At 41.5% G+C, this 144,179-nt stretch overlaps 1 pseudogene; it reads left to right on the forward strand.

The window, feature by feature from the left end:
- Positions 1-11,826: 11,826 nt before the first annotated feature.
- LOC129500019 (creatine kinase B-type-like) lies at positions 11,827-96,700 on the forward strand (annotated as a pseudogene).
- Positions 96,701-144,179: the final 47,479 nt, after the last annotated feature.

A 144,179-nucleotide genomic window follows, 5' to 3' on the forward strand; every position in this document is an offset into this window, starting at 1 on the left:
CTTCACTGGACCACCTTATAGTAGCTTCTCCTCAAAGTATAAATCCTTTTAAAATCATTCTGGGGATCCCTGGGTGGCGCAGCGGTTTGGCACCTGCCTTTGGCCCAGGGCGCGATCCTGGAGACCCGGGATCGAATCCTACGTCGGGCTCCTGGTGCATGGAGCCTGCTTCTCCCTCTGCCTGTGTCTCTGCCTCTCTCTGTGTGTGTGTGACTATCATAAATAAATAAAAATTAAAAAAAAGAAATTCTTTTAAAAATAAAAGCATTCTGGACATAGAAATTTAATGTATGCTCTAGCACTTTCAATGACTGGGAAAGAACTTTTTGTATATATACTTAATACTTGTACAACTGGGATCATTTGCTTCCCTTACCTAAAAATTCTACCTGGTGGTTCTGCTCCATGGAGGAGCATGGAACAAATAATTGTCCTTGTTAGAATATCCATTCTATTAGATAGTCCTTTGAACATACGGATTCCTTCAGTGATATTCCATTGCATTTCCACATACCTCCTTGGTTTTATCCCACTGTAGTGGATGATCAGTAGCTTGATCATGTGGTACACAGAATTTGAACAGGGCATTCAGAGTTGCACACACCACTCAGGTTGTGACTTGGTTAGTGCAGACTGTTTTAAGGTAATCTGGGCACCATGCTTCTGATGACACTGGCCCAGATTACCTTGGATTGGCTTCTTCAGTGGTTCTGTCCTTTAACTGATTCACTTAAATTCATGGTTAACCAGAGGCCAAGATCTGTTCCACACCAAGTCAAGCCAAGCTTCATGATTCAGGAAAATTGTCTTGACTTTATCATAGTTAATTTAGAAATGATTGTTTTGATTGAGCTCTGTGTGTGGGATTCTGTGTGAAATGGAATAATGTGGGAATCCCTGGGTGGCTCCGTGGTTTGGCTCCTGCCTTTGGCCCAGGGCCTGATCCTGGAGACCTGGGATCGAGTCCCACATCGGGCTCCCTGCATGGAGCCTGCTTCTCCCTCTGCCTGTGTTTTTGCCTCTCTCTCTCTCTCTCTCTCTCTCTCTCTCCTCCCATCCCCGCCGTGCCTCTCATGAATAAATAAATAAAACCTTAAAAAAAAAGAAATGGAATAATATGAAAAACAAGAAAACAAAGTTACTGATCACTTCATTAGTAAGTTCTGAGAAATTAAGGATGTAGTTCTGCTTGTCAAGAACTATCCAGCTGGGAAGAAAAGGTCAAGAATTAGGAAGCAGTTAGTGAAGGTTGTGAGAAAATATGTCAGTGGTGTATTGTGCTGAGTATACCAGGGTCCCTATCAGAGAAAAGTTGGGGGAATGAGGGTGGGAAAAATAAAAGGTTTCATGGAGGAAATAAGATCCACCCTAGTGCTTGAACAATGGTGTGGATTGGGCTGGTATAGATTGGCAGGGTGGGTCTTGCTGTTGAGCAGGGGTTGGTGTGAGTGAAAGCACAGGAGAGAGAATGCCCACTGCCATGAGCATGGGTAAAAGTGTGGCAAAGGATGACTGAAGGATAGTGAATGGTTGGATGGGGCCAGGTACAGAGGGGGTCTTGATATCCAGGCAAAAGAATTTAGTCTTGAGATTATGGGTCTATGGGAAGGTATAACATGGCACAAATGCTGCTGAAGAAAGCTGATTCTGGAGGTGGTATTCAGGATAGATTAGAGGACTAGAATCTGGAGGCAAGGAGCATAGGTCTGAGGCTATGAGTAAGGAAGTAATGACCACCATCCTTGAAGAACCATTTAAAGGAGAAAAAATAGGATTTATTTGACTGCATGGAGGTGGGGAAGAAGGGTTTGTTAAAATGATTTTATAGTTTCACACCTGGTTGATGTGGATAACAGTGATTCTGTGGTCAAAGCCAAAGAAAAAAAGGGTCTGGATGAAGGAGAATGATTTTTAAAAAATATTTTATTTATTTATTCATGAGAGACCCACAGAGAGAGGTAGAGACACAGGCAGAGGGAGAAGCAGGCTCCCCATAGGGAGCCCAATGTGGAACTCGATCCCAGACCCTGGGATCATGCCCTGAGCCGAAGGCAGATGCTCAACCACTGAGCCACCCAGGTGCTCTGAAGGAGAATGATTTTGTTTGGGCCAGACTGGGTGGTCGTGTAGATTTGGGGGAGCATTCAAATGACAGGGTCCAGTAAACCACTGGGGATACGGCCTAGGTGAACTACCAGCAGACAAGATGGTTAACTTGAAGTAACAAGAATTGTTAACAGTGACTGTCCTGGTCTTCATTTATTAGTATGCACCACTGGTACCATGGAGTTTAGTCTAAATGAGCAGGCAAGTGTGTGCCTGCTAGAGGTTAAAAGCAGGTGCTTCAGAGTCAGATCTGGATTCAAACCCAGCTCTGCCGCTTACCAGCTGTGTGACCTGGGCAGTCACTGTATCATCTCTGGGCCTTAGGATAATCACCTGTAAAAGATGGAATGACAGTGCTGGCTTCATGAAGGCATTGGGAAGATGACATAACTTTGGGTGCAGTTGTATTTACAAAGACGTATGTATGGATCCCTGGGTGGCGCAGCGGTTTGGCGCCTGCCTTTGGCCCAGGGCGCGATCCTGGAGACCCGGGATCGAATCCCACATCGGGCTTCCGGTGCATGGAGCCTGCTTCTCCCTCTGCCTGTGTCTCTGCCTCTCTCTCTCTCTGTGACTATCATAAATAAATAAAAATTAAAAAAAAAAACAAAAGAATATACTTTAAAAAAAAAAAAACAAAAAAACAAAGACGTATGTATGATGTGTAGTGCTCTGTATCACCGGTGCTGTCACTGTGGATGTTGTGATTATTGCGGTTTCGCTGCTGGTAGCAAATACTAGCTACTCATCTGTGGGTTCAGGACTCTCAGGAAATGGTGCTTATGGACTCCTGAGACTGATCTGAGTGTGGGGATCTCTCTGATAAACTTCTCATCGCTCTGGAGCTGCTCAGCTGGGAGCATTCTCCTCTTTTGGAGAGACTGGTTGGAGAAAGATGCCCACTTGGCAGGGATATAGAGTATTTCTTTAAGCAGCCTCCAAAGTCCCTAGACCTGCTTTCCTTTCCAACTGCCACAAAATGGATAGCTTAGTACAGCTGCCACAACACAGCTATGATCCTTGCTTATTCCTTACCAGCAACTCCTCTCCTGACAACCACTTCTGAGATCTGACGGCTACAATAAATTCAGAATGACCACAAGCAGTGGCCACAGCACACAGCATTTAGGGACCTTCTTCAAATATTCCAGGTCCTGGACAGACATGGACTTTAAATAGCCCTCCTATGTCAGATCTCAGGATGCATTTCAGGTGCTTGTGGGTCACTTGGCATCGGCCACACAATCACAATGGAAATAACAGCAGAGCTGTTTCATGTGCTGCCTTGTCAGTGAGTACTGCATGCAGATGAGCCAGGAGCAGGCAAGACTGTGTGTGGTGATGTAAGTGAAGGTAGCCAAGCCTGTCAGGCTGCAGAGAACTCTGGGAAACATGAATGGGGACTCTTGGCAGCTTTTGGAGGAGCTAGACTCCTTAGCTCAGGGCTTGGGAAGCTGTTTGTACTTAGATTATTCTTTTCCTAGTACAGAGGTGTCAAATGTGATGATGGAACACCTGAGGACTGAGAGGCTACTTGCACATGTCAACTTCTATGCTGACTTCTTAGGGAAATGACCCTTGTCTGATCCACCTGCTACCCTGTCTCTGTTCATACAGCTCATTAATTGAAGGGCAAAGCAACTGCATTCCCCTCCTCTGCTCAGATGACTCAGGCAAGAAAGGTGCTGGGCTCTAGTCAGCACTCACCAAATTCCCACAGCCTTGGTCATTCTGACGTTCCCATTAGGCATCCAGTAAGTGCAGTCTTTGTGTGTTTAAGTTTGATTATGGGTATAGTTTTGAAGCACAGATTTGCACAGGTAAGCATCTTGTAAAGTATTTTTTTTTTCTGAAAGCATTTGTCAAAGAGAAATATGTAGGCCCAAAGGTGGAAGGAAGCTGGGGGAGGGTGCAGGGGAAGAGGTGAGAGAGGAGGACCAGAACATATGCTTTTCAGCTGCCCTGGCTGGCTTTGGAGCAGCGCCTCTCCTGTGGGAGGGAGGCTCTGCAGGTTGCAGCATGGAGCTGAGAGATTTATGCCCTGCACACCAAACACATATCGACGATTCTCTACGGCACAATTTTGAAAAGGTGGTTATGGGTCTGACATGAAGGAATATTTTATACGAAATTGCTGAAAGATCTCTGGGTACTAAGCAATAATCACCTTAATACTTTAGAAAGTGTTCCAATTTGTTTTCCATTGGCTTCATGGCAGTTGGGATTTGCATGCTGCTTAACATCCAATCATGGGCATCCTGCGTGCCCCCATGCTAGCACAGGGTCTCCCTTAAAGAAGAATGCATTACAGTTTGGGGATAAGTCTCAGTCTCTATGCTTTCAAAACGTGCATAGACTTGGCATCTCTAATTCTACCTCTTGGAATATTTTAAAGAAAAAAGTCAGAAAAAGGACATTCATTGAATAGATGGATGTTCAAAGATCTTTATCACAGTGGGGTTTTTTTTGGTATATACCCTTCCAGAATTAATGCCATGCAAATGTATGTGTCTATCCATTGTAACTGAGAAAAGTTGGAAATACTAAGTGTGCCAAAATAGGAGATCTGACGTTTTAAAAAGTACCGTGGAATATTATGTATTACTGAGTTCAAAAAATGAATTGCAGGACAGCATATTTATGCTGTGATTCTGTTTTTTTTTATAAAATGCATGTATACATACACACTTGGGAATGAGTTCTAAAAGGGTATATATGTAAGCATGCAAAGATGCTTTTCTCTGGATGGTAAGACTAGGAGTGGCTTTGCTTTTTAAAACATTTTTCTATTTTCTATTTCTATGTTCTGTAGTAAACATAGATGATGTTGAAAAAAGCAGGGGGTGCTACCTAAGTGGTAGACTCCCTTGTCTTCTTTGGTCCATTGTCTTCTGCGCGTCCCCCTGAGCAGTTTGTGCTCCTGTGACCTTCACGGAGTATTGAGCAGAACCAGTTCTGTTGTCCCCTGGTGCCTGTGTGTAGCCTCTTGAAACCGAATGGACCTGTGGAAAGTCAGCCTGGGCTGCAAAGAAGGTGACCGACAGCTCCTCTTCTATTCTGGTCTATGCCAACAAAAGGAGGCTTAGATTTCATCAGCTGAGATTGGACTACTTTATCAGCCTTGAGAGCACAGCATGGGCCTCTATTGCTATAAGTGGTTTTGTCTGGCCAGGACTACAAGTCAGTGTACTGGGAGGCTGCTTTCTTTTCTATTGGTCTTTTGCATTTCTTATTAAAATTATATTATTTAGATACTGGTTTCATCAGCATCATGAATCATTGCTTCTGAATCTTAGTCAAGGTATGAGAGAAACCTGTTGGATTCTGGCTTTTTGTGCTTTGTAATTTGTTATCCTAGTGAACTGGTTGGTCTGAAATTTTTGCTGTACGGATTCTAATACTGAATTATCTCATTATTGCAATGTGGAAGTGATCAGAAGATCACTGATTTCTACTCTGTGAGTTCTTCTCTCTTAAAGTGGGGGCAAAAAGGACTCAGTTTTTAATATACTTGGGCTTCAAAAAAGTGGCCCCCATTTTTAGTAGTCTTTTCACATTTCAACTACTACCCTTCCTACTAGGGAAATTAAGTTTGAACATAAATGCGTTAAGACTACCCCAAGACAAAAAGAAACTCCCCTTACTTAAGTTGTTTTTCTTTTAATCATGCATGCCATCCTGGAGACAATCAATTTAGCTTAGCAAAGATCTCAGTGCTCATCTTTTGCAAAGGAAAAATGATGCCCTAAGTATCAGATCGCAGTTGCTGTGCCAATGGCAAAGCAGCAATGACTGTCTGCAACATCTGCCTTAAAATTGGGATTTCTTTTGTTATTGCTGGCACTGCATGGGTGAGATGTGTTTCTGGAAGCAGATATTTAGGCAGGCTTAACATTTTCAGTTTCAGGGATACACTGAAGATTCTGGGAAAGACCGTGTAAGGGGAAATAACATTTGCTTGGATTTGCCCATGTGTCGGGTGCTTTAAATGTGTGTTTGATTGCAAGGTTAGGATTACACTCAGTGTCCTGATTCTGAAGTCCATCATGGGCTATGTAGGATGAAGCAAATCAGCATTACTCTTCAAAGCTGACAGTTTTTTTCAATATTTTTTTTTCTGGGGGGTAAATACCAAGATAGCTCTCATCAATAATCAAAATGTTTTAGTTTTGCCTAATGACCCCAAAATTATTAGAGTCTTGGACTTAGAAACCATTTTGTTGACTCCTGTAATTCAGATGAGGCCACTGAAATCAGAAGCATTCAGGGACTTTTGTCAAGGACACACAGGGAGTTGCAGATCAGATTCTGGAATTCTAGGGTGCTGATCTTCTACAACGAGAAGATACTATCTAAAAATAGTTTTCCATCCAGTTGGTTATCAGCACACTTCTTTTCTTCATCCTTTTCCCAGTTTCCACCCTTTTCCTATTGATGAGAAATGATTTGGAGAGCAAATTCTTTCCACCTGGATCCAACAGAAAGAACAGGAAGAGCTGCGCTTTCTGATGACTGTCTGTGTGCTGGTTTCCTCCATTAGTTTCCCACCAGTGTTGAATCCTGAATGGGTGATGACAACATGATAATGCACCACAAGGGACCCAAGAAGGCATTCATAGAACCCCAAATCCTTTAGAGGTTCCCAGGAGAGAAGAGACAAGGGTTACTGAAAAGTGTCTTATCTTCCTCTTCCCATCCCAAGAGCTAGCAGGTGAATCAACAAACACTTGAGATCAGTGACACCAGAGTTTGTCGATGGACATGAACCATTTTCAGGCAAAGAGAATGAAACTCCACTAGAGTTTTGGATTCTGTTTCTTTTTCTAGGCCTTGGAGTAAATTACAAGTTTAACTCTGTAAATGACAGTGTGATGTTAGTGTATACATACAAATGTATAAAAATGTTAATGAATAGAACAGTACAGTTTTTTTTTTCCTGCCATGAATTACAGTTCTTTCTCAGTCATGAATTAATGTGTACATTCTATTCCTTGCTGGCGTATTGTCCAAAGTTCTAACATCTCCTCTCCCTTGGTAGGATCTTACAAGGCAAATAATGGCAGATGTGATGCTCTCGCCTTGGCCAAGTGGCCTGCAGACCAAATATCTTTTTAGCCCCCCCCCACTGATCTCAGGGCACCTTAGCTGTTTGTTTTATGGAAAAGCTGTGTTGGTAAATAAAAATACTTCTGCATTTATGTAAAAGGTGGTTTTACAGACACTGTTGAGCTCAATCCTCAACTTTTTATACTAGTTTTATTTTAACATTTGAAAGTTGAGGAAAGTCAGGATTGGAGAAGTGCTTGGACGTCACCACAGGCACAGAGCTTGTAGGTGGAGCTGGGTGGGACTCAAGCCTAGGAGTCAGGCTCTGCTGCATGCATATGTGTCATTACAGATGGGGAAGCCACATGGGCCTGAGATGCAAGAGGTAATCATGCACCCTGAGGTAGACATGTTGTCCTGAACTGGGGAGGAGAGAGGTAGAGTCTTGGGACTTCAAAAGAAAGGGGTACAATTCGTGGGAAGATGAAGGAGAGTGAGTGTTCGGTAAACAAATGTTTGCTGTGCCATTGGAAATAATGGGGCCCAGAGAGGAATTTTAACAGACTTGGTCAAATGCCTCCATGTTTCCACCCCTCATTTATATTACAATGTAATTATCTATGGCAATTACTCTTTTCCTAGAATAGGTCCTCTGTCTAAATTCTTTGAGGTGGTTGGTGAGGGCAGGTCACAGTTTCTTCTGGAGTCTTTAGGGCCTTGGTGGTTTTCCAGGCTCCGTTTAAGATGGCTTTTCAATCTTGTCCTAGTTGATGTTTGATCTCATGACAGAAGAATGCTGTCGCAGCACTGTTGCATTAGATAAATGTAGACACTGCTGTTCACTTTCTAGATTGTTCATAGATTAAAAAAAAAAAAAACCACACCTCAGGCACTTTTCAGCCAAAACAACTGTGGTGCCAGTGTTCAGTACTTCCCATGTAATGCGAAGGACTAGGATGATTCTCATGGCCTTATTGTTAGCCCAACTCTTCACCCTTCCGCCGTGTTCTACCATTGCCTAGAGATGAGAGCGTGAATTGAAAATTACCAGTTGTGCCATTTGTTGTGTCCCACCAGGCAAGTGGGAGCCTCAGTGTTGTGAAAAAGGAGGAAGATACTGTTTTTGAAAAACCAACCTCTGTGCATTGGAGCTAAAATACAAAATGAAGGCAGAGTTTGGGACAAAGAAGATAGCTTCAGAGTTACTTGGCAAAGGAGACTGCAGCAGGCTAAGGCCTTCAAAAAACCCACAAGCCTGCTCAGAGGGAGGGGCTGGGGACTTAGAGGAAAATGTAGGGTCTAGCTGGTTTTGACAGGAATTGTGGACTTGCTGCCAGCCTCCTTCATCATGTCTTTAGAATCTTTAGAATGGCACTGGGGGTTCCTGAAACAAAAGGCTGAGAAGGGAGGAGGGGAGGTTTGTGGAAGAGAGAAGAAAGGTTCTTTTAAAATGGAGCTTTGCTGAAGCATTAGTGCAGCCATTTTGATTTTTGCTCAACTTTACGCTTTTGAGCGGTTTTAGTTTCTACTTGAAAATGTTGTTGTGAAACAAAATGAAATACTGCATGTACAACATCCGGCCTAGCACTTAGCTAAATAGATAGTAGCTGTTTCTATTAATGGTACTGAAGTTCCAAGGATGAGACAATGAAATATATTTTGTGAAGGGCTGTCAAATAATTTAAAAATGCTGTTATTCATTCATCTACATCATTGAGTGATTTTGTTTATTTGAGACCTGATCCGTAGAACCCAGTAGAGTAGTTTATTGAGAAAAGGAAGAGCTGTCAGACACTAAATAGTGAGTTTTATTAAAGGAGGCAGAGTGTTTCATTAGATTTTCCTAAGGACCCTACCGAGTGGGTATTATTGTGCAGAGTTGACAGGTGGGGAAACCAAGACTTTGAGAGGTGAAGTAACTGACATATAATAGGCAAGCTGGCAAAGAAGAGATTTTAATGTATATTGATTTGAATTTGACAGATTTTGATACTGATTTTCAGTCTGATCTCTCATGCAACCTGTGTAAGTATCTCTGGGAGGCTAATAAACAAATAAAAGCCACCACAACTTCCCCTTGATATTTAGAAGATTTACCATAGTAGGTAGGTATCAGCAAATCATGGAGTAGATTCATCTGTTTAATGGAGTGATAGTTGGACTAGTTATTAAAAGATGGACTTTTTCTTTTTTTGCCAGCATTAGCCATCCTCCTGTAAATTGAATTGACAGTGTTGAAGATTTAGATGTCTTTGTTTATGTATTTATATAACTTTTACAAGTAAGATGGAAAGTAAATGCAAACAAATGTGAGAGACAGGGGTGTTTCTACTTAAGTCCCTCATTTCTGGCTGTGATGCTTTATGATGAAGGCACTACAATATGGGAGAGATGATTGAAACTAAGGAAATTTATTCTGAATTAAATTTTGGGCTACATCATTGATGAATTAGCTTTGAAATGACTGTTTTGAGTCCAACTTCCTCATTTGGTGGTGACCGCTCTGTGCAACCCTCAATTTACAATGGTTTTCCTACCTTACTCCTAAAGGCATAGAAGGACTAGGATGATTCTCTGGATGATATGTTTTCTCTACATTAGCATTGTACACAAGCCCTGATGAGTTTTAAATGTGAGATACTCTCCTTGGGGAGATGAACTTTAAAAAACTTTTTTTTTTTCTTGTACTGCATCCTGGCATTCTGGTTACATTGTGAGAAACCACTGTATTCTCTGTTGGCATGACATGAAGATTTCTTTGCAAAGGACCAGAGATGGTGAGAAGGAACAGAAAGGAGAGAAAGCCAACAGCAGGAAGAGGAAGGATGAGGCTACATGGCAGAGAGTTAGTTAGAGGGATGGAAAGAGAGAAAGGTAGTGGAGAAAAAAGAGTTATGTAAGACAGAGATGATTGATGGAAAGAGAAGAAGAGAGTTGGGGACAGTGGAGAAATGAGAAAGGAGGAGTGAGAGATGGGGATCCAAGGTGGAGAGGGAGAGAAACCAAGAAGGCAGGACCCTAACTCCTCCTGGGCCCAGCAGGGAGCTGGCAAGAAAGAATTTGAAGCCAGAGGGACATATTATCCAGAACCAGGAGTTGAATCTAATTGTAAGCAGACCCTGCCCGCGCCCTTCAGATGAGTGATGGACTCCTGGCATGTGACCTGGCTTGGCAGTCTCCACCCCCTGTCCGGGCTGCCATAAGGAGATACGTAATGTCTAGAGTGATGGGAAAGTCATGCCTGCAGATGGTACAGATGGAGCTGCCTCATAAAATGACTCACTGTGAATCCTCACTGAAATCTCCGCTATAAAAATGATAATGGAAAAAGCACAAGGAAGGCTAAACAGGCTTGAAAGAAATTTGTTCCAGCTTGTGGAGCTCCCTTCAAATTTTGAAAGGAGGAGAAAAAAAGACCCTATTAGTAAAATGCCAGGAAGGTAATGTATCTTCTTCCCTCCTGGCTACGGCCCTCCCTCACCCCCGCCTCCTTTTGACATCAGTATGTAAATGAAAGCAGCAAGGGAAAAAGAGGAAGAGTTTTGGAGGAAGATGTAAGAATTATTTATTAAGCATGAGGGCTGATGTTCTGGAGAAGGGAGGGCTGGGAGGTTCAGAAGAAAGGGAGTGGCATTTTGGAGAGCAAAGAGGCAGGCTCTCAGGGAGCAGGAGAAGTTGTATTTTGCTGAGATAGATGCTGCCAGAGTGGAGTGGGCCTCCCAGAGAGTGAGGTCAGGCACTGGACAATGGAGGGATTTAGCAGTTAGTCACGAAGACCTTTGTGGCTGGAAGAGGAAATTTTTAAGTCCAAAAACCATAGCGTTCTCAGAGTAACTATTATTGGCAATTGTGAAGTCACTCAAGACCATGTCCATATCCCCAGTACATACATACATACATATCCCCAGTATAGCTCAGTTTTATGAATATGGAAGTAGCCAGAATTCAAGGGTCCTCCAATGGCGGCACCATTATTTAATGGAAGAAGGGCTTGACAGCTTTAATAACAGCAGGAAGATGAAGCATGAGGCCAAGTGGGAAACAGAAGGAGGAGAGATGGAAGGAGAAGAAAGAGTCCCCCCCCCCCCGCCACCCTGCTCCAGCAAAGCTGGACCCATTGTAGATTATAAGGAGGAATGTCAGCTGGACTAGAGTGATAGGATGGAGAGTGACATTGGGAGCAGCCCACTCTGAGTAGCAGCTGGAAGCTAGCAGTCAGATTAGAGCTGGGGAAGAAGCCAGAGTGAGGTATATCCACTGTACTGATGGAGAGGTTGGATCACAACCAGGGTGTGCATGCACAGTATACATTGGGACAGTCACAGCTCAGCACCAGTCCAGACAGTGAAGTTACGGGTGTCTTGTTTATGTAGTTGAGATATGCAGAGACCCCAGTGTAGTGTCCTGAAGAGAGAGGAGCCTAATTCTTAAGGTGTCTAGCATGACTGGGACCCTTGGTGGGATACAGAAGCCAGGAGTCCCCTTGTCCACTGGGCAGGGTTGTTGTCCAAGGAGGTGGATGAGGAACACAGCAGGTGGAAGGGGGGGCAGGAACTGACATGGTGGTAGGTATGAGTTAGGGACTTTGTAAGAAACAGAATCCAGTTCGTATGGTTCAAGAGATTATGATGAAGGGAGAATTTAGGAGTGGACAGGGTTTAGGGCCAGCAAAGGATGAAGTACTCAGAGACTAGCCATAGCTGGGAGCTTCTTCCGCTCTATGTCAGAAGGGACAAATGGGGAGATATCTTTCTGCAGCCCAGTGAGAGTGGAAGCTTGTCGGGAAGGGGCTTCCTGGCCAGTAGTAAGATGATAGGGCCCAAACCAAGAGGGCGTCTTAGTCTGTTCAAGTTACTATGATGAAATGTCACAGACTGAGCGGGGTTATAAACAATAAAAATTTGTCACAATGTGGGAGGTTAGAAGTCCACGATCAGGGTGCCAGCGTGGTCAGGAGAGGGTACCTTTCAGGGTTGCAGACTTCTTATGTCTGCATATGGTGGAAAGGCTAAGGAGATCCCTTCTAGCGCCCTTTGATAAGAACGCCAATCCCATGCATGAGGGCTCCAGGGTTGTGACCTAAGGCCCCACCTTGTAATACCATCACATTGGACATGTGAATTTTGCGGGAGCACAGATATTCAGACTCTAGCAGAGAGTAGAGATGAAATACTCTGATCCCTGTCCTTCCCTCCCATGTCCTCCTGCTGCCTCTTATTGGTCAGGCCCAGTGTGAAGACAGAGTGAGGGGACTGGTGAGGTCAGGCTCCTGAGGCACAGAGCAAGGCACAGAGGGTAGATTGGGCTGACAGGAAACAGATACTCACCGGCATATAGCCAAACCTAGCCAGTGGCAGTTCAGTGGCAATTAATTCGTCTCTTTTGTATCATTAATCCAGCTCACTGTGAGCAGGCCACTCAAAACTACATAGACTCTCAGGCCCAGGCTATGATGGGAATGGCTTTGGTACCGATGAGCAATGAGAGTGCTAAATAGGGAAACTGAGGCATAAACCGTAACCTGTAGAGAGCTCCAGGACGAGGAGAAAAGAGGGAGCTTATGGTTCATAAAGAGCCTTAGTAGGCACTTGGGCTGTATACAACTGATTTAGTTCTTGATTCTGTCAGATGGGGATGGGAGCAAGGTTGTGAATGTCCTTGTCTCCATCCTGGTGGACTCCGGAGTTGGGTTTGGCCCTGGAAATCTCAGAGTTCTGGTTGTTGGAGTTCTATAGGCTGGAGGGGGAAAGCCTGGATTGGCACTGGTGGTTTGAATGCTAGGGAACTCCTGTAACACTGGAAATTCAGAAGCCTTGGAGGAAAGGCTGAGAGGGACCAGGAACCTAGAGAATTAGTTTCGAGAAGCTAGAAGAGCTACATGAAATAGGAAACAGAGCAAAGCAGCATCCATACCAAGAAGGGCCTTGAAGGCAAGGGGATCTTCTTCACAGCAGAGATTTTACTTTGTTTTGGTTGCAATATGAGGGCCGGGCTCCTTGTCATCAGCCTGGGGCCCATAAAGGGTGTGGGAACAGGGGAGAACTTGCTGAGGAGTATGGAGCAGTGGGAAGGGGAAGTGTTCCTTGTTAGGAGAGAGGTCTCCATAGTCTGGTTTTCAGCCCTGCATTTTTTCACAACACGCCTCTTAAATCTTCCTTGACTGAGGACTGTTCTTAGGGGAGGAGCCTTTCTCCTTCATGTTAGATTCAAGGCCAGACCTGAGCTGATTTCTGCATTAGCTGATGAAATAATGAACCAACTCCCCTATCTGCACGTGGAATAGGTTTTTATTTCAAAGGTTCACAAATAATACCAAAATGGGGTTTTAAAGATAAATGGAATATATGTTTTTTCTTTCTTCCTTTCTTATTAAATATTTTATTTATTAATTTATTTATTTATTATTTATTTATTTTTCTTATTAAATATTTTATTTAAATTCAATTTGCTGACCTATAGTATAGCACCCAGGGCTCATCCAATTGGAATGTATCTACAACTCAACCCTATAGTCCTTTCCTGGGATAGTCACAAAGAATATGATGATTCTTTCCCAGTTATACCATAGGCGACCTCCTGGCATTTTGAATAATTCTTGGTCTCTCTCTTGACAGACTCCTGTATTATTATTTTTTGTTCCTCTCTGACCCAGGTCAGGAGCGGGTCATCTGTGTGCTGCTGCTTTTTCTTGGAAGTGGCGTGTCCCTCTCAGATTCCTGCTCGGATTTCTCATCAGTTGTGCTTGTCACTGTGGGCATGGTGAGTTCCATTGAAAGTCAATAATTAAATATCAATTATGTTTCTAGTTTTAGATAGATTCAGAATTGGAAAACTTAGAATTGCCAGAAATGAATAAACCAAAACCCTTTCAAATCTGTCTTTGTCTTCAGAGGATATTAGAGAGGTTACTGATACTTCAGTACGTAAGGGTATGGTTAGACTAATACTGCACATCCCCTTTCAGACCACAGGGTCTGCTGCTGTGTGCGTGCTCACCTCCCAGCCTCACCCATGTCCCACTTGTGTTATTTGCATCTTTGAACCATTTGATCCTAGCCTTCTCTGTCTCATGCTGGTATTCTATGGCATCTGGAAAATGACCCAGATGTCTTAGTCCTTGTAGAAATGGGACGATGGTTAAAAATATATGTGAGAGAATTACATGTGGGGAAAAGAATTAATAATTTACTGAAGGTCTGTGGAGAATTAGCCAATATCTAGTTTCTGAAATAAGTAACTTCCAGATTTAAGTGGTTATGTCATCACTATTAATGAAAACTCACATGAATGGCCATTATTCACTCTACATTTTGGATTCAGTGTATCCAGAACTAGCTTGTTTTTGCTTCCAAACCTTCTGTTTATATTAAATTTTGGATCTTACTCTGTAGCTAATTATATCTGTGACTAAACTAAGAGGCCCAACTCCATGAGTATCTGAGCAGTATAAAACATCCTGGCGGGACCTGGAACAGGCCCACTTTGCGTGCCATTGCATACAAATCGAGAGGGTTTCAGGGCCACACCATGACCACATGATGGGGTATTCTAGAATAGTTCCAGGGTGAAAAGATCGGTCTTGCAGTCTCTATAAGTACAGTAGGAACTGCTAGATTATGTGTCCTCAATTCTAATTTTGAAAATAGTCTCCACTTCTTCTTTGATCTTCCTGATCCCCTGATTGAGCTAGCTCTCATGTCCCTCGATGACTACCAGTCTGATGTGGCACTGGCTTTATGCTGACACTCCCGTGGTCCTTCCGATCCTTGAGTTCCAGTTGGCTTCCTGGTCTTCTCTGCCATTAGCTTCCAGGGAGGGGTTGTGGTCTTGGCTTTAGATAAGGATAAAGACCTGTGGGGTTATTATTATGTTCTAGGCTATTATTAGCCCAGAAAAGATAAAACTTTTTCTCAGTAATTTAATTTCCCTATGGTATTTCTGGGCAGTGTGAGTTAAACACCCATCATAGTCCAGGACTAGAGGAGATCCTCAGAGGACTCGAGAACCTTCCCAACTTTTTCCCTGCATGTGTCTGGGTTACAGGGGGCACATCAGCCCAGAGATATGCTTTCCTTCCCTCCACTTCCAGAGACACTGTGGTTACCTCTACTGATTTTTCTCCTGATGTGCCTTGCTTTTTTTTTTTTTTTTTAGATTTTATTTATTTATGAGAGATGCAGAGAGAGGTAGAGACATAGGCAGAGGGAGAAGCAGGTTGCCTGTGGGGAGCCTGATGCAGGACTTGATCCCAGGACCCCAGGATCATGACCTAAGCCAAAGGCAGGTGCTCAACAACTGAACCACCCAGGTGTCCCTGTGCCTTGCTTTTATAAGCTTCGGATTTGGAGACTAAAGAGGCCCTTCTTTCATTGATTCATATGCAATTCTCAGTGTGGGGTGGTGCGGGGAGGCAGTATTATATTGAAGAAGTCTTGCTGGAAGAGTTCCTTGTAGCTTTTTTTTCTAATATTAGTACCTTTGTAGTACCTTTGTTTTTCTGCTTATAAAAGTCATATAGAAAATATAAATAATTTAGGCAGATTCCTGGAAGTAAAAGTGCTAGCTTCATGTAGAGCATAAATATCTTACTTCCTTAATATGCATGTTGTGAAATTGTATTCCAAAAGTTTGCACCAATTCGCTTTCCTGCCATTTGAGTAAATGAATACATTTTTATTGGAATTGAATATTATTACTATAAAACCTCACCAACTTAATAGGTAAAAATACCTTACATCATTGCATTTTTTTACATTATCAGTGAGCTTCAAAAAAAAAAAAAACAACCACATACACAAGCAAACAAACATATATGTATCAGGTTTCTATACTTCCCAGCCCTGGCAGTGTAGAAATATAACATTTTAAGTGCTAAAATATATTTCTTTTCCTTGTTCTCTTTTCTGCTTTTTCTGACTTTTCAGAGTCTTGTTCCATCCGGAGTTCATCTATGCATTTTTTTTTCTAGATTTAAAAAAATGGTCTGATTTAAAACAAACTTACTCCTTGATGTGCATGAGGTTTGCTGATGTGCTAGAGAGGTGAGGATTTACATAGCTTTTTCTTGGAATTAGTAACTAATTTTTATCAGCACCTTTGTTTTAAACAATAGAATCCCCTTGGGCTAGTGGAAGCAGACACATAATGTTCTGAGGATTTTAGGTGGTGCACAGAGTCTCTGGGTTGGGGGCTAACTTCCAGCAGTAATGCCCAGGGCTGTGCCACAAGAACTGGCCGGGTGAGGCATCTGCCACCTGCCTGTGGTGACACCCTGACCAGCAAAATTGAGGCCAGGCTATGTTTAGAGCTGGTTTTCCTGCTTAACTTTTGAGGAAAAGTGTTAGGTGGCTGCATCTGTATAGGGAAGAAATTTTCTGGAAATTATTTTGAGAAGGCAGTCACAATATAGGAAAATTAAAAAAAAAAATATATATATAGGGAAGTCATGCGCAATGTTGAGTGACCACAAGTGACTGAAAGTGACTTAAACCCTTGTCCCAGCACCTTTCATCATTGATTGGTTTGCTACCTTCCTCATACGTTAAATTTGCATTAAAAAAAAATGTATAGCTGGGAGGATCTGTTTCACTATATGTGTTCATTTCTGATGACTTTTTACCTTTTTGTGCTAATGCCATAATTATTTTTTGTTCTGTTTCATTTTAATTCCTACTGATGTACATTGCACTTCTTTGTCAGTTTTTAGTTATTCTCGCTTATTTTTTCCTCCAATGAACTTTAAGATCACTTCATCAATTCACAAAAAATAAATTGGAGTTTTGATGAGAATGCATCAAATCTTCACATTCATTTGGCAACAATTGAGCTTGTTAGAAGACTTGTTCTTTCCGTCCAGTAATGTGGTATATATATATATATATATATATATATATATATATATATATATATCTTTAGTCAAACATTTTTAATGTTCCTAAATAAAGTTTTAAAGTTTTCTTCATAAGGATATTCACATTTATCACTAAAGTTATTCTAAAATATGTATTGTTAATATAAATAGACTTAGTTTTCCTTTTATTTTCCTTGTTTTTCCTTGGGTGGTAGGAAAGCTATTAAATCTTGCATATACATTTTTTGTTAAACCCTTAAATTTATTAATTCTAAGAAAAGTGTTGTGCTTCTAAAACTACATTGATAGACACAAATAAAGTAATTTTAGAATATGATAAGTCAAACAACCCAGAGACATGAAAATGACTTCTATATAATTAATTCAATGAACTAAGTGTAAAATACCCTAGAAAGGGAGATGGTTCTAATATTGTAATAATGCTTGCATTCCCTCTGTGCAGATATTCTAAGTAACATGTGTAAACCTGGTGATTTATAGCGCCCAGATATACTCTGTAAAGTCAACCACATGCCTGCCTTGGTTTCCCTGTCAATCTACACTGCATACCCAGACACACATGGCATTTTCTCCCCAAATGAGGCTTCTTAAGCTCCACATTCGGATTCTGGGTAGTAACACATTAATTCAAGCAGATTGATGCCTCAAGAAGTCTCTGTAGCCTTGCCTCTCCATCAGCTCACTGGTGGAAGGGATTTCATAAATGAAAACAGGCCAGGGCTCACTCAGTTCAATCTTCCTGCCCCAAGCCACTCTCTTCCTTTCGACAACTAAGCCAGGTGTTTAGAGAAGAGTGTCGATGGTGGGGTTTGTGGAATGTTACACTTAGAAGATTTTTTTTTTTAAACAGTAAATAAGCTCAAACAAGTGGAAAGAATTTGGTAAATGCCTCTTTCTAAGACTTCAGAGACTCCAAATTATCCTGTCTTCCAGGCAAGTGAACAACTAACAAAAGGGCATTAGTTAAAGAGAGATTCACTAAAAAGCCTAGGGTTTGTAAGCATCATTGGATAATAGCCTCTAGTTCCATAGGTTATAAAACACAGAGAGGCAGACATGTCCTGTGTAAGGAAAGGATCCTGCTGGACAGATATTCCATAGAACTTTAAATATTTTAATAAGGATGCAGCTTTATTTGTAGGTTTAAAGACAGCTCCTATGCAGCCTCATCCTTAGCTGTTCATTGACCATCGAGCCGTACTACATATTATCGGCACTCTGCCTGTTAAGTGTACTAATAAAGAAGATGAGCAGACGACTCAGTCCAGAGGAGAAGGTGGAGTTCAGGTGCTTTTGCTGGATGGTTCTACCTATATCTCAAGGGTTTTGATCTATGGGACTATATTGTGATTGGTCATTTTTTTAAAGATTTTATTTATTCATGAGAGACACAGAGAGAGAGGCAGAGACATAGGCAGAGAGAGAGAGAAAAGCAGGCTCCCTGTGGGGAGCCCCATGTGGGACTCGATTCCAGGACCCCTGAGCCCAAGGCTGACGGTCAACCACTGAGCCACCCAGGTGCCCCTAGGTTGTTCTTAATGAATTTAGGAATTTGGTTCTGAGCCTAACTCAAGTGTAGCTCAGATTCTGCTCTTCCAAGTCAGAGCTGGAGGAGTGTGATGGGATTTGGGAAGGCTTTGTGGTGAAGGGAGGAGGTGGGTTAAGTCAACTGTATTAAAAGGCCAGAGTAGGAGCTTTCTTAATACTTGAAGGATTACAGGATATTTGAGGTTGGAGGAGGTTGCATTTTCAGCAGGAAATGCAAGGAATCCTGTCACTCTTGTGGGGGATCCAGGCTTTAACATTCTCCTGCTGGGCTTATATATTAGAATCCTTCACAGCCGGTCCATGCTTCCTTCAGAGTCTGCAGGGTCTGACTTTATTATTGCCACAAAACAGTGTTTCTTGGTGGCTAGCAGAGACTGAGTGTACAATTGCTGAAAAGTTAAAAAAATTGCTAAAAAGTTAAAAATTTGATGTATGTGTGGATAATATATTCTGTGATACTGTATTAGAAAATCTATAATTAACCATTTTTGCTATTTTAAAAATGTTGCATTCTGAAAAAAAATGACACCATTTCCTTAGGGCTCGAAGTTCATTATGGAATGGAACTTGAAATCTGCTGGAGCAATGATTAATTATTCAGTAATTTATTAATTATTCTGGTAATCAACTTCACAATGAAATCCTGCCTTTCTGAGAAGGGAAAGCAACTTTCTTTAGGTTGAAAAGGACTTAGGGGTTTTGACATCAAAGAGAGGTAGAATCAAGCTTTTGGAGACATGAACCTAAGGTTTTTGCTTTTTTTTTTAATTTTTATTTATTTATGATAGGCACACAGTGAGAGAGAGAGAGAGGCAGAGACACAGGCAGAGGGAGAAGCAGGCTCCATGCACCGGGAGCCCGACATGGGTTTCGATCCCGGGTCTCCAGGATCGCGCCCTGGGCCAAAGGCAGGCGCTAAACCGCTGCACCACCCAGGGATCCCTGCTTTTTTTTTAATTTTAACTTTATTTATTCATGAGAGACACAAAGAGAGAGAGAGACAGAGACATAGGCAGACGGAGAAGCAGGCTCCCTGCAAGGAGTGTGATGTGGGACTCAATCCCAAGACCCTAGGATCACGACCTGAGCTGAAGGCAGATGCTCAACCACTGAGCCATCAAGGTGCCCCAGTTTTTTGATTTTAAAATTGTTTTTGTAAATGACAATTAGAAATTAAGTGATAGCAGATTATTATTTTAAACTAATAGAATAGAAAATTATATTTTTTATAATTCTTTTCAGTAGAAAATGTTTAATCCAGGTGTCAGGTCTGTATCTCACTCTCTTTTTTTTAAAAAAATTATTTGTCAGAAAGCATGAGTGTGGAGAAGGACAGAGGGAGAAGCAGACACCTCGCTGAGCAGGGAGCCACACGTGGGGCTCCATCCCAGGACCCTTATGTCATGACTGAGCTGAAGGCAGACACTTAATTGACTGAGCCACCCAGGTGTCCCCATGTGTCTATATCTCTCAATAAGCTTTTATGATTGGACCACAGGGTTCAGGTCCACACTGCCTATATGGGACAGTCCAGTGTGGCAGAGTAAAAGCTATGCTGTCTGTGCAAACTCAAGTGGAGGTGCTCAGGGCAGTCACAGACCACATGATGGGTTTTGACTTTCGAATTAACTGATTTTGACTGTGCAACTAGATGTATTTTGAGATATTAATTTGGGTTAATTTGTTTACCCTTTCCCAGGTACATGCAGTCACTTCCTGTCCCCATGAACATTAACAGCAGGGTTAAAAGTGAAAAAGTTAGTTGTCAGTTCTAACTTTTGCTTTAAAGGGTAAAGCCTGTAGGAGGACTTGAAGCATCCAACAAAGACCAGAAAAGGAGAGAGTGGTTCTCAGGGAAGATGCAGAGTGACCTGACAGGGGTAGGGAGTTTTGCTGCAGACTAGAAGAATATTCTTCTGTAGGAAGAATGGAAGAAATGAGAGAGGCCCTTGAGAAGTGGAGGATCCTGGCTGATTTCTGCAGACAGAGCAAGACCCCAGAAGGTACATACCCAGAAGGTACGTCTGGGTATTTGAACCAGAGACATTCTCATAGAAACTTGGGCTATAGGACCACAGAAACAGCAGAGAGAGATTGGGCCCCAGGGAGCCATAGGGACAAGACAGTGGCCATCTCCTTGGCAAATTGTCTTGACAGATGACCAGTTACCCATAAGCTCTTCCTGCTCTCTACCTTGAGATTCTGTGTAAGGAAGGAGGATCATGGAACCCCTGTGGTAGTTTCCTATCGGTTTGACAACAGCCTAACTTCAAAGTTGACTTCTAGAAAAGAAAGATGAGCTGTCTCCTTTAGATTCAGTTTCACGGTCTGAGATTCATGTTCACTACAGTTGCTTAAACTGATCAGTTATCACCACCATAGTAAAAACCATAAAGCTATTTGGAAGACTAGATCTTCATGTGATTCAATTCCTGAGTCAAGGTTACTGTAACTGTTGGAAGCCACGGTGAGAAAAGATTTGCATATGTTGGAAAAGAACAATGACTTGGGGCATCTAGAGATACAATTAAGATGAATTCTGTACATGAAAATTAAGCTATACCCTGTATAGATGTTGTTTTCTAAAACATATAGCATACAAATACCTATATATCTGTATATTTTTGTGAGATCACTTGAGTTCTACTCTCTTAGAAAATTACAGTTCATCAGTTGCCATCATTGTGTTATATACATCAGATCCTCAGACTAGATTCTACTGACTTTCTTTAAATATGTTCAGTGAGAGTTACAGCAAGAAATGGGTGGAACACTCAGATTGCAGAACTTGGGAAGAGACCAATAAAAAGGGCCGATTTAGACAAGGACAGGCGAAATTGAGGGGAAGCCAGAAAAGCTGGTGAGATACCTTAAGGCTAGTAACAGTGGGAAGACATTTTCATCTCTGGACACAAGGAGGGAAGAGGGGCCTTTGGTTCCTGGAGCCCAGAGGGGAGAGAAGGAACAAGGGAAGGGAAGAAGAGGAGGGACTGGGGAAGCTTGATGAAGAGGGCTACTTTTCAGGAATTGTGGTCTTCAGCAAAGGGATAGAGTCAACTCACTGTGGTTGCCAGGGAGGGGGTTGGGGAAATAAATGCGGCATCACATTCTCCTCTCATTCTCCCCCTTCCTATCTGGTTGTCAGTTTTCTTTCTTCTTTCTTTCTTTCTTTCTTTCTTTCTTTCTTTCTTTCTCTCTCTCTTCTCTTTCTTTCTTTCTTTTTTCTCTTTCTTTTTTCCTTCCTTCCTTCCTTCCTTCCTTCCTTCCTTCCTTCCTTCCTTCCTTCCTTCCTTCCTTCTTTTTCTTTTCTTCTTCTTCTTCCAAACTTAAGCAAAAGCTAGAGGGCAAGGAGTCCAACATGAAGTCTAATATTGGTCTGCTTCCCTCCTGGGCCCAGAGCGAGGAGAAACAGGACGTAGTGAGGATAGCAGAGTAGCAGTAATAATAAGCACCACACCATCATGCTGGCAAGTAGTCAAAATCAGCTGCCATTGTTGCATGGTTATAGTGTAACTTTTTTTTTCCTGCTGTGGCAAACTGCACAGAGTAGAAGTCACTGGGTTAAAATGAATTAGGGATAAGAAAAGAAAAAGAATAGGCAAGACATATAAAATTCTGAAAAACCAATGATCTCAGATACTCATTTTTGACTGAGTCCTTGGTTAAATTATTTTATCATATTAACTAGTTTGCTTTGTTTTTTTGCCCAAGTTATATGGAGCCATCTGCCATAGTATAGCCAGGTTCAGACATGTGCCTGTGGTTCTCTGAAGGAAATTTAGCAGAATAAACAGTGAGCAGGACTGATTCAGGTAAGGCTTGCCGTGCTTGTGGTCTGATGAAGGACACAGGACAATGTAAACACCAGCTGCAGGATGCCATCACATTGCACATGAGTGGAGAGCCTTGGCAGGTGTGGTAACTGAGACTGGGTGCTCTTTGGTAACTTGTATTCACCTAGCTTATGCTTAACTTTTTCAAAAATTTATAAAGTGGGATTACATATTACTAAATTTAATTCTAAACACATGGCTTGAAAAGTAAACAGCAGATACTATTTATTGAACACCTTGTGTCAGCTATTGTACTCAGGGCTTATCTATATGAGAGTCAGTCTTCTGTACATCAGAATAGTGTATCTCTTATCCTCATTTCAATGGATGGGGAGAGCAAGGCTCAGAGAGGTTAAATAATTTACCCATGTTTACTCAACCGATAAGTGGCAAACCTGGAATTTGAACCCAGGACTTCTCCTCTCCACAGCCGGCACTCTCACTATAAGCTTCTTGCTCTTGATGTGAAGGAGAAAGTGTCACCTTTATGCATTCTGATGAATTCTGAGAGTAAAAATCCTACCTCATTAATTGGTGGTGTGATCCCTTGTGATAAAATAAAAATATTAGGTACCATTCACATGTGGACCATTGTCACCCGTTAGCAGTTACTCACTTAGGAGAACTCAGGATTTCAGCTGTAAAGGAAGGCTGGGGGTAGGGATTGTCAGGTGTTCTGAGTTTCCATTTGTTTAGTCTGTAAATGAATTGGGTATTACTGGAATGTGAAAGAATGTATTTAGAATGTATTTGCTGCCGCTAGTCTTCTCACAGAGGGGATGATGTATCTGAATTGCAGTTCATACATTGTTCCATGAAATATGGCCATAATTTCTGCTTTCCTGACCTTTTCCATATTCTCCTTTGGTTGGTCATTTGTCTTTTCTACACTGGGCAGGGAAGCCGCTAACAAGGGAGAATTTAAATGGTCAACTAACCAAATTAAAGTGTACTGTGAAGGTGAAGACAGTAGCATACTTCTCTAACTTAAGGAATGTGTGAAGAATTGAACAACGGGTCCTTCATTGACAAAGGAAGAACGTAATCGACTAAGTCAGTACATCTATTGGAATCATTGCTTCCTCCAACTGGTGATTATATATGAAATGTGAAGTATCTTTAATGTGGCGAGAGTTATTCTATAGAGATGGTGACCAACATATAAGAGAGCTGCTATGAGTCAGTGGAGTATCTCATACTTTTTTCCCTCTCTGATGTCTCGCTGCCTGTCTTAGGTTTGTCCTCCCAGAAGCAGAGCCTGAGATGGGGGAACCTTGTGCAGGTGATTTATTGAGGGTTTCAGGAGAAGTCACTAAGCAAGCTGGGGAGGAAGGATGGGACAGGCAAGAAGCTAACTTTACTCTGGCTTCAGCTTGACTTCTAGAAGCTGTGGAGGAGAGATGCACCATAGAGTTGTCCCATCTTGAGGCAATTGGGCTGAGATTTTGACCCCACATCAGTCATTGGTCACTGGCTATGCCTGGGGTAGGGTATAATGTTTGGAGTATTTCTCATCGTGATGGCTTTAGTTGGCCAAGGGCAGTTACCCAGACAAGGGTGCAACCACCACTCACCAGTTCTGGTGGATGGATGCACATGCCCACTAAGTGATCAGCCAGGTGGACCACCTATAGCATCTGTTGCGATTTTGTGCTTCCACATTGTTCCCTTCCTGATAGCCTGCAGACAGGTCAGGGTTAGTGAAACAAAGCTCTGAAGTACTTCAATGCTTTTCACGAAGCAAGGGTTTAAGATTTGTGAAACCCTTTCCAGTTTTACATGTATTTATATATGTGGCTCATGCAAGTCCATCTTTTTAAAGACATTTCCTATTGTGGACCATAGTCAAGAAAGTTTGAAAGCGAACTCCTTCACAGAGGACAAGTTAGATATTTTTGCTTTAGTCATGTATACAGAGCGTACACAGACAGATTGGTTCAAACTCTTGTTAGAGGAGGACCTGGCCTCAATGTTCTTAACCTCTATGCTGATGGTTGGAAGTAGGAATGACTGCATTTCTTTATTCTTTTCATATTTGTTGACTAAGTAAGACATGGGCGGATTTCTCCCTTAGTCCCCTCATTGTCTCTTCCTGTTCCATGGACTTTCTACAAATCAGGTTTTTCAGTATGTGCTAATGCTTCATTGTTGAAATGGGCTGTACTTGGGGAGAATGCTTTTCTCTCACTGAGGTCTTTTTTTTTTTTTTAACATCTTGAGGAGAGAACACTATCAGCCCCTTTACTTGCTCTACCCTAGGGGAGATGAATCGACTCATCCCATTAGTAAATTTTGGACGAAGAATTGGTCATGCTTGTCTTGGCTTTGTCCTCATCTCTTAGGAACATGCCTTTCTGCAGAGGACCTGTGTTCTCTGCTTCCATGCCAAATACACTGTGGTGGGGTCTATCTGCGGGGTCGGCCTGCTGCTCAGATCAGCTGATGTTCTGTGTGTCTCCTTGAATGGGAGAGGAAAGGGTGCTGGTATTTCACTTAGAGGTACTGTGAAGAGTTATGATTGGAAATTATTACTTGATTTCTCTGCCAGATACTCCGGAGCAGGGAGAGGTTCTGGCGATCAGACTTTTCCCAGGGGCAGAAGTCATTGGTCTCTAGTGTCATTGTTCAGAAAGTGTTGAGAACTGCTGGGCAGGAGTACTATGGGAGGAAAGTCACTTGTTTGCTTGGAAAAATACCTGAGAACTTAAATAGCCCCTCAGAGGTGGTATCAACACATGGGACGAAATCTGACTAAGCTACTGAAAACCCGAAGGCCCTCTGGAGGAGGTGACCACCATTGTGTAGCTCAGTTGTGTAAGTCATAAGTCATGGCTGTTAATGAAACTCAGAGGCTGACCTATCAGGAGGCCAGTTTTCTCCTTAGCTCCTTGCTGTCCAGTTTCTCTTCAGGGTATCTTGAAAAGTGTGGTGCTCAGGGAGTATGCTTGGTGTTTGAGTCCTTCCCCTCAGAGGCTGGGGAGGCAGATAGCCCCTGGCACCTGCAGGCAAGGCTGTCCCGACAGATGTTTCCTCGCTCACCGAGAACGAGGGCAAGAGGAGACCCATCTCCCAGGAAGTACTAGTAGTTTGCAAACCCTGTTGGATATTACAGATGGATGGGCAAAGTGTAGAAGCCATATGTCAACAGTTGACACATGAGAAATACTTACTAAAGGAAGATGGCAGGCCCAGATAGTTTTTTGACATTTTTCATGAGTTCGATAGTGGACCAATGAGGAAGTCAAAAGTTGGTGTATTTTCTTTTCTGGGATCCAGGCCAGGCTTGTGGAAGACTGATCATAGAAGGCTGGAAATTCTCAGGAGTGAGGAAGCGGCACTGTGTCTGGTCTCATTTCCTCACCTCAGGGGCTCAGGTATTTCATGCTACTCAGGAGTTTGCAGGACGCTAATGTCTGTCACTCTCGCTTTCCTCAACTCTTGTCAAAACCATTGCATAACAATTTTCTACTGAAGTAACGTCAATGCTCATTAATGACTCCTAGTTTTTTTTTTAATATTTTATTTATTTATTCATGAGAGACAGAATGAGGCAGAGACACAGGCAGAGGGAGAAGCAGGCTCCATGTGGGGAGCCCAGTGTGGGACTCAATCCTAGGACCCCAGGATCACGCCTGAGTCAAAGGCAGCTTTTCAACTGCTGAGCCACCCAGGCATCCCCCAACTCCTAGGTTTTAAATGTAAGAAGGAAAGCAAGACAGTAAATTAAGATCTAAGTTTCTTAGTCTTTTTATGTTACATACCTTTTTTTGGCTCAGAAAGTCCATTTATTGATAGATTATCATGCTGTACCATATCTGCTTTTATTTCTAAATAAGTTGTTTTTTTTAATTACACAGTTTTGACTAGGAAAGATAAAAATTAACTCATAAAATTATTATCCTAGCAGATAGTTTTCTTAAAAACTTGCTTATGTTGCAGTCCATATGTACATAGAACTGAATATACGTTCTTTAGATAACACTGCAATATAACATTCCATGTTGCTACATGGTCTTTTTAGCTATCACTTAAAATCGAAGATTTAAAAATATGTATTCCTTAAGGAAAATATTGACCACAGCAGTTTTTTTTTTTAATTTTTTTTTAAATTTTTTTTTATTTATGATAGTCACAGAGAGAGAGAGGCAGAGACACAGGCAGAGGGAGAAGCAGGCTCCATGCACCGGGAGCCCGATGTGGGACTCGATCCCGGGTCTCCAGGATCCGCCCTGGGCCAAAGGCAGGCGCCAAACCGCTGCGCCACCCAGGGATCCCTGACCACAGCAGTTTAAAAAATTATTAATTGCTTGAACATATCTCCATATTTTGTCTTAGTGTTTATTATCCAAACTCTGAAAATACCATGCAATTCAGTATCCTGCTTTTGGCACTTAAAATAAGAATTTTTCATCAGACATATATAATTTGAATGCACATAATTTTAATAGTTGCATTATATTCCGTTTAGTAGATTTACCAGTAATGTGTTTAAGCAGCCTTTGTTGACATTTCGTTTTTTTCCCCACAAATTTACTATTATAAAAATACTACTATAAATATCTTTCTGTATGTAGCTTTTTCTTTAATGGGATTGTTCCTCTAGGACATTACTGGATCAGATGATAATCATTTTTCCAGCTCCTGATGATAGTTGCCAAATGGCTTTCTAAAAGTATTGCATTAATTTATATAGCTAGAAACACTGTAGAATACAGCCACTTTCACACCATTCTTAATGTAATAATTACTAATTTTATAGCTGTGTTTTGATTTTTGTTTATTAAATTAATGGAATTATTTTTTTTCTTTAAGATTTTATTTGCAAGAGAGAGAATGAGTGGCAGAGGGAGAGAGCGTAAGAGAGAGAGAGAGAGAGAGAGAGAGAGAGAGGCAGAGGGAGAAGCAGACTCCTCAACGAGCAGGGAGCCTGATGCGGAGCTCGATCCCAAGACTCTGGGATTAAGACTGGAGCCAAAGGCAGATGCTTAACTGAACGAGCCATCCAGGCACTCCTGGAATTGATTTCTTAATGTGTTTCTTACTGGCTTTTCCATTTTGTGAATTGTCTATTACATAGTTCATATTATTTTCCTTTTTTTTTTAAGATTTACTTATTTTAGAGAAAGAGAGAGAGCGAGCATCAGTAGAAGGGGCAGAAGGAGAGGGAGAAGGAATGTTCAGCAGACTCCGCATTGAGCACAGAGCCCCCACATGGGACTCGATCTCACGACCTGAGATCATGTCCTGAGCTGAAAATCAAGAGTCAGTCACTTAACTGACTGAGGCACCCAGGTGCCCCTCCTATTAACTTTTAAAATAGTGTTTTTCTGATTGCACTATATGAAATTTGGTGTTAAGCATTACTACAAATATTTTTCTTTAGACTTGTTATTTTTTTTATTTATTTGATATACCCAAACTTATTTTTGGTAAATAATAACCAGTCATTTTCTTCTGTGATTTCTGTTTCTTAGAAAGTCATTTTTTTCTGCAAGGAATTGGTTCAGTCCCATATTCTCTGAGATTTTTTTATGACTTAAAAGCAACTTCTCAAGTAATGTGAAATCTTTGAGGAAAGCAAAAAGAGAGAGAGAGGGAAGCAATAAAATATTCAGAAATTCCATTCCTTAGAGAAAATCATAGGAACATTTTTGGTATATATGTCCTCTCAGACTATTTATGCTATAAATATAGAAAAATAAATGTATACTTACACAAATTTTACAAAACTGGCATTAGATACAGAGCATGTATTCTGGAAGTTGCATGTTTTTCCTAAATTGAAATGTAACCTACTTTTTTATATCACATCTTCAGGATTTCAAATGGCTTGCATTGCATTCCATTACATATCTCTAAACATGCCTTTAGTATTAGACGTTTGGGGTTTATTTTATTATAAGCAAATATGAGATGAACAATCCCATACGAACATTTTTCACATGTGTCCGTTTCCCAGAAGGGAGGATTCCTGGGTTCAAGGCATTTTTAAAAAGATTTTTGATGGTTTTCCCAAGTTGTCTCTTCCCAAAGCAGGTTGTACTAGCTTCAACCTCAGCCAGTTAAGTTTGACGGTGCCTCATTTCCTCTATCTACATAATTCTCCTTAATCTTTATCAGTCAGACAGAAGATAAAGATGTCTCATTATTTTTTTTAAAATTTTTATTTATTCATGATAGTCACACACAGAGAGAGAGAGAGAGGCAGAGACATAGGCAGAGGGAGAAGCAGGCTCCATGCACCGGGAGCCCGACATGGGATTCGATCCCAGGTCTCCAGGATCGTGCCCCGGGCCAAAGGCAGGTGCCAAACCGCTGCACCACCCAGGGATCCCAAGATGTCTCATTATTATCATAATTTGTATCCTTAGGTGATTAATGAAGTTGAATATTTCTTCATAGGTTTATTGCCCATTTGTATTTCTACTTTTGTTGACATCCTTAGCTCGTTTCCCATTAAGATTTCATAGCTTTGTGTAATTTAGTTTATAATTAAAAAATCTGTTGCATAGTATCCACCCCTGCCCCCTTCTTAGTCGAGTATAGTGCCTGGAAATCACTTCTTAATCTTAGAATTAAGGAGAAAAAAGTATTCTCCATGCACAGAGCAACCTTACCATTGCTGGCCATCTCCGTGCATAAGAAACCACCGTCCCGTTACTCTGAGCATGGATTTCTATTAAATTGTGGTAACTGTTTGCAAGTTAGGGTGAGGTTACATTAAAGTAGGCGTGAGGAGCCATTTACCCCTAAAAGTGATGTTGTATCTTTACGTCAATCATATGAGGAAGAGAAATGTCTTAGCGACTCAGAAACCATAATTGAGAGATGGGATCCTAAGCGGGAGACAGAGGGAGGTAGATGGATCATGAGCACAAATATGTCAAGACTGTAAGTTGAAAGTATAAAAAGGCCCCCAATAAGTGAAGATAAAAGTAGTCATGTGTCAAGCTGGCAGTTCCCAGAGCCATTGCCAGGTCAGTGGGAATGATGCCCAGGATAGCTGGAAGTCCACAGGCAAGTGCAAATGCCTTGCTATTGGGGAGGAGCAGCAAAGGTCAAATTGGCAGCTTGGAATACAGATCAGTTATCTCCCAATGTTTTAAGTAAGTGAACCATCAATTTATGGCTGGGTGTATAGCCATCCATAATAAAGACTGTATCCTGTAATTTCCCTGTAGGTGTTCGTAGCCATGTGATGAACTTATGATAAAAGGGAATGTGTATAGGAGTAGTATATACTCCTTCTAGGAAATGTTTTTAAAGAGAATGAGGACCTCTTTCTCCTTTTCTGGTGCCCAGAATGTGGATTTGATGGGTGGACAATGTGGTGAACACTGGTACTGCCCTACTCAGTTCTTTGCTGGGCTGGGACACCCCTCCCCCAGCCTTTGAGAGAGAGTTGGCAGCTAATAGCTCACAGCTGTCCCCTTCTCAGGGGGACTAGTCCTCCATCAATTTTCCTTTTTGGAAGTGACATAGCAATTTCAAGGTCTCTGTTTTGGATTGTGAGGTAGAAGCCATGTATTGAGGATGTCAGAACAAAGTTTCTAGAAGGAAGCTCTTTCTCTGTGGACTGTGACTGTCTGCCTTTGGAATTTTTATGTGTGAAGTACTTGGGAAGTTAAGAATAATGATCACACTTGGTTTTGTGAGAAGGGCAAAAAAATCATTTCATGCTTATGCCAGTGACTGCAGGTTCTATTTAGCACAGGATTTTCCTGAGGGTGGCACCTAATAGATGATTTTAGCAGACAGAAATCTCATCATCTGATGAGGCATTCAATGTAGTGATTGAGCATGGGCTGCCAGTCTCAGAGCTAGAATACTGATCCCATTGCCTACTCTGATTATGACTTTCTTGCTTATAAAATAGGCCTACTATTACCTCCATTGTAAGATTGTTACTAAGATTTAATAAGTAAAACACATAATGCCTCCTATAGGTTGGTATGAGTAGAGCCATTCTTCATAAGCACAAATTCCTTCTCAACACTAAGACAGGAAAATAATGAGATATATATTTTCAAAGATTTTATTTATTTATTCATGAGAGACACAGAGAGAGAGGCAGAGACACAGGCAGAGCAAGAAACAGGCAGAGGGAGAAGCAGGCTCCATGCAGGGAGCCTGATGTGGGACTCGATCCCAGAACTCCAGGATCATGCCCTGGGCCAAAGGCAGGTGTAAAACCGCTGAGCCACCCAGGGATCCCCAATAATGAGATATTTGGAAATCTTTCAGAAACTTTTTCCACACTAGTTCTTTTAGATCATTCTTTTTCTCATTAAGGGCATTTCCCAGAAGGGGTGCATTGGATTTGCTGACAGCTTTTCCCATAGATGCTTTTTCATGGAAGAAGGGAGACTGGAGCTGAAATCTGTTATCTTTGTGTCTTACTGAACCCTGATGAGCTGCTGGGAGAGTGTCTGAAGTAGCCAAGCCTTTCTCTTATTCCCTGAATAGTTGCCCAGCCTTTGTAGGAAGCCACCACTCTGAAAATCTACACTGAAATTAAGAGCTGTTGAAGTTTCCAATCTTGACTGGACAAACTGAGTTGAAAGAAGAGAAGCCAGTGCCAGATTCAAATCTGGCAGCATTATAGGTCACCAGATAGAGCCAACACTCAAAGTACCTGGCCCAAATATCCCTGGTAACGTCTATACACCAAAAATGGTTTACTGTGAATGCCAATGACTCTCAATGAGGCATTTTAACATCTTGGGGGAGTATTCATAGTCCATGCACAGCAAAACCCAAAACTGCCAGAGAATTAATGCCCTGAAGGCATTGCTCACATGATTGCAGATAGCTTCACCACTTAAGTGGGATAATCCCAAGGTGGGTTATGTATGGTCTCCTAGAATTCCTTAGTATGATTAAGCCTCAGGTCAGCAAACTGGATTAGATCCGGGATAGGGAAGGACTTTTATTTTCCATTGTGATGGTTGATGTCAGTCTTCTGCTCTCTGTATCACTATAGTCAGCAACCTCTCTCAATACGCCTTAATTGTTCTAGTCACTTGTATTTGGGTTTGCTGTCAAACGCAAATTTTGAACGTCAGAGTCCTATTCAAACTTGGCACAGAGCATTGCTTTTATACTTATAGATGTATAATCCACAATGCAAGTATAACAGTTGTGATCTTTGTGTATGGAATAATGTTGGCTAAAATTAGTTGAGGAAAAAAATTGGAACCCTGAGGAGAAACTGGTATGATCATGGTTGATCCTTTAACACATCTTTATCTGACAGATTTAATAGCAACAAATAAGTTTAGAGACTATTAATGTAATGAAATAATGAATAGGACTATATCGAACATTCAGCTCTACAAAGATAAAATGCATTTACTTTTTAAGCATCTATTAAGCATACTAGGCCAGTGAGGACCTTTCTTAATGTCAAAAATATCTATATAGCCCTTGATTATGAAGAAATTCATAACACCAACAATCTTCCATGAGTCCAAGTGTAGGGGTGGATGTGGTTGTAAAAAGAAGCCAGGAGGATACATAACCAGTGGGCAAAGAAGATCACAGACGGATTTCATTTCTTTTCTTTCTTTCTTTCTTTCTTTCTTTCTTTCTTTCTTTCTTTCTTTCTTTCTTTTGAGGGCTGATTGGCTTGAGTCTGAAAAATGAGAGCATCTTTTGTTTTTTCTCCTCAGCTTTCCCATGCCATCTGCAAAATGTTCTCTGATGAGTGGGGGATTACTAAAAAGGTGTTTTTCACTAGAAAAATACAATATGGTTCTAGTAATGGTCTTTTCCTATGGTTTAGTCTTCAAATTGGAAGCTGGTTCTCTGAGCTGGTGACATTAACCAACCCCTGCCTCCCCCAGATGTGGCACAACTGTGAGCAGATGGATTATATCTTGTTAGATTAAATTAATTGGGAAACAAAAAGCAATTAGAAATGGGCCAGACACACAGTAACTGCCCAATAAAAGGTAATACTACCCAGTCGTCACTCATCAGTGTCCTGCCTGCATGTCTCCCACAGCCCTCCCACTTCTCTGGATGGTCCAACCCAATCACACTACAGTATCTGCCATGCGTTTCATCCTTGTCTTCTCCTTGTTTCCTGGTGTTGACATTATCCCTTGTGCTCTACACACAAGTACTACAAGTACTTAAACATACAGTGCCAAGTGTTATAAACTCTGTAGCTTGGAGTGGGTAGTATAGCATTGCAACTCAGCATATGGTTCTAATGGAGCCTGCTTGGGTTCAAAGCTCAGTTCTTCTACCTAGTTGTATGATCTGGGGCATGTATTTTAATAAATCAAAGCCATTAATCTACTGTATATATAGTTTTTTCATCCTTTTGAATTACTTTTTTTCCCAGCAATAGGATTGCTGGGTTAAAGGATAATGTGTTTAGCTGTGTGGCTTAGCAGAGCTACATCTCGGTGCCTCAGTTTGCTCACATGTAAAACGGGGATAATCAATTCTCTCACTGTGGCTCTGACAGTTAAAAGATAAAACCTAGGGCTTTTGGCAAATAGGAAACAGTGTTGATGCTAACAATTGTTTTAATTGAAATACTTGTGCCAACACTGACTTTTGAACAGATGCTCTGCTAGTCAAAAGACAGCAAGTTTGAAAAAGGAAAGCAATGAAATTATTCACTTAAAGGAGGCCTTTGTATTATCTAAGGATTGTGATTTTGCATGCTTTCCTGACCCTTCTTATTCATGATTAGTTAAAAGAGCACTGAATTTGGTATGGTGGCAGCTTTTCACAAGATCTACTTAAAACATGAGCTGTAAAAGTTGTTTTGGTAATCTGTGGGGTTGGCGGGGAGGGGAAATGAGTGAAAAACTAACAGATAGAAAAATCCTAAATCTTTCTCTGCTGCATAATAAGACTCAACTTTTTTCTTGCCTGTATAAACAATTTACTTTTAGAGCAGAACTTATGGAATGTAGATCTGGGATGGGAAGGCAAGATTCAATTTGTGGGGTCATGCTTGGTGAGAAAAGTGTTCCCAGAAATAATATTTGAAGAAGGATTACGTTCTGAACCCTGGTCAATTTCTTACCTCCTGGCATAATAAATTATGATGTTGGGCAAGTTTCAAGCCCACCCCCCCCCAAATGCCAGAGTTGATATTCGATAAAGTTCTATTAGGGGATTTTTATACACATTTTAAATGGTTGCCAAGACATTTTCCTTTTTCACTACATCTCTGTTTTCACAACATCACTGGAGCTCATGGCTTGATGTGCCTCACAAGCTGCAGAAGGGAGTGGATTTTGGCAACTTGGTGGGTCCACTGATTCAACAGAGGCTGAGATCAGCTGGCAAATGAAAGGGAGACACAGCCTCATGGTGAGATCCTGAGAAATAACTTTAATTTTCCTTATGGGGATAAGAAAAAACTCTGTCCATGCTCAAAAAAGGGTAAAAGAATATGGGTAGCTTTGGCTGAGGATTTGAAATAAGCTTCTATGTGTATACATGTATTAATAATTATAATATGTGTAACTATGTAATATGTGTCTGTGTTTGTATATATAGCTTCTGAGTACACACTCAGATACATATTAGACATACACATTCACTTGCATAACTTTTTCCCCCTCTGTTCTTTGACCGTATTGAAAAAAGAAGAAGACTGGGTTTAGATTAAAAACATTTCTTTAAATTTTATTCATTTATTCATGAGAGTCACAGAGAGAGAGAGGTAGAGACACAGGCAGAGGAACAAGCAGGTCCCTGCAGGGAGCCCAATGTGGGACTCGATCCCAGGACCCCGGGATCATGACCTGAGCCAAAGGCAGATGCTCAACAACCGAGCCACCCAGGTGCCCCTAGATTAAAAATTATTTGGTAGCATTTATTGCTCGATATTGAACTCTAAATCTGTAGATACCAAATAGGATTATAAACCTGATTAATTCACATCACCAGTCTGAAAGTACTGAATGTTGCTTGTCCACTTGTGTGATAAACACTGATCTGATTTGTTGTCAGTATTCTGTACAAGAGGATTGGAGTCAAATCAGGATGGAAAGACTAGATGACATTGGAAAACAATGCATAGATCATTGAGATCATTAGAGGAGTAGGAAGTATTTTTTTAAAATAGGTGAGTGAAAGAAATGCCTACAGCATACCCAGTGACGACAAAAAAAATCACCAAAATGATGTGACTTCACTTGATGGATTTGGTCTTAGTAGAGAAGGCAGATTTATAGTTAGTAATTTGTGTCCTTCAGAATTTAGAGGCAGGAGGCAGATGAAAATATAGCACGTTCAGCAAAACCTCTCTATAGCTGACTGTTGGACAGAAACTCAAGTTTCCTGAAAACTCATGGAAAAGCCATTCTTAGCCCTAACTCCTGGACCCTTATTATGATTGTGGAGAAAATAACTTTTAAAACTTGATATGTTCACTTATGCACAAAGGTATATTTTTACAGTATTGCAAAAAGGTAAATTAGGAATATTCTTATATTCCAAATGACCTGGTATTATTTTATTTTGCCATAAATTGCATGTATCCCAATGTGATTGAAACCCTACCAGGGTTTGAAGTTATAACCGCAGCTAATGTATTTGAAAAAATAAAAAGCTTTTTGTCAGTATGGTTTCTGCTTCAAACTGTGCAAGACACACTTATTCTCCAAGATAGAAGGACCTCCCCCTACCCCACTTTTTTTTTTTTAAACAAAAACCTTAAAAGACTAAGCAGGAAATAACACACACTCACAGAGACATTTTAGTCAAAAAGGAATAATTGAATGCAAGCAAGAAAAAGGATTTATTTTAAATTAAAGAATTTTGACAGGCCAGCCAAAGAACAAAGGGCTGTATTCTATGTTACCTATTTTCCCAGGGGTTCCAGGCTCTCATAGACTTCAATGAGAGGGTTACTCACAGGAGGGAGGCCAGGCACTGAAGAAATGATGATCAAAGCAATCAACTTAAAGCATCTCAGTCTGCCTTCGAGAGGCCAGCTGTTGAGAAAGTTCGATGGCCTTCTGCAGGCATGCCTGGCCTTTCTGAAGTGGCAGTTGCTGGACAATTACAGTCCCAGCCTGAATGGTTGAGTTTGGTTTAAAATACTTCCATTAGGTTTCTTCCATATTCATGCTACAGTTCAGTGGGATCTGAATGGGTTGAGTAGTGATCATGGACTTTCAATTGATGGAGGATGGGGAAGCAACATAAAAGTGATGATTTCTTGGCTGACTCATGTAAAGAAAGTGCTTCTTACTTAGGACAAGGTTTGATCTCGGCTCCTCCATGCTCACAGAGTGAGCCAGAGAATAGGTGTGATGCTGAAGAAAGCAAGCAAGCAAGCTTTGGGGCCCATCAGGTCTGGGTTCGAATCCAGCTGTGACCATTCACACCAAGATGATCTTAGACAAGCCACTTACTCTCTTTGGGGTTCGTTTTTCTCACTAAAATGGGGCTGATGGCTACTTTAGGAAGTTGCATAAGGATTAAGTGATAGAAAGGACTGGGAAGGGAAATGCAAAGGAGTGATGCGTGTGCCTTAGTAATCATGAAATTAAATGCATGACGGTTTTTCTGAAGAGTTTAGTCTCTGTGGCTTCAGAATTAGCTTCATGTTCGCGCGTACATTCCTTGTTTAGCATGTATGGTGTTGGCAAGGCTCTTTGATCTCTCTGCACTTCATTTGGCTCATCAGTAAGGTGCAGTTGCTGATAGGTCTTACCTCAACGGTTGTTAAAAAACAATAAAACAAGGCATTTAATACAGATCTTGGAACATATACATCCTCAAAATAAGTTACATTGTTGTGTAACTTTGTGTTGCCTGTTAGCCCCCTTCTCTAGTTTTCTAAACCAGTTTCTAAATTTTCCTCTAGAACCTAAATCTTCTTCCTTTTTCATCTCATCCCCTTCTCCAAGCCTAAGAGAGAGGCTGTGGGGTGTGCATCGTCCAGCAGCCCCTGGACCACCTGCAGCATCTACTGTGAAATTGGGTGCAGCCTCACAGTGCCCCTGATCCCAGCACCCAATCCTCTCCCACTGGGCCATTTGGGGTTTGTTCCATCTGGGATAAGAGAAATGATGGTTTTGAAATTAAATCAACTGGGTTATAGTTCATAATTTTGCTGTGCTTGTATATGAAATCATATATAGAATGATTATATTCAGTATATGCCAAATTTTATGGAGTGACCATGTATGGCTTATGAGTAAATTCATAAGGCCATTTCATTATGGAAATGGACAGTGAAAATATAAACATAAATTCAGAATAGGCATTTCTTGAGTCTTCCATTTCCTCTCCACCAAACACCTCAGAATCTATGCATTCTATAAGCTGAAGGATTTGTTGTATGACTCCACAAAAACAATAACCATGCAGATCCTTTGCACAGAATGAAGATGGATACCAAGACTATGGGACGTGTGCCAACCCTCCGCATCTGGCTAAACTCTCGGGAAGGGTTGGTGTATGTGTGTGTGTGTGTGTGTGTGTGTGTGTGTTGTGTATATATATGTGTTTGTGTGTGTACATATATTTTTTTTCCAAGAGAGATAGGGATAACATGATGACTCTGGGAGAGTCCCTCATTTTTCCATTTCTCATACTATCTGTAAAACCCAGAGCTTCGTGAGAATGGCTTGGGGGCTGAGCAGATAGAGCGCCTTCTGTGCCCCTAATGTGATGGTGTGGAATTTATGCTGGACTTGGAGAAGGACAACTTGGTTTTTGTTACATTGTTATTTAATAATCATAAAAGCTTACCCGAATCACTGAATTCCTTTGAGATGCGGTTTCCTCACCTGTAATTTGGGTGTAATTATTAACATCTCTCTTTCTGGACATACAGACTGGTTGTGAGATTCAGATGGGAGAAGCATTTGGGGGGAGCCGTGCTCCACCATTGTGAGACATAACTAGGTTACATGGACAGTGTGTATGATCTGCGCCAGTGCCTCTTTATTGCATGGGGATCACACATAAATAACTCATGTGTGCTTAAGGCATATCAGCATAATGAATCGATGATTTGTAATTCTTAGATATACCTGCATCGACTTTTATGTACTGTTTGGGATCTAGCAGCATTAAATGGCCTACACAAATGAAAGTTATCTTATTTTTATCGCTGGGAAAGTTTCCAGGACATTATCAACACATGGTAAAGTTTCCTACATAGAATGTAATACCAAAACCTCTGCTACCTTACACTTCAACTCACAACTTCCATATGATTTGCCTCTCACTTATAAAAAAGCCACAGGCCTTGTCAGCCAAATTCCAAAGTGACATTCAGCAGTGGATATTTGGATTCAGTTTTGGTTTTGCTTTCAGACTGTAACACACACACACACACACACACACACACACACATGCACATAGCCTACAAAGAGGCTGGACACATGTATCCCTCCCCACATTCACCACTTTCCCCCCCTTTCTCTAGAGCTTGACTAACATGTTTATTTCAAAACCACTAACATACACATTCGCATCCACACCTTCAGCAGGGTTCTTAAGCTGTTGCTTCCCACATGTTGATCATAGATCAATTTAACTATACAGCCTTGCCCTTGGTTATCGTCCCCCCTGAAACCATGTGGAATACTCATCTTCCCTAATCCTGGTCTCTAGTATTTCTAAAGTACTTTACAAGCCCAGAGTAATGGCTTATAATGCTTTGCAGCAGCTGAGCTAGTAGCACATATGATATCTTAAATGTAATAATCAAAGCAGTGCGCAGGATCCTGGTATTTCCGCTGGCTTGCAGATGTGCTGTGTCCAGGTCCAAAATCTGTAATGTCAATTTTAGACAAAAGAAGCTTAAAACAAAATAAAGTCTCCCTGCTTTGTGTCAACAACTGAGCTAGGGTGAGGGAACGCTTCCTGATTGGGAGACTACATGTATTGTATATCAGTTATCTGACCCCTACAGTAATTTTTTTGGGGGTGTGCGTCTGTGAGCAACCTTGCTCAAGATTTATGTAATGGAGGGCATTGTTTTATTAATCTACACCATGTGGAACTCTCCAGGTGCTAAGCTTTGATCTTCCTGCCCTCTGGTGCATTAAGTTTTCTAGTACTCATTGACAATGATGTTTGTGATTTAAAGCGCTCTTTTCCTTACTGCAGAGGGAAAACAAAAAGGGTTCAGATAACTCTATGCTGAACCAGAGACCCTCGACTCCTTTTTCTGATTTGGTCTCAGTTTGGTATAAAATGCACTGGGATTCTGTTGGGGAGAATTTGATCAGCACTCCAAGGAGTAAAAGAATATCTTTCTGAAACATTTTATAGCTCGTTAGATTACTGCTGGAAATGCCAGACTTGGCTGACTGGGGAAGTTTGGCCTTCATCAAAGTGGTATGGGAAGATGGAAAGTAAAAGGCCATTTTCCATTTCTCCCAATAAGAACGAAAGGAAAAAGAGGTGGTGGTGGTGGTGGTGGTGGATGAAAAGCGATATAGAGCTTCAGAAATCCAGATCTGTCATAACTCTAATAACATTAAGAACAAAGTGATAAAATTTGTCCAATAAAAAAGTACAACGAAGCGGTTTGATTTGTTGTTAAATTTCAGGAAATAGAGTATGATGTTGGAGGAACATGTAAAGAAGTATCAAGAAAGTAAAGGCAGTGTGATAAATATACTCCTTAGAGATGTAGAGCGTGGCATCAGACTGCCTGTTCCAAACCCCATTTATGGATTATGAGTGGGTCATGGGTTATGGGTGTCAGTTACTTATGAGTCTCAGTTTTCCACCTGGAAAATGGGGAAAAGAATAGTATCTACCTCACAGGTAACTGAAAAGATGAAATGAGTACTTTGGAATAGGGCTTGTGCAGCTACGTGCTGTGGGTTTGCTAACACCCCACCCAAGCCCTTTGACTACGATAGCTGTGACTTACACCATGAATTATTATCTTATCCTCACTTATGTTATTAAATAGTGCAACAACATTGAACTTTGTAGGCTGGAGAGATTAAAGCTGGGTGCCTACAAAGTATGTAGACAGCAACCCTTTATTGGGGAAGAGCATAGAGTCCAACTATATTTACGTTCGAGAGCACCATTATCAGAGGAGGGAATTTGGGAAGAGACACAGTGACGTTCTGTGGTCAAGGGATCCTTATGGCTCTGCCAGGCTATTCCTACCTTCTGTCTTAGAGGATAGAGGGACACCCTCTTCCTCAAATCTCTCTATCTGTGAGAATACAAGGGTGCTCTTGGCTGTATTACCCCAGATTCATTTTTGCCTCTTCTTAAACTTCATGTAAATGGGATCATACTCTACTGTGTCTGGCGTTTCATTCAGTAACAAATTTAAGATTCATGCATGTTTTTGCACATATCACTAGTTGATTCTTTTTCCTTGTTGGGTATTATTTCACTGTGTGAATATAACACAGTTTATTTGCGTGTTCTACTGTTGATCAGTTGTTTTCAGTTTTTGGATACTAGAAATAAAACTTTACCATTACTTTTAAAAAGACATTTTAATAGTATCCTCTATCAACAATTTAATTTTGCACTGATGTCTATGCTAACTTTTCTTCTTGTCACAGCTGAGTTGAAAGAAAGTTGAGTTGAGAAAGCCTTTATGTAGTCTAACCTACCTTCCTTCCTTCCTTCCTTCCTTCCTTCCTTCCTTCCTTCCTTCCTTCCTTCCTCCCCCCCCTTCCAACTGCCTGAATCATACTGTCTTTGAAAGAAGACAGTATGCCCTTGGGGGCGGGCAGCCCTGGTGGCTCAGCGGTTTAGTGCTGCCTTCAGCCCAGGGCGTGATCCTGGAGACCCGGGATTGAATCCCATGTCGGGCTCCCTGCATGGAGCCTGCTTCTCCCTCTGCCTGTGTCTCTGCCTCTCTCTGTGTGTCTCTCCCATGAATAAATAAATAAAATATTTTTAAAAAAGAAGAGTTTAATTATTATGACTTGGGTTCATGCTCACCATCTTCATTAATATTGATAGCTAGCTTAACAGTAACGAATGATGGTCAAGTGAGATTCATCATGTTTGCAAAAGCACTGAGTGGTTCTGTGACTCATTTGGTCTAGCACCAAAGAAAGATGAAAAATGCCAAGAGAGTGAAAGATTCAGGTTTCCAAACTAGTGTATGTAGGACAGTAAATGTTGTTCTAACTAATGAAGGCTTCTAAGTCCATACTCATTTTGAGGAGATGAGTGTGGGATACTTCAGAGCCAGCTCAGTTGCTCAGGTGTTCTAGGATCCCGTATCTTGCTCATGTAACATGAGGCAGAAGTTAAGAGACTCTTTACCCTGGAAGTATGTAAGAGAGGGCATACCTTGTTCTCCAACAGCTTGAACCTGTCCTGTGCTGTTCATCACAGTCAGTGCTAGAAATACAAGTTGTGGGGGGTAATGCACTTGGAAATGAATGGAATAGCTGGGGAGACTAAAGATTGGGAACTAGCAGCCCTCCTTTCCAGGATGCACAGATGTGGAGAAATAGCCTCACGAGACTTTGTAGCACTTGACAGTAGCCAGAGAGAGGAAAAGAAGGCAGAGGAGAGTGCCAGATAATCTTGATACTTTTTCCCTAGAAAAGCAAACATGGTGGGGTTGTGTGATGTTAAGCTTCCTTGTTAGGCTGTGGAGGAGGGTTTTTCCATTGGCTTGCGCTTTTGGGGCTAAAACTGGGACAGTCCTGGCAAACCAGGGACTTGGGATAATGAAACAAATTTGTGAGATTGCTCAGGCTTCTAGATTGTATTTGATGTAAGGGATCATCTAATCCAGTGTCTTTTAAAGTTTGTTTTGCTAAAGACCAGTAGAAGAAGTTTCTCTTCTTCTGAATGCAGAATCTTGGGCATCATTTTAGAAACTTAGACTAAGGAAGGAGGGATTCCCTGTTCAAAGCGAGGTGGGGTGTGGATGTTCAGGGAAGTCCCTATCTAGCCTAACCAACCTATTTTGTAGATAGAGAACCTAAGGCTGGGAGACGTCAGGGGCTTGAGGCACCTGGTTTATGACAGGTCTGGGACTGCATCTCTAGCTTTGAGTTTTGAGTTGTTTGTAGCCCATATTTTGGTCCCTCGAAGTGTGACCAGAGCACCTCTGCCCAGGACCATCTGGAGAATGTACTGGAGAAGGCCTAGGAATGTGAATTATATAACAAGTTCCTTAGTGATCCTTATGAATGAACTTATGGCTCATAAGTTCTCCTTTCCCGCCCCTTCCCTCAGGAGAAGTGCTGAAGATACTTGCTCCTATAATCGTTGAATCCTATCATGTGTAATTTGGTGTTGGAACTTACTGCAGGGTATCGAACAGTATAATGAGAAGGGCCCCTGGATCTTGGAGAATAGGCAGGCCATATAAAAATCAGCTCCCTCTCTGCTTATACCTGTGCCTGCCACAGCCAGACTGGAGCTGGATTCTTACCTGCCAAGCCCTCATCTGTCACCTGAGAGGTTTCTAACCCGTGCTGGCCTGGGCTGGCTGCGGGATTCACTCTCTTAAATCATAAAGAATTTCCCTTGTTACTGTGGGAGAAATACTCTTTTCCTGGACAGAGACAGATGAGTCTTCCTGAGATCCTATTGAGAAGCTCTCCCCTTCTGACCTGGGGGTTTCTATTCCTCTCCTGTAGGCTCCAGTAAGTCCAGTGAGGATTTCAGGGGCATGAACCCGTCTGGTGAGGCTTATATGACTTTCTCATTTTTTCCTTTGTCTCCATCTCTTTCAGAAACATCCTCTTTTGTATCATGTAATTGGCTTTGGCTTTGAGAAAGGTGGGAATAGGAGATCCAAATGCTGTCTTGCCAACTCTTCATATTTTCCTAGAGAAGGTCCTACTATTAGGATTCTGGGGGGGGGGGCTCATGTAAATGTTGATAAATAGCAACCCCAGTGGTGAATTCTTCTTTACTTTGTTCTTTTGAGTTTAAAAATCTTTAAAAAGTTTGTTTTACAATGAAAATTTACAGCTTTATTCTGTATATTGGGTTTGCTTTAGTTTGTTTCTAGGTGACCCACCCAAATAATAGTTTCTTTCACCCTCATCCCAGAACTCTTCCTCACACCTCTAGCCTGCTCCAGGAAATGAAACCAAGCCAGCTGTGGCCTTTCAGAGCACCAGAAGTTGGCTGAGAATCAGGTATGTTGAGAGGAGAGATCTTCTGCTCCTTTCATGGAGGTGTCTGGATCTCAGTGCTGGTTCCTCAGCTGAGCAGGGCTCTATTCTCATTGTTTTTTCTTTTTTAACCACAATTCTATTCTTGAAGCACTAGCCCTGGTCTACTGTTCACACCAGTCCAGTAGTGGCCATTTGCATCTGGCATGGCTTTCAGTGGCCTGCAAGGGGCAGGACTGGTCCTTCTCTGAAGTGCTTGATGACATTCAGAATTGGTGGTGGCAGATTGGGCCACCAAGATTTTTTAGCCATATCCTGCTGAACTGAATGTCTCACAGTGGAGCTACAAGACTTCTGAAATCCCACGTTTCTAGATTCTTTACCTTTTCCAGTAGAATGGAAGAAAATTTCTTTCGGTCCCCTCCTTGGTCAGGAACCTGGTATTGTTCTGAAGTCCATGTGGTGCAGCTGCTAGTTCTTATTGCTGCAGCAGGTGTAAGATTGCTCCAAGCAGGGAGGTGGTAGGGCCTGGCAGGGGGATGGCGGGAAGAGCGAGGACAAGTTTCATACTGATGAAGCCTTGGGGCATTCTACTAGGTCGCTGACCATTCATGGATCTTGCCAACACATGATGTGCAGCAGTCACAGAGATCCTGCCTCCCTAAAAAAAGGGGGAGCAGCATAATCCTGGAAGGCAGAGAGGGGTGGTCTGTGGACACTGGCAAGCCTACTGTTCTCCTTCTTCCTAATAGGATTCTTCTTGGCCTTTTGACCAAGCTTAGCCCCACCTTACTATCTGTGAATTTCTCTCTAGAGAGAACCCCCACCTCTGACTAGACCATCCCACTCCCTCGGTAACTGCTTGCCAATTTGCACCCCAGCTTTGTTTGGCTTGTGACCTGGCCAATCAGTGAACTTTCACCGCTTCCCAAACAACCCCCCAGATGCAGCGTCATGCAACTCTAAGCGTATGTTTTCATGAAGTTCACTGAAGGGTGGCTAGGGTGGCTCTGCTCCATGTGTTCCTTCTGGCACTCAGCCTGAAGGGGTAGCAGCCAATATGAATTGTGGAAACACATGGAGGCTCCTGGGGCCTAGGCTCAGACCTGGCATGTCTTCATTTCTACCCATACTCTGTCATTGAGAGCAAGCCATAGACAAAACCCAACATCAGTGGAGCTGGGAAATACTTGCCCATGGAGGTAGAGGATGGAGTTGTTATTTGCTGGGTAATCATCCAACTTATCCCTCATATGGTTTGCTAGAGCTATTTTCCTTTTGGTCTCTGTATTAACAGAGTACAGATCCTGACATTGACTCCCCTGGAGATTCTAAATGTATTAGTGGGGTGTTGCCCCCAGAAGAATCCACTGCCTGGATTTAGATATGTCCCCATATATTTGAATGACTGTGGAATGGGCCTGCCAGAAATATATGTATAATAAATTTATGAAAGATGTTAGTACCCTTTGAAATTTGACTTTAAATAAAATTAGAGGCTTGCATAAGAAACTGTAGCACTGAATCATTTACAGTTGAAGTTCAACATCAGGATGGCACCACTATTTATCTTGGATCCACAGCAGACATAACTCATTGTTCATGGATTTCTTTCCTGCTGACAGAGGATGTGGTCTCAGATAAAATTTCAAGACAGTACAAATTACCAGTACTAATAAATCGGATGCTCAGATGGTTTTTTTGGTGCCATCCTTAATCTAGGAATTTGAGTATATGTGGACAGCATTGAAAGTGTGACATGACATTACACTTCTGGGAAGGATGCTTGGGAGTACCAGACTTAGAGGTCCTGGGAACAGATCCTAGTGGTTTTTGCATTTATGCTCCCAGTGCAAGGAAGATGGGTGGTCTGAGTAGGTCATCTTTGTTTGGCAAGGAAACCACTTTCTAGCATTGAGGAAACCAAGTTTACAATGGGCTAGATTTGGAAACCTAACAGGGCTGTAACAGTGAGTAGAGTTAGGGATCCATCTCTTTAAAATAGCACCCAGGCAATGACCTGTCACCTGCAAATCAGAGAACATTGAGAAAGGAATCCTTCTAGAGCAAAGCCCTGAGACTCTGGAAATCAGAAATAATTTTGTTAATATCATTGCAGATAGTCACTTTTTGGTGGAGCAAAACCAAAGAGATGCCATTTCCAGTGGTTCAAAAGCTAGAGCATGCCTTTGAGATGTTAGGAGATGACCTTGAATGCAAAGGTTTGGGTAAAAGAAATTGAAATACGGAAGTACAGAAGAAGTCATAAAAAATCTAGGGAAGCTATCTGTGAGAGGAGTGTGTGAACAAAGCTTGGTAAATACCTATACTGTATGGCAACCTGGAGAAGGTGTTCCTTGGAGAATTTTTCTATATGTATTTGAGGGTACTGCTCTGACCATCATAGGTATGACTAGAAGGAACATTCTGAAAATGGCAGATAGATACTCTTTCTAGCCATCTGGGAGTTGGGAGTCCAGAGAGGGGGGCCTAAATAGGAGAACGAAAAGGATGGCATTGGGATATAGAGTGAAGACTTACTTACAAATTAGGTCAGGTGTAAAATGATGTTGTTGATCAGGGACCCACATTCTAGGCTAAAGAAGGCATAAAAGACTTTTCTCCATCAAGGAAAGCCCCATCTGGGGTAGCCTCTGCCATGGCTCTGTAACTAAATCTGGGAGTTCAGGGACTGTTGGGTTTTTACCACTCCTATATTGCCAGTGCCCAGCTCATAGCTTGGCATGTAGTAGGTGCTCAAATATTTACTGAATGAAGGAGAGTCTGAAGGAACTGGTGAAGGTATTTCATATTGGAGGTAGAAGTGAAATCAGCTGTTCTGAGTAAAATGAGGAAATATGGCCTATGTCCAGGCTACTATGGTTTGTCTGGAGTATTGGAATGGTAGGGGAGGATATTCCACATCTTGCTCTGAATTTCTAGCACATAAGAGCACATAAGAGTAAGGATCCCCTGTGAATGTTTTTCTAGTTCCTTAGTAGAATCTCTAGAGATCTGAGGAACCCAGTGAGGAATCTTTTGTTAAGGTCCACTCAATCACAAAGCCTCAGTCATCAAAGCAGACAAGGAACTCTAGATCTAGCATCATATTTGACATGTCGATTTGTGAACTGCCCAGCCTACCATACACTTGTATCTGAATTTTATTGAAGTGGCAAAGGGCAAAGAAACACTAACAATCATTTGATATCAAAGGTTTTATGACACTACAGTTTTATAAACAGCATTACTTTAGTTTCTGTTCAAGTTATTTATCACCACCATAATGCTGCATAACCAGTCACCCCAAAACTCAGTGCCTCATTCACCAATAGTTTACTCTGATGATCATGGTTCTGCAGGTTTGTGGTGGTGACACCACTATAGGCTGTAGGTCTGTAAGTCATGAGGTGGCTCTTCTTTTTTCATGCTGGGGACCTGGCTACCTAAGGTAGGTTTTCATGGTGATAGCAGAAGCCCAAGAGCCAGACCAAAGATGCAAGCACACTTAAAACGCCTGTTCATGTCTTAAGTACTTATATCTCATTGGCCAAAGCAAGTTACATGGTCAGGGCAAAAGTCAAAGGGCTGGAAGTACACTCCACACTTCATGAGGTTACAGTAAGGATATGGGATATTAGCTGCTATCACAGAGGAGTGAAGACCAATCAGGCAGTCTACCATGGTGCTCGTGTAGCACAACGTGATCACAAGTTGGAGCTGACATTCTTCTCTCCTCTGTGTGGACTGCAGTACAACTTCTACACATTGAGAGGCCCAGAGAATCCAGACCTACTTTGTCACCGGAAGGCTCCCATGCACCATGGGCAGCACCTGATGGAGGTTATGGCAGTGACTGGCAAGGTTCATGGTACTTGGTAAAGGCAAATGGACATTGTATTCTGAAAACTGTAGCAGGTGCCTATACAAGCAGTTTAGTGTCACAGAGATTCAGCAGGAGGCTATACTTAGTAGCTGGAGGTGATTAACTGATAATGTGGCAACATATATCTCAGTAGGCTAACATGGCCCTGGGAGACATGGATTTCAGTAATTAGACGTAGAATATCAGAGTCAAAAAGAACCTTCGATTGGTGTAACACAACACCCTACTTTGTGTTATCACAGATATGTGTCATTCACCTGTGTGAGCACCTCCAAAGATGACCCTTCCCCCACAAGGCAGTCTATCCCACCTTAGACACACAGCATTGACAACACATGAGATTTGAAAAGGATGAAACAAGGCATCAGGGAGGCAACCATCCAACACGAGAAGGTTCTTTCTGTTGTGTTTAGAGAGAACAAGAGAGAAGCGAATGAGAACTCTGTTTCCCTTCTGCATTCATGTTTTTTGTCAAGATGAAAATTAATGTAGCGAAGAGAGAATAAGTCTGGGAAGTGGACAGTGGAAAAGTACACTTGGCTGACCTTGGGTGGAGGTCCTTCCCTTGGGGGTAAGAGCTGCAAATGGTTCTACTACAAATAGGCAGATTACATCCAGAGTTTAGCTAAAGTTTGACCCTGGATCACACATTGTGTTTCCTATCTCATGAATTCCTCTCATAGAGAAGAGAGCATATAGACAAGGGTAAGTCTGCTGGCGAGTAATGTTCACTTAGGAATAGGAATCTTAATCATGTAGTTCTATTCTAGTAGGTCTATCTTGAGAGCTGGTAAAAGCTGGATGTATCCAAGGGATAAACCTGAAGGTGGCTTGTATACTGAACTTTGCCCTCATTGTTTAACTTTTAGGGAGTTGGGAGCCCAAGAAGCTCCCGGGTCCTTTCAACAAAAAAGCCAAAATCAGCTGTCAAATCAGTCAGGGGGAAAACCAGTCAGACTGGTTATTTGACTTATGTATATATAACCAACCAAAGGAGTAACAGCCACCAACAACAAAGTTTAAAGATGGATATTTTAAACTTTTCAACAAGCTGTGTTGACATGTAGCCACAACCTTAACGTGCAAACCACTTCAAGCGGAGAGAGTTTTAAAAGCTGTAAATTAAAATCACATTTCCTTTGCAAGCCTTTGAAACAACCTTTGAGAAACAAATCAGTCAGATGGTCCCCTGTTGAGAATTCCGACTTTCTTCAGCAAATGTAGAACTCAAAAAGGAATTAGTGCAGAAGCTGAGACTGATTTTAGACTAATGATTTACTGCCTGTCAGGGGCATGACCCCACATTGTTGTTTATTTATTTGATCTCATGATATCTCCCTTCCCTTTGAGACCTGGGTTCAAATCCAATCACCATGCTGGTCACTTGTGATTGGACTTCCCTGATATGTTCTATCCCTCTAGGTGGAGAGCCAGAGTAGAGCCAAACCCCAGTATGGTCTGAGCAGCATGCAGTGGAGTGATGGCAAGCGGCTGGCTCTCCCGAGGGTTACAGTGGTCCATAGCTGAGGTCTTTCTAAAAATCAAAATTAATAACAGCAATTTCAATAAGAAATATTTTACCCCCTCCCCCCAAAAAAAGAAAAAAAAATTTACCATGAAATACCCATTGTAGAAAGTAGAGACATTGGGATTTCTCAAAACCAAGATTAAGACATAATCTGTGGTGATAAGATTAGGAACAATTATTACTATATTAAAACATGAAGCTCTTGGTCAACAATGCACTTGGTCAACCTAAGTAACTGATGCATCTAACTACCCCAGGGGAGACCTGAGGCTGTTCAGGAGAGCCAGTTTGTGTATGTGACTTTCCACTCTGTGTAGAAGGGCTTGGGGATGGTGAACTACATTGTGAACTTGAGCAATGCTCTGATACTCTCCATTGTGCATGCGTCCTGAGAACAGGCGGACACACTCCTATGGTCAGGAAAGAGGCAGAGAACCTTCATCCTGCCTCGGTGCTCAGTTAGGGATACGATTTTGTGGGCCTCATGAAGTTTTTGAGAGGCTTTTCTTAAAAGAACTAAAAAACCCCCCTGGTAGCTGCCTCTAAAGATTTAGCAGAGATACTCCCCCATAGAGAATGGGCCAAGGAATAACCATTGCTGTGAAATTTCCCATCCATCAGGAATGGTTTAAGCTGTACTCCTGTGGCTGGGAATCAACAGGACAGTGGCTGACATGGCCAGTGAGGTGGCAGGAGTGCCCCCGAGAACCCAGAAATCTTCAGCCTATTCCTCTCTTCCAGCTGGAGTCGGATTTTGAGAGCAAGGAAGGGTGAATATTTTGTGGGTTTTGGGCTTGTGGGGTGAGACAGGCAGCGGTTTATCAAACCACTGGGAATAGGTTTATTTTTATATAACTGCAGTTAGGAAATCTTAAAGGTTGAGAGCATGACTCTGACAACTTAGAAATAACCAGAGATGCCTAATAATCCTCCGTTTCTGTAAACACCTTAGATTCTCCGATGGGAAGGTGGGGCAATGGGAGTAGATAGAGAGCTTTTAGTTATATATGTTTGTGAATTATTTTGTTGTAGCATGGATTTTTTTCTTATGTGAGACATCCATACTTCACCTATGTGCATTCATTCATTTATTGATTTGATATCCGTTTGAGTATCTATTTTGTGCCAGGCTCTGGAGTAGATGATGAAGATAAAAAGATTGATCTGAATCAGGTCTTAGTGCCTGACTTGAAGTGGCCCACAGCCTGGGGAAAGATGAAGGCAGGCTTACAAACCAGTGATCACCATAAAGTATGATCAGGGCTGTAAGGAAGGGGCTGTGCCAACAGAGGACTGGGGCAACTGACCCTATCATGTGCTGCTGTGGTTGGGGTTGGGGAGTACTAGCCCTCTCAGTTGATACTGATGATGAGGCCACTTAGAGAGTGGATACTGTAGTGCAAATGCACTATAATATTGCACAAGGGGAACAATAATGGGGTCAGTGTGGTGAGAGTATATGGAGCATGGCAAGGGAGTAGTGGGAGGTAAGGCTGGAAGGGGGGGTGAGTAGGGGCTGAATCACGAAGGGCTCTGACTGCCACCTAGGAAAGCATGCTGATCCCCTGAACCTGGTGAAGAAACTCTGTGAGGACACAATCTGAATGATTTCCACAGTTATCACTGAATGTTGACTGTGGTGGATCTGTGTCACTGGGGTTCTTTTTGAGGGCCTAGAGTGACTATGTTTCATTTGTATTGCATCTACCATGGAGGCCCATGGTGGAACTTCGAAGGGAAGTTTGCGATTATCCTGAGAAATTAGTTCAGGACTAGAGCATTAAGGCAGTAGTTGGAGGCAGGATACCCTCACAGGTTGAGCCCTGAGTGCTTTTAAGTGCCAGCTCCTCTTCTTACCTCATCACAGGCATGGAAGAGAGAGTGCAGGAGGAGGGAGTGGTGACATATTTGACACCTGGGAGCACCTGTCTGACTGTTTAGAGTGGACAAGTCTGCTGGGCTGAAGGGCCTAAAAGAAAGCAAGCTCTGCACTGGCCTAGGTTGCAGTATAGGCCATATGGCTGGGTACATCCCCTGGTATTAAGACAATCTGTTGGTAGGTAAATAAGCTATGTGAAGGTGTTGGCCAGCCCCACGTGGAGAGTCAGAGCATAGCACCTGGATCCTTGAGCAAGGCCATATCATCGGAAGCAGAGAACTATTCACTATTTTTAAACCAGCTGTTGGCAAGTGATGGGACCTCAAAGGAGACTTGAGAGTGTATTTACAGAACAGCCAGTGACTATGTGGTCAGAACTGTCCATTATGAGCTTGACATGTCAGACCCACCGGGACAGTGACTCACAGTAAGAAGGAAATATTCCATCTAGTGTTGACTTGAGTGAACTCAGAGGTAGCTGATCAAACAGATGGCCCAGATCCCAGGTCACCTTCTGCTGTTGCGCCAATGCCTCTCCTCAGCTCAGCCTATGGTTTCTTGGGGTTTCCCCATGACCAACTGATAGAAAAGGAAAGACCCTATGCTTGGTTGACAGATGGGTTGGTGCAAACCAAAATAGACAGCCATTATGTTATAACCCCACCCAGGAGTGAATGAACAGTGCTGAGGGGAAAACCTCCGGAGGACAGAATTTCAGGCAGAGAATCTGGTTGTTCCTTTTGTTTGAAGGATAAGTGGTTCAAGATAAGTATAAACACAGACTGGTGGGCATTGGTGAATGACTTAGCAGGTAGTCAAAGTCCTGGAAGGAGGATAGTTGAAAGACTGAGGGTAAGTGATCTGGGGAGATAGCATGTGGATAGTCCTCTGGGAGCGGGAACAAACTGTGGGGATCTCTGTACTGCCTAGTGATGCCCACCAGAGACTATCCACTGCAGAAGTGTCACTAAATAACCAAGTAGACAGGATGTTAGCCACTTCTGTCCTTGGCCAGCTCACTGGCAGGTAGGTTACAGTGGAACTTTTCCATCTGGAAAAATAAAAAAAAACATCCTACACAAGATTTACAGATTCTAGGTTTGGGTTTTACTTTCCTGTCCACAGTGACTTCATTGGCATGGCTATCTGAGGGCTCACAGGGTATCCAAAAAACTGGCAGGAAGTCCTGCAAAATGTCACCCTGAACCAAAGGATGCATCCTTTGGCAAAGGAGCCATGCCAGTGACCACGGCATCCTGGAATCCACTGGTCTACCTCATGCCATACCATCTAGAAATTGCAGGTCTGATGTGATGATGAAATGATGACTTCTTAAAGGTAACTTGTGGATGATGTCCCGTGGAGCTCGGTGTTACCTTTTCAGGTCTTGATGATACACATCTTGACCCATGCATGGTCTTTGGGTAGAATCCAGCAGTGTGCAACCTGAGGCTGGCAACAGGAATGGCCCTGTTGCCCATCACTTCCGGTGATCTACTTGGGGAGATTTATGTTTCCCATCTCCGCAATTTTAGATTCTGTGCAACTGCAGGATCTCCAGAGGGGAGTTTTTCCACGAAGGCCGCAGGAGCCATACTAAATTTAAACCTCTGGCTGTGATTAGTTGTTTGGGATTCCTTATGCCAAGAGACGAGCAGGCAAGAACAGAAATTAGGGGTAATTGATCCTGATGATCATGAGGAATTAGGGCCACTGCTATGTCATGGTGTCCAGGAGGAAAACGTTTTGCATTCAGATGATTTGCTGTGGCAGCCCTTCCATGGTCAGTTCTGACTGTAAAAGGGCAATTACAGCAGTTCTGAATCTGATAAAGACATGATGAGCAGGGGCACAGATTCTTTGGGGGTGAGGTCAGAACCTTCCATCCGTTGAATCACCTAGATCTGCAGAAGTGCCAGCAGCAGGGAAGAGATCTAGAACCCTGGCAAGAGAGAGGGATGAATCACTGAGTATCATTTCTGGCTCAGGACTGAGCAGCCAAGACGGTAATTTCTCAAACGAATCTGCCTCTTAGGAGTTTCCCTGGAAATGTTGAGTAACCAGACTCCTGGGGAAGCGGTGCCTGGAAGGATGAACTTGCTGTGGGAAATGCTGGGCTCTGAGCACTGCAAGAGGCAGCCCACACGAGGAGCTGGTGGCACGCTGCCTACGTCCTCTTTGCTGGGCAGTGCACCTGTCTCTAGCTGCTTAAGGGGTGGCTGCTAAGGGCTCACAGCAGCATTCATGTCCAGAGAAATGCCTCATGAGATGGGAGCTCGTGCATCTCTCCTCTCCTGCAGGATTGACCTACAACCAGTGACTGTGTATATGGTAATAGTGATTTTTGGTGTCCAGCCCGGCTTCATTCTGAATTACAATTTATGCTCCAGGGCTGCCAGGGTATTAGGCAGACACCTGACATCGGCTGAGACCACATCTTTGTTTAGCTTCTTTCCCTGTCCTTTCCTGCTTTTTTACCTCCCTTATAGATTTCTCCTAGGACTCCACCACACTCCCTCTTTTCCTTCTGCTTTTAGGGAACCCAACCTAAGAGGAGCCAATAGAAGAGATTGGGGGGAGGCAGATGACCTGGTCCTGTGCAGGCCCCCAGGAGCCTTCCCACTGAAGCAAGTGTGTGCATTTGTGCCTGCAGAACGCATAGTCAGGCTTTAAGCCAGGCAACTCCCTCTTAATATTGACCATGGGATACAGCTCTGCCCTCACCAAATAGCTATCTTCTTAAAATTAAACCCAGCAAGGTGGGGAACTGGAGCCTTGCTTCCTCCACCTCGCATCTTCTGGAATAATGTGACAGCTCCCCGTGGATTCCCCTCATCGGGCGCCTCAGGCTACTCTTGTCAGCTTGAGAACAGGAGGGCAGTGGGTGGACAACACCTGGTGAATAAATTTACACACCGAAATAATGGTTTCCATGTTGATTTTTCATAATTAACTAAACAGGCTGGAGTTAAGTTTCATGTGTAAAAAACTTGTAAGGAACTCTTGACAAGAGGTGAAGGTTGATGAGGGCGGTTAAGGTTTATAAAAACTTTTTTCCTGCTTGAGCTTTGTTCTCTCTGTCTCTCAGCCTCTGTTTCTCTCTCTCTCTCTCCCCCTCCCTTCCCCCAACTCCTTTCCTCCTTCATCTTTTCCCCTCTTCCTTTTCCTTTCTCTCCTCATAAAACCCTGTTTGAGTTTCCGTGTGTCCCTATAATTTCCCAGCGTGTGTGTGAAACGAAAAATAGTAACATCAACAGATTACCCTGGTGCTTCTGTAATTTAAAGATTACATCTGCAGATGTGTCTCTGATCTTGAAGGAAAAAAAAAAAACCCTCAAGATTTGGCTAAGTTTCTAGCAAAAGAGACTTGGAAAATATATGTGATGGCAGGTGGTGGGAGCTGAGACAGGAAAGCCTAGAGGAGGATGCCACGTCCTTACCTGGAGGGAGCACTCCGCCTTCTTGTAGCTCAGCAGCTTATCTGGGGTGGGAGAGAAGCCTACTGGAAACAATCTCTTGTTTGTGAAAATGGACCTTTTGCTGCTTGGTTAACAGTCTACCATATTTACTGAAAGAATGGAAGGCTTTATTCCAGTCTGGGTCAGATTTTGATATTTTGAAATTGCATAGCTCATGTTGTTGGCTGGCGGCATGCTGCTCCTTCATGTGTTTATATGAAGACCCAGTGAAAATGGCGTTAGAATGGCTAGCTTCTACCTTTAGGAGATTCTGGTTTGAGATTCTATGGCTGGTCAGCCAAAAGTGCTAGGAGGATTGAATTCTTTTATCTTTTGTTATTAAGTTTTGCTTGGACGATGTTGGCATTGGCAGTGATCACTTATATTTTCTCACTTAACTGTCCCCTCAGGATAAGAGGTTTTAAAAATTAAGATCCACCTTTGCAGATGCCAGTGAGGTCTTTGAGACTCTCCCTTCTGTGTTAAGGTCTTTCAGAGATTGGGCCTCCTTAACTGAGTGAGTTAAGTAATAATGTCCTCCTTGCATAAATTCTATGCCTGCTGGTTTTTGTTTTTGTCTTTTTTTTTTCCTGGAGTGGGCTTTTATGAGTAATACAATGTGGGGTACTGTAGCCTTTGCTTATGTGTTAGGCCCAATTTGCTCTGACATAGGAGGCCTCTTTCTAGAGCTTTTGTCTGAGTCTGGACATATACCGAGACTTCTCTAGGTTGTCATTGGGTGGATTTGGGTACAGAGTGGACATGTTTGGTATAGTTGGCCATCTCAAGTGTTCCATTTGCCATCAGACACTGGTGTATTGAGATGCTGTATAAATATGTGGGTATGGAAGTCCTACTTACTGATAAAACAGATTTATTAATAATAAGTAGCACATTGCTTCAGAGATCCACATTCCTGAAAACAGCACTTTTTAGTGCTGAAGAATTTTAGGACAACAAAATCTCTTTACCTTCTTCCCTATTAACTTTATTATATTTCCTTTTATTAGAGAAACTCTAAGTTTTGTTCTCTAATTGTGACGGATTTAGGAAGATGATTACTCAGCAACAGATCAAACAGAAAACCTTCCTCTAGCCTCTCCTTGAGAAACCAGATGAACTGCTTCTAACATGGTCCCACCTACCACAGACCATTTCTCTGCTTTCCTTCATGTACACGCTCTGCTTCATTCCGATAGCCAACATCTGTTGTAAGGTGTATTGGCCTATGCTTCCACCCTCATTCTCTCCCAAACTTGCCTACCCTTCAGGATTGAGTTCTCTCTCTTGCCTTGGCCATCAAGACTTAACTGATTTTTCTAGTCCATCTGGTTTATTCTCACTCTGGACTCCTATTGCACTTGTAGTCAGTTCTATAGGTTAGTGTTTGTCTTGAGTATTCTCTAATTGTTTTATATTACTTTTTTTAAACCTTTGTATCTAGTAACAGTAGTGACAATTTATTGAGTATCAGTTAGGTGTTACCTATTATTACCTATGAGTTGTTAAGCGCATTAATCATGTACATTGCCCCTAAGTTTGACGATAACCCTGCAGAGTATGTTATTGTTCCATTTTAGAGTTGAGAAAGTGGAGGCTCAGAGTACTTCATAACTTACCCAAACAGCAGAGCCTAGCTTGGAACCCAGGACTGTCTGATTCTAGTCTTTGTGCTTCCTCCTACACTGGGTTCAGTCTCTCAAGGACAGACACTCCACTGGTTCTTTCTTTTTTTGTTTCACATTATTCAGCATACAGCTGAGTACAGAAGAGGTGACATGTAAATTCCTGAGTGAACGTGTGACAGGCTTTATTTAGCATTTGGTGTTTTTTGGTAATGTTTTAACATGGATTTTAAAAAATCCATCTTCTGTTTATTTCAACATTTATTGAACATCATTTCCATACCAAACCCAATGCCCGGTGCTATGGATAGAGGGATGAGTGAAATGGAGGCCTCATCTTCGAGGTTACAAACCAATTGTGTGCTCTGGTATGTGGTAGACATACAGTTGGTCTACCATAGGGAAGGCTTGCCCATAGGCCTTATTTCCAGGACTGGTATTAGATTAATGCACATGCTATCATTCTCTCTTGACTTCATGGTAAACAAGAATTTTTGTGATGCTTTGGTAGATTGAGTCTATGACAAATGGTCAAGAGGTGGAAAATCTGCACGGATAGAAGAATACATAGGAACTTCTAACCAACTAAGCAGCCACGCATGATTGATCGTTTGCATTTTTGAGATGCTTCTCTGTGATGGTATATGTAATGGGAGTTTGGGTGAGTTGCCAGGGAGTTGTTTCCAGTTTTCTTTTCTTTTTTTTTTTAATTTTTTTTAAAGATTTTATTTATTTATTCATGATAGTCACACACACACACACACACACACACACACACACACAGAGAGAGGCAGAGACACAGGCAGAGGGAGAAGCAGGCTCCATGCAGGGAGCCCGACGTGGGATTCGATCCCGGGTCTCCAGGATTGCGCCCTGGGCCAAAGGCAGGCGCCAAACTGCTGCGCCACCCAGGGATCCCCTGTTTCCAGTTTTCTTTAAACAAAATAGAAGTATTAACTGGGCAGCCCTGGTGGCGCAGTGGTTTAGTGCCGCCTGCGGCCCGGGGCGTGATCTGGAGACCCTGGATCGAGTCCCACATCGGGCTCTCTGCATGGAGCCTGCTTCTCCCTCTGCCTGTGTCTCTGCCTCTCTCTCTCTCTCTCTCTGCATCTCTATGAATAAAAAAAAAAACGTATTAACTACTTTGCAAGGGTAGTATTTTAAAGAATTTCATGTTCATTGAAATCTTTATTGATATTTCAGAATTCTCAGGGAATTTTCTGAATGATGTTTAGAAAGTCTTTATTGCTCTATTTCTTCTGAGAATAAAATGCTGAAGACTTGTGAAAGATATTTGTTTTTCTTTAAAACTCAAGACCTTTAAAATTTCTAGGTACATTCCTAGATATATTTTGTATGGTTTGGGATATCCAAATAGAGAAGTGGAAAGTTACACTCCAACACAATTGTTGGAAAGTTTAGAGTATGAAATGAATTTTTCCACAAACTATTCTTTAGAATAGGCACTCTTTTAAGGAAAGTACAAAACTCAGAATATCTAAGTGATACCGATTAAAGGCTACATATTTGATTTATGGAAAAAATTATCCTATGAAATGATTAACTTTTAAGTATTTAAAACATTCTTCATTTTAGAAAAAGACTGAATAAATTTCAGCCTTTTAGGAGAATACAAACATGGGCATATTTATTTGTCTGTCCATCTATCTATCCCCTCTCTTTGAATACATTTTATTTGATGATAACTTTCTCATAACCTATTTATTCATTTTATTTACTAATAAATTTATTTCAAGCTTCATTGAGATTATTGACATGTAAATTTGTTTAAGTTTAAGGAGTATAGTGTATTGATTTGATATGCTTACAGATTGCAAAATGATGACTATCATAACATTAGCTAATAATTCCTCCATCATGTCACATCATCATTACTCTTTTTCTGTTGAGAGTACATTTAAGATCTACTCTCTTAGCAACTTTCAAGTATATGATATGGTATTATGAAATATAACCACCATGCTGTACCTTATATTCCTGAAACTTACCTTAAAACTGGAAGTTTGTACCCTTTGACCAACATCTCCCCATTTCTCCAACCCATCAGTTCCTGGGAACGCCTACTCTTTACTCTTTCTATGAGCCTGGCTTTTTTTTGATTCTATATATGAGAGATATCATACAGTATTTGTCTTTCTTTGCCTGACTTTATTTGAGTTAGTATATTGCCTCAAGCTCCATCTATGTTGTTGCAAATGTCAGGATTTCCTTCCTTCTCATGGCTGAATAATATTCCATCACACACACACACACACACACACGCACACGCACATCTTCTTTATCCATTCATCTGTTGGTGGATACTTAGGTTGTTTCTACATCTTGACTGTTATGAAAAATGCTGCAATAAATATGGGAATGCAGATATCTCTTAGAGATCCTGTTTTTATTTCCTTAGGATATATACCCAGAAGTAAAATTGCTGGATCATATGGTATTTCTATTGTTAATTTTTTTGAGGAATCTCCATGCTGTTGAATTGTATGAATTATGTATATATTTTGGATATTAATCCCTTATGAGATATATCATTTGCAAATATTTTCTCCTTTGTAGGTGGCCTTTTCATCTGGTTGATGTTTTCCTTTGCTGTGGAGAAGCTTTTTACTTTGATGTAGTCCACTTACTAATTTTTGGTTTTGTTCCTTATGCTTCTGGTGTTATATCCAAAAACTCTTTCCAAGATCATTGTCAGGAGGTCTTTTCCTTGTGTTTTTACAGTTTTGCTTCTTATGTTTAAGTCTTTAATCTGTTTCAAGTTAATATTTATGAGCGGTGTAAGGAGGGGTCTAATTTCTGTCTTTTGTATGTGGTTATTCAGTTTTCTCAACATCATTTATTAATGAGACTATCCTTTCCCCATTGAGTGTTCTTAGCTCCCTTTTCAAATATTAGTTGACTGTATATGTGAGAGTTCATTTCTGGGCTCTCAATTCTGTTTCACTGGGGAGACTAAATATTTTGAGTATAGTGTGGTACTCCTGTAAGTTAATGATTTATAAATGTTTGTATGTATGTACAAACATGGATTAAGAGACTTGCTAAGTGGAAATATTTTATTTTCTGTCATTCTGTATCATCACATGCAGAATTTTACATTATGGTTCTGTTCACTTTTAGCTTCTGGCTTGTAGCCAACAAGGTTTTCTTGAAAATTCACCCTCTTTTATTAAGTTGAAAGATCTGTCCCTCTTGCCTACCCTAGTCTGGGTCTTCCTAGAAGAAATTTGCAGGCATGCCATGAAAAATGCCTGTAGCACAGACATATGCAAAGTATTACCACTTTGCTTTAATCACCAGAGCAGACTTACTCCATGAATAATTTGAGCCACAAGCATCCTGTTGAAAATCAAGACCTCTGGGTTGAGTCATCTGTTCTTTCTGTGGCAGGTGTTAGGGTCAAAGCACTTTAGATCTTTACTATGGTTTGTAGAAAGGACAGTTAGCTGTATAAATCCCAAAGCTACTGCAGTCAATGAGCTTTCATTAGACAAATACTCATTTGAGATGGTTGTATGCTGAACTAGAGAGTTTGCCTTTTTCCCTGCAGACCTGGGTTTTAGGTTTTCTCTATAGTATTTCATGTGGAAGCAACTGTTGATGGATTCTAGTGTCTCAGAGCTGGACCTTTTATCTGAATCACAAAACCACAAAGCATTTTAACATGCCTATAAATGTGTCAAGGTCTGTTTTACAGTGAGCCAGGTACGGACAAAGTTTGGAGAGACATGTACTGCTGCCACCTAGATCCCACATTTGTGGTCGAAACTTGCTGATAGTAACATTTAACAATTGCCATATCAAAAGTAAGTGGGACAAGAGACTAAAGAGTACTATATTATTATTTGAGAGGATAGTAGGAGTGCATGAAATATTAATTAAAATGATAAAACTCTGGCTGGAAAATATCACTCATTAATCATTTATTTCTTCATTCACGTGTTCATTCACTTATTCATTCAAACCATCCTGATTGGTAGCATGAGGAGGTTTATAGATTTAGTGCTAATTTATGAGTGGCATATTGATTGATTTTTTTATATGTAGAAATCCCAGAAATTCCTGAGGATGCTTAAAATTTCTCTCCAAAGATATGTAATATGTATGAATATAATGTTAGATAATTTCTTGAAATGCCATTTCTTTTTGTCTTTGATTAAGAGACTGAAAAAAGGTAGAAAAGCAATGGTTCTGCCCTCTTGCAACCATGGACAGGGTCTATCTGGCATACCTTATCTCTGGAGAATTAATAACTTCCTTAGATTATTATGGTCAGCCAGAGGAAAGCCCCCAGCAAATCTTTGTTTGAAGCTTTGGGATTTCTAAGGGAGGAGGCTGGAATTTCCCGGGACATGGCGAACAAGAGGTATGGCCATCTCTAGGGGCTAACCTGGGCTCTTTCCTGTGCCATGTTACAGAAACAGCAGGCCTACTAAGGGGGGATGGTACTGTGAATATCCAGGACAGAACACTAAGTAATGTTTGTTGCCAGGCAAAGGACCTGGGGGTGCAGACAGAGAAGATACTGGAAACAGAACAGCTGAAACCTTCAAACAGGCTGTGCTTGCTTAAACAAGGATCATCTCAGGGTGCCCACTGAGATGCTTTCCAAACAGTAGAGGACATTCTCCAAGATTCTGAGACTACATAAACCCCAAGGTTGGCCTAGGATCCCAGAAATGGAGGAAGAGCCCACAACAAATGAATTAAATTGGCTTTTCCACTCATTCTGCTAAGAATGGGCATAGCTAGCTTTAATTGGATTTAGAATAGTACTTCTGCTACTTTGTTGTATATACATATTATTGGGATTTTGTTAAAGTACACAATCTGATTGAGTAGATTTGGGATGGGGCCTGAAATTCTGCAATTCTGACTCACTCCCAGGTGACACAATTGCTGTGGGTTTATGTATCACATATTGAGGAGCAAGGTGTAGAAAAATAATCATGGCATTTTTCACACTGGAATAGTTAGGAAGAAATTTATATGTACACACACATATGTGTATATATAGACATATAACGCACACACGCACACAGACACACGCAGTTTTTTCAACAAAACCAAATGGCAGATGGTGGGCCACCTGCTCAGAACTAAACTACCTGGAAGTGTGTGTTAAGGAGGCTGAGCCCTGATCCCTCCACAGGCTTGCTGTGTCAGAATCTGGTGGAGCCTCCTAGCAATCATAGCTGCAAATTGAGAACCTTTGGATAGACTTGCAGAGTCTCAGTCTGGTTGAGCCTTAAACTTACGTGGGGAGTTCTTGTAAGAAGTTGTGTCTTCATTGTCACAGATTCTGATTCAGTTGCTTTGGTGTGCATTTTTGGGCTTTGGACTTAATTTTTTTAAGATTATTTATTTATTTATTTATTTATTTATTTATTTATTTGACAGAGAGCGGAGAGAGAGAGCATACACAGCAAGAGGAGCAGTGGGCAGAGGGAGAGGGAGAAGCAGACTCCCTGCCCAGCAGGGAGCAAAATATGGGGCTTGATCCCAGCATCCTGAGATCATGACCTGAGCCAAAGGCAGATGCTTAACTGATTGAGCCACCCAGGCATTCCGAGTTTTTTTTTTTTTTTTTTTAAGCTCCCCTGATGATTGTACTATACCATCAGGATTGAGATCCATGAAGAGGTCACAGGCTGTACAGCTGAAGTCAGACTTCGCTGTGAAAGCCGGGCAGGCATACTTCCCAGCAGGATGACCTTTAAGAGTTATTTATCCTTTGAATCTCAGTTCCTCACCTGTAAAATGGGGGCATTATAATGAGAACTTCACAGGTGAGAGAACACATGGTAAATATATGATTATAGTGCTTTGAACTGGTAAACGATTGTTAGCCTATTTATTTCCTTTTATAATTCTATTTGTCCTACTCATGTACTGTCTTCTGTGAAAGGTTGACCAAGCAAAGCCAGACTTCATCTTTCGTCTAGGTTTTCACAGATCCAGAATTATGAAAATTAGGATTTGGATTATAAATCTTGTCAGATGTTGCTATTTTTTATGGTAAGGTTAATTACTCCTTTATTTCTATTACAATTGTCACTTGAAAGTACTTTGTATTTACTATAAAAATGTTTGGAAAACATAGAAGAGTGAAAGGAAAGTAGGATTCACCTATGATCCTTTCACTTGAGGTTAATTCTTATTGATTTCCGTATATTTCCTTCAAGTATTTTTTGAATATGCCTATAGAGTAATATGCATATATAATAAAATTTGATATATGTTATATTACAAAATTGGAATCATTACTGTATATAATTTGTACCATGTGTTTTTAACATTAATATTTTGTCATAAACATTTACCTATGCTATTAAATGTTCTTCAAAAATATGACTTTTAATTTTTACCTAATATTCTATTACAAGGCACACCATAATTTACTGAATCTTTTCCCTTTTGTGGGATTATAACTGAGTGATAAATATTTTTGTACATAAATCTTTTACTACATCTCTCATTTACTTAGGATAGATTTCTAGAAGTGGTATTATTGATTCAAAAGTATGAGCACTTTTATGGTTCTTAATACATATTGCCAAGTGGCGTTCCAAGTTAAATTTCCAATAGCAATATATGGGAATAGTTAAGCAATATATAAGAATACTTGGTTTTCTTACTAATATTACCTTTAAAAGTGTATTTCCATCTGATAGGAATTTTAATTTGTTTTTAAAGAGAGCTGAACATGTTTTCCATTTATCACATGTTAATGTCTACTTTGTTCTTTTATGAATTTTCTGCTCATTTTATTCTCTTTTCTGTGACATAAGAGTGTTTTTCTTATTGATTTGGAAGAATTTTTTCAATTAGTATAGATATTATCTCTCTCTCTCTCTCTTTTTTTTTTTTTAAGATTTTATTTATTTGTTCATAGAGGCACAGAGAGAGAATGAGAGGCAGAGACACAGGCAGAAGGAGAAGTAGGCTCCATGCAGAGAGCCTGACGTGGGGCTCGATCCAGGGTCTCCAGGACCACGCCCTGGGCTGCAGGCAGCGCTAAACCGCTGCGCCACCAGGGCTGCCTGATATTATCTCTTTATCATATTTATAGCTTATAATTTTTCCTAATTAATCAATTAACATTTATTTATTCATTCATTTATTTTTTAAAGATTTTAATTTATTTGAGACAGAGATAATGACAGAGAACACAAGCAGGGAGGAGAGGGAGAAGCAGGCTTCCTGCAGAGCCGGGAGCCCATGCAGGGCTCTCTCCCAGGACCCTCAGATCATGACCTAAGCCAAAGGCAGATGCTTAACTGACTGAGCCACCCAGGCACCCCTAACATTTATTTTTTATCTAATTTCCTTTTCAGTCTTATGGATGTTTTAAAAATTGTTGTTTTTAAATATGCCAATTTTATTTTGTGATTTGATTGTTTTATACTTTGCCTTCCCTTAGCCTCAGATAAGTTTTCTTATGCTGTATTTTAAAAATATGTGACTCTAACTTCTACAGATGTTGTTTTGGCATGATAGGATATAAGACAAGACTCTAACTTGATTGGAGTTGGCTGGCAGAGAAGCAAGTTCTAGAGCTGAAGGCTTGCATAGGTCTCAAAGGATGGGCTCCCCGAAATTTTACTTTTCTTTTTTATCTTTTCTTTTCCTCTCTTCCTTCCTTCCTTCCTTCCTTCCTTCCTTCGCTCCCTCCCTCTTTTCTTTTCTTCTTTCTTTTGCTGTTGAATTATTTTCCACAGAGTTAGCTGAGAGGGGATGATTTTGTGGATTATTCACAACCTCGTCTCCTTGCCCCACCTTGCTTGTTAGGTTGTTCATTAGATTAATATCTAATTATGCTCTATTATATTTAAAGATGTGTCCTGTATTTTCTATTCATTGATATTTCTTTTGTGCCTCATCATGTAACAAAACCAATTTTCTTACTTATTTTTAATATGTTTGAAAGAATCAAATTGTTCTATAGATCTTGTGATGAAGAGCAGTGGTCACCCACTGGTCCCAGCTTCCCATTATCTCTGCCTTCTCAGAGGCTACCACGTGTGGCTTTTCAAGGAGATTCTTGAGCAGTCACCTCCATGGCTCCCCATGACCTGTTTTATATGGCTACTTCCCACAATGGAGGATGAGGATTTATCTTTTTTTTTTTTCCATTGGAGTTCAATTTGCCAACATATAGCATAACACCCAGTGCTCATCCTGCCAAGTGTCCCTCTCAGTGCCCATCACCCAGTCACCCCAACCCCTTGCCCACCTCCCTTTCCACTACCCCTTCTTCATTTCCCAGAGTTAGGTGTCTTTCATGTTTTGTCACCCTCACTGATATTTTCACTCATTTTCTCTCCTTTCCCCTTTATTCCCTTTCACTAATTTTTATATTCCCCAAATGAATGAGCCATATAATGTTTGTCCTTCTCCGATTGACTTACTTCACTCAGCATAATACCCTCCAGTTCCATCCACATCGAAGCAAATGGTGGGTATTTGTCGTTTCTAACGGCTGAGTAATATTCCATTGTATACATAGACCACAGCTTCTTTATCCATTCATCTTTCGATGGACACCGAGGCTCCTTCCACAGTTTGGCTATTGTGGACATTGCTGCTATAAACATTGGAGTGCAGGTGTCCCGGCGTTTCATTGCATCTGTATCTTTGGGGTAAATCCCCAGCAGTGCAATTGCTGGGTTGTAGGGCAGTTCTCTTTTTAACTCTTTTGAGGAACCTCCACACAGTTTTCCAGAGTGGCTGCACCAGTTCACATTCCCACCAACAGTGCAAGAGGGTTCCCTTTTCTCCAAATCCTCTCCAACATTAGTTGTTTCCTGTCTTGTTAATTTTCCCCATTCTCACTGGTGTGAGGTGGTATCTCATTGTGGTTTTGATTTGTATCGTTCTGATTTGCCCAGATATATCCAGACACAGAGACATCCTCAAGGTCCTCCCTACCCCCACACAGACACACATAGACACACTCTCTCTATGTTCCTTTGGATATGTTTATATATTTACAGGGTAGTTTTGGTTTGATTTCCATTTAGTGTTTATATTCTCACGACTACATTAGTACGGTTTATAGCCAAGGAACACTCTGATGGATCCTATTGATTATTGGTGTCACTGCATTTTGAGCTGATGGGATTGTTTCACTGGGGAATGCTATTGTTTGTTGAAGACTTTCTGTTTGCACTGGTCAAATACAGCAGATAAGACTTCTTATTGCCTTTTGGAGGGGCCTAAGACCTGGTTGCCTGTGTTACAGGAGCTGCTGGAGGAAGGAGGGGTGGTGGCATTCAGAATGTGTGTTTTTAATCCCTTTATTTTCAGTAGGGCTCAGTACCCTCATCCTCACCTATATCTGATAACTTCTTGGGCAGGCCCTCTTGTTTTACTTTCTCTGGAGATTAAGCTTGCAGTGTTAGGCATGGGTTGGAGGGAAGCTTCGGGGGAGGGATGGGCCATTGCCTGGCCACGTGGAGTTCTGGAGGGGATTTGGGGATCTCATTACTTCTTAAACAGACTTGCACAAATCCTCCTTTACTCTGACCTTCAACTCCTGCTAACAGAGGTACCTGGCGCTGCCAATTTCTGAGTCTTTTGGGTGTTCTTCGGGTAAATTGGGTTTTTCATGGGTTTTCCCACTGTCAGCTTAGGATTCAGCTTTCTTGGGTCTGCTAAGTCAATTACCATGGACCATCTGCTTTCCAGCTTCCACCACTGTTGCTGTTGTCTTTTCTCCTGTTCTCTTTATCCTGATGGGTTTATATCTTTATAGAAATCCCTTTATTGTCATGTTAATAGGGAACGTTGGGCGTAGTGTATTTAGGTGAAATATTTAAAAGTCATCCATAATCTGACTTTTCATACATGCTCATTGTTAATATCACTTTGATACAGATTTCAAGATATATACATTTTAACTTAATGAATATATTTGTAAGGAATTGGGATTATTGCATGCAGACTTTTAGTGAACTTATTCAAGATCATCTTAACCTGGGAAGAAATATAACTTTACTTAGTTATTCATAATAATATTAAAACAACTAAAAAATATGGTTGAAACAATTTTGTAAATATGTTTAGAATGCTGATTATAAATGTGAAACATGATTTTGAAAGATATATAAGTTAAAAATAATTATCTCATAACTGTATTTTAGTTCTAAGGTACCAAATGACAATAAATAAGACTAGGACATGGAGGTAAAGAGCACTATGGAATACAACCTTCCAAACCCTTGTTTTAGCTAATGGGGTGTTAGGAAATTCTATTTTATTGATTTTGATGATTACAAAAATAGAGCTTAAAATGTTTTATTTAATATATATAGTGAAGACACATGCAAAGACAATGTGTGTGTGGGGAGAAATGTAATGGATCAAATACAAAGGAAAAACACAAAGACAAAATACATGACAAAATAATAATTTCTTATGCAAAGTTTTCTTTTACCTTTTGTGTAATTTCCCATCAGTCTCTTGCAAGTTAGTTAAATTGATTGGACCATGATGCCAACCATGGTAAAAGACAGTTTTCTTATTTCAAGAGTATTTCATGTAGGAGTGACTTCTGTCAATTGTTTTTGTTTTGTTTTGTTTTGTTTTTGAATGTCATTTCTCTGAGGATCTTTGGTAAAAATGTGAATGGCTGGCAGCTCAAAGACATTTGTAAATCATGGGACAATAGATTAGAATATATATCTTTTTCATTGTGGGTCAGCTGTATTATGCTCTCTATTTTAAAATGGACATCATTTATGGTGCATTTGTTTGCCAGGTTTTTAACAATATATGCACATTATCTCTAATCTTTGTGATAGGTGCCAGGTATGTGTTATCCAATTAATTTACTGTATAAGGAAATGAAGGCTCAAAGAGGTTAAGTGACCTACTCAGGTTTACTTAGCTATGTGGCCGTTTATGGACTTCAACCAGGGTCTTCTGATTTCAAATTCTTTGCTTCTAAGCAAAAGGCCTGAATTAAAGGCCCATGTATTTTTCCCCAATCAGATATTCATCTATCCTCTAGTGCAATTCTCCCTCTACATGTCAGTATTTGGAAAACTGTCAGGTTTTTTCCAATTAAGTATTACAATGCTTAGAAAAGTTTAGGGGGTGATATATTGAGCAGTGTTGGAGAGGTTCTTCTATGAGTCTTAAAAAAAACTGGTGTGTTTTGTGAATTATTAGAGGGAGATGCTATGTACCCATTTTTGTGAACTTAGTTGACTTTTGTTTCTAATAGATCTGGAGTTGACTCCCCTTGGATAGTCCTATGGGGAATACTAATTTGGGACATTATGTTCCACTGATGGTTGTACATTGCCCTATAGGGTCACATGTACTGAGTATTGTAAATTCCTCCTTGTGAAAGAAAGAAATGGAAGGAAGGAAGGAAGGAAGGAAGGAAGGAAGGAAGGAAGGAAACAATAAAAAAAGAGAGGAAAGAGGGAGTATCAGATATCAGCAACGATCCTTCTTGCCATCATTAGGTCATGTCATTCAAAGAGATTTTCTCTGATTTTGGAAATTCCAATAGACAAATGATACAAGCTTTAATGAGTGAGAGACTGTATTTTGTTTAGCTTTATATCTATGCTGCCTAACAGGGAATTGGTCATGGAGTTGGTGCTCAATAAATCAATGAGCAAGTGAAGGGGCGAGTGAACCCAACTGCGGAATCCGAGGTATGGAAAGTACCAGGTGGAATTGGGCACCTCCCTTGACCTCTCTGTTCTTCCAGAGTTGAAATGGAGGTGAGGGCATTGAGAGGGTAACACACTGCTATAGTCCTTACTATAGTGTCTAGGACAGAGGAGGAACCTGCTATATCTCAGTCACCTTCCTATTTTCTTCCTGGTGGCTTTTTCATGCCTGATCCTAGAATCTTACATTAGGAGTCCCTCTTTCTTAGGGACTTTAAGGTGAGGTTTACAGACATCTATAAATTAATGTATTGTTAGTATTAGGCTATCTCGTGAATATCTCAAGGATTTTTCCTTTAAAGATGTAGTCCTCAACCCATCCTATTATACTTTTTTTTTGTGTGTGTGCAAGATAACAGGCTATCTAGATTCATATGCTAGATATTGATCAAAGCTATATAATGTATAAATTTCTCCTCAGTATAAATAGGGGGATTGTGTTTGTAACCATCACTTAGCTGGTAATCAGCAGGGGAGTACTCTGTGATCTTGGTTAGGAAAGTTAACACATAAAAAGTAATGGGCTCTTCATTACAAAGAACCCTTGGGAAGAGACAGGCAGGAAACAGTAAGGGGTGAGGCAGAGTTGGTGGGCTAGCTCATAATTGTCATGATTCCTTGCTAAAAACTAACAGGCTCCATGCAGACACTTAGTGCAGCATTTTCATTCCACCATGTTTTCTTTCCAATGTGCCTGTTTGTAACCATGGTTGTGTTACCAAGGATTGAAATTTAGCTTGCTTTTCCTTCTTAAATTTACTTAACATTTTCAAAGAAAAGCAGAGAGGAGTGGCCAAAGGACACCTAGTAATCCTTCAGTGAAAGCAGTGATTTTTTTTCTCATCATCAAGTGGAACAATTCTGTACACTTGTGTGTGTGTCAAGACATACACAAAAAGAAAATGCCTTTCAGAATAGACCAGACACAGAGTGTCTGATTTCCCAACCTGATAAGGCCTCTGAATGGAAAGAGGAGAAAGAGAGTTAATTTTGTGTGCTGAATGCAAATACTTTTTGTTGTCTCTGTGGCCCTGCATTCTGAAATGGTGCACAATTGGACATTCTCAAATTTCCTTAAACTTCTCAGCTTGGGTTTTGAGCGGATGGTATGTTGACATCTCTCTCACCAGCAAGAGCAAAAATATCTCTATGTATGCTTCTTTCGTTTGCACGGATGGATTGTTTTCTTCGAAAAGGCTTTAGCTGCTACAGATGGATATTCTTTTAAGTCAGTGTTTTCATTATTTTTCACAGGAGAGTGAAAATAGGGCCCTTGTCTGAGAGCATGTCTATCCTTTAAGACCCAGAGAGCCACAGAGCGCGCATTTTAGTATGTTTGGGATATCTCCATGTGGTTAGAGCTCAGCCAATTAATTGCTTTCAGGTTAGAGGCCAAATTCTCCTCATTCTGTTCCTAAAGCCTTCCATTACTTGGCTTCCTCTTCCTTACTACCACACCTCCTTTTTGAGCCCAGAGACCTTCCTTCCTTCCAACACTGCTTGCTGATGCACCTGCCTCATGGACAAACTTTGGACGTTCCAAACTTTGGAACTCCACTGCCTCATGGAGTTCAGTGCTAGAGCACATTGGTAGCTCAGCAGATCCCAGTTTTTCTTTAGGGACAAATGTAGTAGAGAGATCTCTGGACTATAAGTCAGAGACCTGATTTTTCCACTTACTGGCTCTGACCACAGAGGAAGCTGAAGCCTCAGAACTAATATTCACTTTTATAATCTTTACAATGGGTACTAACATTCAGTTTTCTTTTTTTCCCCCAAAGATTTTATATGTTCATTTATTTGAGAAAGAGAGCAAGTGAGCTCAAGCAAGGGCAGGGGCAGAGGGAGAGAATCTCAAGCAGACCCTGCACTGATTGCAGACCCTAATGTGGGGCTCAATTCCACAACTCCAAACTGAGGTCATGACCTGATCCAAACTCAAATCAGATGCTTAACTGACTGAGCCACAGAGGCACCCCCTTAGAGTTTTCTAATCTTAAGGTGATGTAGTTACAGCTGGATCTATGGTTTTGTGAGACTCAAAATAATAACAATGGCTTTGAAAGCACTACTTGGCACTTGGGGATGCCTTGGACTTTTCATAGCTCTGGTGACTTCAAAGCACAATGTCCTTGCTAAGGTTCTTTGCCTCACCCTTCCTGCAGTCCTCCCCTTTCCTCTCTGCCTAGAAAATCCGTTCTATCATCAGGGCCCTTCTTGGTTCTGTCATCTTTATGATACTTTACCCAGGTGCTCTGCTTCTGTTGGTTTTTCATTGTTCAAATCACCTATAACATCTACTAACAATATATTTTGTCGCTTAAATAAATAAAGGTCTGCCTTTGGTTTAACTTCTCAGCCTGTAACTCATAATAAATTGATTCTACTTCTGATCAGAGTCAGAAGCATCATATTTAGAAAATATATCAGTTTGAGGTCTAAAATACATTGGACATCTATTAGATCTTCACTAAAACCTTTCTGAAAACCCCAGAGAGTCTGGTGTTGCATGACAAACCAAAATGTTTCCCCTTTTGACAGCATCTCAGCCACCCTGCTCCCCCTCAGAACTCCTCGTGCACCACACGCTGGCACTTGGCTCAGCAACCCATTCCTCTGTCATTCCCATCTCTCTCTCTCTCTCTCTCTCTCTCTCTCTCTCTCTCTTTTCCTCAGTGAATGGCTGACATTTCTCACACAGATGAAGTTAGACTTTCTGGCCCTTGGGAGAGAAAGGAATAATGCTGAAGCCTTTACAATCTGGCACCGGGTCAAGGTTCCCACCCACTGTGAGGCCAGTGGCAGGTGGGGATGTAGGAATGGGACCCAGCCACCTTGTCCTGCTGTCTCCTCCTCCTCCTTCACCAGTCTCCTGTGAGGCTCCTGAGTTGATTGGATGATCAGGGCTCATACAGTTGCTTTTTCTGGGGAGAGGAACTTTTAGAGCTCATCTCCCCTAGTGTCATTTTACCACCCAGACAGACCCTTAGAATTCTTAGCTCTGCACAGAACTCCCAGTTTTTAAGCCAATTTCATGTGCATTGTTCTAAATTGATTCTCAAAACCACCATGAAAAACACTGCAGGGTTCTGAATCCCCCCTTTCATAGATGAAAGGAGGAAATAGAAAAAGTAGGACGTTACCTTTCCCTCATTGGCCCTAGAACGTGTGTCAGAGACCCTCGGGACTGTCTACGTATCCCAGTCCTTTGACTTAGCTTTATCGGGTGCTTACCTTTTATTTACTAGTTGATGCTATGGCCTGTTTGTCCTCTACCTTTTAGGTTTGTCAGCACCTGTCTGCCAGAGCTGTGTATCCTCCAGAGGGCAAAATTCTGTCATCCTAATCTCAGGGAAGGGGATTCAGCAGACTCTACTGCATTAATTAGGGAAAATGCTTCTGTCTTGATGATGGTGTTGACAACTGCATACCTGTTGGAAGGAGGGTTTGGGGTCACAGATGGTGACCAAAGGAATGAGGATCATTTGGAAAGAGTCTCTTCCTTGACATGTAACAAAGTGGAAGGTGCACCTGGACTTTTATTTGGGGTGGGGTAAGGGGATGAAAGGGAAATGAGCCCAGGAAAAAATGCATCTCTAATCTGCTCCTCCCCCTTATCTGGATTAACACTTAAACCTAAGCCCTGCACCGTCTACCCACACTTCTGTGACCTGCATCTGGTTAAGACACACAGATCTGCCTTTTAATAAGTTAAGCAAATCTGTCACTATTTGGGTTCCAGCTGTATTTTACTATTTTCATTCTTAGGACCAATGTTTCCAGGTTTGAACTGTGAAAAAGTGGTTGGTTCCTTGAGATCATGGGTCACAATCTGGTGGGCTTCAGACTTCCTTTAACCTGCTGAGAAGACACTGAGCCCTAGGACTCTCTTCTCTGAGCTTGGCATCAGGCAGCAGGACATCATTTGAAGCTGAAGGATGAAGAGGAGCAAGAAAGGAAATGTTGCCCAGGAAATCTCTTTAGATGTCCTTTCACTTTGCTTTTTTCATTCCTGCTCTCCTTTTTCATCAGTGGCTTAATTCAGACCAGAGTGTTGCCATGCAGGAACTGGAGCAATGCCAGTTTTGTCCTACAAATGGTATATCAGTGCTGGTTTCACACTAAATCCTGTGCAGACGGTTAGGACATGCTAGTGCCTGGTCTCTGCCCCATCCCATGGGATCTAAGTCTCTGAGAGTGGAGCCTGGATATCAGTAATGTTTAAAGCTCCATAAGTTTTCTAATGCTAGAGTGAAGAATAGCTAGCTTAAGTCTTTTACAGGGGGCCTTTCAGGTCTTTGAAATTAAGAATGCTCTTCACAATCTTGCTAGGCAAATGAAGAGATGTGCCTTGGATAATAAACATCATTAGTATCTGTATGCATCGACTTATTCTCCTGAATAGGAGGTCACACTGCTCGCTGCTCTACTCCTCCTTCCCAGACTTGGCTGGGGAGGCCAAGGGCAGATTTCTTTCCCATCAAAATAAGGGATGTCGTCCAACATTTAATGTCCCACCACAGTGGAACTGGTCTATGTAGCAGCAAATTCCATTTGCTTGCACTATCCATTGACCTAATACTCCAAGTTCATCAACTTTTTCAAAGCACTAAGGATTCTTTAACTCATACACTGAATTGCCAGTAGAGTAGTAACAAGAATGTCTCCTTCCTCATCCCTAAAGTATTGGGATAAAACAAAACATTCTTTTTTAGCTTCCAAACAGATCCCAGCAGTTCCAACCAGGAAGTTTTACAGCTAGATGTGGGAATATAGGATCAGTAGACAGGGCTTGTCTTTCTGGCACTAATTCTAGCTGGTTTTCAAATGCTACTTCTCCCTACACAGGTCAGAGCCACATGTGTGAGTAATTCTCAATAAGATGAATAAGTGATACGTAGCTAATGAGTACCTTCTGCATGGGTGGATGGTTTACCTCAGAGGTTCCTAATCTTGGCTGATCATTCTATTTCTTTGGACACTTTGGAAAAGTGGGCTCACTGTAGACATAGAGCATCAACATTTCCAAGAACAAGGGGCCTGAGCATCTGTCTCTGTATTTTTTTTTAAATCACCCCTGTTCATCCTTAGTAGGTCTCCTTGTATATGACTGGCAGGATTCTAAGTTGGTGGACCCTTGTTTTATTTATTTTATTTTATTTATTTTATTTTATTTTATTTTATTTATTTTATTTATTTATTTTATTTTATTTATTATTTTTTTAATAAATTAATTTTTATTGGTGTTCAATTTACCAACATACAGAATAACACCCAGTGCTCATCCCGTCAAGTGTCCCCCTCAGTGCCTGTCACCCATTCACCCCCACCCCCCGCCCTCCTCCCCTTCCACCACCCCTAGTTCGTTTCCCAGAGTTAGAAGTCTTTATGTTCTGTCTCCCTTTCTGATATTTCCCACACATTTCTTCTCCCTTCCCTTATATTCCCTTTCACTATTATTCATATTCCCCAAATGAATGAGAACATACACTGTTTTGGACCCTTGTTTTAAAGGGAAGTTTCGATTTATCAAAATGTAAAATCCATTTCCCTTTGAACCACCAATTCTATTGGATCCTTTAAATGTTTTTGTGTAAGTATCAAACATAGATACAACTCTATGATGACAAAACCTGGAAGCAACCTGAAGATTTGTTAATGGAGTTAAATGAATGAAAATGTTTCCACACAATGGAATACTATACAGTTAATAAGTTAGATCATTTGGGAATGATCTATGTGTGTTGATATGGAGAGGTAGGCATGTATATTCTTAGTGAAACTAAATTGTAAGAAAGTTTCAAGTAAGTTGAAAATAATAATTTGATTACTTTGTGTGTGTATGTATAATAACATACAAATACATGTTCAGACATAAAAGCATACACATGCATGTATATGTGTACAGACATCTTAACACAACAGGTACACCTCTACCTATACTTAGTTGCCTTCTGGAAGGATCTACCATTTGTTAATTATTTGCATTTATTTACTTTGATCATGTTTCCTAAGCTTCTTAGTGCTGATAAGACACTGAATTTGTTTAGGGATCACCTTGAATGATGGGGACTCCTTGCTATAGTTTCGAATGTATTTTCTATATTTATTTCTGGGCACATTTTTTCCCTCTTCTTTCATGAGTGAATCAAATTCAGAAATATATTTTTGGAATCAGAGAGGTGATCCGGTTGTCCTAGTGGAAATAATATTTAAAATTTTTTGATCCTGTGAATCTTATTGTATAGTTTGTAATATTAAAAATTCTTTTTACATAGCAGTATAAAGAGGAGCTTTATAATGATAATAATTCATTTGAATCACTTGTGTACTTGCAAGGAAGCAGGGTGTGTGCAAGGATCTTTCTTATTGATGGCATATAGGCCTCAAATGATGGGGCATCAACATTGTTTCTTGTTGAAATGGAAGGGCTTTTGTTGTCCTTGATCCTGCTACCTACCTTTTCCTTCTCTTCTTCATTTCCAGATAATTAGACATCCAATGTAAGGGATGTGAAGAAAAGAGAAGGAAAAAAATACTCAAATGCTAGGCATTGCACTTCCTATAAATTGTTTTATTGTTTTCCTGAATAACCCTATAAGGAGGTGTTACTGTTCTCCTTTCACAAATGAGAAAACATTGAGAGGGATTTTGTGTGATCTGAGGTCTGTCTAGCCCAGTTAGCACACATTGGAACTAGCACTGGGCCTCCATAGGCTCATATATCTTTTCCACTGTGTCTACCAAGCAAGCCCCAAACTAATGGTTTTTGTAATAATATTATCTTGGGCATTAAAACAACTCAGGAGTTACTTTATCAAGATTGGAAAATGCTGAGAGCATCCTAAAGTGCTAATATTTTCCCAGTTGAATTCCAAAATAATCTTTTTCATATAGCTCTTGCTTAAATTATATGAGATGGTAGCAGAATAGTATTCTTGAAATTTTCCCGTATGCATTTTGTCCCTTTGACCGTTTTCCAGTTCAGCCAAGTGGATTAGAAGTATTGATTGCCTTAGGGAAGGAATATTATGGTAGCAATAATAAAAATCTATATTAGTTTGCTAGGGCTGTCATAATAAAGTACCACAAACCAAGTGGCTTAAGTAACAGATTTTTATTGTCTCACAGTTCTGGAGGCTGGGAGTTCAAGATCAAAGTGTTGGCAGGATTGATTCCTTCTGAGGGCTGGGAGTGAGAATCTGTTCCATGCCTCATGCCTAGCTTCTGGTGTTTGGCTGGCAATCTTTGATCTTTCTTGGCTTGAAGGTAAATCATCTTCACACGGTATTCTCTTTGTGTTTATGTCTCTGTGTCCAAATTCCCCCCTTTTCATAAGAATACCTCATATTGAATTAGGGGCCTACCTACATCAGTATCACTTCATCTTAACTTCTTACAACTGCAACAACCATATTTTCAAATAATGTTACATTTTGAGGTACTGAGGATTAAGGTTTCAACATATGAACTTTTGAGAGGCACAGTATACTCCCTGACATATTCAGGGGATTTGAGAGCCAAGGAGAACTGGGCCTTATTTCTCCAGTAGATGATAAGACTTCAGGGTAGAAATGACCAGGTATTGTGTCCATACAGAGAGGCCTCAGCTTAGAGGAGTGAGTGCAGCAGAATGGTTGTGTATGGCTCAGTGGAACCTAGAAGAGACATGGCCTTAGGGGACCACGATGATTCCTGAAACCTCATGATGTTGGTGGAACTGTAGAAAGTGTTCATGAGCCAAGATGATTCCCCCTCAACTCAGAGCAAGGTCCAAACTAAAAGGGTCTTTTTTGGATAGGAATGAGAAATATTGGAGCTGCCATCTGCATGGAAAGATGGGAGAAGAAAAGTGACCTCAGTTGTCTGTCTGGTGAGGACAACTTCCCTCTTCCTTCCACAAGAGGTGTGTCTTCTCCCTTCTCTCTTCTTTCCACAAGAGTTGTGTCTGGATTGTGCACTTGGGAGAGCCAAGCTTGGCTCACTCCACTAGAGGTGAAGCCCACAACTGCTCATGCCATCAGTACTAAAAGCAAAGAGTCTCTAGAGAGCAGGGGCAGCCAGGCCAATCTGAGATTCTGGGGTGTGGTATTCCCAGATACTATCAAAGGAAGGGAAAATGGGGAACTTCCCATGGTTCCTGTTGAGTGAAACAAATTGGTCTCCCTATTAGCCAACTATTCACAGCACGTTGGGGAAAAGCAAATATGAGCTGCTTTCTTCCCTATTGCTATTTATAGGTTGAAACTTATTCCTAATAAAATGCCATGAGACACTAGAAGCCAGGTAGATCACTGAATTCTTTAAATAAAAGTAGGCTTTTCTAAACATTGGCAACAATTTCCTTTGTAAATAGGTTTAACCTTAGACCTGCTGTCATCTCGCATTTTTACACAGGAAATTAATTTTCTCCATCCTCTTGGTGTTTGAGGGAAGAGAGGAAAAAGTTGAGACAGTCCCTGGGATTTCGAAAAGCTGCCATATAAACTTTAAAATTAAACAGATGTTATGTGAATCACATGTAAATTGGAGCCATGGGAGCCCAGGTCATAAACTGAATGGGATGTGGCAATAGAAGCAGTGGATTTTGGGGGGCAATTATTGGGGGTCTTGTGGATCAAAAATATCAAATGAAGATGGATCTTTGTTTTTCAGCAAGAGCTAGAGAATATTCCAAACCATAAATCCTTTCCAGCAGATTTTAAACTTCCTGAGGGCAGAGGCCATGTCTTTCTTCACTTTCTATACTCAGTGCCCAACAGATGCCTCACATGGTGCACTCAAGCCATTTACTAAATTCAGTCCTCGGGGAGCAAGCAGATAGTCACAGTAGGTAACTTTTCAATGCTGAGACCCCTATAGCTGACCTCAGTTTTATCCTTTATTGTTTTAATTGAGATTTTACTAAAATCAGAGACTTAGGTGAGGATTTGGGTACAGGTAGTAGTATATTGTGGAGGTGATCCCAAGAAGTAGGAATGGGAGAGAGGTGACAACAAGATAGGAGCAGAGGAAAAGAAAACATTAGGGAGAATTATGAAGGCTTCTGCTGTGGGCAGTGGTAGTGGGGTTTACTTTACTGGAATCTCTTTGAAGGATATAGAATGCTTCCCAGAACTTTCCATCCTGAGGACAGAGGCTGGAGTATTTATCCACTGTATCCATTTCTTCACATTGACAAAAGTCTTGAAGGCAGAGAGAAGCACCTCCAAGAACTTGAAGTGGGACATTGTTATCATGAGTTCATCATGATGAAGGATGGCATCAGACGTGGGCCAGGAGAGTGGATGTGGGCCACCAAGGGTCTGCTCCCCACTGACTATAATAACTTTCCTTCTCTCTCCTCCGTTGATCTATCCTGGATGATATTTATATATATGCATTTGAATACCTTTTAGACAGAAACATCCTGGCCTTTTATTTCAATTGATTATTTATTCTATTTGGAGTAACAGTGAGAGACTAAGGATAGATATCAGGAAGACATTAAGCATATTCTGGCTCTGTAATCCTTATGCACTGCCATAAACTTTATGGGGAAGGATGCCTAGAGGGTCTTTCCATCCCAAGCTGGGCCCATTTAACCTTGTCTCTCTCCCTTTCTCAGTGCTTCTCTAGAGTGAGTGTTGGCCCTGCCTTACCAGTCTTATTTCAGTCTATATCTTTGCTGTTTTAAGTTCTTCATCATTCAATTCACCTAAAAAGCTGTCTCTCCATTTTTATACTCTTTTCTAGCTGCTATGGGTTGAATTGTTTTCTTCTCCTTCATTTATATGATGAAGTCCAAACTCTCCAGTGTCTCAGAACAGAGTTAGTTAAGATGAGGTCACACTGGAATAGGGTGACCCTAATCTGATTAGAATGTTGTCTTTAAGAAAGGAGAAATTTGGACCCAGAGACAGGCAAGTATAGAGGTAACAATGTGAAGAAACTCAGTGAGAAGCTAACTGTCTACAGGAGAGAGAAAGGCCTAGAACACATCCTTCCATCACTGCCCTCAGAAAACCAACCCTGCCAACATCTAGACTTCATATTTCTAGCCTCCAACACTGTGAAACCATAGATTTCTGAGTTTAGGGCACTCGGTGGTACTTTGTGATGGCAGCCCTAGCAAATGAATACATGAGCCGTTCTCCACATTCAGTTCAAAACCACCTTCTTCTCTGAATTTCAGTGGATTTGTAAGAGTCTTGGACCAGGTGTTAGAAACTCTGGGTCTAGTCCTAGCACCAATCATTTAATGAGTTATATGAATGTGGGCAAGTCTTCACCTCTTTGGGTCTTTTCATAGTGCAGAATAAGAGTAATAACTTTCCTGGCCCATTGCTTCAGAATGGAGATCCTCACAAATGTATAGGAGGGTTTGTAATCTGATGCACAGAGTAGATGTGAAGAAAGGAACGTGTTGAATTTTGACCTGATCGGTAAGGGGACCTTGGAATGGTTGTTTATTTCATTTCAGCCTCAACTTTGTCTTTTGTAAGTTGAGACAACTTTTAAGGCCCCCTTCCAGCTCTTGAGCCCTGAGATTACATGGTATCATTATTAGTTATTTATTGATTCAACAAACATCTATTGTCTGCTCTGCCAGGCTGTGTACAAGGCACAAGGGAGTAACTTCAGTCCTGGTCTTCCAGGAATTTTGTTCCTCCAAAGTTTTTCCTCTCAGTAAATCCCATGGTGGCCATCTCCACCCTGAGAGGACATATTTTCCTCATCCTTAGAGGAACAAAATCTTGGAGAAACACAAAGATGGGATCAAGAAGGGATGGTTTTGGAAAGAGACTTGTTTCCAAAGCCGTGCTGTTTTGTCAACAGTTAAGGAAACGATTGGCTATGGATTCCTTTGTATAGGCCAACAGTGACATTTTATTAAAATTTCATCTTCCAAAGTGTTCTAGCTCAGCCTGGCTTCATTTTGTTGGCATATCTCTGGGTTTACTAACAATACACAGCTGTTTAAGGTGTGGGGAGAGCATATCCTCTCCTTAATTGACTTCTGATCACTAGTATTTGTGTTGTCAGTTGTGTCTCCATCTCCTCTTGAGATTTCATTTCATTTTTGTTGTATTTTGCATCATGAATATTCCATTTACTAGAGACAGAGGCTGTCTGCCTGTCTCTCATCTAGGTAAACCTCTCCACGTATCTGTCTCTGGGACATCAGTCCAGAAAAACCCTGGATTTGAAATATATCACTTATGCAGCCAAAATATTTTTTTAGAGTGTACCTGGCTCACTCAGAGTACCTGGGAATGCAGTAGTGACAAGTCAAGAAAGCATATTATCCCCATGGAAAGTTCCATTCTGCTGGGAAATAAGTGTATAAAGAAAGATAAAAGAAGAACGAAGCTAGAAGCATCATGTGCCCTCATTTCAAGCTATATTACAATGCTATAGTAATCAAAACATTAGGGTGTTGGCATAAAAACAGATACACACATAGTGGGACAGAGAACCCAGACATAAATCCAAGCAGGTATGGTCAGTCAATTGCAACAAAGGAGACAAGACTATATGATGGATCTCTTCAGTAAAGCATGATGAGAAAATGGGACTACTACATTACACCATACACAAAAAACTGAAATGGATTAACAGTTTGAATGTGTAAGACCAGAGACTATAAAACTCCTAGAAGAAAACACAGGTGGTAAGCTCTTTGACATTGCTCTTGTTGATATTTTTTTGGATCTGAGTCCAAAGGCAATGACAACAAAAGCATAAATGAACAAATGAGACTAAAACAGACTAAAAGTTTTTTTAAAAAAGATTTTATTTATCTATTCACGAGAAACACACACAGAGAGAGGCAGAGACATAGGCAGAAGGAGAAGCAGACTCCTGATGGGGAGCCTGATATGGGACTCGATCCCAGAACCTGGAATCATGCCCTGAGCTGAAGGCAGATGCTCAACCACTGAGCCACCTAGGTGCCCTAGACTAAAATCTTCTGTGCAGTGAAGGAAACCATCAACAAGGTAAAAGGAACCTACTGAATGGGAAGTTATATGCAAATCATATGTCTGATAAAGGGTTAACATAAAGAAAATCTATAAGGAACTCCTATAGATCAATAACAAACCAACTCAATTTAAAAAAACGGGCAGATGACCTGAATAGACATATTTCTGAAGAAGACCTACAGATGGACAACAGATGCATGAAATGATGCTCAACATTATTATTCATCAGGGAAATTGAAGTCAAAACCACAATAAGATAGCATGTCATACCTGTCAGGATGGCTGTTATCAAAAGGACTAGAAATAACAAGTGTTGGTGAGGATGGGGAGAAAAGGGAATCCTGGAAAACTAAAAATAAAACTACCATATGATCCAGCTGTTCTGAGTATTTATCCAAAGGGAATGAAACACTAATTTGAAAAGATAGATAGATGCACCCCTACGTTCATTGCAGCATTATTTACAGTAGCCAAGACAAGGAAACAACCTAAATGTTCACTGATGGATGAATGGATAAAGTTGTGATGTACACACACACACACATGCAATACTTTTAGCCATAAGAAGAATGAGATCTTCCCATTTGTGACAACATGGATGGATCTGGAGGGTATTATGCTAAGTGAAATGAATCAGACAGAGAAAGATAAATGCTATATGATTGCACTTATTTGTAGAACAAAAAGCCCAAAACAAATGAATGGAGAAAGTAAAAATTCAAAATTACAGAAATTAGATGGGTGGTTGCCAGAGGGTGAAGGGTGAGGACAATGGGTAAAATGGGTGAAGCGGATCAAAAGGGACAAACTTCTAGTTATAAAATAAGGGTGTGACATCCAATGTGGTGACTACAGTCAATAATACTGTATTGAATATTTGAAGGTTGCTATGAAAGTAAAAAAGTAAATCCTAAAAGTTCTCATCATAAGAGAGATGCCTGGGTGGTGCAGTCAGTTAAGCATCCGACTCTTGGTTTTGGCTCAGGTATGATCTTGAGGTTGTGAAGTCAAGCTCCCACATGGGGCTCTGTGCTCAGCACAGAGTCTGCTTGAGACTCTCACCCTCTTTCTTTGCCACCCCCCTCAACTAAATAAAATGAATCTTTTTTAAAAAAGTTCTCATTTTGTAATTGTGTATAGTGACATGGTAACTAGACTTACTGTGGTGATGATCTCACGATATTTATAGTATTATAATGTAACTATTATTATGTTTTATAAGAAACTGGTACAATACAGTACATCAGTTATACTGCAGTAAAACAGAGATACAAATAAATATATAAAGAGATGGTTAAGTTCAGAAAATAAGAGCCAGGGCTGTGTGCTAGAGAGTGATAAAGATAGGTGGGGACCTCGATATAACTAGGTTGTTGTGGTCAGTGATACATTGGCATGCTTCCATCCCTGGCTCCTGAAACTTTCCTACTCAATCTCACTGCTCTGCCACTCTTCCCTTGCCTGCCATTTCACTTCTGAGGATCTAATAAGTCACTCTAAGTCTGTAGAGTTGGTTCAGCCATGGGATGGAAAACTCTGGGTTCTCAGACTCCATGGAACAGAGACCCTTTGTGGACTTGCATTAGATTAAGACATGAGTGGGGGATGCCTGGGTGGCCCAGTGGTTTAGTGTCTGTCTTTGGCCCAGGGCGCGATCCTGGAGACCCGGGATCGAATCCCATGTCAGGCTCCCGGTGCATGGAGCCTGCTTCTCCCTCTGCCTGTGTCTCTGCCTCTCTCTCTCTCTCTCTCTCTCTCTCTGACTGTCATAAATAAATAAAAATTTTAAAAAATTTAGATTAAGACATGAGTGATAAAAGGGCAATGCCTCAGACTTTTTAGTGTTGATTGTGATGGCTTAGTTTTATTCTTATTAGTACAATGTGAATATTGATTCTTTTTTTGGGTTTCTACCTTTTCCCCTATTGGTGTGGTAGAGATGTATGCAATTTTTTAAAAAAGATTTATTTAAGTAAGTAAGTTTATTTGGGAGAGAGAGCACAAGCAGGAGGAGGAGCAGAGGGAGAGTGAGAATCTCAAGCAGACTCCCTGCTCAGCACAGAGCCTGATGTGGGGCTCGATCTCATGACTCTGAGATCATGACCTGAGCCGAAATCAAGAGTTGGACACTTAACAGACTGAACCACCCTGGCATTCCAAGATGTATGCATATTTTAACAGAAATGTAGTAAATCCATAAGTAGAGTATAATGCAGTGAAAATCAATAGCAAAGAGGATATATAAATCTGACACTAAAGAAATTCTTTTATAAGTGAACTTATAATGTACCTAGATGGTATAGTACCATCTAGGTACTATAGTACATCTAATGTACCAGTAATGTACCTAGATGGTTAATCTTCAGGGATGGCATATAATTTATTTATTTATTTGACCACAGAAGTTGTTTGCTTTACACAAGAATGTTTGAATTTCACCAGTTTTAAATCCTTTTCAAAATGCTAGCTATAGTCCACTCTTCTATTTACTAAAGTAGTGCAGGGAGAAATTTTCTTAAAAACAATTTCTTTTATCTGCCAACAGTTAACTTTTGGTAATGGAAATGTAAATAGGAACACAATTCTTTACATATTCCCTCTGCCACTCATAGAGCTGACATAAACAGATATCACAGATTATATATGCAAATACATCAAGACACATACACACATCCCTATGCTAACAGGTCCCATGTGTTGGTAATGGTGTATGGTTTGTTTTATTTTGCTGCTTTGGAGTTTCTGACAGTCTTGTACTAACTGTTTTATTTTGTCATTAAATTTTGAATTTCCAAGTTACAGAACTCTCTAAAAGTTGTAGAAAAAGCCCGGGACCAGAGTTAGTGATTTTAGTTTTCTCTCTGCCACTACTTGGCCTGTGACCCTAGACATTACCTCACCTCCTGGATCCTCATTTCCATAACAATAAGATGAAATTAGACTCAGAGAATGGACTTTGGAGTCAGATGGACCTGAGTGACTTTGGACAAGTTTGTTAGCCTCTCAGATCCTCAGTTCCCTAACGTATTGCACAGGGTTGATGATACTTTTTTCCCTTTCAGTATCAAGGTGACCATTAATGAAGCATATGTCAAGTCCTGGTTCCCTGTGGGCTTTTTTTTTTAAACTGTATTACTTATTTATTAATGAGAGACACAGAGAGGCAGAGACACAGGCAGAGGGAGAAGCAGGCTCCCTGTGGGGAGCCCAATGTGGGGACTCGATCTCAGGACCCCAGGATCACACCCTGAGCCAAAGACAGATGCTCAACCGCTGAGCTACCCAGGTGCCCCATGGGTTTTTAAATATTTGCTTTCCTTGCCCTGTTCTCTGGATATTTGAGAGCTGATCACTTTTTTTCTCAGAGGTGTGGCAGAAATGTGAATTTACTCTTCCTTATCTCGGTGGTGGTCAAGCTGTGGTAGATCGACTAGATAGTATTGGACTTCTGTCCCAACCTCTTAATGATCAAAGAAAATATGCCTAGAAAAAGAGCGTGTTGGAGACATCACCTAGCACTTATCACACTCGTGATGAGCACCCGTGACAGGTAAACACCCATTTGTGTGCAAAAGCAGGAATGTGCACGTGCACACACTTTAGACTCAATGTCTGCAAGACTGAATCAGCCAGTACATGTATTTTCTGGTCCTCTTGCTCACTCCTATGTAATACCACAGATTGAAAGAGGAGGCAGGAAGGAGCGTGCAGTTCTTGTGTTTGTCGCATGGTGTTCTGATGATATCAGAGTCAATCTACCAGAAAGTCACCAAAGAAGAGCAGTGAAGAAATGTTTTTAAAATCTGTGGTTTATAATCTGCTTTTAGGATGTTGGTTTCTCTCAGTCACTTGTAAAAGATCAAAAACAGCCCTGTTCCCTTCAGCAGTTCTTTCGTTAGTGTGACTAAGAAGTGTCCCAAGTGACATGTGAGCTGACCAAGGTGAGAAATAGTTTCCTGTGTGGTTCTTGGCCTTGTTACTTCCTGGAAAGGGAGAGATTACAGGTGGTCCACTCTTTGTCCTTACTATCATCATATGAATGGAGAACTAATCTAGAAGCAGGAAGCTTCATTTCTTGTCCCAGCTTTGCTACTCACCACCTTGTAACTTTCAGCTAGTATTTTAATTTTCCAGCCCTCCATTTCCTCATTTTTAAAATCAGGGAGTTCTGGATATCATTTAACTCAGACCTTTAGTTCTGACATTATATGAAGTGAACATAGGATTTTTCTGAAGTGTATGCATGCCTCAAAATTCACTAACTTATATCTGCTTCATATTTTTGCCTTTATGCATTATTTAGACGGTCATTTACTCAAAATTTTTTCACTTTTTAAGCTTATTCTTCCTTAGTAGTAATATTCATGAGTATACAAACTTGCATACACACACACACACACACACACACAATCTCCATCTATTAACATCTTTTGTTCTGCTATGTAATAACACCTTTTGTGAAATTCTACTATGGTATTTTTTGAAATAGATTAATATACAGCTACTCAAAAATTTACTTTTTCTGTCTTGACTAGCTTGTCTGATGTGCCAAAATGAATGCTGTCATAGGCCATTTCCCATTAGTCCAAAGACAATCTGAAGTCATTGGCTTTGCTCTAACCAGCTTTGAGAAAGAGCAGTCTTTGTCTTGTCAGTAACACCTGTTGATCTACACCTGGAATTCTGTGTAACACAGATGTAACATAGATTGTAAGATCCAAGAGCAGAGAAAGGTGTGGAGGAGGGTTAGAAAAAAATCATTCAGATCAAGTTATGGATAATAGCACTTTCCTTTTTTTTTTTTTTTTAAATTCACTGGGTGGCGCAGCGGTTTGGCGCCTGCCTTTGGCCCAAGGCGCGATCCTGGAGACCCGGGATCGAATCCCACGTCGGGCTCCCGGTGCATGGAGCCTGCTTCTCCCTCTGCCTGTGTCTCTGCGCCTCTCTCTCTCTCTCTCTCTCTGTATGACTATCATAAATGAATAAAAAAATTAAAAAAAATTAAAAGCATTGCATCTATGATAGTGCACTGTGTATGTCCTTCTATGTCCTCTGTTTTTGGCATTGGAGCCGAGTTGCACATACATTGGAGCTGAGTGAATCCCTCTTTTAGATAATTACATATCTAATGTGCTTAAGCTTATTTAATTGATTTTGGAAGGTGAATTCCTTACATGTCTTGGTTTTGAAAGTTTCATAAAGAATTGGGATTCATGAAAAACACAGCAAGTTTAACCTAGCCTTCATTTTGAGATCACCTGATATCAATTAGCATTCCTCCAGTTTGGGGCTGATTTATGATGCCCTTGTAAGGCCCTGAAAATATGAAAGCAGAGAAGCAGTATTTCAAAATGCGGCATAAAATCAACAATAAAATGTATATTTATAACCTGAAAAGTATGATTTCATCCTGGAGAATTACCAACCCAATAGCAGTAATAACCATGATTTTCATTGTACCATATTGTACTTATTAAGCACTTCAGGGAACTTGTGAATAAATCAAATTGTGGCATCAGTTTTGGATATCTGAACATATTTTTAAATATTGTAAAAATGTGGAAAAGTATCACAACTGGTTATTATTTGTTCATGTTTTCCAAAAGGGTTTTAATCATAAACTCATTCTTAACATCCTCCTACAAGCTGGACTGAGGCTGGAGTGGCCTGTAAAGTGACATAGTTCTAATAAATGCAGATTTAATATGGTCATGTGATAAGATTAGACCCTTCAAAAACCCCATTCAAATACCACAGTTTCTGACTGATGCTCATAAAAATCAGGGAGAGCTAGGTGGTTTGGAGGATGCAGTGTTATCAGAGAAGTTAGGGTGATGTATATGCCTGCTTTTGATTTAAAATTTTAATAAAAAAATCAGTATGGGAAGTGAAGGCACTGAATTGAAAATACCCAACTTACTCTGTTTGTATTATATCGGCTTCCACAAGTCAAGGCAATTCAATCCAGCCAACATTTATTGACAAGGTACAATGTGTCAGGTACTGTGATAGGCCTGAGGGCTATAAAGCCAAGAGAGTCATTGTCTGGGAGAGCTCTCACTGGCATCCAGATCAGTGTGAGAGAGCTAATGTTGAAATCATTGTGTCCCCTTCCCTGATCTGGTTAGCATTCTGAATTTAGATAATTGATTTCAGTAGGACAGGGATGCATGGGTTTGTCTGGGTCTGTAGAGGTCAGTATTCCCACGGAGTCATCTTAGTGCCGCCCTGGGTCAACCTGGACAGTCTCACTTAAGTAGCTTTAGATGGATGGTTCACCTGATGCCAAGTGGTTACTACTTTTTAGTGGGGACAGGGATGGTGACAGGGCATATTTGAGAACTTTTATGATCAGGACAAACAAGATTTTTAAAAAACCCTGTCTTATTGACATTCCTTTTTATAGGGCTATTAGATCATAGGTTTTGTAGCTGAAAGTAAAACCACCTTTGTCTCTGATGTATCCAGGGCAGGGTGTGAGGCCCCCTCATGTTCCCAATGGAGATGATAAGCATGAACAGGTCTTGAAGAATTGGCAGGTGAGTCCTAAAGGATGCTGTTGGGAAGGTGATTGATATTGATGATATTGGAGAAGGGTTTCTCCTCCAAGCTGCCCACCTGCAAGCGCTCATGCTGTGTCCCCAGTTCAGTGCTGGGGAAGCCAATAGGCTCTGATCATTGAAAGAGCGTATGAAGCATTGGGTGTTGCTTGGGTTAAGCCTGCCCTGTCTTTTATCACCGCAGTGCAGGAGATTGAGAAACTCCTTCTAATTCTTTGAGTTCTTGGCTGCAAAATAGCTGACCCACAGTCTCGGCAACTCATACAACAACATTTAGAGACACTGTCAGTGAAGTGGCTGTCATCCTATTCTTTTGTTTCTTTACCAAAGGGTGAAAATTTCTGGGAGGTGATGGGGAACAAAGGAAACCAAGTGAAAGGTTATTTATAGTGTTTTCCATTTACTTTCCAAAGGGTTGCATTTTCAGTTCTAAACTGGCCTGAATACCAAACTCTCATTCTGACTAAGCAAAAAAATGTGGTAGTTGGAGAAATAAATATAAAATCTGATGAGTCCCTTCTCCACATTTAAACATTGTTTCCTCCCATAACAACTAACCATTGTTAGTCCCATACAGTGTTGGGACTAACTTGCCACGGAGATGCAGACCACACACAGGGGTCAGATTTCAATTGCACAGTGACCAATTGCACAAGTAGTTTCTTATAAAAACAGATCCTCCAAATATCATTTGCTTTTGTGAATAATCATCATCATCATCATGGCCAACATGTGTTCAGCACTTACTTTGTAGGGAAGTACTGTGTTATATATTTTACATAATGTGTTTATTTCATTTAATTTGAGCCTTATAGTAATCCTGTGAATTAGCTCTCAGTGGAGCAGTATACTTAAAAGAAAACTAAAGCTTAGAGAAATTATGAATTGAGTTAAAATAAGGATTTCAGTCTAGCCATTTTTCATTCATAGCCCATCCACTTTTATTATTATACTCTGTTGCTTACTTTTGGAGCATATTTTAAGTTTTTCTGATGTAATTTTCATGTTTTATGAGACTGGAAGTATACTTCTCAGTATAACCCCTTGATGGGCCTCCAGAACCTGGAGGGAAAGACTTAAAGGAATGTTTTTTGTTCTGAGTGTTATGGACTGAGTGTTTGTATCACTCCAAAATTCATATGTTGAAGCTTTAACTCCAGTGTGATGGTCTTTGGAGGTGGAATATTCCAAAGGTGATTAGATTTAGATGAGGTCATGAGGATGGGGCCCATATGGTAGGATTAGTGTCTCTCTCTCCTTGCCATATGAAGACAAAAGAAAGAATGGATTCATGTTTAAACCAGGAATAAACCCCTCACTGGGGTTCTGAATTGGCTGACACCTTGATCTTGGATTTTCCAGCTTCCAGAACTCTGAGGAATACATTTCTGTTGTTTAAGCCACTCAGTGCATGGTATTTTGTTTTGGTGGCCCAAGCTGACTAAGATACTGAATCTTAGCTGATTTGAATCCTGAAATAAGTTATTGGTAGATTGTGACCAGTATTTTTTTTTAAAAGAAACAGAAGAGAGTAGAATTGAAAATATCAGCTTATGCGGTAGTCAGGATAACTACTGTACTGTGAAACTTTAGGTACATATATGTATACATACACATGCACATAGTACATATACACACATTTAATTTAATTTTTGGTAAATATATGATGTGTGTGTGCATATATGTGTTTATAATGTAAAATGTATTTTTCACTATGAATTTCACTAAAAAGTTGGAGAACCACTACTTTAGGGTATGGATACATTGAAGAAGTAGGATTGAGAGATACCTAACTTATCCTACACAAGGAGTAGAGAGGGGTTTAGGGTGTTTGAGGGGGAATTAAGCTAGAGAGGATGGAAGACAAAGCAAAAAGAGCAAGGGGATTCTAGCAGAATGGTAAGAGACTGACTCCTGAGTAGGAAAAAAAAAAGTATAGTTTTCTAGGAGGAAGAAATGGTTGAGAGACTTTTAATAATAGGAATGTCTAGTTTGTATATTATATTATTTACTGTGCAGTTCTCACTGTACCTTATTTTTACCTCCACCCACTCTATTGCTAGAAACCTTCAGTACAGTCTTCTAGGTGTACAGCCTCAGGCTGGTGCTGAAGTGGGGTGTAAAGAAATCAGTGAGGTACCCAACAATGCCAAATACAGAACGAAAGATTTGAACAGAAGCAGACACTTGGGGCCTGAGGTGACCTGCAGTTACTGGGGAGAATTCTAGGTTTCCTACTGGATCTGAGGAAATGAGGGTGGCAGTCACCTTGACTTGCATCTGGAAGTATAATGGACCTGTCGACTTAGAGTTGTTCAAAAGGTTGGGACCCCATGTTTTCCTCCATCTACTTATGCCTTCCTTTTCTCCCACCATTCCAACACCTATCACAAAAGAATAATGAACAGATGGGAGAATGTATGACCCGATAGATCATAACTCAGACTCCATTGCAGACAAGAGCAAAGTGTGTGTAGAGCCAGATGCTCACATGGAACCAAGCCTTATAGTGTATATGAGGCATGGGCTTCAATGTCTCCGACACAGTTCTTTACTGGGGATGTTTTATTTTCGTTAGGTGGCAGTCTGGAATAGTGAAAAGCACATTGGTTTGATCTCCAGAGGCCTGGATCATTTGCTTTTGCCCTCTTTCAAACTACTGTGAGTTTTTGAGCAATCTATCACTTTGGTTCTCTTTCTGTAAAAGGGAGAGGAAAGATTTTATTTTCTTCTGGCCTATAGCAACTCTAATGTCTGTCCTGGAACAATGGTGTTTGATATGAGTCCTTGGAGATTACGTGGAGACCTCTAAGCAGCTGCTGGATAGGCTTGGGGGAAGAAGGATCCCTCTCTTGGGGCTGTTTCCTCTCCCTCTCTACCATGCTCCGGAGCTTCACCAAGAGTAGCACTACAATTATGTTTCATGTATTGAGATTCTCTTTGCAGAAAGAAAAAAATGTAAAAAAAAAACAAACCCACTCTAGTGAGCAATACACATGGAGGCTGTTCACTTTCAATGACCAAGAGGAAGCTAAAATCTGTACCAATAGGAAAAGCAGCTATTGATGAGCACTGGGTGATATGCTATATGTTGGCAAATTGAACTCCAATAAAAAATATATACATATATTTTCCATGAAAATTCTTCAAAAGTACATAAAGGGCATGAAAAAAACCTGACAGCCATTTTTGTGGCAGGTAGAGGGTATTATTAGTGATCAGTATGTTCCAAATATTTGGACAGTATTTGATGGGTTGTCTTTACATAGTCTAAAATTTTTTCAGGAGCCACATAAATTGTCTTTCTACAATTAGGATGTGGCATATGTAAGTGAATATAGCAAGTGTAAGAGCTTAGTTTATGCTGGAACTTGCCTAGTTCAGGCTGAACACACAGGTTTGATTCAGGTTTTCTCACAGATAATAAACAGTCTGGTTCACCTTTGATGGGATTAAAGTTTCCCACCCTGAAAGCTTGAGACCAGCCAGTTCCTACTCCAAATCCACATTGGCATTGACTAGATTGGAGCTGACGTGAACAAAGAAAAAATATGGTCAGCAAGTAAGTCATAAAAACCAACAGCAGCTAACATTTCTTGAATACTTGCTATGTATCAAAATCTGGCCCAGATATTTTTCTTATAACTCTTACCACAACCCTGTAAAGCAGGGATGCAAAGCAGGCTTAGCAAGGTTCAAGTCATTATAGCTAACCAGTGATTGTCCGTCAATGACTCCAACTTCTTTTCTTTTATAATTATGCCATGTGGCTATTCATAACAAAAGACATCTTAAACCTTACTCATTTTAAGCATTATTGGGTCACATTTTAATACATGGTCTGTAACCTCAACTTATAATTTATTTGTTCATTTAGTCAATCAAAAACATTCATAGAGCATGTACTATATTGAAGGCATTATGTATGGCTCTTGAAGGATAAAAGATAATTTAAATACTCTTCTTATCCATAAGATCGTTAAGATTAGTAGAAACAGATAAGTTAGGTACATAAATAAAATTCAAGAAAGCCACCAACAAGTGTCTTATGAGTTACGAGATTCAGAGGAGGGAGATAAAGACTTCTCTGCAGAGAAGTCTTGGGAGGAGGTGGCCTTTGGATGGAACCTTGAAGGGAATATGATGTGGATTTATCGTCAGAAAGGAATTCTGGGAGAAAGAAACAACAGGAATAGAGGCATGTGCTAAATGAACAGTGGGGAGTGGACGGGGAAAAACTGGCTGGAAAGCAGGGCCTAAAAATGGGGGCAATAGAAAGTAAAATTGGGAAGATAGATGGGGTCAAATTAGGATATGGCAGGGGCAGGGGGTCTTGAATCAGATGAGAAATGTGGTCTTGATTCTCCTAGAAAGGATGAAAAGCCATCAAAAATTGTCAAGCAGCGGGGATCCCTGGGTGGCTCAGCAGTTTAGCGCCTGCCTTCAGCCCAGGGCGTGATCCTGGAGTCCCCGGATCGAGTCCCACGTCAGGCTCCCTGCATGGAGCCTGCTTCTCCCTCTGCCTGTGTCTCTGCCTCTCTCTCTCTCTCTCTCTCTTTGTGTCTATAATGAAGAAATAAAATCTTAAAAAAAAAATTGTCAAGCAGGAATGTGACCTGACACAACAATGCCTCAGAAAGACCAAGGAGGCCACAGTGCCCATGATGGACGTGCAGACACTGGAAGGTAGGCAATTTAGGAGGCTTTCCACATAAACTGGTCTTGGATGGACACTGAGTGCCCTGCCCTGACTGGAGAGTGGGACAAGTGAGGAGGAGGATATAGTAAACATGGTTTTGGAAGTAGAGGCAAATTATTGGGGGAGATGGGCAGGGCCTTGGACAGAATAGATAATGTAGAGGAAGCAGCAGAATTCGAGGGTTAGAGGATGAATCTGTATCGACCTGACCAGTGGGAGGGACATGAGGAGCAGATGACACATGGAAACATGGAGCCTGGTGCTGTTTCAGTGAGTAAAAGGCCTAACACACAGTGAGGCAGGGAACAATAGAGTGTCTAACTAGGCACTAAATCGATTGTTTTATCTGGATGACAGCGGCAAGATTTATGTTTTTATCCTAATTTCCCCTGCATCATTGTTGAGTGCTCTGAAAGAGTAATGAGGCATTGCCCGCTAGATTGTGAGATATTCCAGATTGGGTATCTTAAGAGTGAATTAATACAAATATTTGACTTTGATTGAATGACTATTATTTTTAAACATGGTTATTATTTGTCAAACATCTGTTTTGTTTTAGAGGAGAATATTTCCCACTGAAATGACTGATGGTTTTTAACATCCCTGGGCCATAGCCATGGTTGTCAGGAGAAGAGGGATCAGCCTCGAGCTGTCTAACACTTAGGCTTTAAGAACATTTTCCTGGTCTTCTCCATGAAACCACCCTGAACGTAGAAACATGATGGGTATCTTGTGATAGGGTTAGGTCTGGGGATCATGTATCTTTTATTTGGATTTGTTTTTTTGTGATGGCATAACTTTTATTGCTCCTAATTAAAGTTTAACTTTGCAGCCTAATTTACAAGCATGAAACCACATGCTACTGCACATTTACTTCCCTGACTTTGCCCTTTCTTTGGCTCTTCTGGACCAGATTTAGTCATAGTATTCACTTCCTCTCCCTTATTAGATTCTGCTGCTGATGGCAATGCTTGAGATTGGAGGCTTGGCAAAAGTTCTCTACTAAAAGCACTGATTGGTTTCCACACCGTGTGCATGACCAGGTGTGTTGATTCTGAGATATAATTCTTGTTTCTGGTCAGTGACATGCAAAATGGTATGGACCAGGCCCTGGAATTGGACTTAGCTCTCTAAGCTTTAGCAGCAACATTTAAGGTAACTTGTTCTAGGAACATAGTTTAGAGATCCGTAGGCTTATGATAGACTAAGTTACTTTTTCTCTTGTGTCTATCCTGGTCTCATAGTCCTCAGACCTATGGCAGGAAACACCAACAACCAAGCAGCTGAAAGCAAAGCCTTAGCAGGCTTCTCGGCCATTAAATGCATTCCCTAGGAGAGCCCTTGTAATAAATCCATCTCCATGATTGACAGATCAATTGACACACCATAGAACCTTATCTTATAGGCTGGAGGAAGGTGTCATAAAAGTAAGGAACCACATCTACATGAAAAGGGAAAATTCTGAACCATATGGTCATGTCATGGAATGTCCTATAACCAGTTATTTATTATTTATGCTTTTAGAAAATTTAAATGTATCAGTTGGACATCAATTGTGAGATAAAGCAAATTGGATGAATGTGTTCTTTGCATGCCTTATGTGGGTTGTCTTATTTCCTGAGTTAGACTTGTTTACTATCAAAAGCCGTTTCTAGCCCCAAAGATTTAACTAAATACTCAGGATCCTATAAAATTTCTAGGAATATGTGATTTTTTTTTAAAAAAGATTTTATTTATTTATTCATGAGAGACAGAGAGAGAGAGAGGCAGAGACACAGGCGGAGGGAGAAGCAGGCTCCAAGCTGGGAGCCCAATGCGGGACTCGTCCTGGGACTCAATCCTGGGACTCCAGGATCAGGCCCTGGGCAGAAGGCAGGTTCTAAACCACTGAGCCACCTGGGCTGCCCCAGAATATGTGATTACCCCTGTAGGGCTGGGAAGGTCAGAACTGGGGCTGGAGTGTAGGTGTATGTAAGGTGGAGGTCATGCTGAAAGGAATGAGGGTCATGGCCAAGGGAGTATGAATGAAGGGGTACAGGCCCCCCTGAAGTAAAAGCAGCCCAATTTGAGGAATATGAGGAATATTCTTTCAGCTTAAAAGTACCAATGAGGATCCAAAGGAGAAAATACCTTGAGAACCTCTGTGACTCTTACTTGTGTTTTCTGTACTATTTTTATTATCATTTTTCAGATGAGGAAACAGAGAATCCATTGGTCATATACCTAGAAAGTGAAGCCGAGTATTTTTTATTTCAGAGGCCACAGTTTTTGCCTATAGAAAAAATGTCTCAGAACCTGTTTTCTTAAAAAAAAAAATGGTTTCATTGGTTAGATTCTCAAGACAGTAATCAATTCGTACCTATTTCTAGTATTGTATGGCCCTCTATGAACAATGAGGGTTTACTTGGTTTGGTTACTTAGTAGGCTTGAAGACCACTGTGAAGACATGTGCTAGACTTTTGTCAACTTAAGAAAATATGACTTGGGGATCCCTGGGTGGCTCAGCGGTTTGGCGCCTGCCTTTGGCCCAGGGCGCGATCCTGGAGTCCCAGGATCGAGTCTTGTATTGGGCTCCTGGCATGGACCCTGCTTCTCCCTCTGCCTGTGTCTCTGCCTCTCTCTCTCTGTCTCTCATGAATAAATAAAATCTTAAGACAAAACAAAAAAGAAAATATGACTTGAAATTTTGGGGCTCAGAAACCTCAGGCATTTCCATTCTAGAATCTTGCAGCACCCATCCACTGGTCTGGTATCAGATTATGGTCCCACACAGAGTTGTGTGGCATAATTCTAGGGGCAGCATTCATGTTGTCATCAGTGTAAATGCCTTCCGGTGGAGTTGTGTGACAGCAGGGTACTGGTCCCAGTAGCCCCATTTTGTCCAGCTACCTGTACTGGTCCCAGTTGCCCCATTCTGTCGAGCAAACTTCCTGTCCGAGCTGCCACACATTCCACTCTTTCTTCAGGGGGCAGTCTGGTTCATGAAAGTGTGAAGTCTGGGTGTGGATGGACCTAGTTCTGCATGGTTCCTGAGGCATGGCTCTTAGAACTCTCTAGATTTTGAGATGGAGAACTCAGATGTGGGGGAGGGGCCATCCAAAGGTTGGGCATCAGCTTTGAAATCCCGAAGATGTCGTGCTTCCCCTGTGATTTTGCCAGAATATGCCACCAGTGAGCGCATAGGCCAGCACCATATGGTGACCATTTTTTCTACAATCTCTCAGAAATGCAGAATTTCAAGAGTGGGTTCTAATGTACTAATATGATATCAGACGTTTCCATTATTGACTGAAGGTTATGGAAAAAGGGAGCAGGGGCAGCAATTTTCCAGGGGATGTTTGCATTTTAGTCCTGTTACAATAAACAGATGCCTGTGGGGCTGTTGGAATGCTTCTCAGCTTCACTCCCACCGTCATTTTTGCACGGTCTGCGGTGTGCACAGGAGGTACTCAGGTTCCTGCCTTTTAGAGATCTGTGATCCATTTGTCTACCAGTGGATAACATTTTTTTGCAAGCAGTAATTTGCTGAAATTGTATTTATTTATCCTGAGAATATGTGTTACTGAAAACTTCAGGGGACCCCTAAGGTTAGACAATAGGATAATATAGCCTAAATGACTTCTTAAATGGGAAAACTTGAAATTGATGGCTTTAAAATTTCCTGAAACTAGAGAATGGATTTTCACCTGTCCGATACTGGTTTTCTTATCTGAGTTTCTTGGGCTGGGGACTCCCTCTGGGGCTTTCTCTCCTTCTGGCTCTAGGACTCTGGGAGTTTTCATTTTCCTCTAATCAACCAGGAGCTGGTCCAAAACATCTTTTAACTTGCCTCAGAACTCTGTTGACTCTTTTAACCTAATCTGCTGAACATTTAGTAGCTGAGGGGGGCCTTGCTTGGTGACCAGTTGGCTGCAGAATTCTCTGGACAAGTGGAGGTAAAGTCTGTAACCTGCTCCTCCCCTGAAGGAGGATATTCCCCCTGTAGTGCTGCATCTATCACTGGCATAAGGGTGCATAGGCACGATGATGGCAGGTCTCATGATCCCAGCACCCATGCTAGCCCCTGTCAGAATTTGTCTGGCTGCAGATTTCTGTCTGGCAAATTTCAGTAGCAGGTTTTGAAATCTCTGAGAGTTCCTCTTTATATATAGGATGCCATGAACTATCTCTCACCCTCTAAGCAGATGGTGTATGTTCACAGATACTAATATGAACCTAAGGAGACTTACAAGAACCCAGAATATGAATTGTAGGCACAATTGATTTAAAAACTATATAACCTTGGGGCACCTGGGTGGCTCGTTGGTTAAACGTCTGCCTTTGGCTCAGGTCATGATCCCAGGGTCCTGGAATGCAGCCCTGCATCAGGCTCCTTGCTGAGCAGGGAATTTACTTCTCTCTCTGTCCCTCTACTGCTCCTCCTGCTTGTATTCTCCCTCTCTCCCTTTCTGATAAATAAATAAATAAATAATCTTTAAAAATAAAAAATATATAGTGTGAAAACTTAAAAGTTGGAAAAATTTTCTGCACTCTTTTTTTAAATAGGAAAGATACAAAATGCAGGCTGAGTTTTTGAGGTGACCTTGGTGCCTCCACCTCGATGTCTTTGGCCTTTTTAATTAAATAGGGCCAGAGGGTTCAAAGATAGGGGCTGAAGTCATGGTTGGGCCTTTTATTAAGTTATGGACTCAACTGGCTTCGGGTATATGTTCTGTTCTGCTTACTGTACAGGGCCCCATGTAAGTCGACTGTGGTTCCATCTTGTGCCCTAGTTTAACATCAGTGGATCTGAGTTGTCCAATCTCTCACTCTCTTCTATGAGGTCTCTAGTTTGCCTCGACTTCCTATGTCATTATCTGTTCTTATGCTGGAATCCCAATTCCTTTTCCCATTCTCTCTATGCTTTAGGTGTGAATACCTAGATTATGTATTTTTAGGCCCAGAGGGCTATAAATCTCTCTTAACCATGGGAAAAAAAAATGGAACTTATTGTGCTTGGAATAAAAACAGTTTATTTGTCAAAAAGCATTAAGTCATTCATTCATTCAGCAATTGTGGGATTATTGAGTACCTTCTGTGTACCCAAGAATGTTCTAGAAACTAGGAATATAGGGTTGACAGTCTCCGTCAAGGCGAAACGAATTCATACTGTTTTGTCATTGTTTCTCAGGTATGTATGTGTCTGATGTCTTAGCTAAACACACTTGAAGGCATAGGCAGCTAAATTTGCAATTATGGCTTTTCCCTACCTCCCGTAGATTTGCTCAGCCTGATGGTGATTTTGAGGTGCAAGAAAGACTTGGGGTTCTTGTCCACCCTAAGTGTGACAGTGTACTTACAGAGGAACTGCTCTCTGAAGCCCCAGGGCAGTAATGGTTTCCTGGGGAGTAGCATATTTAGAGTGTCACTTATTTTCTAGGCCTGGGCCAGTGACGATTTCATGAAAGTTTTTTTAGGGGGGTGGAGATCAATCCCCCATTAAACAGGTAACTAAATATGATTTTATTTTAAAATCTTGGGATCCCTGGGTGGCGCAGTGGTTTGGCGCCTGCCTTTGGCCCAGGGCGCGATCCTGGAGACCCGGGATCGAATCCCACGTCGGGCTCCTGGTCCATGGAGCCTGCTTCTCCCTCTGCCTGTGTCTCTGCCTCTCTCTCTCTCTCTCTCTCTCTCTCTCTGTGACTATCATAAATAAATAAAAATTAAAAAAAATAAAATAAAATCTTGCCTGCAGCGTGCCCGGAGCTGCTGGCAGACCCAGTGCCCCTTCCCCGCCCAGCCACCTGCTGCCACCTGCCGCCACGCCCTTCTCCAACAGCGACACGCATTGAGGCTTCGTTTCCCGGCTGAGGATGAGCTTCCTGACCTCGGTGGCCACACCAACCACACGGCCAAGGTACGCGGAGCTGCGCCCCCTGAGCACCGAGCAGCTTCCCGCTGGATGAAGTCATCCAGACCCGCGTGGACAACCCGGGCCACCCCTACATCATGACGGTGGGGAGCCCTATGATGTGTTCAAGGAGCTCTTTGACCCCATCCTCGAGGACCTGCACGGCGGCTACAATCCCAGCGACCAGCACAACCCCAACCTCAACCCCGACAACCTGCAGGACAATGACGACCTGGCCCCCAACTATGTGCTGAGCTCGCAGGTGCGCTCGGGTCGCAGCACCCGCGCCTCCACCTCCCCCCACGCCCCGCACTGCAGCCGCAGGGAGTGCCGTGCCATCCAGCAGCTCGCCGTGGAGGCTCCGTCGAGCCTGGACCTGGCCGGCCACCTGGCCAGTACTAGCGCTAAAGAGCATGACCGAGGCGGAGCAGCAGCAGCTCATCGACAACCACTTCCTCTTCAATGAGCCCATGTCGCCCCTGCTCCTGGCCTCGGGCATGGCCCGTGACTGGCCAGTCGTCCGTGGCATCTGGCACAGTGACAGTAAGACCTTCCTGGTGTGGATCAACGAGGAAGACCACCTGCGGGTCATCTCCGTGCCGAAAGGGGGCAACATGAAGGAGGTGTTCACTTGGTTCTGCAATGGCCTCACCCAGATTGAAACACTTTTCAAGTCAAAGAATTATGAATTCATGTGGAACCCTCACCTGGGCTACATCCTCACCTGCCCATCCAACTTGGGCACAGGCCTGCGGGCAGGTGTGCACATCAAGCTGCCCCACCTGGGCAAGCATGAGACGTTCCCGAAGGTGCTCAAGCGGCTGCGGCTTCAGAAACGAGGCACAGGTGGTGTGGACACAGATGCTGTGGGTGGCGTCTTTGAGGTCTCCAACGCAGACCATCTGGGATTCTCAGAGGTGGAGCTGGTACAGGTGGTGGTGGATGGTGTGAAGCTGCTCATCGAGATGGAGCAGCAGATGGAGCAGGGCTGGGCCATTGATGACCTCTTGCCTGCCCAGAAGTGAGGCCCCAGCCTGCATCAGCCACCACCACCAGCCCCACTGCTTCCTAACTTATTGCCCGGGCAGTGCCCGCCATGTATCCTTCTGATATTCGCCACTTGGTGGCTGAGCCCTTAGCCTTGCTGTAGAGACTTCTGTTGCCCTTGGTAGAGTTTATTTTTGTGATGGCTAAGATGTTGCTGATGCTGAAATAAACTAGGGTTTCGGCCTTCTACCTAAGTAAATAAATAAAATCTTTTGTCTTCTCACAAATCAAAATATATTCTTATGAAATTAGGAATCCTGAATTTTGGGTTAGAAAAATATGCAGGGCAGAATCTAAATGTACATTGATAAGTTTTCAGTACTATTTCAGCATAATTGACATTTGCTTTGACCAGCAATTGAATTCTGACAGCAGTTTCCAACTTTTTTAAAGGTTTATTTATTTATTTGAGAGAGAGAGAGAGAGCACAAGTGAGCAGGGCAGGGGCAAAGGAAGAGAATCTCAAGCAGACTCCTGGCTGAGCACAGAGCCCAACATGGGGCTTGATCTCACAGCCCTGTGATTATGACCTGAGCCAAAACCAAGAGTCAGATATTTAACCACCTGAGCCACCCAGGTGCTCTATAGCAATTTCCAACTTTTAAAGTTTATGTGGCTAAGTATACCTGAAGGAAAGTAGGGCAAAACCCCAACCATGGGCTAGCTTTTTGTTTATAAGGATCTTGTCAAAGTTCATGTTTACAAAAAGAGTTGGATGTGCTTTTTTGCGATAAAAAACTTGAGAAATAGCTCTCCTCTCATCTGCCGCCCTCTCTGTATGAACATGAGTGACAACAAATGTGATGGTGTGCTCGTTAATAAATGTTGGGTGCTACTGATGATCTTGGAGGTCTTAATATTACTTAGTATAGCTTCTGTGTATTTGGAACTTTTTCAGCGGTTGGGATGGAGGGTTTTAGAGTTTTTACCCTGGTAACTGATGTGCTTGATTAGCCAAGAACATCAGACCAAAGCAGGCCAAGGCTTGGCCGTGGATTTCACTACCCCCTGCAGACTCATCCAGAGTCCTCCCGAAGTGACTGGAAGCATGGAATTATTGTCTTTTGTGCATCCAATCTGCCTTTTCATTGCAAGCCCTCTGGCTGCTCTCATCATTTTTCCCTCAAGAGAAGGAAAGCCCAATCTCTTTTTTCTTCCCCTCAGGAAAGCCCTGGTTCTTACTCTGTCCTCAGTTTCTTACAACAGCCAACTCCTCAGGAAGAAAAATGAAACCATGAAACAGAGTGATGTCTGCTGGGGTGTTTATGCCCACGGTGAATGCCTGACTTGGGTCAGCATAAATCAAATATAAAGGAATTTTATTTTCTGATGAAAATTTCTCTTTCTTACATTTGTTAGTGGGGGTAGAGGATGGTGGAATAGGGATGGGGAAATCCAATGGGAGTATGTGCAGTATGGTTTACAAGTTAAAAAAATGTGAGACATAGTCTGGTAACAGAGGTTACAAATCTCCTCTTAGGCATCGAACAGAAATTGTAAGGCATCAAAATAGAGCTTGGAATATCCCAGATAGGACTCACCTGGACTTGTGATGGGGTTATTAGCTTTGATCTAACTATTGTTAAGTATCAGGCACTGTAGAGCTCTTCTGCACATCTTATATAATCTTTACAAGAACCTGATGGTTTAGGTACGATTAGCACCATTTTCAGATGAAGAAAATGAAGTTTTGGGTAATCAAATAATTTGTCACAATAACACAGTTGCTGAGTGTCTGAGCTGGGATTCCTGTCTTCCTTTTTTTTTTTAATTCCTGTCTTCCTTAAAGCCTCTTGGGTTCTCCCAGTGAGGATCGCATAACCCCATTGAAAGAAAAGCTGGGATACCCTTAAGTATACTGGCTGCAGGTGTTGAATTCCACATCCCTGAAGCCAGATGATCCTTGGCATTGGTGAGCAAGAATGGCTCCAACACAGGTGGGAGAAACAAGACATATACTGGGGAGTGTTTATGATGGAATTAAAAACAGGCAAGGCTCAGCAGAAGGTCTTGGATAATATCCCTTTCTACCTGGGGTCCCAGCCTTCTTGTAAATGGAAGAACAGCTACTTTTCATTTTCCTAAAACCTCCAGATCTTAGGGAGGGCAGGAGCCTGACCACGCCATGGCATGTGTGTGAAATGCTGATACTCAGGTGTGGGGAAGGTGTATGTTTGAGTGTTGAGGGCGCCAGTCTGAATCTTTTTCCTTTCGAGACACCCAGAAAACCTCATAGAAGGAGGCTTTTTGGCCAAAATCTATGTCTGAGGAGACACAGATATGGATGGCCACTGGCAGATGATGCTAAGAAAATGCTTAGGAAACCCAGCTTCATAAGCTCACTCATTTTGCAAACCCAGAAAATGATGTCAGGTATCATATGGATCAGAAAATGAAGGGACAGAGTGTGAACTCTGATAACCACAGGATCTGGGCAAAGGCTGAGTGTTTTTCAGAAACTATTTTGAATAAGGTGACAGATTTCGGCTTAGAAGATATTTTATCTAGCAAGTTCACATTTCATGTAGTTTAGAATAGGTTGTTCAACAGTAAACTAGGTGTTCAGTTTGAGTAAGAGTGTCAGTTCTCTTGCTATTCAGAACATGGGTCGTGGCATCAGCATCAACTGGGAACTTCTTGGCCATGCAGATTCTCAAGCCCCATCCCAGACCTACTGAGTGAAAGTCTGCATCTTAAAAAGATCCCCCTGTGGTCTTTGGGCAGAGTGAAGTTTGCGAGTTACTGTGGTTTTGAAACATACAAGATATAACACAGTGTATCAGGGGTATTGATCAGTGGACTTAATTCTGGCTACACATTCATATCACTAGGGCAATCCCACCCCAGGCCAGTTAAATCAGATTCTTTAGGAGTTGGGCTCAGGTATTGGCATTTTCAAAAAGGTCCACAACGTGCAGCCAGATGGTGGATGCCCCATGTGAATGTGGGAATATTGCTCTGTTGATAGGAGTTCTGAAGTAGTTGGCCCTGAGGGGGGGACAATTAAACATGTTCATTAGTGGTTTAGAAGAGTGAGTGTAGGACATACGGGTTCCATCTGCCAGGGGTGGGGAATTGCACAAAATGGAGAGCTAACCTCTTGAAACCCACCAGGACTAAAATGTTAAGTGACCGTGACAAGAGGGGAGAAAGTGTGAAAGCTAGTCGCCTAGAATGTCCATCCTAACACATCAGAAGAGTATCCAGAGGTCAAAGTGAACTGCCTGTGAACAGAGGTCCAGCAAAGGAGGGTGGTGATTAGAAAGCAAAGAAGAATCAGACCTGTGACATGTGGGGAGCAAGAAATCACAGAGCCACCGTTCCCTGGTACTTGGTATGGTTAGGATTTTTATATAGATTTCCCCAGTTTGGTTGCTGGTGCTGACGTGCAGTTATGGTTAACTTGGGTACTTTCAGAGGACATGAATAAATATCCAGCATGGAACAAAGTAAAAAAAAGTTGATTTTATCTAGCATGTTGAAAAGAAGACAAAGGGGAGAGCTTAACATTTTTCACTTATACAGAAAAGATGGCGATTAGGGCGATTAGCTGATCTCTTGCATCAGCAGGAAAGAAGAAGAAAGAAGATTCTGATAAAATATGAGGAAGGTGTGAAAAGGTGTATGAGGAAAGGAACCTACATATGCTATTATTGCTTTGGGGCCTTGGAGACAAAAATGAAGCTGAATAATATATCTGGAATGCCAAGCCTCCCCATAAAGGGTAACTAAGACACTTGTGTCACTTGCTGCCTCTATATCAGGAGGGAGACATGGTTCTGGAATTCTGTACGTAGTCCCATGTTGACAGAGTTGGTGTTCCTTGAGTTTGCTGAACCCCTGAGCTAAGTTTGATTCTTACACACTCAGTCTTAGCCTATGAGGTCTAATGGCAAACTTATTTATTCAGAGAAAGGGCATTTACAAATTACCTTCATCAAACATCAGACTTGATGGAAAACGTGTGTAAACGTTATATTTAGGATTACAAAAAAGACAATGGTACCCTCTACCACCACTTTTATTCAACATTGGTTTGGAGTTTCCAACCAACAGGTAAAACAACAAGGAAAAATTAAACATATATAAACGTTAAAGAGGAAGAAACAAAGCTATAATTCACAGATATGAGTAATCAATTAGGATTTATTAGAAATTCTAATGAGTCTGTAAGTAAATGATTGGAATTACTCAGAATTTGGTGATATTGCTGGTTATAAACATCAGTTTGGTAAAACCAGTCCCATTTCTGTATAACAACTGTAACTGAAAATTAGTTTTGAAAAGATAGCATTTGAGGCACACCTGAGTGGCTCAATGGTTGAGCATCTGCCTTTGGTTCAGGTCGTGATCCCTGGGGTCCTGGGATGGAGTCCCACATCAGGCTCCCTGCAGGGAGCCTGCTTCTCCCTCTGCCTGTGTCTCTGCCTCTCTCTCTGTGTCTCTCATGAATAAGTAAATAAAATCTTTAAAAAGATAAATAAAAAGATAGAATTTGGAATAGAATTAAAACATGAAAGTAGCAGAATTTCATTTTCAGTGATGGCAGATAAAATATTTCAGACCAACTTTCAGAGAAAAGCTACACAAAATACAAAAAAAAAAAAAAGTAGCATTTGAAGGTGCAGAGAGCTATGTAGGCAGGAAGAATTTCCAGGTCCAAAATCTATAATAAGAGGGAAACTGCAAGAAAAGTGAGCGCAGCACTTGGAGGTTGCTTTTAGGTTGCCTGCAGGAAGCCATGGCCAAATGATCCAGAAGCTGACCAGAGCTTTCAGTAGTCTTACAGAGCTGAAGGGACAAAAGTAGAGTTCAGGGCCTCGCAAGAAGAGGTTGCTCTGATAAACACCCAACGCTTTCAGTTGGGACCTCAAGAGGCTACACAGTAGGAGTAAGAATGAGCCAGAACCAGACAAATCCTCATAGGACTAAAGATCAAGTCAGTTTAATCCTCCCTGGACTTTAGCTGCCTGTAAAATTAACTGCAGTTAAAGTCCCTCTGGAGGATAATAACAACATCCAGAGCAGCATAAAAAAAGTCTTGTGTGCTATCAAAAAAATGAAATATACAATAGGACAAGTCTTGACTAGAAAAAAGAGAAAAAATTATATTGAAAGCAGACTCTGCACAGCAGTAGTTGTTTAAGTTATCAGATATAGACTTGAAAATAATTGCGATTAGTGCATTAAAATAGTTAAAGTAGGGAGAATGTTGACAAAGAGAATGAGAAACTTAAAAAAAAGAATCAAATGGATATGTTAAAATGAAAAAATGCAGTACTAAAATTAACTCGGTGGATGTATTTAAATTCAGATTAGATACAGTGGATAATGGGTAAACTAATAGATCCAAGTAAAATGTCCACACTGAAGAATGAAATGGAAAGGGATGGACGAATTTAGAAAGAGCATAAATGTGTGGGACAGAGTGAAAATGTCAAAAAATGAAAGTGGAGGAGAAGGAAGTTGGCAGAAGCAGTTATGGAGAAATAATGGCTGGAATTTTATGTAACAGGTGAAAGATTGCAAGCCACAGGTTCAAGGAGTGCTGTGATTTTTCCAAACAAACAAAAAAAATACAAAGATGATCATACATGGGCATGTTATTTCCCCTTGTTTCCTTGATTCTGATGTTTCTTTCACGTTAGCTACCAGTTTTGCTCCTGTGAAAGTCATGCATCTCTTTTCTTCTGACTTGGTCTAGAAGGTGGTTAGTGGTAAAGGAGTAGAAAATCGACCACTTGACTATAAAATGGACCCATGAATATAAAGATGTTTGTTATAATTATTTGGGAGAGTGAATGAAATAGGTTGTTTTGGTTTTTGGTTTGGAGTTTTTGTTTTTATTTTTTAAGTGTTTAATTTTAACATCAATATAGTTAATGTTATGTTCTAATAGTTTTAGGTGTACAGTTATAATGATTCCACAATTCTATGCATTCCTCAGTGCCCATCATGATACATACCTTCCTTAATCTCCTTCACCTGTCAACCCGCCCCACTCACCTACCTTCTCTGTTTGTTCTCTATAGTTAAGAGTCTGTTCCCTAGTTTGTCTCTCTCTCCTTTTCCTTTGGCTGTCTGTTTTGTTACATAAATTCGACATACGAGTGATATCATGTAGTATTTGTCTTTTTTTGACTGGTTTATTTTACTTAGCATTATACCCTCTAGATGCATCCATGTTGTTGCAAGTGGCAAGATGTCATTCTTTTTTATGGCTGAATACTATTCCGTGTGTGTGTGTGTGTGTGTGTGTGTGTGTGTGTGTATGTATGTATTTTTACACACATCACATCTTCTTCATCCATTCATCTAGTGGTGGACGCTTGGCCTGCTTCCATAATTTGGCTCTTATAAGTATTGCTGCAATAAACATAGGGGCACATGTATGTATCCTTTTGGATTCATGTTTTGAATTCAGGTGCCCCTGGTATTGTTTTCCTAATTTTTCTTTCTGCTGCTTCCATTATTGGTGAATAGAAATGCAATGGATTTCTGTATGTTGATTTTGTATCCTGTGATCTTACTGAACTCATATATCAATTCTAGTAATTATTTTGGTGGTCTTTAGTGTTTTCTATGTATGGTATCATCTCTTCTGTAAATAGTGATAGTTTTACTTCTACCCTACCAACTCAGAAGTCTTATTTTTTTTCCATTATCTGATTGCTATGGATAGGACTTCCTCTACTATGTTGAATAAAAGTGGTGAGAGTAGATATCCTTGTCTTGTTCCTGACCTTCATGGAAAACCTCTCAGTTTTTCCCCATCAAGTATGATGTTAGATGTGGGTTTTTCATCTAAGGTCTTTATTATATTGAGGTGTATTTGCTCTAACCTACTTTGTTGAGGGTTTTTATCATGAATGGGTGTCATGCTTTGTCACATGCTTTTGAAATTCATTGTATGAGGTCTGCATTACCCTGATACCAAAATCAGATGAAGACACTACAAAAAAGAGAGTTATAGGTCAATATCCCTGATGAGAATTGATGCAAAAATTCTCAACAAAATAGTAGCAAACCAAATCCAACAATACATTAAAATCATTCACCATGATCAAGTGAGGTTTTCTCCCCCAAGGATGCAAGCAAGGGTGGTTCAGTATTCCTAAATCAATCAGTGTGATACATCACATCAATAAGAGAAAAGACAAAAATCATAAGATCATTTTAATAGACGCAGAGAAAGGATGTATTTTTAATAAATGATACTGAGACAATTGGTTATACATTTGGAAAATAAATGCCATTTGAGTCTTACCTCATATGATACTCAAAGATTAATTGCATGTACGCCTATGTAAAAGATAAGACTGTGTTTTGAAATTAATATAGGAGAATATACTATGACATTAAGGTAGAGAAAAATTACTTAAAAGATTATAGGAAAGTATAACTAATAAAGGAAGTACTGATTAAAAGAGTCTACAATAAAGTTAAGAATTCCTATTCATTAAAATATATCATAAATTGCATAAAAATGTTATTCACAATATGTAAATTCCTACAATGAATAAGAAAGGGAAACAACTTTAAAAATGGGCAAATGAAACAGAGACATTTTACAGAATTATTTTCAAATGACAAATGGATAAATGGTTAGTTTCATTACTAGTCAGGAAGATGAAAATTAACAGTGAGCTTCGTTTCATACTCAATTGTTGGACAATGCCAAATGTTAACTAGGATAAGGAGATAAAAGAAGCTCATTCACAACTGTTAGAAACAGAAATGGATATAACCATTTACGTGAGTTTGACATTGTTGAACCATGAATAAGCATGTCCTGTGACCTGTGAATTACATGACCAGGAATGTTCCATAGAGAAAATCTTGTATATGTAATCCAGGAAACACGTACAGAGATATTTATGGTGGTATTTTGTATGAGCAAAATATCTATATACATCTAGATATAGATGTATATAACATCTATATTTAAATAGTGTACATAAATAAAATAAAATGTATAAACCAGTAGTTTATTGTGATGGTTATTTTTACGACCGCATCATGGGGTCCCTAGGTTAAATATTATTTCTGGATATTTCTATGAGGGTGTTCCTAAATTAGTATTTGAATCACTGGACTCAGTGAAATAGTTTGTTCACCCTGGTGTGGGTGGGTGACGATTATCCAATTCATTCAAAGCCTGACTAGAACAGAAGACAGAGAAAGGAGGAATATACCCCTTGTGATCCCTGCCTGCTTATTTGAGCTGGGGTATAATTCTTCTCCTGTCTTTGCACTGGGACTTACATCATTAGCTCCCCTGATTTTTAGGCCTTCAGTTTGGCCGACAATTATACCATAAGGTTTCCTGGGTCTCTGGCTTGCAAATGGCTGATCAAGGAACTTCTCAGCCACCATAACCGTATAAGCCAGTTCCTCATTTTATATTTATATATTATCTATCTATGCACCAGTCAATCACAGAACCAATGAGCTTTATAATGGTTCTGTTTGTCTGGAAAACCCTAATAGATTTATCTAAAGAAAGATGTATACTTAAATGGTGGAATATTCCATCGCAGAGTATGAAATATGTATGCATCAACACTGATAATCTCAGAAACACAATATTGGATAAAAACAGGTCACTAAAGCAGAATATATTGGTATAAATCCATGACTGTTGAGTTCAAATATAGACAATCAAACTACACACTGTTTTAGGATACCTATGTAGGTGATAAACACTGTAAATGACCAACACGGTTACCTCCAAGGAGGAAGGAATGGGTACAGTCTGTGATGTGTAGAAGTGCATTCTGGGGTGGTGGTCTTGAAGTAGATGGTGGATGTTCATTTAGGAAAAATACTGCAGCAACTTCTCTACCCTGTGCTGGGCTGGATGGTATCGCCCAGAGTGTCTAGTCACCCACATCCTGGCAAATGATGAGTGAGCTAAACATATTGAGTAGATTTTTGTTTCAGCCAAGCCTACAATAGTAAATTTCCTTTCCTTTGAGTGCTCCCTTCTTGGAAACTATCAACTCATCGTTTGAAAACAAACCCAACCAATCACATTTCAAATAATTTGTGACCAAATTGCCAAAAGAGCATTTGGGTGCAGCTCCTTGTTTTCACAAGTTTGGAGGCTGTTTGAGGCACTATTTAAAGGTTGTTATCCTTCTGTCCTGCCCAACAAATTGTGCAAAGTTTGGAATGATTCACTTTTCATAAGCCAGAGGCCTCCACGCAAGGTCAAATGATTATTTTCTCTCTGCTTTGATTGCGTGAACATTAGAGTCTCATTCTCCTGCCCTGGGGGTTGTTGTCCATCAATTCTCCTGAGTCCAGGGGCAGAGAGCATTGTGTTCAGCAGCAGGAGCCCGGGTCAGTTCCAACCCAGAGCTTTGGAAAACTTCTGAAAGAGGAGGGGCTTTAAGTTCAAAGGTGACACTTTATTCCTCATCCACCAACATCACCCACTGTTTGCACAGGCTACTGGGTCTTCCTTTGTTTTGAGTAGGAGGAGGGTAGAGAGATGGGGGAGGGGGTTTAGCTTTCATGAAGACTGTGTTCTCCTTCTAATTGTTTACCTGCCCCAGTCTTAATCCTCACAAACCCCTCCTCAGCGTGGTGAGACATGAGACACCGTGGCTTGCAGCCTTCCTCTCCTTCCTGGTGTTCTGATGCCAGAATTTACCTCAAACATCATGTCCTCCCTAAAACAATGTGCCCCCCCTCAAAACTATGGGAAGGAAAGAAAGGGAATTACAGCTCCTTTGGGTGAGGGAGCACTGTTTGTGTTTTCCAGAGAGCTGCATAAGCTTCATGTCTGCCGACCTTTGCTGGTTGGAAATATTTGGCAATAACGCTTGCTTATTTCCTTCTGCATATTTGTGAATTACCATGAGGTCTTTTATTAAGCTAGCAGTGCTGGTTACTCAGTTTTCTAATAAAGGAGGAAGATGTTGCCTCACGACCTTACGCATTTGAGGAGGCCAAAGAGTATACACTGCTAAAGCCCCATGTCCCTACTTCAGGTCCCATTATTGCTTGACAGCTGGAAAAAACATAAGGAGCAACTAAAATGCTTTAAATTGCCAAAAGAAAGAAGAAGAAGAAGAAGAAGAAGAAGAAGAAGAAGAAGAAGAAGAAGAAAGAAGAAGAAAGAAGAAAGAAGAAAGAAGAAGAAAGAAGAAGAAGAAAGAAGAAGAAGAAAGAAGAAGAAGAAGAAAGAAGAAGAAGAAAGAAGAAGAAGAAAGAAGAAGAAGAAGAAGAAGAAGAAGAAGAAGAAGAAGAAGAAGAAGAAGAAGAAAGAAGAAGAAAGAAGAAGAAGAAGAAGAGAACACCCAGCGGACAGTGCGATAGGCTTAGTGGAAAGAGAAAGCCTGCAAAAGAAGGCGAAGTTTGAGCGAACAGAAGGAGCAATTACATGTAGTGTTTTGAGACTTGGTGATAGTGTATACTTCTGGATTCACTTGGGGTTATTTATCTATTTAGATTGTATATAAAAATGGGAAGAACCTGCCTGTGTGCTTATCCAAGTACTTTAACATTTGTCTGATTGAAAATGCTTTGTGATTGCATCAATTAAAAGACATGTGTGTAATTGGCTCAGGTAGGAGAGCAACAGTTCTTTAATCTAGAAACAGGAGTGGAGAAGGGATGCAACTCAGCGTGGACCGCAGGAGAAGAGCATCCAGGGGAGCTCTGGGTGCATCATTTCTCCTTGCCCAAGGGGCTTCTTTGCTAGGATTTCTAAAGGGCAGAGAGCCTATGACAGCTAAATCACTGGACGTGGAAGTTGGGTGGGGAGACCCTTATGTCTGCTTGGGCCTGCTTCTGTTTTATAGCCTGATGGATTTGGACTCTCTCTTTCCCTCTGCAGAGGCCTACAATCCGCACCAAATGTTTCACATTACTCAGTGTGAAAAACCTCCTATTCTTTCAGATTTTTTACAAGTTCATACATCCGTGGAAACCTGATATTCCATATTTCATTCTGCTTCGTGGATGTCATTGTGAGGGATGCGGGTTCACATGCAACAGGCCTCTTCTGGCTTTGATCAGCTTGACCGCAACTAATTGTAAATGGAGAACAAATGAAAGAAATATTTACAAATTTCATGGGAATTCAGGCGGGGCCTAAGCCTATTCTAATGCCTCCATTCACAGTAAATGTTTTTTGAATACTTTGACTCTACTGTGCACTTCAATATTTATATAGTATTAGGTTTTAGCTTGTTCTGAAGGGATCCAAAGAGTTAGTAAAATGACCTCCCCATCCCCCCTGTTTTGCCCCCTTCCCTCCTGCAAACTTCCTTTCTTTTGCATCACAAAATCTGTTGCTGGAAAGAAAACCAACTCAGATTCCAAATCTCCAGCTGTAAGAAGGGGAAGGAGAAAAAAGGAGAGAGAGTGAGAGGGGGAAGAAAAGAACCGTAAAATTTAAAACAAATTTTGAATTGCATAGTCGAGTTGGGAAAAGTCAAATGAAAATGTTCGAGATTTGTTCAAAATAAAGTCATAAATGCCTGGAGCCAAGTTAAGCAGCTGTTGGGTCAGGCAAGCTAAAGCCTGAAAGGCAGCACCAACGAAGAGCTAAATATTATGCAATTCATTAGCAGTTGCCTGGTTATAAAGAAACATGCATAGCCCTGTTGGAGCATTTCGGATTTAGGCCTTTCCATTCCTAAGCATACTTTTCCAGAATGACTTTTGTTTACTCAGGAACCAAAATAATCTCTGTGACTTCTGGAGGTTATTGAGAGGGAGGCCTTCTGTGGTTTGCCTGCTTCATGGCATGCTTCATGGCATGAACTGGGAGCTCCGTCAGATCCTGGATTTCCCCCACTGCTGTCATGAGCTGGGGCACTTCCAGGACAGCTTAGACCAATGATGGTGCAGATGCTGAAAGGAGGAGAGGAGGCACCCTTTCTCCAGAGAGTCCTTTGGCTCTCACCTTGGATGGCAAGTGCTCCTTGGGTTGCCCAGCATCATCCTACCGAAAGTTCTTTTTTTTTTTTTTTTTAATTTTATAAATTAATTTTTATTGGTGTTCAATTTACCAACATACAGAATAACACCCAGTGCTCATCCTGTCAAGTGTACCCCTCAGTGCCCGTCACCCATTCACCCCCACCCCCCGCCCTCCTCCCCCTCCACCACCCCTAGTTCATTTCCCAGAGTTAGAAGTCTTTATGTTCTGTCTCCCTTTCTGATATTTCTCACACATTTCTTCTCCCTTCCCTTACATTCCCTTTCACTATTATTCATATTCCCCAAATGAATGAGAACATACACTGTTTGTCCTTCTCCGGTTACTGTGGCCAAGTTCAAAAAGGGTGTTGCCTGAGTTCTCCTCTGGGATTTTGATGGAATCTTGTCTCACATTTAGATCTTTCATCTATTTTGAGTTTATCTTTGTGTATGGTGCAAGAGAGTGGTCCAGTTTCATTCTTCTGCATGTGGATGTCCAATTTTCCCAGCACCATTTATTGAAGAGACTGTCTTTCTTCCAGTGGATCGTCTTTCCTCCTTTATCGTATATTAGTTGACCATAAAGTTCAGGGTCCACTTCTGGGTTCTCTGTTCTGTTCCTTTGATCTATGTGTCTGTTTTTGTGCCAGTACCACACTGTCTTGATGACCACAGCTTTGTAGTACAACCTGAAATCTGGCATTGTGATGCCCCCAGATATGGTTTTCTTTTTTTAAAATTCCCCTGGCTGTTTGGGGTCTTTTCTGATTCCACACAAATCTTAAAATAATTTGTTCTAGTCTCTGAAGAAAGTCCATGGTATTTTGATAGGGATTGCATTATACGTGTAAATTGCCCTGGGTAACATTGACATTTTCACAATATTAATTCTGCCAATCCATGAGCATGGAATATTTTTCCATCTCTTTGTGTCTTCCTCAATTTCTTTCAGAAGTGTTCTATAGTTTTTAGGGTATATTTTGAGAACCATTTGAATGGTAGATGGTTCTCCAACCTTTTATTTTCAGGTTGTAGGTGTCCTTCTGTCTAAAATGAGTCTCTTGTAGACAGCAAATAGATGGGTCCTGCTTTTTTATCCAGTCTGAAACCCTGCGCCTTTTGATGGGGTCATTAAGCCCATTCACGTTCAGAGTTACTATTGACAGATATGAGTTTAGTGTCATCATGATATCTATTTAGTCCTTGTTTTTGTGGATTGTTCCACTGAACTTCTTCTTAAAGGGGAGTTTTAAGAGTCCCCCTTAAAATTTCTTGCAGAGCTGGTTTGGAGGTCACATATTCTTTCAGTTCCTGCCTGTCTTGGAAGCTCTTTATCTCTCCTTCCATTTTGAATGAGAGCCTTGCTGGATAAAGTATTCTTGGTTGCATGTTCTTCTCATTTAGGACCCTGAATATATCCTGCCAGCCCTTTCTGGCCTGCCACGTCTCTGTGGAGAGGTCTGCTGTTACCCTAATATTCCTCCCCATGAAAGTCAGGGACTTCTTGTCTCTTGCTGCTTTAAGGATCTTCTCTTTATCTTTGGAATTTGCAAGCTTCACTATTAAATGTCGAGGTGTTGAACGGTTTTTATTGATTTTAGGGGGGGATCTCTCTATTTCCTGGATCTGAATGCCTGTTTCCCTTCCCAGATTGGGAAAGTTTTCAGCTAGGATTTGTTCAAATACATATTCTGGCCCTCTGTCCCTTTCGGCGCCCTCGGGAACCCCAATTAAACGTAGGTTTTTCTTCCTTAGACTGTCATTTATTTGCCTTAATCTGTCTTCATGGTCCCTTAATTGATTGTCTCTTTTTTCCTCAGTTTCCCTCTTTGCCATTAACTTGTCTTCTATGTCACTCACTCGTTCTTCCACCTCGTTAACCCTCGTCGTTAGGACTTCTAGTTTGGATTGCATCTCATTCAATTGATTTTTAATTTCTGCCTGATTGGATCTAAATTCTGCAGTCATGAAGTCTCGTGAGTCCTTAATGCTTTTTTCTAGAGCCACCAGTAGCTGTAGAATAGTGCTTCTGAATTGGCTTTCTGACATTGAAGTGTAATCCAGATTTTGTAACTCTGTGGGAGAGAGGGCTGTTTCTGATTCTTTCTTTTGAGGTGAGGTTTTCCTTCTAGTCATTTTGCTCAGTGCAGAGTGGCCAAAAACAAGTTGTATTGGAACACGGGGGAGTATCACTGGTCCGTCCAGCTGGTCTTCTGGGGGAGGGGCCTGCTGTGCTGATTTTCAGGTGTTAGCACTTGGGGGAGCTGCTCTGCCCCTGCCTGCTGCCGGGCTCAGCAGGGGTTGTTTACCCCGTGGGGCCCCTGGAGGAACAGCAGCAGTTGCTATGGCAACTCTGGAAGCCTGGATTTAGCCTCCGCAGGAACTACGGGGCTCGGGCTCTCGGTTCTCTGTCCGCAGGGCCTGGAGGCTCCGGGGCGGGGCCGCTGATCTGCTCAGCTCGGGGCAGGAGCGTCCTCGCTGTCCTGGGCCCTCCCGGCCTCTGCCTGTCCCGGGGGAGGCCGGATCCTGGGCTGTGTCCCGGCGCCCTGTGCTCCGGGGCCTGCGCTGTTGGATTCGCGCTCCCGCCCTGCAGCTCCCTCCCTGGAGCCGCTCCCGAGCCCCTCCGAGCTGCTCCGGTCGGTCCCGCCGTGCGCGCTGCAGCCCTTAGGGAGCTCGGAGCACTCTCCTGCGCTCGCAGGTGTCTGTTAGTGTCCCCGGGAGCCCGAGGGCATCCCCGCCCTCCTGGGTCCTGCTCCAACTCCCTGCGAGCCCCTTTCCGCCCGGGAAGGTTGGTGCAGCTCCTGCTCCTCCGGGACGGGGCTCTCCTGTCCTGGGGACACTCGCCCCGGCCTCAGCCCGGCTCCTCGCGGGGCCCCTCCGCCTCGGAGGCCTTTTGTTCCTTTATTTCTTTTTCCCCGTCTTCCTACCTTGATAGAAGCGCGAACTCTTCTCACTGTAGCTTCCAGCTGGTCTCTCTTTACATCTCAGGCCGAATTCGTAAATTTTCAGGATGGTTTGAAGGTTATCTAGGTAATTTGGTGGGGACAGGCGATTTGGGGACCCTGCTCTTCCGCCATCTTGCCCCTCCCCCCTACCGAAAGTTCTAACAACTGGTCATTTAATTAGAAGCATTTCACATCTGTGTCTGCTGTGCCGGGGGCCTGTTCCACTCCAGGAATTGGAAAAGTCAGGCAAGATCCTGTTATCTATGGAGGCTGGCTTAACCTGTCATTCTCTATCTTTCCACCCAGGCATGAAAGACATGATTCAAGGATCACAAAAAGTAGAGGGTGAATGACCCCAAACTCAAAACAACCCAGAAGTCTGACAAGAGAGGGGCATGCAGAGGAGGTGGCTCAGGATAGAGCAGCAGAAGGCTGACAGTAGTGATGGGACATTGGAGAAGGAAGTCAACTCCAGAGCAGACCAAAGAAAGAAGGAAAGAATGAAATAAGGCAATGGGATCTCAAAGGGAAGTTTTCAGAGTATTTTACTAGTACACATTTACTTTATAAAATCAGACTTGAACTTTTACACACTGGGGAGTCATGCAGTGAAAAAGCCGTTGTTTTGGGATCCCTGGGTGGCGCAGCGGTTTGGCGCCTGCCTTTGGCCCAGGGCGCGATCCTGGAGAACCTGGGATCGAATCCCACATCCGGCTCCCCGTGCATGGAGCCTGCTTCTCTCTCTGCCTCTCTCTCTCTCTCTCTCTCTCTCTCTCTCTCTGTGTGTGTGTGTGTGCCTATCATAAAAAAAAAAGCCGTTGTTTTAGGGGCACAAAAATTGGAAATCAGGGTTATAGATTTTAAACCATATCTCTGTGTTTCAGTTGCATGGCATTGAACAAAACCTTACTTATAAACTTAAGTAGCTTCAAATGTTATGATTTTAAATGGTTCACTTTGAAATTCCAGTTATTCTTTTTAAATTAAACTGATCTAGAACTTTGCAGGAGGACTATTCAGTAGTTTTGTTTCAAAATTCAGGGGTAGGGATCCCTGGGTGGCGCAGCAGTTTGGCGCCTGCCTTTGGCCCAGGGCGCGATCCTGGAGACCCGGGATCGAATCCCACGTCGGGCTCCCGGTGCATGGAGCCTGCTTCTCCCTCTGCCTGTGTCTCTGCCTCTCTCTCTCTCTCTCTCTCTCTCTCGCTGTGACTATCATAAATAAATAAATAAAATAAAAAATTAAAAAAAAAACAAAAAACAAAATTCAGGGGTAAAATTTCTTTACATAATTATAAAAGTCAGATAAGTAGCCCCAAATTATACATGGTAAAAGTATATAAATTTAAAATCATGATGAAGCACATGAAATGTCCAGATCTTCTTGTATAACTTACTATCATCTTTTTGTGAAAGAGTGGCAGGCATTAATTCAGCATAGCACCCATATTCTGTGTGAAGAACGGACTGATCTGTCCAGTTTTCCATGAGTGGAGCTCAAAAGGTCTGAGTTAGAGAAAAACTGAACTGTGCCCAGTTACATGTAATACTTTCATTATTTCCTGGACTAATGCGTAGATGTGGACACTGGGATGCTTTGGGGAGCACATCAAGCCTTGGGGAACAACTTTTACCAGGGATAGTTGTCAGGGTGGAATGGGAAAATGAAGGGTATTCATTCCTGTGGTCTTCCCGGCCATAGACCCAGACTTCCCAAAACTGGGAAAGGGTAGGAAGAAAATCTGGCAAAGAAAAATGGGAGGAGGTCTGGGTTTCTGATGCTGTCAGAGAAGAGTAGCCCATGAGGACAACCTCGGTACATTACCTCCCATTCTCAAGAATGGTCTTCTTAGCCTCAGCTCCCAGCTGCCCTCCTGAAGACCCTTCTTTCACTCTGGAGATTTTAGGAGGACCTGGCATTATGTGAAGCTTATTCCAGGCTGGATGGAGGAGTGCACCAGTTTTGCTCCTCTGACCACTTGGTTTCAGTGCAGAGCTCCTGTGGTCCCTCTGAGCCGAACCTAATGGCCATCCGTAGAAGAGTAACAGACGTTATGCTAAACTTAGAGGAGTCATTCCCGAAAGACTGGCCAAATGATATTCTTGTTCTCTACTTGCTCCTGGAGCTGCCACCTTTAATTGCTAGGAGTCCTCTTTAACCCCCCCCCCAACTCTCTTCCCATCCAAATTTTGCTCTTAGAGCCTTGTGTAAAGGTAAATGTACAGTAATAACCAACGGTTTACATTTAAAAGATTATTTGCAGGAAACTAGATGGACAGAGCTGGAATGATGGAATTTCTTAGCAGTGCAGCAGAGCAGGGAGCCAGCTGAAATCAAACTAAAGCACATGCAAACAGCTTGACCTTGCCGGTAGTCAGTTAGTGGAGGACAGTGATCCTGGCACATACAGTAGAGCCCTGTAGGGTCAGAAGGCAGGTCAGAAACATGCGATGGGCAAGTCTCTCAACTGCTTCCCACCTCAGGTCCCTCATCTATAAATTAGAGCTGATAATAGTGACTGTCTTACGGCATTTTTGGAGAACCGAATGAATGTAAATAGCACCAAGCACATAAGTGGGACATTAGTATTAACTGTTTGTATTATTTCAGGAGGCCAGAGGTGTTGCCTTTATCAGAGCATTCATGAAATTCCCACTGCCATTTTAGCAATGGGAAATGTGTATTTAAGTTAGTTTTTTTTTTTTTTTGAAACTTTTCTCTAAAGATTGTCTACTTTAAGTGCCTTTCTGGTACTCACAGTCCTATCAAGAAATACTCAGGAGTTACTGCTGTGTTTTCATGCAAATGTTTTAGTTATTTCTTATGACTTTTAATTCAGTACTCTGTATATTTTAAATCATATATGTCTTTTAAGAATGTATATTCCCTCTTAAGAACCGAAAGGAGAAAATCCACCTACAGTGCACTTGCAGGAGAATGCAATGACCAACCAGAAAGATCCTCATACTTGCCTTAGCAGCATGAATATCCTTGGAACAATTTTCTTGGGTCAGTCTTAAGCAAACAACAACAACAACAAATGACCTTTTTCCTAACTACCTGGTTTAAAAATTATAATTTTTCGGTGACATCATATCAGATGAATTGTTTGGAAACCAAAAGCAGGCATCTGTTAATGAATGGAAGCAGAAGGCAGGGGTCGTGGACCATTGTGAGGAAGCGTTATTTGCATTTGCTATTAAGAACTTGTCTGGACTTCCCCAGCATGGTGCAGGAGACATTTTTTTTCTACCTGCAAAGTGAGCAATGAGAATCGCCCCTGTGTCTGAATGTTCTTAATGCCCCCAGCATTTTTTTTGAAGTTACAATTTAAAGAAGTAAAACAAAAAAAGCGCCTTGCAAATAGTGTGCCTCTGCACAAACAGACAGCATTCCAGATAGGGTTTTATGGGGCTCCACCTGCATTAAGCGGACCAAAGTGGGATGACCCAATGACAGTAGAGCCCTTTATCCTATTGCTTTAGTACAAAACAAATGACATTCCTCAGGCCCCTTTTCATGTAACCATTTGCCACAAAATACGTCGGGATTTTTCTTACCTGCAGAACTGGGTTATATCAACTCCAGCACTTTCCGATTTATCTGATGGCAAATGAAAGCTGATACTGATGGGGAGGATAATGACAGCCTGGTTACCAGACTGCTGATCACTTCTGATTCTCCAGTTCTCTGAGCATTTTCAGTTTAAATCTGGAAACAATGTTTATAAGTAGTGACCTACCCATAGACCCATGAATACATTCATATAAGTAATGATATACCCATGTAGCCATAAGTATAGTCCCATAAGAAAAATATGCATATGTGTTTTTCATATGCTCTATATTCACTCATGCTAAGACATTATCCCATTTTTAGGTGTACACATAGGTTTCTGTATGTGGCTGTAGAGTGTACAAATCCCCAAAGCCATTAAGTGTGTGAATGATAGTCATATAATATGTAAATCCTACAGTACTCCTAAATATTAGAATTGTTGGAAAAGGGATGCATTCTTGGAATATCTTTTACAACATTCCTCATGATACCATGATTTAATTGTCCTGGAATGTGGCATGAGATACATTTGTACCTTTTTCCCCCCTTGAGCACTGGAACATGACAGACTCTGCCAAAGGGACAAGGAAGCACAGATCTGTTGAAGATGAGCAATCTGTTTTACTGATTTTATGAATGATGACATGAACTTAATAGCTATACAATAATTACACAGAACTTTTTCTGGACTTATGATGGGGATAAGTCCCAATAAATTCAGTGTAAGTTCAAAGTCTCTAAGTTAAAAATGCATTTAGTACACAGGACACCATAGCTTAGCCCAGTCTACTTTAAATATATTCTGAACACTTATATTAGCCTACCCTTGGATAGCATCACGTAAGACAAAACCTACTTTTTAATGAAGTGTTGAGTATCTCATGTAATCTATTGAATACTGAACTGAAAGTAAAAAAAAAACAGTTGTTGTATGGGTACAGAATGGTTGTGGGTATATGAGTTGTTTACCCTCATGAATGTGGGGCTGACTGGGAGCTCTGGCTCACTGTGGCTGCCCAGCATCATGAGAGAGGATGGTGCTGCATATAGCTAGCCTGGGAAAAGATCAAAATTCAAAATATGGTTTCTACTGAATGCATATAGCTTTCACACCATCATAAAGTCAAAGAATCATTAAGTCAAAGCATCATCAGTAACCTTCTTGCTTATGCTAATAGGCACATCGGTATATCCAAATAGTCAACTGCAAATATTTCCCTGAATGATTTTCTATAGTCCCATCTACTGTCTACGGAAATTATATCTTAGCTGCAGCCTTGAGTAAATTTCAAAGAATCACAGATCCCTGGAGGTGACTCCAGATGTCATTGAATATAGGAAATGACAAATGGTAGCCAGCACATCAGATTTTGCCTACAGTTGTGTTTTGTTTGGCCACGTAGTGTGTAACAGTCTTATTGAGTCTTGACACATGATAATTGCACATATTTAAAGTATTCCATTTGATATGCTTAGGTGAAGGCATATACCTGTTGGACCACCATTGTGATACAGATAAGGAACATGGTAATCATCACCTAAATAAAGCTTCCTTATATTTCTTTGTAATCCCTTCTTCCTATTCTCAGCACCTCCAAGCAATCCCTGATCTGCTTTTGGGTGACCACTATAGACTAATTTGCATTTTCTAGGATTTTTTAAAAAAGATTTATTTATTTGAGGGAGAAGGGCACGTGCATCTATGGTGGGGGAGAGGACAGAGGAGAGAATCTCAAGCAGACTCTGTGCTGAGCATGGATTCTGATGTGGGGCTTGATCTCACAATCCTGAGATCATGGCCAGAGCCGAAACCAAGAGTGGGATGCTCAACCACCTTCATGCTGCCCAGGAGCCCTGTATTTTCTAGAATTTTTATTGAATGGTGTCATACAGTGTGTACTTTTATTTCCTGGTCTGTTTTTTTTTTTTTTTGGCTCAGCATGGTTATTTTGTGGTTCCTAAAATAGTCATAATAATTACAAAGGTTTTTTTTCCCCTATGTTTGTGAAAGTTTTATAATTTAGATTTTACATTAATGTCCAAATTCACTTGAAGTGGATTTCATGGATGGTCTGAAGTTTACATGGCAGTGTATAATTTTTTAATATGAACATCAAATTGTTCCAGCACCATTTTTTTTTTTGGAGAAACTACCCTCATTGCACTGAATTACTATGGCATTCTCTCAAGCTAGGGCAGTTGTAGGACTCACCTCATTTTCCATTTCTCAGAAGTTACTGTCCCTCATTGACTGAGGACTAGAATCTTGAAATCATTGTTTGATTTGATGTATTTTGTCTGTTTTTGTTTATTTCAGATGGGAGGGTAAGATGGGAGGGTAATTCCTGAGACTTTATCTTGGCCAGAAGCATGAGTGTCCCATTCATTGTGTTTTTGCAATAATTTGTTTTCAACAGATAAAAATTAGGAAGTATCCTATTCAAATAAAGATTCCTGCCTTCTCATGGGAATCTACAGATTTGGCAAAACGAAATGTATATTCCACACAGCAAGAATCAATTATGGAGAACCAAGCTCCCCAGTGTTTTAGTTTCTCGTAGTTGCCACCTGGCTTGCTTCACTTGTTGAAATGAACTACTCAATCCTTTTAAGTCTGATTAGTCCAAACCTTTCAGTTTATTCAGGAAGAAAGAGAAGCATATTGAGGTAGAATTAGAATATGGCTATATGGCTCCAAATCCAATTATGTCCACAGAGATTTGACAAGTATACTACATTATTGACATGGAGATGTGCAAACTGAGGGTGTGAACAATTTTTGAGAGTTAGATGCTCAGTTCTATAATTCAAACTCTTCTTACATCTCTCAGTATTAACCTGTGAAATGTATTGTAATTTATCTGTTGCCATGTTTAGGAGTGCACTAGGGGGTAGGATTAATGTTACTTAATTCCTTTAAAGGAATCATGCATTCATTGAAACCACCTTTTGAGGATTATGTCATTTTTTTTCTTTAAACATGTTGCTTGAACACCAGTTATAATCCTCAAAGTCCAGAACTGCCAACACCAAATGGCGAGGATGTGGAGCAAGAAGAACTCTCATTCATAGCTGTTGGGAATGCAAAATGGTACTGCTACTTTGGAAGACAGTTTGGGGGTTTCTTTTAAACTAAAATTCTCTTTCTATCTGATCTGGCATTTGTACTCCTTGAAATTTACTCAGAGGTGCTGTGAAACTTATTTCCGCACAAAAGGCTGCACACAGATGTTTATAACAACTTTATTCACAATTTCCAAAGCTTGGAAGCAACCAAGATATCCTTCAGTAGGTGATGGATGAATAAACTGTGGTACATCCAGAGAATGAAATATCATTCAACATCAAAAAGAAATGATCTGTCAAGCCATGGAAAGATATGGGGGAAACTTAAATGCATAATTCTAAGTGAAAGAAGTCAATCTGAAAAGGCTACATAATGAATGATTCTAACTCTATGACATTCTTACTCAAAAACTATGGAGACAGTAAAAAGATGAGTGGTTGCCAGGGGTTGTTTGGAGGGGGATTAGGGAGGCAGGGATGAATAAGTAGACACAGAGGGATTTTAGGGCAGTGGTATCATCCTCTGTATGATACCCTGATAATGAATACATGTAATTATACATTTGTCTAAATACATAGGATTGACAGCATAAAGAGTGAACCATAACGTGAACTCTGGACTTTGGATGATTATAATTTATCAGTGTAGGTTCAGGGATTGTAACAAATGTATCACTTTGGTGGGGGTGTTGATAATGGGTGGGGCTGCGCATGTTTGGGGTCAGCGACATATGGGAAATCTCTGTACCATCCCCTCAATTTTGCTGCGAATCTTAAACTACTCCAAAAATAGTCTTAATAAAAGTAGAACTAAGTTGCCTTGATGTATTTATTATTATTTCAAACTCTCTTATGAGTTCCTACCATAAAATATTATTGAAATAACCACAATGTAGAGAATATGTTTTTAGTATTTCTCATCTATTCATAACTTTCTCGTATATTATCAAAGATGTTTATGTCAGTATAAGCGGAGAAATTCAATCTGTTAGCTTGGGAAAATATGTGATAAAAAAAAAAAACTATTCCTACTCCTTAGCTTTCCCAACTGATTAGCCAAAATATTATTAAACTTGTGTAGTGTCGAGGAAGAAAGGTCAAGAAACAAACCACAAAACCACTAGGAATCATGTGAAGTCAATATTTTCTTAGTAGACATGTCGCAAAAATGCGTATGATGCATATTTGGAAAGAAGTCCAACATCTTAGAAAAATCTGTCTCCTTGCTCTCGGATGTTAGATGGTATGGAGATAGAGGCTGTGTAAGAGAGTTTATTGATTTCAGATTCTAGCTTTACACAAATAAGCCCTTCACAAAAAGTAGAACTAAGAGCATAATAAGGAATTATTTGGGTTTTATTTTGACTGAGTTATCACAGATGACTATTTCTGATTTAAAAATACAGGAAGACTGTTGAACTGCCTTTCTTTCAAGTTGAGAATTGTATTAGATACCTACTGGGAACTGCTGTTCCTATTTGAAAGAGCTTTAAAAACCGCCTATGTGAGAAAGAACACAATAGGACACCCCAGAAGCAAAGTGGGCACATGCCTTTACTGAGAAAGCGGGTCACGGCAAGGCTCAGGCTTCTGGGGAATATGTCCCCTGTCACCCAGTGCTGATGGTGGAACAGAAAGAGAGAAGCTTGAGGCACGGGTCTCTGCTCTCTTGAGGTGGGTAGTATTTAGGTAGAGGATGGTTTGGGTAAGTTCTTAGCCGGTAAATTTTCCTCTAATAGGTTTTCGAAAGAGTATTGGCTCAAACCACCAGGCTCAGGTTTTTCTTTTTTTCATGTACCTTCTTTCTCTTTGCGCTCATTTTCTTTTCTTTCTCTCTCTGCTTTTTCTGCTCCTGCTCTGCACCCTCTTAGGACTTGCTTCTCTCCAGATTCAAGCATGTCCCTATTTCTCTCTTTAAGAAGCTGTGCTTAAATTCCACATATGAGTAGTGAAATCAGATGGTATTTGTTTTTCTCTGACTGACTTATTTCATTTTGCATAACATCCTCGAGGTCCATCCACATCATTGCAAATGGCAAGATTTCATTGGTGTTGATGGCTGAGTAATATTCTGTTGTGTGTGTGTGTGTGTGTGTGTGTGTGTGTATCATATCTATCCATCAGTCGATGGACATCTGGGCTTTTTTATAGTTTGGTGAACATATGAGAAGGGGGGAAAAGGAGAGAGGGAAACATGCCATAAGAGACTCTTAACATTAGAGAATAAACAGGGTTGATGGAGGGATGGGAGGGGGGGTGGGCTAAATGGGTGATGGGCATTAAGGAGACCACTTGTGATGATCCCTGGGTGTGGTATATAAGTGATGAGTCACTGAATTCTCCTAAAACCATTATTGTACTCTTTGTTAACTAAAATTTAAATAATTTTTTTTTTTAAAAAAAGGAATCCTCACTTTGCCATACCTCTTTCTGACACTTCTTGTCCCGTCCGTTCAGGCAGCCTAAAGAAGAGATTCATACTTGCCCCGTCCTCAAATCCACTGGTACAACCAGGCTGCATCCTGGGTTCCTCCTCAGGGCTTCCACTCTGGCACACGTCACCATGGAGACAAAAACCCGTCAGACTGTGAATGGTACAGCAGTCATGTGCCTCCTGGGCTGACTTCTTTCCTCTCTTCTCTCAGCCTGAGACCTTATTTTCACTTTATTTTCCTCTCACGTAATTGTCTTTATATTTTCTCAGCCTCCTCCCTCATCTCCTCTTACCTGCTCACCAGTCTTTTGGGTATCTTCACTCAACATCAGTTTCTAGATCATGGCCCTTCTTACTGCATTTCCTAAATCTTCATGGGGAATCTGAAATTTTGATTTTTTATTTTTGGCCCCAAAGCTTGGAACTATGCTGGTCAATTCTTAACAGTTGGATTTCTTTCACTGTTTCCCTTCACGCCCCATCACTCTTGTGTTTCCTTTATTAAAACACAAACTATTATCCTTACCACTAGGAGAGATCACTTACTCAGAGTCCATTTTCTCCATCAAAGGCACTTTGTTGTTGACGTGCAGCTGTGCAAATCCCCTTCTTTGTTGCTACTCTTGGCGACCATTCAATTTTTATTTATTTATGATAGTCACAGAGAGAGAGAGAGAGAGAGAGAGAGAGAGAGGAAGCAGGCTCCATGCACCGGGAGCCCGACGTGGGATTCGATCCCGGGTCTCCAGGATCATGCCCTGGGCCAAAGGCAGGCGCTAAACCACTGCGCCACCCAGAGATCCCTCTTGGTGACCATTCAGTTAGGAGATACTTCTTTCTTTCTTTTTTTTAAAGATTTTATCCATTCATTCATGAGACACATAGAGAGGCAGAGACACAGGAAGAGGGAGAAGCTGGTTTCCTGCGGGGAGCCTGATGCGGGACTTGATTCTAGGACCTCAGGATCTGGACCAGAGCCAAAGGCAGACACTCAACCACTGAGCCACCCAAACACTCGATACTTCTTTCTTGATTCAGTTAGGAGTGTTTGTGATGCTTTACCATTTTCTTCCTGGTCTCTTCTTCCCCCAAATCCATTTTTAGTGTGATTTTGACTTCCTTGAATTGAGGAAGGTTGTGGAAGTGTTTGAAGTGGCTCCCCTCCCACCTCCAGCTCCTGGCTTTGCTCTCAGTGGGAACTCCAGGGAGGATTATGCTGTGGGGAGGGGATGTCAGGGGAGTAGAAGGAAGGTGAGGTAGAAAGTGGTGATGGAGAGAGACCCGCATCCAAGCCAGGGGGAGAGACAGAGGCTCAAGACATGAGGCTTCTCAGAAGTGTGAGAGGTAGTGACCTGTGGCCTGCTTTCTCACAGACCTTAAAGGAAGGACAGGGCAATTACTGGGGGAGGGGGGGCAAGTGAGGCATTGGATTCAGACTCAAAATTTGAGAGAACTCCAAAAACCTCAGTCACTAACATAGATGATACTCTATTGCCATATTTAAAAAATAAAAATCAGTGCTAAAAATCCATGATGAACAAAATATCACTTATTTAAATACAGACAGGATTCAGAAGGGGCTGGAACTCCAAGGAGATGGTGGATGGTGGCCCCAGGTTGACTCTGGGCATTTCTGCAGTTTTCCCAGGATCCGACAGCCTTGATGGAGCAGCATCCCTTAATTTCTAGGATCCCATGGGATTGGGTGGGAGGCAGCTCAACTGTAAACAGTATGGAGTGAGGGGCAGAGGGTCATCTCTAAACATTTTTTGATGTGGAGAAACTCTTAGAGAACTTTGTCTAGCTAAGGGTGGGAGTCCTGATAGTGGTAAAAATTTGAATTGATTTTTGACTATGAATAAATAGAAGTTAGGTGCTTCCTGCACTCACAGCTTTACTGTGATGACTTCATACTGAATACACTGCCTCTTTGTCACTATCTCAAGTCAACAATGGGAAGATGAGATTTTTTTCTCCCCAATCCCATATTGCCTTCCCTTCCCTTTCACAGAGGTCCAATTCTCTTATGGACCTCAGTGACTCACTGACCTGGCTTCCAAACATTTAAAGATAAATATATGGGAAATATATCTAAAAACCAAAGACATCATCTACTTCTTGCTTTACTGGAATCCTTAAGATCTGACTTCTTCCATGTTGGAAGCAGCATCTTAGTGTGGGCTCTGTAGGGCAGCTTGATGGGATGGATGGTCATGGGCTGTAGCTTTAGGCCCTGTGGTTGCTAGTCCTGATTCTGCTCTGAATTCACTGTGTGAACATGGAAAATAAGCACCTGTTACTCTCTGACCCACAAGTTCCCCAATCTGTGCAAAGTGGGGGTCAAACTAGATGAGCAGTCATGTTTCTCTCTGGTCCAACACACCATGCATTCTAAGGATGATTTTCTTTGTCACCAAACTGCCTGTTTTCTGCCAATCCACTTACCATAACTTTAAGACAGCCCCCCTGTGATCCCATTTCTCACCCTGTACTCAGGCATCATGGTTTCCATTTTCAGGATCTGCGGGCCTCCATTTGTCTTCTGTGTTGAAGTTGAGTCCCTCACTCTTGGTTTCAAGGTCCCAACTTATCAAAGGAAAGTCTCTGATGAAGTCTTTGTTCTTGGATTTAAATCTCGCTTAAATGTTAAAGCAGAAAAGAAATGAGAAGACTTTGGGCCAACCATAAACCAGTTTCTTTGTAAAATAAAAAGCTTTCAGAACATGTTCTTTTAAGTCCTTTTTAGCTTTAGAATTCTAAATCACTTCAAGTGGCTTGATGATGATGGTCTTAGATTTTGAACAAGTTTATGATTTCTTTTTTTGCCCTGATCATCAGCTTTTAAAGTTTTCTGTATTTCTTGTCCTGTTATATAGAAATTTACATACAAGTGTTAGGCTTCCTACCCATTGTTGGGCTCATCACACTTCTGTAACTTGGAGTTTGATACACACTGCTGTTTTATGAAAAGATTGGTGGGGTGGGTGGCACTCGGCTGGCTCAGTCAGAGGAGCATGCGACTCTTGATCTTGGGGTCATGAGTTGGAGCATAATGTGGGGTGTAGAAATTACTGAAATAAATAAAAACTTTAAAAAAAGTGTAGGGAGTTTCCCTAATCCATGTTATTTTAAACACATGTGAAAATCTGAAAATGTCTTTTTTTATTTTTTAAAGTATAAAGTGGTCTTTCCAGCCGCTGCAGAGGAGAAAGCTGTGAGTATCCTCTGCTTTATTTGCCAAGAGAACTGCACAGAGTTTGTACATTCCAGTGCTTGGGGACTGTAAGGTATGGTTTCTAGAGCCTTGTTTAAAAGAGGCTGTTGGGGGTTTCCTTGCCACCTGGTACAGTTTCCCTTACAGGTTCTCTGAGCGCTTCTGGTTGTTGACTCAGCTCTCCAGTTGCTGGGGCCGCTCAAGAGGCCCTTGAAGAAAAGCACCTCCTGTTGAGTCCTGGCTGTGTAGCTTCTGTTCCATGGGACTTCCCCACAGGACACACACAGTTTCTCCCTCTAAAGCCATAGCACATCAGTTACACAGACATGCCCATTAGGAAATGGTGTTAGGAGAGCCTGGAAGAGTCCATACGGTCTGAACAGATCACTCTCTACTTGTTCCACTTCGGTTCAATAAGGGGCACAGACAGTCAGGAACAGAGTGCATTTTTCAGAGGCTTCACATAGGACCAGATCCTGTGATACTGTGTGGACACCTGGATTCACAGACATGAGAGAGCTTATTCAAGTGGACAAAATGAACATTCTAGCCTATGATGGGAATACCCTGGGCTCCAGTACTACAGAATATCTAGGGAAAAAAAATGGCTTTTTAATGCCATCTTCTGTCATTAGGCATCAGTCCTTGAAGAATAGCATAGAACAGACTTTAAAAAACATCACTATAAAAATACAGAAATGACCATACCATGCTACGCTGATTGGGGAAGGTCAGTGGAGAGAAGCTCATAACTCTGTCTCACATTTTGTCTCGTTATGCAGCATGAAGACACATAACTTTTTTTTTAAAAAAAGATCTTATTTATTAATTCATGAGAGACACACAGAGAGAGGCAGAGACACAGGCAGAGGGAGAAGCAGGCTCCCTGCGGGGAGACCGATGTAGGACTTGATCCCAGGACTCCAGTATCATGACAGGAGCCAAAGGCAGACACTCAACCACTGAGCTACCCAGATGTCATGAGAGAGAATCTTGAACAGGCTCCAAGCCTACCATGAATCCCAATGTGGCTTGATTTCATGATCCCGAGATCCTGACATGACCGGAAATCAAGAGTCAGACACTTAACTGACAGAGCCACACAGACACCCCAATAAGCTTATTTTAAAACATTGTTGATAATGCTGCTATAAACATCAGGGTGCATGTGCACCTTCGAATCAGTATTTTTGCATCCTTTGAGTAAATAATTCCCTAGTAGTGCAATTGCTGGGTCACAGGGTAGCTTTTTTCCCCCAAAAAGTTAAAAATATGTTTTTCACAGTGGCTGCACCAGTTTGCATTCCCACCAACAGTCTAAGAGAATTCTCCTTTCTCCACATCCTCACCCATACCTGTTCTTCCCTGTGTTGTTATAACAGACATGAGGTGGTATCTTGTTGTTTTGATTTGTATTTCCCTGATGATGACTAGCCACCCCCCCACAGAAATATTATTTGACCATAAAAAAGAATGAAATCTTGCCACTTATAGTGACATGGATGGAGCTAGAGGGTATTATGCTAAGTGAAATAAGTCCGAGAAAGACAAATACCATATGATTTCATAAGAACGAAGAGGAAAAAAGGGGAGAGGCAAATCATAAAACAGACTCTCAACTATAAAGAACAAACCTTGAATTGGTGGAGGGGAGGCAGGTGGGGGAATGGAATAAATGGGTCCATTAGGGGATTAAGGAGGGCACTTGTGATGAGCAATGGGTATTGCATTTAAGTATGTAAGTGTAAATTCTATACTTGAAAGTAGTATAACACTGTATGTTAACCAACTAGAATTTAAATAAAAGTGCAAAACTATAAAAAATAAACCCCAACCCCCCAAAAAACAAAACTCCATGAGAGTAATGATTGGTGGAGCTGGTAAGCTAGCAATATGAAGGTGTTAGATTAGCATTTTAAAGGAATGCCATGTTCATTGTGAGAGAGGTCAGAAAATATATCATTTCAATAAAGTCATGTTAGTTTTATCATTTGTGACTTGTAGTCAATGAAAACCATTAGCAAAGGGCAATAGTGAATTTTACTCAGGAAACCCATTTGTAATAAAAAAAAACTAATGGTAATATTGGTATGAGAAAGTTACTAAGAAATACAACCATATTAGGAAAAAGTAGGTGATCTTAGGTTGCGTCTCTAACCAAAAGGAAGCAACCAATCCAAACCACCCTATTCCCAATAACATAGAACAGTTCCCATGGGATGACATTTAAATAAGTTTTTGAACTGGCCATATTGATCAAGTCTCATACATTTTTTTAAAGGGTCTTATATCCCACCAATTTTTTTTTATATATAATGTATAATTTTTATCATCTGTTGACATTCAGGGTTTGGGTATTGTTTTTTTTCTTTTACATTATAATTACGTGACTTTTGAGGACCATGAGGTGTTAAAGGATATCTTCTCTTTAAAGTTCATATATGTTTCTTCATGTGATTCTTACCTGTTTTTTATAATTTTTTATTTAAATTCAATTTAATATATAGTGTATTATTAGTTTCAGAGTTAGAATTTAGTGATTGATCTGTTGAATAGACACCCATGACATCATGTGCCCTCCTTAATGCTCATCACCTGGTTATCCCATTCCTCCACCCTTCTCCCCTCCAGCAACCCTCAGTTTATTCTCTATAGTTAAGAGTCTCCTATGATTTGTCTCCCTATTTTTATCTTATTTTTCCTTCCATTCCTGTATGTTTTGTTTCTTTAATTCTACCATTTATTAGGCTTTTAATTTAAAATCTTTAAACTTTAAATTTAAAAATCTTACCACATGTAAAATAAAAGATGGTAATGTGGAGACACTTGAAGTCTTCCAGTTGAATCTTTTGGTGCTTGGATGCATCTCGGTGAACGGGAACAGAGCAGGTTAGAGCAGGCCTATATGTTTTCTTGATCCCTTTTGTTGTTTTAGTAGCTGTCTTTTCTATAATTCTCTATGGCTGCCTTTCCTTTTGAAATAAAGAAGAGCGTGCTATCATTTGTGTGGAAGAACTCAAGCAGAAAGAAACCACAAGGAGAGAAAATTCTCCAAGGATTTGCAGCTGTTGGCCTACTTTAGCCCATTCTGGGATTTGAACCTTGACTCTAAGCTTGGGTCTGCTGGGTCTGCATATCCATACATAAACCTAGAACAATATCCTTAGCACGGGACTTTTTTGAATATTAGCAAAAGAATCGTTATGGTACAGCAAAGCATTGAGCGGAGTGTGCTTCCAGACCACACCCATCGATATCATCTGGGGGTGCTTGAGGTCCCTGCCTTCCCACCAAAGACCCACTGAACCTGAAACTCTGGGGGTGTGCCCTGAGAGCCTGCAATTTATTTATTTATTTTTTTTAAAAAAGATTTTATTTATTTATTCATGAGAGACAGAGAGAGAGAGAGAGAGAGAGAGAGAGAGAGAGAGAGAGAGGCAGAGACACAAGCAGAGGGAGAAGCAGGCCCCGGACTGCAGGGAGCTGGACGTGGGACTCCAGGATCAGGCCCTGGGCTGAAGGCGGTGCTAAACTGCTGAGCCCCCCGGGCTGCCCGAGAGCCTGCAATTTAACAGGATCCTCAGACAACTCCCACTGAGTTTTGAAAGTCTCTGCTCTTGTGCTAAGTTTCATTGTCTCTGTGTTCAAATCCTGGTCCTCCTCCTCTTATCTGTGTGACCTAGAGGAGCCATGTGTGTAAGCTCTTGGTGTCCCACTTTTCTTCTCCCTGAAATAAGAATAACTATGGGACATGCCAACCAGGGTCATGGGGAGAATTTAATGAGATGATGCAGTGGAGCCATGGTGTCTGGCTCGCAGGACACACTCATAGGTTTGCAAGGTTATTCATATCATCATAGAAAATTTTATGAAGGATATCAGGGCCTCCACTCTGATTTGAGAACACTGTAAAACATATGTCTAAAGGAATGAATACAAATTATATAGTGGACTCTGATGTTAATTGTAGTGTGTCTTTACTAGGTGGGGTTAAAGCAGTGGTTATTTCCTCACCTTTGCCTGTATTTTTCTTGTCCCACATGCTCTTTTGGGTGCTCTGTGTGGCTCTTGCTCCTCAGAGGCAAGGCTATAGCCCTCTCTGTTTGTTTTAAGGCCATCACCCCTGAGTTTCTGCTTTTGAACCAGTTCCTAGGAGAGTCTTGAGCCAATGATGACAAAGAGGTCATTGATGCTGTCCGGCCTGCCCTGCAGATGCTCTAAGTCTTCCCTACTTGTTAACTCTGATGGTCTTTTAGCACAAGGCCTGTCTCCCCTGGTCACTCCCCTGTCCCCTCCTGCATCCTCTCTCTGCTGTGCTAAGCTTTTTGCAGACCCCGGCCTCTCTACTGAGACTTAGCGGGACGAATCACTTTCTGATGGCCATTGGAACAACCGAGTGGGTCCTCATTATATATGGGGTGACATTTTCTGCACTGCATCATTAAATGCTATGTGAATTCTCTTCATCCCATGACTAGTTTTCTTAACTGTGGCAGCACTTTAAATTTGTTGGGTTTTGAGGGGGGCTCTGTTATTAGCAAAGAATCACTGAGTCTGAGACTTGGAATCACTGATTCTCGAGCCATCATTTATTTGACCCCTTTCCAGAAAATATTTTAGGACAAATCTAGATGTATCATGCACAAGAAGTATAATATGTGATAATTCTATTTTTAAAAAAGATTTTATTTATTTATTTGACACACACACACACAGAGAGAGAGAGAGAGAGAAAGAGAGAGAGAGAACTGAAGCAAGAGGGAGCAGCAGGCAGAGGGAGAGAGGGAGCCAGATGAAGGACTGAGCAAGGAGCCAGATGAAGGACTGATGCCAGGACCCTGGGATCATGAGGTCATGATCTTCAGCTCAGGTAGCTGAAGGCAGATACTCGATCCCCAGACTCCAGGATCACGGCCTGGGCCAAAGGCAGGCACTAAACCGCTGAGCCACCCAGGGATCCCCAGTCTGGACTATTAATACTGCAGAACCAGCACTTACCCTCTGGCAACAGGCCTACGTTCAGCGGTGTCCTCATGGGCCAGGGGATTGCTCAGGGCTGAACGTGGAGAGGCCCAGGAAAGCAGCTCTTGCCCCCCAGCCTTTACCTTTTGTGGTACATCTCCCAGGGCCCTCTCCTTCCCTTCTCCTCCCGCGGTTTTGCCCGTTTGGACTGCTGTGAGCACACGGCACAGACTGCGTGGCATAAGCAACACGTGTGCTTCCCACCGTTCTGGAGGCCGCCGCGGATTCAGTGTCTGCTCAGGGCCCCCTGGCTTGCAGGTGCCCAGTGTCTCCGCACCTCCCAAGGCGGAGGGAGCAGGAGAGAGAGAGACGGACATACTGTTTCTCTCCTCTCTCTCACATAAGGGCGCTCATCCCTTTCATGAGGCTCCATCCTCATGACCTGATCCCTGCCTGAGGCCCCAGCTCCTCACAGGGTCACATTGGGGGTTTAGGCTTCCACATAAGTACTTGGGGGGGACACATTCTATAGCAAACACTAACTTCTGAGAGAGTTTATCAGAGACTCTCATTGTATAGCCTGCAAGACTAGGGCACCCGGAGTCTCCTAGTTTGGTTTATGGTTAAAAGGCAGACTTGAGACTCCTGGTCCGGATTAGGATGAAGGAGCAGATCTCTCCTGCAGCCTTGGAATCACTGGTTACAGGGAGCACACGTTGTAGTGGGGTCAGGGAGGACCTCATGGGGGGACACCTGGCCTCGGGCAGAGATGCCAGGTGACAATAGGCTTGGAGAGGGTGAGAGGAAGTGCCTCGGCTCTGACCACTTCTGCTGGACGAAGGAGCTTCTGAGTCTCATGTAAGGCTGGGTGTGCAGAGCTTCAGAGTGTGCATGGACAGATTCAAGCCCTTTGACATGGAGCTTTCGCTGGTTGTGCCAGTCAGTGAGCCCTCTCCTCCCCATAACCGAGGGTCCGGGGAACCAGAATGAGCAACCAATCCCAAGGTTCCTTAGGCAATAAGAACAGAGAGCTGCAAGTTCTGAAAGAGAGCCTGGGACACCAAAGGGCTCAGAGATTTCTGTTCCTTGTGACGTCTGTGCTACTTAGGACAGGATGCAGGCATGGCCAAGTGGGAAGAACATTTATGAGCTTGGGAGTCAAATCTGGAATCAAATCCAAGCTTCTCTGTTTATCAGCTGTATGCATTTAAGCAGTGCACAGCCCCTGCAACTAGCATTTGCTGCACATCTTCTATGTGGCAGACACTGACCAAGTATTGACACCTTGCAAGTATTTTTGAGTATGTAAAGGTATGTTTGGAGGTGGACATTGTTACTAACTTCATTTCGTACATGAGAAAACTTAGGTATAGAGGGCATGGGAACTGGCCTGAGGTCACACAGCAGATTGTAGCTCAGGAAATGTGCCTCTGGTACCTATGCTCTTTTTTTTTTTTTAAGATTTTATTTTTATTAGAGAGAGTGAACAGGGGAAGAGCAGAGACAGAGGGAGATAATCTGCAGCAGACTCCATGCTGGCCCTGGAGCCCAACATGGGGCCTGGTCCCAGGACCCTGAGATCATGACCTGAACCAAAATCAAGAGTTGATTGCTCAACCGAATGAGCCCCCCAGGCTCCCCAGCACCTATGCCCTTAACCACTAAGCATTCCTATGTCTCTTTTTTCTGTAAAACAAGAACAAAAAGAGCTCCCTCAGCATGTGAAGACGAAATGAGAGGAGAAGCTAATGGATGAAGCACTCATCTGTGCCTGGGTGCTCAGCTATCAGCAGCTCCAAGTCCTGTCCTCCCTTTTCAAGGTCTGCAGGAGCACTCCCTTTCCTGAACTGAGATCCAGGTTCTTAGGCATGTCCAGCTCCCCTTTCCTTGGGCTCCCTGCTGCACTTCCTTTCGTACTTACGGCTGCAGCACCACCACCCTCCCCTCCACACGTGTCTATACTTGTTACGGTTCTTGAGCATGAGGCTTATTTCACGTGACCTCATTTCCGGCTGGCTTCATCCCTGAGTCACGTAGTCTATGGGGTAATGTTTCTCTGCCTCACACTGGAGGGTGGAGGACTGCTGGGAGGGGCATCTCTATTTTTGGGGCTTCTTGCTCATTTCTGTTTGAGTGACAGTCCCTTCTCTGATCTTCTCTGGTGCCCAGTTCTCAATTCTCATGTCCTACCTGTAGGCTATCTTCTTTTGGCTCCCAGTCTGGTTATTCCCTTAGGAATAAGGGAATGAGAATCTCTTAGAGAAGGGTCCCTCCCAAGTTCCGTCACCAGGGTGGGTCCATCACTATCTTAGAGAGGAGTTATTCTGGGTAATGGGCATTGATAATTGACTGTAGGACCTGTGATGTTATGCTTTCTAACCTCCAAATGGGTTCAGTCAGTCTGCTCCAGCAGTCCCAGGGACACCAGGGATACTGTCTCCTTCCAGGCCCTGTCAGGCCTCGAGATGCTAATGTCTCCTAGGCTCTGGGTGACCCTCAGCCCTGCCCACACCTCGCTGTATAGACCCTCATGGATGTCTCTGCATTTCAGTGCCATAAAGTCTGTCCCCTGCTGGACTCTGTTGTAGTATGGCTAGGATGGAAGGGCTACTGGGGGATGCTTTTTATCATCCTCATCTTTACAAGTGTAATTATTACTTTGCTGAGTGAAAAGATGAGATGTGGGAGGATGACATAGTGCCTGTAAATACTTGGTTGTCTCCTCTCTGAAACAGGTGGTTCTTTATCAGAGACCCATGAAGAGCATAGCTTATGGAGAAAGTTCTGTTAGCAAGTTCTGTCTCTTTTGGAGACAAAGCTGTTGAGTTTTTTGATTTTTCAATTTTTAAAAGATTTTATTTATTCATGAGAGACACAGAGAGAGAGGCAGAGACATAGGCAGAGGGAGAAGCAGGCTCCCTGCAGGGAACCTGATGTGGGATTTGCTTCCAGGACCCTGGGATCACGACCTCAGCTGAAGGCAGACCCTGGGATCACGACACTCAGCTGAAGGCAGAACTGCCCAGGTGTCCCAGTTTGTCAATTTTTAAAAGCTCTTCTAGCCATGTGACTTCGGGGAAAATCATAACTCTCTTGATCTCACTTTTCTTCTTGAAAATTATGAAGCTACTGACTTTATGGCATTTATGGTTGTCTTTAGCTCTAAAAACGTAAGTATCAGCCAGCAGGTCACTGTCTGGAACACAGAGAGCTGGCTGAGGATCTTCCTCTCTGGGTAACAAGTGAAGGCTGCTCCAGACATCTCCCCAGATCCCCCTGACTTTGTCCTCTGATGTTTCTACTTTGGCTTCAATCACCTCTGTATCTCATCTGATTTCTTTGCAGTACATGTTTCCTCCAGGGTGAGGAGCCCAGTGGGACCCGAGGCTCTGGACTGGGTACTCCACTGTACCAGGGAGGACTCATACCCTTTCCTGATATATCTGTGCAGCAGCAGTTAGGGTCTGGCTGGAGGAACTGACCTTTCTCAGGGTCCAACTCCAGGGCCAAATTCATAGTCTTGAGATGACGATAAAATGTTGGGGATTGGAAGCAAAAGGACATCTTTTGGCCTTCCTAGTTCCATTGTGGGTTTGGAAAAAGAAGGAAGACGATTACAGAATGACTCCATTGTGTCAGTGTCCTAAACAATTTACACAATCTCATCTAATCCTTGCAGTGGCCGTATTATCCCCAACATACAGATGGTGACACAGGCTCAGAGAAAAACCATATGTTGCAGAGGGACACCTAGCTGAAAAATACCTCAGTTTGTGGCTGTGCCAAAAGATTAGGTCTAACTTTTTCTGGTTGGTTGAATCTTAAAATCCTATCCAATCTTCCCAGGCTTAAGGTAAATGGGGTATTTCATTTACCCTTCTCTTTGGGCCTGCTTTCGTCTAGGTTTGCTTACTCCTCTCTATGTTAAATTTAATTTTATTTCTGGTCTTTTGCCAACTGGAAGATCCCTCAGGTGTCTGCAGATTTTACTTCCCTGCTTCTTGGCTGTCTTTTGTCCTGCTACAGAAATTGCTCTAGTAGGGCATAGCCAGGGAGCTAAAGAAACGAAGTAGTAGAGGCTTCTCAACAGTGCAGGGCTGCGACCGTATAGAAGTGCCTCTTTGTGGAGGGAACCCAGAGGAAAACTGTCTTCGCTGTATGGGTCACGTCCAGAGCCACTCCGCCAGTAATCCAATACCTTTGCACCGCCAGCGGGCAGACCATGGTAGCTTTTTACTCAAGATAACATCGTTCACCTTGACAAAGTCAGATCTCTTATTTCCATTTTCTCTCAGCCTTCACATTCTTACCCACACCTATGATAGCATTATTAGTTCCTCATTCTACTGGTTGTTAAGGTAGTTTCTGACGACTTTGATTTGAACAGCTGAGTTGAACATTTGTAACACTGCCTAGGGAAATTAGGCGCCATTTGGACTAGGATTTTTCTATCTCCAGTGCGAAAACAGAATCACCTCTCACTGAGCTGGGTGAAAACTGTGCCCCTAGAAGAATTCGACTTCAATGAATACAAGGGGCGGGGGTAACTCAGGTATGTATACAAAATACCCTGTGGGTTATTTACTTTCAAGTGGTCTCATCTAAAAATAATTACAGTAAACTCACACTTTCTGTATCTTGTGATGAAAATATAGATAATTCATGCATTCCATGTTTGAAACAGTTGGCCTCATCAGACTTTTCAAGTTCTTGTTTATACACATATTTTATTTTCCAAGAGAGAATCAGAAAGAATGCAAGTCAACCTTCACAGAGCAGAGGGGAACATGGAAAAATTATCAGACTAATAACCTATATATAATATATTTATATGGTTAATATATATATATATATTACATTTGTTTTTATTTAAATTCAATTTGCCAACATATAGTATAACACCCAGTGCTCATCCCATCAAGTGCCCTCCTCAGTGTCTGTTACCCCAACCCCTCTACCCACCTCCCCTTCCGCAGCTCTTTAATAACCCATATACGTACTTCCTGTTTACTATTGTCTTTCATTTCCTTGTGGCTACCCCTACTCTCCCCATTCTGCTAGTTCCTGGCTTGTGCATCCTCGGGTGAGTTGCTTGATCTCTCTGAGCTTCTTTGTATGCCTACTGTCTTATCTCAAGAGCAGTTGTTCTCATTGGGAAGTCAGTTGTGTCCCCCAGGAACATTTGACCATGTCTGGAGATATTTTTGGTTGTCACAACTGGTTGGCTGGAGTGGGGACTGGGAGGCTCCTGGGGTCTAGTGAGTAGAGAGGCTGAGGGGGCAAGCAAACATCCTCCATGGCACAGGGCAGCCCCTACAATGAAGAATTAATTATCTGGCACCAAGTGTCATGAGCATCAAGGTCAAGAAGCCTAGCTTTAGAGGTTGTGGTGAGATTTGTGTTTTATAAATTGTGCAGGGCTGTATGAATATAAAGTGTTACTGTAGATGTGTTCAGAGTCTGGTGGTTAATTCTGACTAGGTAAGTAGATGGTATCCAGCACGTCCTGAGTATCGATTAGATTCTGGGACTCCATTTCTTTCTTACTCAGAATGTGCTGGGTTTTGAGGTATTCAAGATCCTTTCTGGCTCTGAGCATCTACGTGAGAAAAACATGAGATGATGCAAGGACCCAGAGCTGACAGTCAGGAGTTGCTAATTTCAGCACTTTTTAGCCTTCATGGAGATCACTGACCTGAATCTTTTCTCCCAGATAAACTTTGGACTGACTAGAAGGGAAGAGACAAAGACTTCTTAATCTTCTTTTTTTGTTAGGCAGACAAGGTTTATCTGTGGCAGTGTCCCCATTTGTACCCTGTAGAATAATACCAATGGAATAACTATACCAGCTAATGTTTCCATAGTGCTCACCTGGTACCAGGCACTTGAATACCTAGTACTCTTGCAATGAGATCTCATTTTATCATTACAGTGTGCCTGGACTGTTGGTATTATTGGTCCAGTTTTAGAGGAATATTAGGAATAATGAGGAATATGGGGAATAATGAAGAAAATGAGGCTCAGAGAGGCTGAGTAACTTGCCTGAAATCACACAGCTGATGAGTCATTGAATTGCTTAAAAACATAAGGCCTGGGTGCTTTTCCATCCTCTTCATTCATACTCAAGGTGATCATCTTTATAAAATTGCAATGGCAGATTAAGAAACTGTAAAATGAGTGCCAAGAAAGCAGGTGAAAGCTCCACTATTTTGTAAATTTTCATGCTCTGCAGGCAGATGTGTGTCATTCGATACATTGAAGGAGAGGCTGTTCCAGTAGATGTTGCCACCAGTCTGAGGTATCAGAGAGCAGTGATGGACAACACATATTAGTGGCCCATCTCCTCCTTCTTTCAAGCACTTTATAACATAATACCTGTTTAGAGGGTTAGGAAAAAGTGCCTAACTAGTGATAATGGTATTGATTGATGATGATTAATAGAACATTGCTAATACTGAAATGTCGTTAGGTTTTCAAGGTTTTCCCAATTATTTTCTTGTCCTAGTTATTCTAAGATTTCATTATATTCTATTTAATGAGAATGATAAATACCTCCTAAAAGTTTCTGCATTCTGTCTTTAAACAGATTAGCAAAAGTGTTTCAGATTAAGGCTGAATGGGGTTTTGATTATACAGGGATTAGATATTCTCCTCTGATGATAGCACCTCTTCTTGTCCATCAGGGTTCTTAATCTTGGCTGCTCCTAGGGGAGCAATCTGGATGCTCCGGCTATGCCTAAAACAATTAAATCAGAATCTCTTAGTAGAACCCCCGTGTCTAGTCAAGATAACTTATACAATTCACTTTCCATTTAATTTTATGTACTATTGCTCTCATAGCATTTGATGTCTTCTGAACTGCTGTCTCTAAAAGAGCCTTTATTGTTGTTATAATAGTCCCCATGTTCCAGAAACATACCCCTCTTCAGCCTCCTAGAACTTACACAGTCATGCCCTGCAGTGACTCATTGAGGTAAATATATGAATCTTTGAAGCTCAAATTAGTTATATTGTGGACACGGTTCAGTCCATAGCAAGTTTACTGACCATTTGTAACTTCTGGATTGCTAGGAGAGCTGGTTTTCTATTAGGCTTATTCCATACCATGCCTAGATCTACACATAATTCCCATCTTGCCTCTCATCTAGTCGGAGTCCTGGACTGGCTTCCCATCTGTCATAGGGAGAAAGGCCACCATCTTACATAGTTTGCAAATATGTAAATATTAAAATATAAAATCACAGAGTAAATACAAAAGGCTTAAAATGGCAACCATATTAACAGCAAGTAGAAAACGATATCCATTATTAGACTCCAGATGCTACTAACAGGCATTCAAAAAATTAACACGATGGCCAAATTTTTACATAAACAATTGGCACATTCTCTAGATTCATTTATTCATTCATTTGACAAATAGTTAATGTCAGTTATGTGCCAGGTGCTGATACAGACCCTGGAGATACAGCAGTGAGCAATACGAAGATTTTGCAGTCATGGAGTTTATGTGCTGGTGGACAGAAACAGACAATAAACCAATAAATATAAATATACATAAAATATTAGATGGTGATAATTCTGAAGAAAATGGCTAGGTGACAGAGTGACGTAGGTTGGGGAGGATGTTGCCATGGAAGAAATACATCAGAGGGCAAAGATCAGGCTCCCCACCCAGGGGCTAACCAGACAGCCAACAGAGTATGGTGCAGTAGTTGCTGGCTCACTACAAGTCTGGTGACCTCTGTTCTATTTTCATCTCAAAATTGATGTGTGATTCTGGACACATGCTTTCTGAGCTCTAACTTATCCAGTTATAGAGGAGAGTGCTGGACAAGTGGGTCTTTGAGGTCCTCTCTGAATGTACATTTCTGGCTCTGTCTGAAATGGAATGAAGGCTGAGCTGTAGACGAACAAAGTGCTTAGAACCCTGTGCACTTAAGCCAGGAGGTCTGGTGGGAGGAAAGACTAAAATAGAATATGATAGTCATTAGAGCTGCTCATAAATACAGTATTGCAGTTCTCTTTCTTTAGACTATATAATGGCATCCCAAAATACCAGGTCCTAATTCCTGGAGGCTATAAATGTTACCTTATTTGAAGAAAGGAAAACAAAATGTGATGAAATGAAGGATCTAGAGATGGGGAGATTGTCCTGGTGGGTCCCCATTGCAGTCACACGTATGTTGTTAGAGAGAGGCACAGCGAGAATTGACATAAGTAGAGAAGAGGCCATGTGATGACTGAATGGAGATGTGAAGATGCTGAAAATGCTGGCCTTGAAACCCAGAGTGAGGTGCGCACAAGCCAAGGAATGCTAACAGTCACCGGCAGCAAGAAAGAGGCAAGAAGTTAGAGCCCGTCAGGGAACGTGGTCCTGCCAGTGCCTTGATTTCAGTCTGGTGATACTGACTGTGGGCTTCTGGCCTCCAGACCCATAAAAGAAGTTTGTGGTGTTCTAAGCTGCTAGATTTGTAATAATTTGTTACAGCAGCCCCAGGAAACACATACAGATTGCACTTCACTTCCTTCAGCACTTAGAGTTAGAGGTGGCTGTGTGGCTGTTCCAGCTGATGACATGAGTGGAAGCGATGAGCATCTTTAACGGCCAGTGTGTGCTTTATTATGCTCTCTCTCTCTCTTTTTTTTTTCTGTTCGTTGATGGGCTGGTTTGAAGGTGGCAGCTGGGTCTCTGACCATGTTGTGCAAGAGATCCGTTTTAACACATAAAGGACATGAGTGTGATTGAAAAGTTAATTTTTGTATTTTAACTTGGAGATTATTCTTCTAGCTCCTGGAGGCAAGGAGCCTGGTTGGTTGCTATGAAACATCCTTGGAGACTCTTTGTTGTACTCTCTGCTCTTTAGTGGTCCTCTGGGTCCCTGGAACCCCTTTTCTAGCATCCCTCTGGGGCCAGGACAGTCTCAAACTATGTCCTCCAGATCAGTGGTGTCCCATGTCATGGCGATGCATATTCCAAGGTTCTGTGGTCAGATAAAGGGGGAATGCTGAGCTATGCAGGGTGAAATGGTTTTCCTTATGCAAGACTTCCATGTGCTAATGTTGAATGTAACTCTTTAAGATGAGGCTGTGGTATTTTTATGGACTGAATGTGTCCCCCAACCTTGAAACCCCAATTGCCAGTGTGATGGTATTTGGAGGTGGGGCCTTTGGGAGGTGATTAGGTCAGGGGAATGGAGCCCTCATGATGGGATTAGTGTCTTTATAATAAGAGGCCAGAGAGCTGGCTTCCTTCTCTCCTTTCTGCTGGCCTGCCTGCCTCTCTCTGTGATATATGTAGAGAAAGGGAGAAGAAGGTTCTCTGTAAAGCAGGAAGAGGGCTCTTACCAGAATCCAGCTATGCTGAACCATGCTGGAACCCAATCCTAGGCTTCCAGACTTCAGAACTATGAGAAATAAATTGCTCTTTTTAGGCCATCCAAGATAGGGTATTTTTGTTATAGCGGCCCCAACAAAGATAGGTATACACTGTTTGAAAGCTCTTTTTGCCAACATATAGCATAACACCCAGTTGAACACCAATAAAAAAAAATTAAAAAAATAAAAAAATTTTAAAAAATCAGAAAATAGAAGAAACATAAACAATTAAAAATTAAAAACATTTAAAAATTTTATGTATTTGGGAGATCTTGTAATCTCAGAACATATAGGGACACCTTATTTTTAATACTTTCCTATAACTCCATTATATGAATACACCATGATTATTTAATATTCCTCTCTTGATGAATATTTAGATTTTTTTCTAGTCTTTTGCTGCTACAAATAGTACTGCAGTGAACAACCTTTTCTTAGGCAGGATAGAATAATGGTTATGAATTTAGACTTTTGGCCAGTCTTCCTTTACTGGAGTCCCATTTTCATTACTAACCAACTGAATGGCCTCAGATAAGTTACTTAACTTCTCTGAATCTGTTTCCTCATATGTAAAATGGCAACAACAATATTACCTACCATCCATTAGTGGTTATGAGGGGTAGATAAAGTACTTAACACTATATTTGACTGGTAGTAAGCACTCAAATATTAGTAGTAGTAAGTAGTAACAGCAGAAGCAGTCATTGCAAGCATGTGGAAGATACCAACTTTCACCAATCAGATTGGCAAAAATGAAATTATTTGATAAAGTTTTGGTAAAGTTAATAAAGGAGCAGGCTCACCCATACACTACTAATAGAAGTGCAAATTGATGCAATTTCTTTCTTTTTTTTTTAAGATTTTATTTTTAAGTAATCTCTATACCCAATGCAGGGGTCAAAATCACAACCCACGAGATCAAGAGTCACATGCTCTTGTGACTGAGCCAGCCAGGCACCCCCTGATAAAAATTTCTTTGAATGGCAATTTGGCAGTGTCTGTGAACATTTTAAATGCATATATTTAGTTATTTAGCATCTTGAATGCTGAAGGAGTAGAAATCTATATAATTCCCTACAAAACCCTTTTCAGCGCCATTGTCAGGCTTTTTCCCAAAGTGTGTTCTGGAGAAAAGTAATTCTGTAGGATGTTAATAGGGGTTTCATGATCAAATATATTTAGAGAGCAATTAAAGTCAAGTGGTTTCTTTACTGGAGGACGCTTTAGATTGTTTATAATAAATACATGAACTATGAAGAATTCATAATAAACTTTTAAAAATCTTTTTTATTTGAAAAAAAAAAGAAAGCTCTTTTTGCAAGTACAAGTTACATCAAGGTGAAAGCAGCTCTCCACTGCACTGGGCCACAACACTTTTTGTGTCATTAATTAACAGGCTGTGTTTTCTCATTCAGCTAGTCCGGGGCAGCATAGGGTAGAATGGTTACAACTCAACTTCCTGTTCAATATGTAATGGACCATATTAAGTTGTAAGAGAAGCAGTTTAATACTTTAGCTGACAAATTGTAGGTAAAGTTTACTTGACAAATGAGAGAGGGAGGGAGTCTTCGAGGACAGCAATGGGGTGATTCACCTGACTTTTTCATGTTTTCTGTATTGTGCCCTTGGGCGTGCTCAAAAGCCTGATTGTCTAAAGGATGTGGTCATGGGCTTGAGCTCGTGAGACCTCCTCCCAGCTCTTACTTGTTTGATTTTGGATGAATTCCACCTCTCATTTCTCCCAGATATTTTTCCATATTTTCAGTGGTTGAGATCTCAACCCTTGAGCACTTGGAGCTCACAGGCATAAAGAAACAGGTCCCTGTTTTTTATTAGCCACAGTCCTTGGAAAGACTTAGAATGCTCTTTTAGCATCCAAGACCACATGAATCTTTATGAGAGGCAAGGTTGCCAAAATGAATCAGCATGAGACTTAAGTGACCTGACTAATAAAAAAACAAAAAATAAGTAACAATAAAAAGTGATTTGACTGGTCCCACACTTACTAGAGCCTGGAAAAAACTCAGTTCTTCTGGCATTGTTGAGTACCTGTGATAAATGCCAAAATGGGCCCTCCTCTCCTTCTTGACCACTCCCCACATCTACTCCCTTGTCCTTCTAACTTTACAGAGCCCTTCCCTCTGGGCATGCGTTCTGGCTTGCTCCTTCACTCTGACCTCTGCCATGTGGCTCAGCCATGTGTACCAGCTCTCTGGGAAGAAAAAAAAAATAAGATTGGCATAACATGATTTGTAGGGTTCCCTGATTTTTTTAAAAGAATTTCTATCTACTAGTGCTATTGTAGCTGACTCACAGAAGTCACTGAATGTAGGTATCCCCTGTTCTTCAGAAGTTCACATTCTGCCATTTTACTTTTAGGAAAGGCCTACATCATTACTCGTCTTCACTAACTGAGATAAATGTGGAGAGGATTTTCACTTTTAAGAAAAGAGGTTGAAAAACAAAAACCAGTGTTGAGCATTTGTTTTGCAGCAAGCTGGGTCACTAGAGAGCAGCGTGCACCCCAAGCAGGGGGAGTGGTCCCACCAAGCTCCCTCCTCAGGAACCCCACTCTGCATCTCAGCCTCAAGCCATCATGGCTTTGCATTGTGTCTGAGAATGTGTGCCTTACCTCCCTTTTATTTTGTGCATCCCTTAGCAAGATGTGTCTTAAGGTATCAGAAAATCCTGAGAGAAGTTATTTTGGGGCCTGGAAATGCTAAACCTTTTTTTTCATAAAAATTGATGGTAATTGCTTTTTTACTTTATGCCATTTTGACTTCAAAAGATTTCATAGGAACCTATTTTGGTGTAGCAGGGGAATCCCAGGTTTAACAGTTGGCTTACAGGCTTGAGGAGCCAGCTCCAGCAAACTGCTGCTCTGGGCCAATGGACTGTTAGCAAATATAATGCAAACAAAGGTTTAAAAAGTGCTTGTGAGGTGGGGCTTGCTCTCTTTTGTTGCTTAGCCATTGCCATGAGAATTGCCTGGATAAGCCTCTGGAAAGAAGAGAGACATACACGGCTGAGATCCCCAGTTGCCCAGCCAATAGCCGGCTGACCTCCACTTGACCTCCGATGCACAACTAATACACATACTGTTGTATGTCACTGGGGCTATGTGGTTGTTGTTATATGGAATTATAGCAGCAAGAGATAGTTAGTAATGCTTAATAGCAGCCACTCACATATGATGGGCATTCATACCTTTTCTTTTCTTTGATCCCGCCCTAAACTGGCTGGGCACCTGACAAGCATTAAAGAGTAATAACCTACCCTGTCTCCTGTCCCTCCGTGGAAGTGGAACCTTTGGGTGGAGCAGCAAAGTTTCTCCTCCCTTAGAAAGCCATTTGAAAATTTCTCTTCTGCGAGGCCACTTAGGGCTGGAAGGCTTGGGGCTTGCCTAGGGTGTGCTTTTGCATTGGAGGAATTTCCAGAGAGCTGTTGTCCAGACAAAGAGCTGGGGGAAAGGAAGTCAGTAATAAGCTGTTTAGAACTTTCTTTTTTTTTTCTCCAGTATCTTTTTTTTAATATATAAATTTATTTTTTATTGGTGTTCAATTTTCCAACATATAGAATAACACCCAGTGCTAATCCCATCAAGTGCCCCCCTCAGTGCCCATCACCCAGTCACCCCCACCCACCGCCCACCTCCCCTTCCACACCCCTAGTTCGTTTCCCAGAGTTAGGAGTCTTTCATGTTCTGTCTCCATTTCTGGTATTTCCCACTCATTTTTTCTCCTTTCCCCTTTATTCTCTTTCACTATTTTTTATATTCCCCAAATGAATGAGACCATATAATGTTTGTCCTTCTCCGATTGACTTATTTCGCTCAGCATAATACCCTCCAGTTCCATCCAGGTTGAAGGAAACAGTGGGTATTTGTCATTTCTAATGGCTGAGTAATCTGTTACCGAGTTTTTAATGGATGGCCTGCAGACATTCTGGGCAGAAGGAACAGCAAATGCAGAAACTTTAAGGAGATTGTTTCAGGCTTTCCAATGAAAAACATTCAATAGATTATTTTGCTATGCATTGATCACCAAGGGAGATCAAAGTAAGTTGGGGTCTTGAGTCTTTACTCCTGACTGTCCAGGAGGTGGGGTATAGCACACAGACATGGTCACTGACTCGTTCATAGCTCTTAGACCTTAGGGTACGGTACAATGTGCTCCGCCAAGTTGCTTTTGCAAATCTCTGCATTCTTAGGTAGGAGTTCACAATGATAGCTGGCTCAATAATGTACTCTTTATCCATCACTTTCCTTCCTTAATTCCTATACTCCTGCTTCGTGTGTTCCCTTCACTTCCCTACCAAATTGTGTGCACTTGAATTACCATCTCAGGGTCTGCTTCTGGTCAAACTCAAGAAGCAAGCTCACCTTCAACACATGGCCACTTAGCAAACATGCACAAAACAGGTTTACAACCAGCTCTATGGTTCTACCCCTTGTGTTCCAACTAAACATTGAGTGGAAGACTCACTCTGTGGTAGATGTCACAGCCAGATAAGGCAGTCAGCTGGTTAGGCTACAGGGAATCTGTGAAATAGAGGGATCCAGGACAAGCAAACTAGAACCTTGAGTGATGGTTCTGGCCAGATCTCTGTACCTTATTTACTTCAGACGGGTGGAACTTTTATATATCCAACCATTTACCTATATTGAAATCCTTTCATTGTGCCAATGATAATCAGATATCTTTTTTGGTAATTCATTTGGCTTTTGGATAAGAGTATTTTAAGTGCTAAGTAACCAACACTTAAAGTACTGATTCTTGATTAAGATGTCTTATATTTTATACTTAATTAGTCTTGGGGTATTGAGATCTGATAGAGGAACTTTAAATGCTAACTGCCTCTAAAGTATAAATTAGAATTAACAGATACACACGCACAATTTGTCTCTTATGCATACATATGAACACATGTATAAACATAGCGTGTTTTATACTCACTGCCCCTACTCAGTGTAGCTGTAGGAATGGCCTCATGTGTGCCAACAGTAGAAGGAAGGAGAGATTGGTCCATGTGTTAAGGAGCATGGCAAGGAGTTGAGAGAGGTGGGAGAACCAGGTCACACAGGGCCTTTACAAGGCAAGAAAGGAGTTTGGATTTGGTTTAAAGTGTAATGACCAGCCATTTAAGCAGGAAGAGATGTCTAAGAAGTGGGTGGATTTTAGAAACAAGCCTGAGAGAGAGTGGAAGCAGGGGGCTTGCAAGAAGGTGAGAAGTGGTTGGTTTGGACCTGGGGCTAGTTGGGGAGATGGGGAGAAGTGGGAGGATTGGGGGTGCACTTTGGAAATGGAGAAATATTTTTTGCTGGTGGATTGGCTGTGGAGATGACACAGAGAGCAGTTAGGAATGGTTCTGAGGGTTTGGGCCTACCAATTGGGAAGATGGATCAAGGATTATGGAGGAACATATTTTTAGGGGAAAGAAGTGAAATTTATTTTGGCCTTGTTAATTTAAGATGCCTTTTAGATGTGCATTTATTCATTCAAAAAATACCTATTGAGTGCCTTCCATGTGCCAAATACTGTTCTTGGTGATTCAGATATATCAGTAAACAGAAAAGACAAAGAGTCTTTAATTCCAAAGTTTATATTGAATTTACAGGTGGTTAGAGAAGTATGGAATTCAGTGATAGGGTCAGGGTGGAAACAGGAATTTAGGAGTTAAACCCAGGCAGGTGGACCAGACATCCTCATAGGTGCTGGGGATTCCTGGAAATGAAAGTGGCAATGGAGTCTGCATTTCATGGCATAATATGATCTGTGTGCAGGCTCATTATCAAATTCATAATTTATCACACCAGATTAAAACAAGACCATGCTTTTAAAGCATGGCTAGTGTCTTTGTGGATGTAGTTTAGCATAGTATCAAGAATGGTAGCTCTGGATCAGAAGGTCTGGACTCAACTACCAGATTCACTGTTATTGTCTGAGTGATCTTTTTGAAAAAAATAT

Source organism: Nyctereutes procyonoides, unplaced genomic scaffold, assembly GCF_905146905.1.
Source record: "Nyctereutes procyonoides isolate TBG_1078 unplaced genomic scaffold, NYPRO_anot_genome, whole genome shotgun sequence".
Lineage (NCBI taxonomy): Eukaryota > Metazoa > Chordata > Mammalia > Carnivora > Canidae > Nyctereutes > Nyctereutes procyonoides.